The sequence below is a fragment of the Melozone crissalis genome, unplaced genomic scaffold (genome assembly GCF_028551555.1).
Source record: "Melozone crissalis strain CALT ecotype California unplaced genomic scaffold, PUWL_Pcris_2 ptg000029l_1, whole genome shotgun sequence".
In the NCBI taxonomy this organism is placed as follows: Eukaryota; Metazoa; Chordata; class Aves; order Passeriformes; family Passerellidae; genus Melozone; species Melozone crissalis.
In genome coordinates, this window is record NW_026535807.1 from 21,298,039 (window position 1) to 21,439,891 (window position 141,853).

The window sequence follows — 141,853 nt, forward strand, 5'->3', positions numbered from 1 at the left end:
CTGCTGCTGATAGCATCCATGTCGGGATGCCTTGTGATGCTGTGATCCTTATGACATCTTCCCCTTGTAGCTGTTCTTCATCTGAGCTTTCATCATCTTCACGAAATTCCGAAGTGGATGGATAATCCCTTTGTCGTGTTAACATTGTCTTCTTTGAAGTGCTTTTCTTTTTATATATTGTTGGAAAAAATTGCTGCATTGTTGAAGTCTCGCCACGAGATGGCGCTGTGGCTCCGCCGAACTGACCCGGCATGTCGTGCACTTCTGCCCTCCTGCCACTAGGTGGCGCTGTCACCGGCCTCCCTGGCTCGGATGACGGAGTGAGCTCGACTGCCCCATTTCCTCTTCCAGCTCGGCGTCTCCCGTGAAGGGAAGGGACTGGGACTCTGAGGGTTTCAACCAAAGGCACCGGGTCTGGAGAGGGTGTGGAGCCCCGGGACGTAGAATCCCTAACACGGCCCCTCCTCACCCGAGACGTCACAGGGGACCGGGCTCGGCTCCGCTCGCGCCCTACTTTCTGCGCATGCGTGCTCTCCGAGCCGCTCCTTGTGTCTCCCAAGCTGACGTCATCCTCTCCCCCCCGTTCCACCTCCGAGGTCCCCTCCCCTCGGTCTGTCCCTGAGTCTACCTCCTCCTCCTCTGACGCTGTGTTCACCCCTCCCCTCGGTACTCTGGCTCGCGCCGCAATCCGAGTCGACCTCCATACCGGGTCTGACGTCACAACCGCGCGCCTCCTGCGTCTCGCCACGGTGGCCCTCTGGGGCTGCACGTTTTCCCCCAGTCCGCCTTCCGCGTTCGCCGCCCCCGCGCTGGTATGTGAGTCCGCACCCCGGTTTTTACGAATTTCGCCCTCCGCGCGCATCTCCTCCTCTTCTCCCGCGCTGCCCGCGTTTGCCGCCGCCGCCATGTCGCCGCTTTGCCCGCCGCGAACAAGCGCCCCCCCCCGATCCCTTTTCTTCCTGCTCCCCCCCTTCCGCTCCTGACTCCTCTACACTCTCTGGAGTTTCAGGATGCTTTTGGGGTTTGTTGCGTTTTTCGACCGGGAGGTTTAATGTTATTTTCTGCTCTCTCTCCTCAAGAGCCCTTTCCCCCTGGCTTTTTAAAGCCAGAGCTAATTTTTTCCCGGAGCTTCGCTCCGCCCCCTCCGAAGAGAGTACCGCAGCTTTTCGCTGCTTTTCCAGTCTTTTAGACTGCACTGAGATACCTTGTAACATGATTCTTGCTGGTGAGAGTAGCTTTAACGCTGTCTCATCTTTTTTCGTTGCTAAGACATACAGGTGCCTATTAATTTCTTGCCAAAACCCCACTTCAAACAACAGGCATGTCTCTGCTAGTGGGTAGTTGAGTCTTGCCCATAAAAATAGCTGCTTTAATTCTTTCTTTGGAATCCCTTCTGTATATAATTCAGCCACACCTTGTAAGGTGGACAAGATTTCCCGTTGTTCCTGGGAGAGTGTGGCCCCCATGACCTTATTTTGGCCTTCTTACCGAATCTGTCGTCAGAGTGGTCTGAAAGCCCTCAGTCTCCGTCCAGCAGATCACGAGGGATGGATCCAGAGGCACCTTTCTGGTCCCAGTCCAGGCCGCTCTGCTACGAACTGTCTTTGGCAGAAGCTGAGAGATGGAATTCTCAGTGACTGCTGATTTTTGCAGCTTCTCCTGGCTGGTTTTTTTTTTCTTCTTTCTTTCTTCAGGCTTCTCTCCTCAGGAGTTGTCAGTGCTGTCCTCTTGGCTCTTCAGCTCTTCAGGGATGTTCCCCCCCGCCGAAAGGTTTGGTGGGAGGTAGCCCACGCAGCGGACGCCACTTGTCGGATTTTGGGCTGTTTAGATGGTCTGGAAAAGCCCGAAGATGGCCTTGGGCCGCCCGCGCTCCAAAGGACGAGAAGGGACTTCAGATTTTTTCTCGGTCTCGGTGTTTATTAAATGCTTATTTAAAAGATTTTCTCTTGGCCTGACAGAGTTCTGCTCAGCAGTCAGCCATGGGCACACACTGAGGGCCCCTGGGGCGGTCGTCTATCTTTATACTTGGAGTTACGTATACAATATTTATCATTTTTCTCCAATACCCTCTACCCTTATTAACCAGTGTTCCCCTAGTAAGGTCCAATCCCAGAGTGCCAACATCACCACAGAAGATGGAGGCCAAGAAGAAGAAGAAGAAGAAGGAGAAGGGCACGCCCCAATTCCTCCATCTTACTTCTCTAGACCCCCCTGTACAGAAATCTTAAACCCTGTATCTCACACTCCAATGAACTTGTCCCTTCACCATTCACCCCAGTGAAATCCTCCTATCCTCATACTGATGTCATCTCCCCTGTGGGATCAAAGTCCAGCCACCAGACATTTCTGGCAACATTCCAGGACTCCCGAGCCCCCCAGGGGTGGTCTTGGTCACTCTGCCCCTCAGCCCTGAGAGGCTGAGATCCCACACTGACGCTCCCCATGGATCCTGTAGAGGTTCAAAACAAGACAGGAATACATGGTCTAAATCCACTTTGATGAATCCTTAGGATTTTCTGCTTGCAGGACTGGCACTGCAGGACTGCCACTCTTTACTGTGTCTCTTGCCATGGCCTCTTTCCACAGTCATATCTTTCCCCCTTCATAGGTCCTGCCAAACACCTAAGGGAGAACTGGATCTTTAATTGCACATCTCCCTGCCCACGCCCAATGTCCCTGTCACAGCTGCTTTACCAGCTTGTTGCCGTGCAGATGCTGCCACCACCCAAACAAGGTCCTCTCCTGCTGAAGGCACTCGCCCTGCCCTCTGGCCCCTACTGAAGGTTCAGGGCTTGGTCCAGCTCTTCTCTTGCAGTAAACAGAAGGTGCCGTCACCCAGTGTCCGGGTGGTAGCACCAGCAAAGCCCACCCGGCAGCAGCATGTAGGAAAAAATTAGGGAGGCCAAAGCTCAGTTTGAACTTGAAATGGTGACTTCTGTAAAGGATAATAAAAAGTGTTAATGTTTTTATAAATATATCAATGGCAAAAGGAAGGGTAAGACCAATCTTTGTTCTTTAGTAGATGTGGGGGTGAACTTAGTAACTGCAGTTGAGGAGAAGGCAGAGGCCTTTGCCTCAGTCTTCAGTGGGAAGACAACTTGTCCTCTGGACAACTGTCCTCCTGGGTTGGTAGATGGTATCAGGGAGCAGAATGGGCCTCCTGTTATCCAAGAGGAGGTAGTCAAAGAACTGCTGAGCCACTTGGATGCTCATAAGCTATGGGGCCAGATGGGATCCACCCCAGGGTGATGAGGGAACTGGCAGATGAGCTTGCCAAGCTGCTCTCCATTATTTACCAGCAGCCCTGGCTCACTGGTGAGGTTCCAGATGACTGGAAGCTGGCCAATGTGACATCCATCCACAAAATAGGTGTGGAAGGAGGATCCTGGTAATTACAGACCAGTTAGCCTGACCTCAGTACCTGGTGAGGTGATGGAATAGTTTATACTGAGTGTCATCACAGAGAACTTAGAGGATGGCCAGGCTATCAGAGGCAGCCAACAGGGGCTTAGCAGGCATAGGTTGTGTCTGACCAACCTGATCTCCTTTTATGACCAGGTGACCCTCCTGGTGGGTGTAGGAAAGGCTGTGGATATGTCTATTTGGACTCCAGCAAGGCCTTTGGCACTGTGGAGTGTCCCACAGCACACTCCCGGAAAAGCTGCAGCCCACAGCTTGGACAGGAGAACTCTTTGCTGGTTTAGGAACTGGATGGCCCAAAGAGTGGTGGTGAACGGTGCTGCATCCAGCTGGCACCCGTCACCAGGGGTGTCCCTCAGGGCTCAGTGCTGGGGCCAGCTCTGTTCAATATTTTTTTTGACACCATGGATGAGCAGGTTGAGTCTTTCATTAGTAAATCTGCAGATGACACAGAGCTGCGAGCTCTGTCCATCTGTTGGAAGGTAGGAGGGCTCTGCAGGGAGACCTGGAATGGTTGGAGGGATGGGCAGAGTCCAATAGGATGAAGTTTTGTAAGTCCAAGTGCCCAGTCCTGCATTTTGGCCACAATAACCCCCTGCAGCGTTCTAGGCTGGGGACGGTGTGGCTGGACAGTCCTGTGAGAGTCTGTCCAAATTTTCCCTTGTCTGCCTCATGATCATCCTTGGGAGACCACTGAAGAGAAGACCCCCCCTGTCTAGCTGTCCAGGTTTAGAGCAAATTTGGGGAAGAAACCCCCAAAGGAGCTCTGGTGGGAAAAGCAGATCCAATCGGTCCCTCCCCCCAACTGGTCCGGGAGGGAAAAAATACCTCCTTGGAGAAAGGTGGAAAAAACCTGTTTATTAAACAATAAGACCAAAACAATATCAAAACAATGAGACCCCTTGCCACTCTAAAAGAGATGACAAACTGAGAAAACCCCGGGTTGAAGCTCAGCTCACTCAGTCTCTGGTCAGTCCCTCTGGTGCTGGAATTGTCGCAGGCCTGGCCTGGCCCGGTGGGCCACAGCTGCAGCTGCCGGTGCTCTCCTGGGTGTTCAGTCCAGAGCAGTTTCAAAAGGTCCAAAGAAAAAGGAAAAAAAAACAGTCCAGGGAACTTCTTTGCCTCAGCTAGCTAACACTAACTAAAAAGCAAAAGAAGAGCTCTCTGCCCCACTGTCTGTCCACAGACAACACAGTCAGGAGCAGGAATGTGGAGGAGGAGTGCAGTGTCTGAAAACAAACTGCGTGCTTCTTCTCTCCCCCCCCTTAACTCTCTGTAACACTCTTAAAGGTACAAAACTTATTATTATTCAACATAAACAGAATGAGACGACTGGGGATAAAAGCATCATATAGTCACCCCAGGACACTAGCATATCTGGCTCTGAAGGAGAAAAGTCACACGCCACAGGCTATAAGACCTGAAAGCTCAGTGTTAAGCTATTGTTTTCACAGGTGTGTTGGCTGTATGCTAAGAAGAGGGCACCATGCACCGTTTGCAACAATAGCAGCTCTGGAAGCTGTCCCACCTCTCGGCCTGGCTGGACTTCTCCTGAGTTTCAGGTGGTCTCCCACCGAAGACCCTCACCTGTTTTACAACCACCGTGACAGACAGACTGAGATGTAAGAAGCTTCTCCACCAAGGACTGAGACATGAAACTTCTAAAAGGCCCCTCTGCTCCTTCCAAGGACTGGTACTGAAGCCCCCAGCCTGGGGGAGGTGTGTGGGGGAGGCAAGCTGGCAGAAGTGAGAAGTTTGCCTGCAGATTGTGACCACTGGAGCAAGAAAACAATGGCTCTCCTTTACTGCTGAGAACATAGACTACCTGTTACATCTGTTCCCTATTGTATCTGTTTCCCCCCCCTCACAATTTTCAGTAATAAAAACCTCGCAGTTAGCTAGAGCCTTTGAGATCTTCCCAGCACAACAGGCTGGACTGGACCAAAGGACTTCATCTCTGCATTCGTAGCTATATCCCCTCTCCCTCTCTCTCTCTCTCTCTCTCTCTCTTTATCTTTTTTCTCTCCCTTAATCCCTCTATTGCATTTTTGCTGTGGTTATTTCAATAAAACTGCATTTGTTTTGATTATCACTGCAAACCCCCTTGTACCGTGTTGGTTTTTGCACTCTGAGATCATTCCTACGATCCATCAGGTCATCTGTCCACTAGGACGGACCCTGACAAGTGCCCAGGCAGAAAGGGACCTGGGAGTGCTGCTCGAATGTGAGCCAGCAGTGTGCCCTGCTGGCCAAGAAGGCCAAGGGCATCCTGGCCTGGGTCAGGAATAGTGTGGCCAGCAGGAGCAGGGAGGTCACTCTTCCCCTGTACTTGGCACTGGTGAGGCCTCACCTCGAGTGCTGTGTCCAGTTCTGGCCCCTCAGTTTGGGAAGGACATCAAGACGCTGAGCACATCCAGAGGAGGCAACGAGGCTGGAGAGGGGCTTGGAAAACAAACCCCGTGAGGAACGTCTGAGGGAGCTGGGGGTATTTAGCCTGGAGAAAAGAAGGCTCAGAGGTGAGCTTCTTCTACAACTCCCTGAAAGATGGAGCCCCCCAGGACCACCCCACCTATAGTCAGGTGGGGTTGGTCTCTTTCTCCAGGCAGCAACTGGCAGAATGAGAGGACACAGTCTAAAGCCATGCCAAGGGAAATACAGGTTTGTATTAGGAAAAAGTTTTTCACAGAAAGATTGATAAGGTTCTGGCATGGCCTGTCCAGGGAGATGGTAGAGTCACCATTCCTGGATGTGTTAAAAGAAGACTGGATGTGACACTGGGTGCAATGGTTTAGTTGAGGTGTTGGGACATGGGTTGGACTCAAAGATCTTCAAGGTCTATTCAAACTTGGTCATTCTGTGAATTCTGTGAATTCTGTCAATTTGGAGCATCCCAGGGACAGAGCTTGACCAGCAATGTCACCAGGCAAAACAAAGGCTTTGCCGAGCAATGGCCCTTTGATGAAGCAAAATATTTACATTCAGGGCAGGCCATTTGTAAAGATGGGGGCACACACTGGGGGTACAGCTGGGGCCAGAGGTCACAGCAGGCTCAGGGATCACAGCAGGCTGAGGTCACAGCAGGCTCAGGGGTCACAGCAGGCTGAGGTCACAGCAGGCTCTGAGGTCACAGATGTCCCAGACTTGGTGGTTGCACAGCAGCACAAGGAGCGAGCACTCAGTGCTTGAGCACAACTGTTGCGGCAGCAGCAGCGGCGGTGGCAGCAGTGGTGCTGACATTGGGACAGCGGTGTCAGGACAGCGGTGGCAGCAAGAGCTGCGGGACTGGCAGAGGGCAAGGCAGCATGGCCCTTGCTCTGCGCCTCTTCCTCCTGCTCCTCCTGGCCGTGGCCCTGCCTGCCAGGGCTGCCCAGGCTGCTCCGCTGCAAGCGCGGCGAGCAGGTGAGCCGGCAGCCTGGCTCCCCTTTCCCGGGACAGCGCTCCCTGCTCCCCGGGAAGCGCTGGGGATGGTTTTCCCCAGGCCTTTAGGGAGGGTTTCCTCTGGGAAAGGGAGAGAGCCCCCAGGGCCCTGGGCAGCCCCAGTTTCCTCTCCAGGGATGTGTCACAGGGCCTGCAAAGAGGGTGCAGAGGGACCAGGAGCCAGCCCAGAGCTCCCCAGGCCCCTGTGCAGCTTTGGCCTTGTCCATTCACGCCTGGCTCCCATAGCCTTACCCAACCCCCTTGCAGTGCCCAATTCCCAGAGGAGGAGGGGCATCCCAGCGCACATGGAAAGGGGTTGGGTCTTTGCTCCATTCTAGATTTGGATAACGACTTCAAAGATTTGGAAGGCCTGCAGAATGACACTTTGAATATCTTGGAGAATGCTGGAGGCAAGTTCTGAATTTCCATCTTTACTGGCAAAATAATCAGTATCAGTGTGGCAAGATCTCACCCATCTGCCATTTTCGTTAAGGTTAAGTTAGTGGTGAAGAATTCTGAAAACCTTGCCCTGCTCCTTTCTGGAGCACAGAGGGATCCCACAGGATCGCTGTCTGTTGGAGGAAGGAGCATTTAGCTGTCCATCCTCCTCAAATGTGCAATGCCAGTGTGTCCTTCCGTGTGCTCTGTGCAGCCACAGAGAAGAGCAGAGAGGGAAGGGATCAGGCCCAGGGCTGTGCCCCGGGGCTGAGCCTTGCCTGCAGCCTGAGGATCTCCTACAGTGCCACGGGTGCTGTTCTGTCCTGCCTTTCCTTGCAGCTGAACCTGTTGGTGAAGGTGATCTGGCTTCCCAACCCACGTCCAGGACTGAGCCTCTGGGAGATGGTGAGGGTTGGTCAAGGCCTTTCCCCTGGGAGAGCTGCCAGCTCAGAGCCCAAAGCTCGGCCAGGGGGGCATGGCTGCAGGTGCCAGGACAGAGCCATGCACGTGTGTGCCCTCACCTTGCGCGATCCCCTCACCGCTCCTGTGGCTCAGTGGTGCCCGTGCAGCTGAGCAGAGATGGCAGAAACTTCTGTGGCTGTTGAGTTTCAGGGGTGTCTGCAGAGAGCACTTCCCCAGCTTCCTTGCTTGTTACTGCACACAAGCCCAGCTCCCATCGGAGAGGTGAGTAATGTGTCCCTGCTGACCCCACAGGCTGAGTCCTGCTTTTGTTGCATCCAGTCATGGCAAATGGAACCATGTTGCTTTTAGGACCCCCAACGGGAAAGTACAAAGCGACAAGACACAAGAAACCCAATGAGCCATCTGAACACATGAGGCAAATGCTGAAGGAAATGCTTCAGGCAGAACAAGGTGAGTGCATTTCCCTCAGCCTTGTCCTGGGGCTCAGCAGCCGGGGGCTTTGGCTGCACATCTGGACACGCCGTGCCCAGCACAGCGGGAAGGGATCCATGGCAGCCTGGCTGCCCCGCTGCTGCTTCCACGCCCTGCAGGGCTGTTTGCCAGCCTGGCCTGGCTGCAGCTTCTCCCCAGCCTCTGCAGGAAGGCATTGGGCATCAGCTGACAGGCAGCCCAAAGTGCACCTCCAGGGCCATGTACACCCTGAGATCCCCTGCAATTTCTCTGTCTCTGGGCAGATCAGGTGTAGGGGTTGTTTGGAGGTGGGACCAGCCTTGGACAGTCCCGAAATCCAGGGTCTTTTCTGATCCTTATCCATGCCTTTCGCAAGCATTTCCTCCTGAACACCGTCCCCAATCCCAATGTCGTACAGCTGAATCTGATCCAGTAGTCTCTTTTCCTCCCTCCAGAAATGAAAGGAGAGCCTGTACAGAAGGAAACATTCCCCAGAGGAAGCAGGGGCTCATTGGCAGCCTCTGCTGCAGGAAGGGAGGCGATGCCAGGCACAGCCACAGGAGGTAATTGCTGTGCCTCTGGGCCTGAGCCCTGCTGAGGCTTGAGCTGCCCTCTCTGCTGCTTGGCACTGCGGGCACAGCCCAGACAAGACGGGCACAGCCCAGAGGAATTGTCCCAAGCTGCACGGGGTGCCCATGGTGGGGAAAGGGCAGAGGAGAAGAGCAAGGCTCCCCTGGGTCCTGACAGGGCCTGGGCCATGTGGCCGTGGGCTGGGGGATTTGTCCCAGGGGAAAGAGGGATGGTGAGAAAGAAGAAGGTAGAAAGGGAAGGGAGAGTGTGTAGGAGGGACAGAGGGATAGAAGAATAGTTGTGGCACTGCCTGCTGCATTTTCCCCCAGGGTTTTAGGGAACTCCCACACAGATTTACTGTGTGGGAGTGAGAGAACCTAATGCCCCCTTAGCTGCTCCAGCCACCTCTCCAAGAATGTTACTCATTGCCTGCAAAGAGGGTGCAGAGTGACCAGGAGCCAGCCCAGAGCTCCCCAGGCCCCTGTGCAGCTTTGGCCTTGTCCATTCACGTCTGCCTCCCACAGCCTTACCCGAGCCCCTTGCAGTGGCCGTTTCCCAGAAGCAGAAGGGGATCCCAGCACGCCCTGAAAAATGTTCTCATCTGTGCTCACTTCCAGATGAACTTGCTGGGAAGGCTTCTCCATTAACTTGGCTGCAGAAAGCTTTGAAGCCCTTGGAGCCTCCTCCAGGTGTGTTCTCACTGTGCCACCAAGGAGTAATCATTGACCAGCTGACAGGAGTTGTGACAGAAGCTTCTCCTGGGTCCTGGTTTGAAAAGACAGGTGTCTGCTAAAGAAAGATGGAGCCTCCTATGAAAGGGAATATGTAAACCCCCTCCAACCGAATTGTTACAATTTTTAAATTAAGGAGCTCTCAGGCAAAGATATGGCAGCAGGAGTCACAGTTCTTTGTTAGGGAAGATAACAACAACAACAATAATAACAGTAGTAATAATAGAAATAATAATAATAATAATAATAATAATAATAATAATAATGATAATTTAAAAAATGAACAATACAGTAATACAAAACACTGACAGAGACAGGATAGGAACTGACACTCTGTGGACCAGGGTGGTGGCAACTGTCCCATTAAATGGTGGTTGCAGCACTTATGCAGTGACAGGTGTGGTTCTGTTGGAGCAGTGATCCTGTAGAAGGGTGTTGTCCTCCTCTGAAGATCCAGTGGTGGTGTAGATGGGCCTGGTCTTCTTCTGGAAATCCAGTGGAGGAGAAAGCAGTTCCTCTGGGCATCCAGTGGAAAAGGCTGCCTGTAGTCTTTCAAATCTCACATTATATCCAGATAGGAACGCTTGGCTCTGCACTCTGGCGAGAGCTTCTCACAATGGGATGAGGTAATTTTATCAGCCATGCAGTAACTCTCAATGGCCCATTAACAGAAGGTATCAGCCATGCAGTGACTCTCAATGGCCCATTAACAGAAGGTATCTCCCCAGAGGGAGGATGGGTTGTGGGGGAGATAAAGAAAAATGCCCAATGAACAGAAGGTAACTGCTCTACAGATAGGAATAAAATACACACGCCCATTTCCAACCTAAGACATCTGGCTGTTCAGTTACAGGTGTGTCTGCAGGGAGGACTTTTCCTGCAACTTTGCTGATTCCTGCACACAAGCCCAGCTCCTATCGCAGGGGTGAGTCGTGTGTCCCTGCTGGCCCCACAGGCTGAGCCCTGCTTTTGTGGCATCCATTCATGGGAAATGGAACTACAATCTTTTAAGGTCCTCCCAGAGGGAAGAACAAACCTAGAGGTGAGAAGAGATCTTTTGAGTCAAACATCATGAAACAGATGGTGGAGGAACTGCACAAAGAGAATGGTGAGAGAATTTCCCTCAGCCTTGTCCTGGGGCTCAGCAGCCGTCGGCTTTGGCTGCACATCTGGACACGCCGTGCCCGGCACAGCGGGAAGGGATCCAAGGCAGCCTCGCTGCCCCGCTGCTGCTTCCACGCCCTGCAGGGCTGTTTGCCAGCCTGGCCTGGCTGCAGCTTCTCCCCAGCCTCTGCAGGAAGGCATTAGGCATCAGCTGACAGGGAGCCCAAACATCCACAGACCCTGAGATCTACCACAATATCCTGGTCTCCAGATTAGGAAACGGTGGTGGTTTGCAGCATGGAGTGATGTGACCCAGCCCCAATAACCTGGCCATTTTCCTGGTCATTAACATACATTGCCTCCTGTAGATGCCACCAACCAAATAGCAAACAGTTCCATCTGATGCAGCTGTCTCCCTTCCTTTTTCAAGAGAGGGACATAGAGGTTCTGTGGAAAGCAGCACTTCATGAAGGAAGCAGTCGCTCTGCGTTCCCAGCCCCTGGTGCAGGAAGGAAGGCAATGCCAGACACAGGCACAGGCACAGGAGGTAATTGCTGTGCCGGGCCCAGCCCTTGGTGGGGCTGTGTGGCAGCAGCTCTTCCCCCAGGGCCTGCCCTTGCACAGGCCCAGCAGCAGCCAAAGCTGGAGGCGCCTCTGGAGGCCTTGAGGCCTCTGGAGCTCGTTCACAGCCCCGGGGAAAGGGGACTCGTGCACCAACGTCCCTCCCGCTGCAGCTGCTCCGGAGCTGGCCCTGAGTGCCCAGAGGCCCAAGGCACAGGAGCAGCCCCGAGCAGGAGCCCTGCCGCCAGCCCAGGGCCAGAGCCAGCCTTGGCACACAAAGGAAACAGTTCTCATATTGGTTTGCTTCCAGACTGGGATACTGGGAAGGCTTCTCCATTAACCTGGAGATATGAAGTTGTGAAGGCTTCTCCACCAAGCTTGCGGTATGAAGTTGTGAAGCCTTCTGGGGGTTCTGCAGGTATGTTCTCACTGTGCCACCAAGGAGTAATCATTGACCAGCTGACAGGACCAGGTGACAGTAGCTTCTCCAGTGTCCTGGTTTGAAAAGACAGGGGTCTGGTAAGGAAGGAAGACTCTCCCTTGAAAGGGAATACGTGTAAACCCCCTCCAACCGAATTGGTATAATTTTTAAATTAAGGAGCTGTCAGGCAAAGATATGAGAGCAGGAATAACATTTCTTTAACAGGGAAGAAAATAATAATAGTAGTAATAACAATAACAATAACAACAATAATAATCATAATAAAAATTAAAATAATAATAATAATAATAATAATAATAATAATAATAATAATTTTAAAAATAAACAATGCAGTAATACAAAACACTGACAGAGACAGGATAGGAACTGACACCCTGTGGACCAGGGTGGTGGCAGCTGTCCCATTAAATGGTGGTTGCAGCACTTATGCAGTGACAGGTGTGGTTCTGTTGGAGCAGTGATCCTGTAGAAGGGTGTTGTCCTCCTCTGAAGATCCAATGGTGGTGTAGATGGGCCTGGTCTTCCTCTGGAAATCCAGTGGAGGAGAAAGCAGTTCCTCTGGGCATCCAGTGGAAAAGGTTGCCTGTAGTCTTTCAAATCTCACATTATATCCAGATAGGAATACTTGGCTCCGCCCTCTGGCCAGAGCTTCTCACAATGGGATGAGGTAATTTTATCAGCCATGCAGTAACTCTCAATGGCCCATTAACAGAAGGTATCAGCCATGCAGTGACTCTCAATGGCCCATTAACAGAAGGTATCTCCCCAGAGGGAGGATGGGTTGTGGGGGAGATAAAGAAAAATGCCCAATGAACAGAAGGTAACTGCTCTACAGATAGGAATAAAATACACACGCCCATTTCCAACCTAAGACATCTGGCTGTTCAGTTACAGGTGTGTCTGCAGAGGGAACTTTTGCTGCTCCTTTTCTGATTGCTGCACACAAGCCCAGATCCCATCACAGGGGTGAGTCGTGTGTCCCTGCTGACCCCACAGGCTGAGCCCTGCTTTTGTGGCATCCATTCATGGAAAATGGAACTACTATCTTTTAAGGTCCTCCCAGAGGGAAGAACAAACCTAGAGGTGAGAAGAGATCTTTTGAGTCAAACATCATGAAACAGATGGTGGAGGAACTGCACAAAGAGAATGGTGAGAGAATTTCCCTCAGCCTTGTCCTGGGGCTCAGCAGCCGTCGGCTTTGGCTGCACATCTGGACACGCCGTGCCCGGCACAGCAGGAAGGGATCCATGGCAGCCTGGCTGCCCCGCTGCTGCTTCCACGCCCTGCAGGGCTGTTTGCCAGCCTGGCCTGGCTGCAGCTTCTCCCCAGCCTCTGCAGGAAGGCATTGGGCATCAGCTGACAGGGAGCCCAAACATCCACAGACCCTGAGATCTACCACAATATCCTGGTCTCCAGATTAGGAAACGGTGGTGGTTTGCAGCAGGGAGTAATGTGACCCAGCCCCAGTAACCTGGCCATTTTCCTGGTCATTAACATATATTGTCTCCTGTAGATGCCACCAACCAAATAGCGAACAGTTCCATCTGATGCAGCTGTCTCCCTTTCTCAAGATATGAACATAGAGTTTCTCTGGAAGGCAGCATTTCCTGAAGGAAGCAGTCACTCTTCGTTGCCAGCCCCTGGTGCAGGAAGGAAGGCAATGCCAGACACAGGCACTGGCACAGGAGGTAATTGCTGTGCCGGGCTCAGCCCTTGGCAGGGCTGTGTGGCAGCAGCTCTTCCCCCAGGGCCTGCCCATGCACGGCCTCGCAGCAGCCAAAGCTGGAGGCGCCTCTGGAGGCCTTGAGGCCTCTGGAGCTCGTTCACAGCCCAGGGGAAAGGGGACTCGTGCACCAGCGTCCCTCCCGCTGCAGCTGCTCCGGAGCTGGCCCTGAGTGCCCAGAGGCCCAAGGCACAGGAGCAGCCCCGAGTGGGAGCCCTGGTGCGAGCCCAGGGCCAGAGCCAGCCTTGGCACACAAAGGAAACTGTTCTCATATTGGTTTGCTTCCAGACTGGGATACTTGGACGGCTTCCCCATTAACCTTGAGGTTTGAAATTGTGAAGCCCACTGAGAGTTCTGCATGTACGTTCTCACCGTCCCACCAAGGCGTAATCATTGACAAGCTGGCAAGAAGCAGGTGACAGAAGCTTCTGTGGCTGTTCAGTTACAGACGTGACTGCAGGGAAGACTTCTGCAGCTAGGCTGCATGCTGTGCACCATCCCGCCTCCCATTGCAGGGGTGAGTACTGTGTCCCTGCTGGCCCCATAGGCTAAGCCCTACTTTTGTGGCATCCATTCCAGGTAAATGAAACTACTTTCTCTTAACGTCTTCCAAAAGGAAAGAGTAAACACACGGCGGATAAAAAGTCCCAGAAGCCATATGAAGTTTTTTGGCAAATGCTGAAGGAAATGCTGCAGGCAGTACAAGGTGAGTGCATTTCCCTCAGCCTTGTCCTGGGGCTCAGCAGCCGGGGGCTTTGGCTGCACATCTGGACACGCCGTGCCCGGCACAGCAGGAAGGGATCCATGGCAGCCTCGCTGCCCCGCTGCTGCTTCCACGCCCTGCAGGGCTGTTTGCCAGCCTGGCCTGGCTGCAGCTTCTCCCCAGCCTCTGCAGGAAGGCATTGGGCATCAGCTGACAGGCAGCCCAAACTGCAGCACAGGCCATGCACACCCTGATATCCCCTGCAATTTCCCCCGTCTCTTAGTACAGAAGGAAGTACAGATGTTTTGAGAAGGGAGAGCTCTGGGCCAGTTTCAAGAGCCTGGGACGTTTCCTGATCCTTATCCATGCCTTGAGAAGCATTGCTTCTTAAAGTTGTAACCTCCCCAATGGGAAACAGCTGCATCTGATCCAGCCCTTCCTTTTTCTTTTTCCAGTCATGGAAGGGATGCTGAAAGGGTTCTTTCCTGGAGGAAGCAGGGGCTCATTGGCAGCCTCTGCTGCAGGAAGGGAGGCGATGCCAGGCACAGCCACAGGAGGTAATTGCTGTGCCTCTGGGCCTGAGCCCTGCTGAGGCTTGAGCTGCCCTCTCTGCTGCTTGGCACGGCGGGCACAGCCCGGACAAGACGGGCACAGCCCAGAGGAATTGTCCCCAGCAGGCTCAGGGCACTCGGGTACTGAGCTGTCCTGCTGGGCTCCCTCCGTGGGAGACACGTCCCCAAACCTGGGAGCGGCTGCACAGGGTGCCCATGGTGGGGAAAGGACAGAGGTGGAGAGCAAGGCTCCAGTGGGTCCTGACAGGGCCTGGCCACGTGCCCTTGAGAACTGGGCAGTGTCCCAGCAGAAGGAGGGCAGGAGGGACAGAGGGAGGCAAGGATAGCTGTGGCTTAGCCTGCTGCAGTTTTCCCAGGGCTTTACTGGGGATTTCCTCTGTGTTGGAGTAAGAGACTCAGCTAACTGTCGGCTGTTCCAATCTCCCCTCACGGGATGTTGCAAAGGGCCTGGAAAGATTGTGGAGAGTCACCAGGAGCTGGCCCAGAGCTCCTCAGGCCCCTGTGCAGTTCAGCCTTGTCCATTCACACCTGGCTCCCACGGCCTTACCCCACCCCCTGGCAGTGCCCAATTGCCAGAGGCAGAAGGAGATCCCAGGACAACATGAAAATGGTTCTAATCTGCTCTCCCTTCTAGACTGGGATCATGACTTCCATGATTTGGAAGACCAGCTTGAAAATGGATTGAAATTCCTGGGAGATGCTAGAGGCAAGTTCTCAGTGTGCCTGTCCTGAGAGAATAAGCAGTGTCCATGTGACGAGAGCTCACTGATCTGGGATTTCCCCTTAACATTGACCCGGATTGAAGGATTCTGAAAACCTTGCCCTGCTCCTTCTGGAGCCCTGAGTGATCCCACAGGATCGCTGTCAGTGGGAGGAAGGAGCATTTAGCTGTCCATCCTCCTCCCATGTGCAATGCCACTGTGTCCTTCCGTGTGCTCTGTGCAGCCACAGAGAAGAGCAGAGCGGGCAGGGATCAGGCCCAGGGCTGTGCCCCGGGGCTGAGCCTTGCCTGCAGCCTGAGGATCTCCTACAGTGCCACGGGTGCTGTTCTGTCCTGCCTTTCCTTGCAGCTGAACCTGTTGGTGAAGGTGATCTGGCTTCCCAACCCATGTCCAGGCCTGAGCCTCTGGGAGATGGTGAGGGTAGGTCAAGGCCTTTCACCTGCTGCCACTGCCAAGCCCGGGCTCTGCCTGGGGCTGGGTTTCGAGCTGCTGGCAGCTCCAGGGAGTCCTTTCTGCCCTGACTGCCCCACAGGGGGCTCCTTCCATCCCAGTGTGGAGCCACTGCAGGCACGAGGTCCCCCTGGCCCTGCTCCTGAGTGGAAGGCAGAGCTGAGGGAGTGCCTTGGAGGGCACCAATCACCCAGGTGCCCTCACTGCCACTCAGGCCTGAAGGAGAATCTTCAGCAGTGCCATTGGAGCTGTTCTGTCCTGCCTTTCTTTGCAGCTGAGCCTGCTGGTAAAGGTGATCTGGCTTCCCAACCCACATTCAGGATTGAGCCTCTGGGAGATGGTGAGGGTAGGTCAAGGCCTTTCCCCTGGGAGAGCTGCCAGCTCAGAGCCGAAAGCTCGGCCAGGGGGGCATGGCTGCAGGTGCCAGGACAGAGCCATGCACGTGTATGCCCTTGCCCTGCGCGATCCCCTCACTGCTCCTGTGGCTCAGTGGTGCCCATGCAGCTGAGCAGAGATGGCAGAAGCTTCTGTGGCTGTTGAGTTACAGGGGTGTCTGCAGAGAGGATATCCTCAGCACCAGGCTTGGATGTTTGGCACCAACCCACCTCCCATCGCTGGGGTGAGTAGTGTGTCCCTGCTGACCCCACAGGCTTAGCCCTGCTTTTGTGGCATGCATTCATGGGAAACGGAACTACTCTCTCTTAAGGTCGGCCAAAAGAAATGTCTCAAGATACTGGAGCCAAAAAGTCTCTTAACTCAAATGAATTCCTGAGACAAACAGAGAAGGAAGCACAGGCTGGACAAGGTGGGTGTATTTCCCTCAGCCTTGTCTTGGGGCTCAGCTGCTGGGGGCTTTGGCTGCACATCTGGACACGCCGTGCCCGGCACAGCGGGAAGGGATCCATGGCAGCCTCGCTGCCCCGCTGCTGCTTCCACGCCCTGCAGGGCTGTTTGCCAGCCTGGCCTGGCTGCAGCTTCTCCCCAGCCTCTGCAGGAAGGCATTTGGTATTAGCTGACAGGAAGCTCTAAGTGCACCATGGGCCTGAGATCCCCTGCAGCTTGCCAGTGTCTGAGCAGATCAGGAGGCACAGCTATTTGGAGGAGGGAGTGTGCATGCCCAGCCCCAACAGCATGGGCATTTTCCACTGACTTTTTCAAGGATTGCTTCCTGAAGATGCCACCTCCCCAATGGGGAATGTTGCCATCTGATCCAGTTGTTTCACTTTCTTTTTAAAGTGATGGACCAAAATTCTGTGCAGAAGGAGGCCCAACCCAGAGAAAGCAGTGAGTCAGTACTACGCCCTGCAGGAACAAATGTGATGCCAAGCACAGGTGAAAGCACAGAAGGTAATTACTGTGCCAGGCTCAGCCGGGCTCAGCCCTTGGTGGTGCTGTGTGGCAGCAGCTCTTCCCCCAGGGTCTGCCCTTGCACAGGCCCAGCAGCAGCCAAAGCTGGAGGCGCCTCTGGAGGCCTTGAGGCCTCTGGAGCTTTTTCACAGCCCCGGGGAAAGGGGACCCGTGCACCAATGTCCCTCCTGCTGCAGCTGCTCCGGAGCTGGCCCTGAGTGCCCAGAGGCCCAAGGCACAGGAGCAGCCCCGAGCGGGAGCCCTGGCACGAGCCCAGGGCCAGAGCCAGCCTTGGCTCCCGACTGGGCAGGGGCTGCACTGGGTCCTGACAGGGCCTGACTCTGTGCCCTGGGGCTGGGGGAGCTGTCACGGGGCAGGGAGGGCCAGGGCTGGCAGTGGCTGCTCGGGGATGGGTTTGGCCCGTGTCCCTCCAAGCAGCGACTGCCCAAGCAGCTGCGCTGCCCCCAGGCTCTCCTCCCGGCCTGCTGGGCTTTCTTGGGTGGCACAGCCTGTGCCAAGGGGCGGCAAGGTGCCTGCAGGCCCCAGCCCTGGGGGAAATGGAGAACGTCATGCCCGCATCCACCGTGCTGCCAGCTCAGCAGTGCAGCACAGCACGGGCTGATGCTCCCCATTGCTCCCACAGGTGCAGCTGGAACCACAGCACATGTTCCTGATTCCCTGAAGAGTATCAGAAAGGCTAGCTTGGAGGAAACAACCTACTGGATAGGGTTAATAGGAGCCCTGCTTTGTTTGGAGATTATTCTTATGTTGTGCTGCATTGGAATCTTCTATGCCTGGATGAGAAAATGGTGAGTGTTTTTTAGCATTTCCCCTCAAACAGCTTCTTTTGAAAGTCTACTGCAGACAGGAAACATTCCCAGTGAGGTTGGAGTGGAGTTTTGGGCGGTCCATGATTGTCCAAAGTACACTTCTGAGGGTTGTGCTGCTGCCCAGAGCTTTCATTGGCCTCCTCATTGCTGGGCCTTGTCCTGGGGGGCCCGCTGGGGCTGCAGCCAGTGCTGGCTCCCACTGAGGCTGCCTGGCCAAGAGCAGCCCCAGGGGCACAGGGCAGAGGCAAAGCCCAGTGGGGAGGAGAAAGAGCAGGGACGAGATTGCCCTTGAAAGGCAGAGGCGCTCTGGGGCCCGCTCCTGGCCAGGGAGCCTGCCCAGAGCCGTGCCCTGCTCGCCGGGGCCTTGAGGGGCAGCTGTGCAGCTGGGCCAAGCTGTGCCAGCAGCTGCAGCCGTGCTGGGGAGCCTTGCCAGCTCTGGGCCCGGCTGTGCAGGAGGCTCCCTGTGTGCCCCTGGCAGCTGGGGCCTCAGCCACATCATCTTTCCACAGTTCCACCTTTGCACAGGAGTTGAAAGGCGGCAAGTGCACTTCACACCCAAACATCTTGAGGAGCAACTCTAGTAGTAAGAAGGGTTTGGGCAGCCCTCTCCAGAGCTCTGAGAAGAGGACCCCGGAGCAGCGATTTATGTGGAAACCTCCTCCTCATCTATAGATCCCACTGCCACCTCCTCTCCCTATGTGTATCCCCGAGCTGCCTTTATCTCATTTTGATCTCCGTCTTTCCCATCCCAGTCCATTCATGATTTCTTCTATTGACCCCAGAAGCAGCCCAGCACCCTCCAGCCTCTCCTTAGACCAACATGTCCCTTCCTCTGCCCCCAAGCCCCCTGGCCCTGCCCTCTAAACTGAAGTTAACCCTGCTTTCTGCCAGGCTTGGTGATGGCCCTTTCTTTTGTTGCACTAAAGGGAAGGTGCCGTCACGCCAGTGTTTGGGTGGCAGCAGCAGCAAAGCCCAGCCGGCAGCAGCGCTGGCTGAGCTCCATGGCCAGGAGCAGGCGTGGATGCCCACGGTGTGGGCAGGCAGGAGCCACGCAGGGGCTGCTGTGACCAGCGGCGGGGTCCCGAGGGCTGGGGGAGCCCAGGCGGCAGGCAGCAGCATGGGGCTCCTGAGAAAAAGCAACCCCATTTTCTTAGTTTTTTCAGTTTTAGAAACTAGAAATTTGTAGAAATATTTCAAAATAGTTTTTCTGTAGAGAGACATCCCCAAATATTTCTTCCCAATTAATATAGTATTTAAAGATATTTCTAAGTAGTTTTAGAATCCTGAAAAAGTGACCCCATTTTGTCTTCACTTTTCATTTTTAGAAATATTTAGAAATTTTTTTTGTAGAGAGAAATCCCCAAATGTTTCTTCCTCATTACCAGAATACATTCATGTTTTTGAAAATAGTTATACATTCTGGAAAATTGTTTCCCCTTATACAATAAAAAGTAAAGTTGCATTTCAGTGATAATCTTTCTTTAATGAAGAAGTACGACCCCCTCAGCCAGCCAGCCTGCTGCATAGGCTCTTTTCCCGCAGGAGCTTTGTACCTAGTCACAACCAACATACGTAATACCTTTTCTCAGATTTTTCCTGGGATTTTTGACAAGCTCACATCTTAGTCTTCTCAGACAAACTTTGAGCACAGTGGGAATCTCTTCAAGTTACCATCTTTGTTTGCTTCTGAAGGAACTCCCTCAGTTCTAGAGCAGGGCCTTCTCTCAGCTTCCTGCTGCCCCCGGGCTCTCCTGCTGGCCTGCTGGGCTTTGTTGGGTGGCACAGCCTGTGCCAAGGGGTGGCAAGGTGCCTGCAGGCCCCAGCTCTGGGGGAAATGGAGAACGTCCTGCTCACATCCACCGTGCTGCCAGCTCAGCAGTGCAGCACAGCACGGGCTGACGCTCCCCATTGCTCCCACAGGTGCAGCCGGCCCCACCACACGGGTTCCTCATTCCCAGAAGGGAATTGGTTTCGGTCATGGAACACGCTGTTGTTAGATTTAATGGCAAGCCTGGCTTTTCTCTGGCATGCAGGTGATGGGGGAACCCCTGTAAGGCTGGCAGATGACCGGGGTCCGTCATGAGGAACACGTGCTGGAGAGGGGGTCTTGTTCATGTTGAGTTTTGCAGTAAGACATGCGAGGCTTTGGGTCCTTTGGAAGTGGTGCGTGTAGCTGGGGTTCCTCATGAGCTTCTATGGGGATTTGGGATCTTTTCTACGTTTTTCAAGTGACTGGAGACATCGGTAAGTCTGGCAGGGGCTTGACTTCCTCGTGATTACCGTGGCGGTTTAGTGCTTGCTGTCAAGGCCTGGAGAGGAGCTGAGTCCTTGCTAAGGTTGGCAGGAGGCTGGGTTCTTTGGTGTGGCACACAGGGCTGTCTTGGGGTCTCTGCATTGCCGTTCACGGATTCCTTGTGAGGCACACAGGGATTTTTACGGGTCCCTGCTGAGGGGTGCAGAGATCCCTCATGAGGCACAAAGGAGTAACGATGGTCTCTACTGAGGCTTGCAGGAGCCCCTCATGAGGTGTGCAGTGACGTTTTCCAGACTACTCAGCACAGCAAAGGCCACTCTCGGTCAATGCTGTGCAAAGTCAGCAGGAAGCTTCCTGCAAAGCCTCGGGCCCGGCCTGCAGGCCCGGCGGGCGGGCGGAGCCCATCCTTGGTGGCCGGGCAGGGCCTCTGGAGCCGCCGCGCCCCTGTCGGGCCAGCCCCAGCCCCGGCGGGGAAGGGCCGCGGCCCCGGGCTCTGCTGGGGCTGCCGGGCAGCACCGCAGGCAAACAAGAGCCTTGCTATGCCCTGGCCCCGTGCTGCATTTCAAGGCATTTACAGCCATGGCCATGCCCTGGGGAATAGGAGACTGCCTGGGGCTACATGGCAGAGGTAAAGCACAGTGGGGAGGAGAAAGAGCAGGGACGAGATTGCCCTTGAAAGGCAGAGGCGCTCTGGGGCCTGCTCCTGCCCAGGGAGCCTGCCCAGAGCCGTGCCCTGCTCGCCGGGGCCTTGAGGGACAGCTGTGCAGCTGGGCCAAGCTGTGCCAGCAGCTCCAGCCGTGCTGGGGAGCCTTGCCAGCTCTGGGCCCTGCTGTGCAGGAGGCTCCCTCTGTGCCGCAAGGGAAGGGGGGTCTCAGCCACCTCCTCTCTTCACAGGAGCGCCTCTGGAGATTCACAAGACCAGCCAAATAACTCAGCAAGGGAGAACTGGACCTGTTGTCTCTCATCTCTGTGCCACTGTCTGTTGTCCCTTCCACGGCTGCATTGCCATCTTATTGACTGAGACATGCTGTTGCCTCCACCACCCAGAACAGGAGCCTCTGTCCCCTAAAGTGCTGGCCCTGGTGTGCAGCCAGGCCAGGAGGTGCAGCCCTCTTGCCAAGGAAGGGCCTGAGTCCAGCAACATTTTTCTGCTTCAGCTCAGATGCCTGTGTGCTACCACCAGCAGGGGTGGAGCTGATTCTCTAGGCGCAGCCAGGGCTGGGTGGGCAGCAGCCAGACATGGGGCTTATGAGGCCAGCAGCAAGTTCATTTTATCTTCCGTTTTCATTTTGATACATTTAGATATGTTTTTCATTTGTAGCATTTAGAATAGAGACCCCAAATGTTTGTTCCCCTTTACTGCAATAGTTCGAGCCAGTGCCCATCATCCCTGCCACGACTGCGTTATCAGCTTCTTGCCGTGGACGTTCGGCCACCACCCAGAAATGGAGCCTCTGTCCCCTAAAGTCCTGGCCCTGGTGTCCGGCCAGTACCGAAGGTGGGTCCCTCCTGCCAGGGAAAGGCTTGAGAAACACCTCTGGGCTTCAGCTCTGGTCTCTGGGTGGTAGCACCAGCACTGGCTGATCTGAGTGTCTGGGCACAGCCAGAGCTGGGCAGGCAGCCGCTGGGCATGGGGCTCCTGAGGCACCATGTTTTGGCTTTGTTTTTCATTTTCAGAAATCAGAAATTTTTAGGAATATTTAGAATTTTTTTCTTTTTAGAAAGAGATTCCAACGAAATTCTCCTCTTTTTCCATAGACGTTTAGGATTATTCAGAGTAGTTGTGGAATTCAGGAAAACTTAGAACATTTTACACTTCTAGAATAAAAAACAGAATTGCATTTAATTGGTAATCTTTATTCTCAGAAGAACTAAGTCAACCCAAGACAACTAGTATACTGGAGAGGCTCTTTTCCCACTGCAAATTGGTACCTAGCCACAAAAACAAACGTAAAACCTTTTCCCTGATATTTCCCGGGATTTCTGACAAGCTCACCTCTCAGCCTTCACAGGCAAACTTTGAGCACAGCAGGAATCTCTTCAAGGCACCATCTTTGTTTGCTTCTTCAAGAACTGCCTCAGTTCTAGTGCAGAGGCTTCTCTCAGCTTTGTGCCGCCCCACTCCGCCCCAAGCCTGTCCTGAGCCCTCTCCTGCAGCTGCTGTGCTGCCATGGAGCTGCTGTCAAACACAGCAGCTCTGCCACACCCGCTCAGCAGGACTGGAGAAGCTTTCTGGCCTTGCTTACATTAGCCTGGTGGCTTCTCTAAACACGGCTTGAGCTTTTGAATGCTCGGTTTCACCTGGCACACAAACTGATGCTGCCTTTCTCTTGGAGGCTAAACTCCAATGGGCTTTCAAAGCTTTCTGGCCAGCATACAGCCTGGGAAACCACTTAATGCAGCCATTTCATCTTGAAAATGGCCCAGTCTGTGTGTATCAAAGAAGCTTGTTTAAATGCTGGAGTCCACCACAGCATCCTTCCAGGGCATATCTTTCTGCCCCGCACCTCTCCCTAGATGACTGCCAAACAGCACCTTTGACAGTTCTTTTCTCCAGAAGCTTAGTGGCGCCATTTTATTTGGGGGACAAAAAAAGGGAAATGTTCTATGTTATCATCATCATCATCCTCATCAAGACAATGAGCTGCAAATTGGAATGAGCTGATGAGCTGCAAATAAGTTAAATGACATCAACACCTCTTGCTGTGGACTTATTCCTCAGAGTGCAGCACTGGCTTTACTATCCCTTGAAACTGCAGGTGTGCCACAGTCCTTAAAATCAGGTGGATGCAGATGTGATTTGAAGTCAAGCATGGCTCTGAGAGAGCTTTAGGGATTAGGCCTGCACTGGCACTGTTATTTGTCTGGAGTACCCTGCCCCAAGCTATGTGAGAATGAAATTATTTCCGTTGCACATCCTGACCTGAACAACATCGTGGCCACAATAAATGCCTTAATTCTCTGACACCAAAATGTTGAAATAGGGCTTTTGTGTTCCCCACACTTTCAGTGACACCTGGACAGGCCGTGTCCACACAGTGGCAAGGGATCCATGGCAGCCGCACTGCCCCGCTGCTACTTTCCTAGAGGAAGGAATGGCACCCTGGCAGCTACTGCTGCAGGAAGGAAGGCAATGCCCTACACTGGCACAGGAATAGAAGGTAATTGCTGTGCCGGGCACAGCCCTCAGCGGGGCTGTGTGGCAGCAGCTCTTCCCCAGGGCCTGCCCTTGCACAGGCCCAGCAGCAGCCAAAGCTGGAGGCGCCTCTGGAGGCCTTGAGGCCTCTGGAGCTCATTCACAGCCCAAGGGAAAGGGGACTCGTGCACCAACGTCCCTCCTGCTGCAGCTGCTCCGGAGCTGGCCCTGAGTGCCCAGAGGCCCAAGGCACAGGAGCAGTCCCAAGTGGGAGCCCTGGTGCGAGCCCAGGGCCAGAGCCAGCCTTGGCTCCCGACTGGGCACAGGCTCCAGGGTGTTGTTGAGGGATGAATGTTCCCAGCGAGGTTGCAGAGGAGTTGTGGCCTGTTATCTTTGGCCAATTATCGCATAATAAAAAAAAAACCCAAACAATATTAAACAGTGAAATAAAAAAATATAAAATTGGATACAATATAATTTGAATAAAATAAGGTATAATTTGGTTCCAATAATAGCGCATGACCAAAAGATAACCGCAGGGTATGGAGGACAGGGTTCTGGAACCCTTGCCACATCACATACAAGTTTGCCAAGACAAAATCTCTCCTTATATGCCATGTGTCAATACCATCTCCTCCCATTTTCGGTTCATCATATCTCTATCTCCGCCTTCATTACCACCTTTACCACGCATGCGCTACCACTCGGTTTGGTGCTCGCACAAGTCTCTGGGGGTCGTTTTGGATAAAGACCTCTCCTCTTCCTCTTTGTCGTTTAATTCACTTTTGGGTCACACATGCATACCAAGCCAGTACAATGTAAGCCAACACTAACGTATCACTGCAACTACGTACCAAGGCAATAAATCCCTTATAATTAGCATCTTCTGGGACCCAACGGGGTTCTTGTTCATTTTTAGCAACTGTATCTTCAGCTTCTTTCCTGTGGTCCTTGAGAACATCTGCTGAGAAAAGGGGCGTGGAGCCCCTCCTCTCCCTCTCTTCTTTGGCATTACAAATTTTAACAATTTTATTATTCTCAAATATTAATTACTGTATCAATATTGATTACAGTTTCAATTTTTATCAGCACAAATCATACCTATTTATCACAGGCCTGTCCGTGATTGTCCAAAGAATTATGCTGAGGGTTCTGCTGCTGCCCAGAGCTTTCATTGGCCTCTTAATTGCTGGGCCTTGTCCTGGGGCACTCTCTGGGACTGCAGGCAGTGCTGGCTCCCACTGAGGCTGCCTGGCCAAGGGAAACCCCAGGGGCAGAGGGCAGAGGCAAAGCACGGTGGGGAGGAGAAAGAGCAGGGACGAGATTGCCCTTGAAAGGCAGAGGCGCTCTGGGGCCCGCTCCTGGCCAGGGAGCCTGCCCAGAGCCGTGCCCTGCTCGCCAGGGCCTTGAGGGACAGCTGTGCAGCTGGGCCAAGCTGTGCCAGCAGCTCCAGCCGTGCTGGGGAGCCTTGCCAGCTCTGGGCCCTGCTGTGCAGGAGGCTCCCTGTGTGCCACTGGCAGCTGGGGCCTCAGCCACCTCCTCTCTTCACAAGAGCGCCTCTGCAGCTTCACAAGACAGCCAAATAACTCAGCCTGGGGGAACTGGACCTGTCGTCTCTCATCTCTGTGCCAGTGTCCGTTGTCCCTTCCACGGCTGCATTACCATCCCATTGCCTGGGACAAGCTGTTGCCACCACCACACAGAACAGGAGCCTCTGCTCCCTAAAGTGCTGGCCCTGGTGTGCAGCCAGGCCAGGAGGTGCAGCCCTCCTGCCAGGGAAGGGCCTGAGTCTAGCAACACCTTTGGGCTTCAGCTCAGGTGTCTGGGTGGTACCACCTCTGTCAAAAATTGGTTAGATACTGTTGTAAAATACTTACTAATATACTGTAAACTGTTTGGTTATTATGTTGTAAAAGGGGTTAAAAGGGTAGTTATAAGAAATGCAGTACTCACTCTATTACGCCTAAGGAAAGCACACCCTTCCAAGCACAAATGAGCCAGCCTGGATGGAACTGTAATGGCCAATCAATGCCTTACCCTTTATATGCAGATGAAGCATCTCAATAGAAATCAATTGAAAGGAGCGGGGGGGGGGAAAAACTGTATAAAAGTGGGCATCCAAGTCAGTGAGACATTGCTGCTCCACCTGAAACAGCAGAAACATCCCTGCTGGAAAGGAAGAAGATCCAGCGCCGGCTCTGCAGCAACCTTGCTGGTCGGGGACGCGCCTGCTCTACCCCTGAACTCTCTATGCCTAAGGCCTTATATTAAAAACTGAAATCAATTGTTTAATTCCAGGAGTGTGTTCCTGGAACACACTTGGGGTCTTTGCCGGGATATGACCTCGCCCAACTGAGACTGGAGGACGGGACGGCCACCTGTCCCCCCCAGATCCACAGAGGGACCTTGCGTTGGTATGCAGGGAAAAGGCCTGAGGCACGTGAGGCACAGGAGCATCACCCATCTACGGGCAGGGGGAAGAGCCAGGGGGACAGCAGGGGCGAGTGTGTGCAGAGTGCTTGAGAGGGGGCAGGCAGCTCAGCACCTTGGGACCCAGAGTGGGTGAGGACCTCCTATTACCACAGTTCCGATTTTCTGCAAGGAGACGGGCTAGGAATGGAGGGAAGCGAAAGAGGGAAGAACGAGTGAGGCGCCCCTCCTGCCCATCCCTCCTTGTTCCTTAAGCCAGGTACCCGGGCAGGCCGGTTTAAAGCCTGGCAAGCCATTGTTTCTGGGCATGTAGGGAGCTGTGGTAAGAGAGAGTGAATCACACACGAATCAGCCTCACCAGGTGAACTGGTGAATGCATTAGCACCAGAGGCGACCAGATTCAGGGTCCTTCCAAAGGCCCAGTGGTACTGGAGCCTGGAGAGGCTGACCCCAAGGCAAGGGTGGGGGCTACAGTATCGTAGGACCTGTATAGTTCCGTGGCTGCAAGAGGTGGTCGTGTGGCCCATTCCCTTAAGGGTACGGGGGATGGGAAATCCAGCTTGAGCAAGGTGCGGAGGTCCAAACCCCTGACTCTGAGGCTATGTCTAGGGAAGAGGGACAGCTAAACCTCAGGGGAGGCAGAAGGGGTCAGGGTGGGGCTCTACACCAGTGATTCTCTGGCAACAGGGGTCCGCTTCGTGTAAGTCTAAGAGGTTTGCTAACGTTTCCTTTCCTCTGTCCATTAAAAGAAAATTTATGGGGGTGCTGAACCTAGGTCAGTGGGGAAACTTCGGCTGTCTGTACTCAAGGCTCTGAAGAGTTGAAAAAAAAGTACCTACATAGCCCGAGTGGGTGACCCACCAAGAGCCAAAAATTTGGCTAAGCACAAGCAGAGAAGTATGAATGAACAGGCCTGAGGGTGTGAATGAATGTGTGTGTGTGTGACAAAGAGTAAGTGCTCCTTAGATAAGAACGCCAGATAAGAGTGCCCAGGGGCACTAAAATCGATTGTTAAGGCTGAGGAGACCTACTGCATAAACAGAAAGAGATTAAAAGGAGCTAATCTAAATTCAGAGAAGGAGAACTTCTCTCTCTTAAGTTAAGAAAAGAGTAAGACTGAACTTCTTAAAAAGGGTCGATAACAGTAAGCAGTTTTATTTAGCGGCCTGAAAATTTAGAGTAACTGAAAGTCACCATGGCTCAGAGCCACAGAAGAAGAGGAGAGCAACCAAAGAAAAAGAATAAGAATATTCCTCCTGGTAGCCCCCTTGATGATATACTGGATGACTGGAATAAGTGTGAATAAATTAAAAAGTTAGATCAAGTGAGGATGATTTATTATTGTGTGGAATATTGGCCAAAAACGAAATTACAACAAAAATCTGTAAAGTGGCCCTGGTTTGGAAGTAGAGGTAAGTGGTTATGTAATTTATTACAGCAGCAAATGTGTAACCAAGAAAACCCGAATTCAGAAGGAGTATATTACTTGCTGGGTCAAATTCTTAGAAGGAGATTCTAAGGCATACAAAGTAAAAAAAGATAAAGAGCAGAAATCAGAAGAAAAGGATAAAGAAAATGAGGGAGTTATTCAAAGGAGGTGGGATCCCCTTGATTATGTAGCCCCACCAACTCTCCCTCCAAACTATCAAGCCACTCCTCCCCCCACTTAACACCCAGCCTCCTGCTTCTCAAAGTCAACCTTTACCCCCTGCAATGATCTCCACCTCTCCTCTATCTCCTCAGGGAATCTCCATGTCATTTTTACCCACTCCAACAACCCCACTGCCCCATATATATCCACCCCTTGATGCTTTTCCCTTGCTGCCCCCTACACCCACTAACCTGCAGCATGCTCAGCCTGTAAGTCACAATATAGGACCTTTCCCTGAGAAAAACCTCTGGATATATCCTCCAATCTAACAAATGAGCCTTCCCCAAATGATAACAAACAATTAGTGAGCCAATCAAATGACTCTTTAGATACTGGCCCTTAGTGTAATACCAGATTAAAAAGTGGTATAAGGGCAGAGGTAAATCCAAAGAGGCTGTTTCCCCTGAGGGAAGTTCCATTAGAAGGGGGGTAGGAGGAATAGGCTTTGTAAATGCACCTCTGACAGCTTCTGAAGTAAGAACATTTCAAAAGGATCTGGGCAGCCTGGTAGAAGATCCAGTTGGGACAGCACAGCAAATAGATCGGTTCCTGGGTCCCAATATATATACCTGGGGGGAGCTGCATTCTATTATGAACACCCTCTTCTCCCCAGAGGAGATACGCCTCATAAGGTCACAGCAGGGATAATGATCTGGGAGAAGGAAAATCGTATGGGACCCCCGGGTGAACAAAACTCCCTGTAGAGGACACAAATTGGAATCCCAACCAGGAAGAGGGCCGTAGAAACATGCACCAGGACCCTAATTATAAGAGACATAAAAGAATCTGTACCCAAAAGCAGCAATACCAAGTTGGCATTTGATGGGAGTCAGGAAAAGGATGAGTCCCCAGGGGCATGGCTAAATTGCTTAAAATGAAATTTTCACTTACATTCCAACATTGATCCTGATGGACCAGAGGGCCAAGTAATATTAAAAGCACAGTTTGTTACAAAAGCTTGGCCTGACATTAGACAGAAATTAGAAAAATTCCAAGACTGGTAAGAAAGGGGAATTCATGATCTGGGAAGCTCTGAAAATTTATTTAAGGAGAGATAGGAGAACAACAGGAGAAAAGCAAAAATTATGGTGGCAGTAGCAAGAGAAAGCATAGGAGTGGGAAGAGGGGAGCCAAAAGGGGGAGCAGAAAATAAAGGGAAGCTGACTAACTGGAAAAAAACACCATTAGATGATATGTATTGCTATTACTGTGGCAAAAAAGGGAACATTAAGCGGTCCTGTAAAAAATTACAAATAGATGAAGCAATTGAGAAAGAACAGGACACCCTAGAGAAGATTCTGAGAGGAGATGATGATTAGGGGTGTCAGGGGCTCTACGCTCTGGGTGATGAGATCGCACACCAGATAGAGCCCCTGGTAAACTTAGAAATTGGCCCCAGAGTGAAGAATATGAGTTTTTAGTGGACATAGGTGCTGATCGACCCTGTGTGATGAAGCTCCCCAGAGGGGCTCAGCTAACCAAAAGGATCTGCCAAGTGCAGGGAGCAAAAGGGGAACCACTTGGAGCCCAGGTTATAGAGAGCAGAATTAAAGGCAGTTCAAAGGAATGCAGAGCTGATTTCCTTTACATCCAAAAACTAGATTGTAACTTATTGGAGTGGGACCTGCAAGTAAAGATGGGAATTGGAGTAGTGCCAAAGGAGGGGAGGATGGTACCCCAAATAATGGTATTAACTGAACAGGATATGGGAGAACTTAACCCAACAGTCTGGACGGAAGCAGGAGGGCAAGGGTTGTTAAATATCCCACCAATTGAGATAGAAATGTAGTCAGGAATTCCCCCTGTTTGGATAAAACAATATCTCATCTCTCCTGAAGGCCAGAGAGGACTAACACCTGTGATGCAGGGACTCGTGGAAGAAGGCATACTAGAACCAGGCCTGTCACCACATAATGCACCAATCCTAATGTCAAGAAGGCTGATGGAACCTATCGATTGGTGGAGGATTTGAGGGAAATAAACAAATGAACTATTTCCAGATATCTGATAGTATGAAACACATATACTCTTCTCAGTCAAATTCCACAAGAACGTGCATGGTTCTCAGTAATAGATTTGAGGCCTTCTGGACCTGTCTGTTAGAGGTGGGGAGCAGGAATTGGTTTGCCTTCAAATGGGAAGAGCCAGACTGCAAACGTAAACAAGAACTTAGGTGGACCTGTCTCCCGCAGGGATTCACAGAGTCCCCTAACCTATTTGGACGAGCCTTAGAGGATCTTATAAAATCCTTTGTAGCTGGGGAAGAAATACAAATTCTACAATATGTGGATGACGTCCTAATATCAGGCAAAGATCAAGAACAACTCCAACAGGCCAGCATAAGTTTACTAAATTTTCTGGGAGAAAAAGGATTACAAGTATCAAAGAAAAAACTCCAATTTGTACAAGAAGAGGTAAAGTACCTGGAGCATCTAATTGGAAAAGGGTACAAAAAGCTCAGTCCTGAAAGAGTTGTGAGGATCCTGTCAATTCCACTACCCAAGACTGAAAGAGATGTAAGAAAGCTATTAGGTCTAATGAGTTATTGTAAATTATGGACTGATCAGTATACTCAAAACTGTAACATTTTAATTAATTAGTATTAAGAAATAATTAATTATTGTATATTAATATTAATGCATCAATGCAATATTTAATTTATATTTTTATTAATATTATTGTATTGAAACTATATATCATATAATTATTATATAATTATTATTAATTTTGAAAAATTAATAAACACAGAACCTGTAGGCTGGACTCTGGGGGATACCAAACGATTCCAAGACTTAAAGGCTCGATTGATGAAAGCCTCAGTTTTGAGTCTGCCTACTTTAAGAAAACCATTTATCTGTTTGTTAATGTTAATGCAAGGATAGCATATGGAGTAATAACCCAAGACTAGGGGGATGCAGGAAGCCGGTGGCTTAGCTGTCAAAATTATTGGATCCGGTTGCAAGAAGGTGGCCAGCCTATATTCAAGCTGTGGCAGCCACAGCTACCTTATTAAAAGACACTCAAAAACTTAAAATCAGTGGGAGGATTTGAGTACACACACCCCACAACCTGAGGACAACATTAAGCCAAAAAGCTCCTGAGTGGCAAACAGACAGCCGAATCCTGAGGCATGAAACAACTCTGATAAATATCTTGATTCGAGAGATTCTCACCTCAAATTTTTAAATCCTGCTTAATTCTTAACCAGGGAATCAATGGGAAATTGAGAGCAAAATTGCATAGAGCAAATTGAGATACAAACAAAAGTAAGAGGTAAGAGGTAAGGGGAGGTCTTCCTCCTAGAGGAAGACCCCTTACCATATGGAAGGGTCCTGTATATAGATGGATCCTCTTGAATTGTAATGGGGAAAAGGGCATCAGGATATGCCATTATTGAAGCAGGGGAAATCAAAGAAAAAGGGAAGTTACCCTTGAATTGGTCTGTACAAAGTTGCAAGGTATGTGCCCGAAAGAGAGATTTAGATTTATTAGTAGAAGATATTGGGGCAATCTACACGGATTCTCGATATGCCTTTGGGATAGCTCATACTTGTGGAAAAATCTGCCAAGAAAGGGAATACCTTAACTCAAAGGGAAAAATCTGGCACATGAAAGTCTGATCAGGAAAGTACTCAAATCCCTCAGAGGACCAAAAGAAACTGACATAGTCCATATTAAAGGCCACCAAAAAGGGGATTCCCCTGAAATCTAAGGAAACAAATTAGCAGACCTGGCGGCCAAAGAAGCAGCCTTAGAAATGGGGAACCCAGTCATAGTCCTAATGGTAAAAGAAGACCAGGGAAAAATAAGGGAAGAGGGGGTACCAATTTTCAAGACAAGGAGCTAAAAGAAATAGAGGAAATGGGAGGGGTAAAAACAGAGGATGGAAAGTGGTTGACCCCAGATGGATGACAAATATTCCACCAAATAATAACCAGCAAAGTGGTGGAAGAGATACATCAATTAACTCACTAAGGAACACAAGGAATATGTGATTATTTCCTGAAATATTACATAGGGATGAGAATATATGAAATAGCCAGATCCATCACAGGAGAATCTCTAACCTGCCAAAAAGTCAACAAAAAGGCAATGCAAAAAACCACTCTGGGACGGAGGCAGTTAGCCATAAGACCTTTCTGGAGCATTCAGATTGATTTTACTGAATTAACTCCAGCCCAAGGGTATAAACACCTATTGGTCATAGTTGACCACCTAACCCACTGGGTTGAAACGCTCCCCATGAGAAGGGAGACAGCCCAACCTGTGACAAAAGTTCTCTTGGAAGAAATTATTCTGAGATATGGATATTGATTCAGACTGTGGCCCCCACTTTACATCCAGTATTCTGCAACAAGTCATAAGGGCCCTGGGAATAACGTGGGACTTGCACACCCCTTGGCACCCTCAGAGTTCTGGGAGGGTCGAGAGGGTGAATCAAACATTAAAGAATATCTTAACAAAATTGGTCTTAGAAACCAAATGGAATTGGGTCAAAAGGGCTATATTACCAATAAGAACAAGACCCAGAACAGATCTAGGGGTCTCTCCTTATGAAATGTTGTTTGGGCTGCCTTTCTTGCTAACCCCATACAGTACTGGGGAACATCTAGAGAGGGGGACAGCAATGCAAAAATATATAGAAACAGTAACAACAACAACCCAAAAAGGGCTACCTTCCCCAAACTTCTGAACTGTAAAATACATGCTATTAACCCGGGAGACTGGGAATTGATTAAATCATGGAAAAGGCCTCCACTAACTGCTCACTTTGAAGGCCCCTTCCAGGTGCTGCTTACAACAAACCAACACTGCAGTAAGAACAAAGGAGTGGGGCTGGACTCGTGCAAGTCGAGTGAAGGGTCCAGTACCATCCCCAGCTGAGGCAAGCAAATGGACTATAGCCAGCAGAGACCATAAAGACTTTAAACTGGTCCTGAGGGAAACACCAAAAGAAACACAACCCCAAACACAACTCCCCATGGGAAACATCTATGTTGTTATCTGTATATCCATAAGTCTATTAATATTTGTTATGGGTATAGTATAAGTTCAAGTTTTGTTCAGCTAAGAATTGACAATCAAAATAACATCTCAGCTTCCAGTACTGTTCCATAGAGCACTCTCCTTGCAACCCTAATTGGGACCAAATTGAGCGAAGCGAGTCGGTACGATAAGGGTCATGGCAGAATGTCACCAGAAGAAGGGAAAACCAGAAGGGGGAGGCAAGACTGGATGGGGAACTCCCTCCGGGAAATCCTCTCTCAGCACTGAGAAAACCCCTGTGGGTCAAGAGGTGAAGAGGCCAGCCCATACCAGACTCCCATTTGTAGCAATGCTACTACTCGTCCACTTCAGAGGAAGTGGAGGAAACACTTGTGAGAAGTGTTACTATCCATTGTATAATGGAGAAACAGTAAGCGTATTAATCAGAGTACACACAAACATGAATCCCAAGTGTATCCATCACTCCCAGTTAACAACCTGTAAAGAAGATAATAAAATATATTGGCTGGCTAAAATTACTGCAAACCCAAGCCAGAGGATGTCAGGAGAATGCCCTGTGAAAGAAAGATGGGTATGTTTTGAACAAGAAAGTGAAACCAACCTAGAGGACACATTCAAAGAGAAAGAAGTGAAACTGAAAACACAAAGGGATAGAGAGGGACGAATACACAGAAAGAATCTTTTTATCGATACGGTGGAAAAGATTACGAAATAACTTAATTTGACTGATTGTTGGGTGTGCAGGGGGCACACTTAAGGGAAATTTGGCCATGGGACAGTATCAGGTTAGATTGCCTAGACATTTTTAACTGGATTACATCAAGAAAAAGCATGGTAGTACCCAAAAGTAGGGAAGGGGAGTGGAAGCTTAAATCATCAATAATAGGGGAAGAGTGTTTATCAAGAAAAGGGAAAATGTATACTATAGAAGTAGGAGAAAAGCCATGTAGAAAATATCTAGCAGCAAATGACACACATACCAGGTGGATCCCAGAAACCCCCCATTCATATTGGTCAATAGAAAAAACTGAAAGTAGATGTGTATACAGTGAAAAAGAAAAAAATGTTTCAATGCTTAGGAGATTATATTAATCCATTCTGGGCAATAGAAACCCTATCCAAATATTGGAAACATATAACAAGTTGAGATTCTAATTTCTGGGAGGCACCTAAAAATTTATTTTGGAACTGTGGTACCCATGGCATATGTGAAGATTCCGGGAGGATGGACTGGGAGTTGCACAATGGAGCAATGAAACCATCCTTTTTCTTACTGCCTAAGGATGTGAAATCAAATTGGGAGTTCCAGTATATGATGATCTGGCCAGAAAGAAAAAGAATTTAATTGTCAGAACCCAAAATTGCAACAATGAAATTTGGACCCCACAAAAGATTATCGGTACTTATGGGCCAGCTACCTGGGCCCAAGATGGATCCTGGGGGTACAGAAGCCCTGTATATATGCTCAATCAAATCATCTGTTTACAAGCAGTACTTTCAAGTCAATGTCAAATCAAACAACTCTGACCATTGATCTCTTAAACCAGCAGCAAAAACAAACACGATCAGTAATTTGCCAGATCCAATTGGCAGTGGACTACCTTCTCGCAGAGGAAAAAGGGATCTGTGGGAAATTTAATACTGCAGAATGCTGCCTAGAGATCGATGACTACAGTCATGTAATTAAAAACATTACTCAAAATATTAGAAAACTAACCTATGTTGGAGCACAAAAATGGACTCCGTTGTTTGGGGGCTCTGACTGGTGGGAGAACTTGTTCACCTGGTAAATGGTAGAAGAAATTGGTCTTCTTTGTGATGTGTGCACTAGCAAGTGTAATATTTCTACAGTGTGCAATTCCATGTCTAGTTGGGATAGTAACCAGCCTTGTCCAAAGCAGGATCATGCTGCAAGGTAACGTAGAAGGGGAAAATGGCAAAAAAGGAATGTTAATAAAAGAACAGAGGAATCAGAATGCCAGAGATATTCTTAAACAGTATGAGAAACTGAGAAATGTAGAAGTTGAATTTTAAAAGGTTGATGCAGGCTGAAAGCCTGATCAAATAGAGGGGGAAATGGTCAAAAATAGGTTAGAAATGGTTGTAAAGTAGTTGATAACTGTTAAGCATGTACTATTAAAAGCTTTGGTTATTATATCGCAAAAGAGTTTAAAAGGGTAGTTATGAGAAATCCGGTATTCAACATAAGCATTTCACGTAAGTAAAGTGAACCCCCACCCCAAGCACAACTGAGCCAGCCTAGACAGAACCATAAGGGACAATCAAGCACCTTAACCTTCACACAAATGAAGGATCCCAAACACAAATCAATCCAAAGGAATAAAATGGAGCATAAAAAGCGGGGATCTGAGTCAGTGAAACTCTGCCACTCGACCTGGAACAGCGGGAACATCTCTGCTCAAGAAAGGAAGAAAATCCAGAGCCACCTCTGCAGCATCCTCACTCCTTGGGAACCCTCCTGCTCCACAACAGGGCCCTCTAAGCTTTGGGCCTTATAATAAAAACTGAAATCACTTTTGTTACAGGATTTTGTTCCCATTTATAAAACTGAACAGCAATGTCAGCAGGCGAAAAAAAAAGGTTCTGCTGAACAATGGCCCTATGATGAAGCAAAATATTTACAATCAGGGCAGCCTATTTCTATAGATGGGGGCATGCTCTGGAGTACAGCTGAGGCCATGAGGTCACAGCAGGCTCAAGGGTCACAGCAGGCTGAGGTCACAGCAGGCTCAGGGGTCACAGCAGGCTGAGGTCACAGCAGGCTCAGGGGTCACAGCAGGCCATGAGGTCACAGCCGGCTCAGGGGTCACAGCAGGCTGAGGTCACAGCAGGCTCTGAGGTCACAGATGTCCCAGACCCGGTGGTTGCACAGCAGCACAAGGAGCGAGCAGTCAGTGCTTGAGCACAACTGTTGCGGCAGCAGCAGCGGCGGTGGCAGCAGTGGTGCTGACATTGGGACAGCGGTGTCAGGACAGCGGTGGCAGCAAGAGCTGCGGGACTGGCAGAGGGCAAGGCAGCATGGCCCTTGCTCTGCGCCTCTTCCTCCTGCTCCTCCTGGCCGTGGCCCTGCCTGCCAGGGCTGCCCAGGCTGCTCCGCTGCAAGCGCGGCGAGCAGGTGAGCCGGCAGCCTGGCTCCCCTTTCCCGGGACAGCGCTCCCTGCTCCCCGGGAAGCGCTGGGGAAGGTTTTCCCCAGGCCTTTAGGGAGGGTTTCCTCTGGGAAAGGGAGAGAGCCCCCAGGGCCCTGGGCAGCCCCTGATGCCTCTGTAGGGATCTTACACAGAATAAGGAAAGAGGGAGGAAAGTGACCAGGAGCCACCCCAGAGCTTCCCAGGCTGCAGGACATTCACATCTGGCTTCCATGGTCTTACCTGACCCACAAGTATTAGCCAGTTCCCTGAGGGAGAAGGAGATCCCAGCACACCATGGAAATGGTTCTGATCTCTGCTTCCCTCTAGATCTGGATCGTGACATCAGTTATTTGCAAGTTCTGGTGAATGACACTTTAAAGAACTTGGATAATACTGGAGGCAAGTTCCCAGTTTCCCTTTCTATTGGGAGAATAATCTCTGTCCATGTGGCAAGAGCTCACTCATCTGCCATTTTCGATCAGTCAGCGGTGAAGAATTCTGAAAACATTGCCCTATTCCCTTCTGGAGCCCTGAGTGATCCCACAGGATCGCTGTCAGTGGGAGGAAGGAGCATTTACCTGTCCCTCCTCCTCCCATTTGTTATGTCAGTGTGTCCTTCTGTGTGCTCTGTGCAGCCACAGAGAAGAGCAGAGAGGGAAGGGGCCGGGCCCAGGGCTGTGCCCCCAGCGCTGAGCCTTGCCTGCAGCCTGAGGATCTCCTACAGTGCCACGGGAGCTGTTCTGTCCTGCCTTTCTTTGCAGCTGAACCTGTTGGTGAAGATGAAATGGCTTCCCAAACCACGTCCAGGACTGAGCCTCAGGGAGATGGTGAGGGTAGGTCAAGGCCTTTCCCCTGGGAGAGCTGCCAGCTCAGAGCCCAAAGCTCGGCCAGGGGGGCATCGCTGCAGGTGCCAGGACAGAGCCATGCACGTGTGTGCCCTCGCCCTGCACAATCCCCTCACCGCTCCTGCGGCTCAGTGGTGCCCGTGCAGCTGAGCAGAGATGGCAGAAACTTCTGTGGCTGTTGAGTTTCAGGGGTGTCTGCAGGGAGGACTTCTCCAGCTTCCTTGCTTGTTACTGCACACAAACCCAGCTCCCATTGCAGGGGTGAGTAATGTGTCCCTGGTGACCCCACAGGCTGAGTCCTGCTTTTGTGGCACCCACTCATGGGAAATTGAAACATTTCTCTTAAGGTCCCCTGAGAATGAGCAACAAACCTAGAGGAGACAGTAAGTCATTGGAGGCATCCAAACAGAGGGACAAGATGCTGAGTGATCTGGAGAGACGCCGCGGTGGGTGCATTTCCCTCAGCCTTGTCCTGGGGCTCAGCAGCCGGGGGCTTTGGCTGCACATCTGGACACGCCGTGCACGGCACAGCGGGAAGGGATCCATGGCAGCCTCGCTGCCCCGCTGCTGCTTCCACGCCCTGCAGGGCTGTTTGCCAGCCTGGCCTGGCTGCAGCTTCTCCCCAGCCTCTGCAGGAAGGCATTGGGCATCAGCTGACAGGCAGCCCAAACTGCACCAAGAGCATGAGATCCCCTTTGATTTTCCATTTCCAGTCTGATAAGTAAGCGTGGATGTTTGGATGAAAGTGGGCCTTGGCCTCTCCAGACATTTTATATCATTTCCTGATACTTAACCATATCTTTCACAAGTACTGGCTGCTGAACAAGCCACCTTCCCAGTGGGGAACAGGCCCACCTGATCAGGGGTGCCTCTTTCTTTCTCCAGAAGCAGATGGAGAGGCTGTGCAGAAGGCGGCATTTCCCGGAAGAAGCAGTGCCTCATTGGCAGCCTCTGCTGCAGGAAGGGAGGCGATGCCAGGCACAGCCACAGGAGGTAATTGCTGTGCCTCTGGGCCTGAGCCCTGCTGAGGCTGGAGCTGCCCTCTCTGCTGCTTGGCACTGCGGGCACAGCCCAGACAAGACGGGCACAGCCCAGAGGAATTGTCCCGAGCAGGCTCAGGGCACTCGGGTACTGAGCTGTCCTGCTGGGCTCCCTCTGTGGGAGACACGTCCCCAAACCTGGGAGCGGCTGCACGGGGTGCCCATGGTGGGGAAAGGGCAGAAGGGGAGAGCAAGGCTCCAGTGGGTCCTGACAGGGCCTGGCCACGTGCCCGTGGGCTTTGGGAGCTGTTCCATGGGCAGGTGGGCAAGCAGGAGGGAGGGATGGAGGTTGAGAGCGACAGCTGTGGCACTGCAGATTTCCCCAAGCATTTAGTGAGGGTTTCCCTTGTGGGAGTGCGAGAGCCCCAGGGCCCTGGGCTGCTCCAGCTGCCCCTCCAGGCATCTTGCACAGGACCTGCAAAGAGGGTGGAGAGTGACCAGGAGCCACAGGCTCCCGCAGCCTTACCCACCCCCTTGCAGTGCTCAATTCCCCAAGGCAGAAGGGGATCCCAGCACACCGTGGAAATGGTTTTGTAGGATCTGTGCTCCCTTCTCGACTGGCACATGACTTGGATTATTTGGAAATGCTGGTGAATGTTACTTTGAAGACCTTGCCAGATCTTGAAGGCAAGTTCTCAATTTACCTTTCCTGACGGAATAATCTGTGTCAGTGTGGCAAGATCTCACTTGTGCCATTTCCCTTAAATTTCACTGAAGGTTGATCAGTTCTGAAAACCTTGCCCTGCTCCCTTCTGGAGCCCTGAGTGATCCCACAGGATCACTGTCAGTGCGAGGAAGGAGCATTTATCTGTCCATCTGCCTTCCATGTGCAATGCCAATATGTCCTTCCGTGTGCTCTGTGCAGCCACAGAGGAGAGCAGAGAGGGAAGGGGCTGGATCCCGGGCTGTGCCCTGGGGCTGAGCCTTTCTCAGCTCCTTTGCTGGCCCCTGGGAGCCTGAGCTGCTCCTGCTGCCACTGCCAAGCCCTGGCCCTGCCTGGGGCTGGGTTTGGAGCTGCTGGCTGCTCCAGGGAGTCCTTTCTGCCCTGACTGCCCTGCATGGGGCTCCTTCCATTCCAGCGTGGGGCCACTGCAGGCACGAGGTCCCCCTGGCCCTGCTCCTGAGTGGAAGGCAGAGCTGAGGGAGTGCCTTGCAGGGCACCAATCACCCAGGTGCCCTCACTGCCACTTGGGACTGAAGGAGAATCCTCAGCAGTTCCACGGGAGCTGTTCAGTCTCCCTTTCTTTGCAGCTGAGCCTGTTGGTGAAGGTGATCTGGCTTCCCAACCCACGTTCAGGATTGAGCCTCTGGGAGATGGTGAGGGTAGGTCAAGGCCTTTCCCCTGGGAGAGCTGCCAGCTCAGAGCCCAAAGCTCGGCCAGGGGGGCATCGCTGCAGGTGCCAGGACAGAGCCATGCACGTGTGTGCCCTCGCCCTGCGCGATCCCCTCACCGCTCCTGCAGCTCAGTGGTGCCCGTGCAGCTGAGCAGAGATGGCAGAAGCTTCTGTGGCTGTTGAGTTACAGGAGTGTCTGCAGGGAGGACTTTCCCAGGCCCTTTGGTGGATTTTGCACGCAAGCCCAGCTTCCATCGCAGGGGTGAGTAGTGTATCCCTGCTGGCCCCACAGACTGAGCCCTGCTTTTGTGGCATCCATTCCTGGGAAATGGAACCGTGTTGCTCTAAGGTCCTCCAAGGGGAAAGAACAAAGCTACAGGACAGAAGAAACCCCATGAGCCATCCGAGCACATGGGGCAAATGCTGAAGGAAATGCTTCAGGCAGGACAAGGTGGGTGCATTTCCCTCAGCCTTGTCCTGGGACTCAGCAGCCAGGGGCTTTGGCTGCACATCTGGACACGCCGTGCCCGGCACAGCGGGAAGGGATCCATGGCAGCCTCGCTACCCCACTGCTGCTTCCACGCCCTGCAGGGCTGTTTGCCAGCCTGGCCTGGCTGCAGCTTCTCCCCAGCCTCTGCAGGAAGGCATTGGGCATCAGCTGACAGGCAGCCCAAACTGCAGCAAGGGCCTGACATGCTCTGCAATTTCCTGGTCTCAAGGAGGATCAGGAGGGGTGGTGGTTTTGACAAGAGAGAACCCTGTCACAACCCCAATAGCCCGGGCCGTATCCTGATCCTTATCCATGTCTTGGACAAGTATTGCCTCCTGGAGAGGCCACAACCTGGATGTGCAATGATTCCATCTGATCCAGCTCTGCCTCTTTCTTTCTCAAGAGATGGACAGAGAGGCTCTGTGGAAGGCTGCATTTCCTGAAGGAAGGGAGGCAATCGCAGGCATGGGCTCAGCCACAGGAGGTAAATGCTGTGCTGGGCTCAACCCTCAGTGAGGCTGTGTGCCAGAAGCTCTTCCCACAGGGCCTGAGCTTTCTGAGAGGTTCTGACTTTTCCTTGATCTGTCTGAGCTGCCCGAGCAGAGAGAGGCAAGAAGGGATAGTTGTGGCCCTGCCTGCTGCAGATTACCCCAGGGATTTAGGGAGGGTTTCCTCTGTGGGAGCAGGAGAATAACCAGGGGCCCTGGGCGGGTCAAGCCACCTCTCCAGTGATGTGTCACAGGGCCTGCAAAGAGGGTGGAGGGTGACGAGGAGCCAGGCCAGAGCTCCCCAGGCCCCTGTGCAGTTTGGTCTTGTCCATTTACATTTGGCCTCACGGCTTTACCCGAGACCCTTGCAGAGCCCATTTCCCTAAGGCAGAGAGAGACCCCAGCAGGCCATGGAAATGGTTCTGATCTCTGCTTTCTACTAGACTGGGAACTTGACATGGTTAATCTGGGAGCCCTGGCACATGACAGTTTGAAGACCTTGGGAAATGCTGGAGGCAAGTTCTCAATGTACCTTTCCTAACTACATTACCAGAGACCAGGTGGCAAGAGCTCACAGATGTGCCCTTTCACTTCAGACCATCTCAAGGTTGATGGATTCAGGAAAATTTGCCGTGCTCCTTTCTGGAGCCCTGAGTGATCCCACGGGATCGCTCTCAGTGGGAGGAAGGAACATTTAGCTGTCCATCCTCCTCCCATGTGCAATGCCACTGTGTCCTTCCATGTGCTCTGTGCAGAAACTGAGATAAGCAGAGAGGGAAGGGGCCGGGCCCAGGGCTGTGCCCCGGGGCTGAGCCTTGCCTGTAGCCTGACGATTTCCTGCAGTGCCACAGGAGCTGTTCTGTCCTGCCTTTCTTTGCAGCTGAACCTGTTGGTGAAGGTGGTCTGGCTTCCCAACCCACGTTCAGGATTGAGCCTCTGGGAGATGGTGAGGGTTGGTCAAGGCCTTTCCCCTGGGAGAGCTGCCAGCACAGAGGCCAAAGCTCGGCCAGGGGGGCATCGCTGCAGGTGCCAGGACAGAGCCATGCCCATGTGTGTGCCCTCACCCTGCGCGATCCCCTCACTGCTCCTTCTGCTCAGGCCTGGCAGCTATTTGGAGGTGGGAGGGCCCTGGCCCAGCCCCAAAATCCCAGATATTTTCCTGATCCTTATCCTTTACTTTGAAAAGAATTGCCACCTGAAGATGCCACCTCCATGAATAGTGGATGGTTCCATCTCATCCGGCTGTGCCTCTTCCTTCCTCAAGTGATGGACCAAATGTCTTTGCTGCACGAGGCCCAACCCGGAGGAAGCAGAGACCCATTGCCAGTTCCTGCTGCAGCAAAGGAGGAGATGCCAGACACCGGCACAGGCACAGAAGGTAATTGCTCTGCCAGGCTAAACCATTGGCAGGGCTGTGTGGCAGCAGCTCCTCACTCAGGGCATGCTCTTGCTGGGCCAAGCAGCAGCCAAAGCTGGAGGCGCCTCTGGAGGCCTTGAGGCCTCTGGAGCTCGTTCACAGCCCCGGGGAAAGGGGACTCGTGCACCAGCGTCCCTCCCGCTGCAGCTGCTCCGGAGCTGGCCCTGAGTGCCCAGAGGCCCAAGGCACAGGAGCAGCCCCGAGCGGGAGCCCTGCCACGAGCCCAGGGCCAGAGCCAGCCTTGGCTCCCGACTGGGCAGGGGCTGCACTGGGTCCTGACAGGGCCTGACTCTGTGCCCTGGGGCTGGGGGAGCTGTCACGGGGCAGGGAGGGCCAGGGCTGGCAGTGGCTGCTCAGGGATGGGTTTGGCCCGTGTCCCTCCAAGCAGCCACTGCCCAAGCAGCTGTGCTGCCCCCGGGCTCTCCTCCCGGCCTGCTGGGCTTTGTTGGGTGGCACAGCCTGTGCCAAGGGGCGGCAAGGTGCCTGCAGGCCCCAGCTCTGGGGGAAACGGAGAACGTCCTGCCCGCATCCACCGTGCTGCCAGCTCAGCAGTGCAGCACAGCACGGGCTGACGTTAAACATTGCTCCCACAGGTGCAGCTGGAACCACAGCACAAGTTCCAGATTCTCAGAAGGGCGCTGGATGGGGTGTCTGTAAGGGAACAAGCTCCTGGCTAGGGTTAATGGCAGGCCTGCTTTCTTTGGAGCTTATCATCATCTTATGCTGTGTTGGAGTCTGGTGTTACTGGAAGAAAAAACAGTGAGTGTTTTCATCATTTTTTCCCTTAAAGGGCTTCTTTTGAAAGCCTAATGTAGACAGGAAACCTTCCTGGAGAGGTTGCAGTGGAGTTGTGGCCCGTCTATAATAGTGCAAATAGGTCTGCTGAGGGTTCTGATGCTACCCAGAGCTTTTGTTGGCCTCCTCATTGCTGGGCCTTGTCCTGGGGGGCCCGCTGGGGCTGCAGCCTGTGCTGGCTCCCACTGAGGCTGCCTGGCCAAGGGAAATCCCAGGGGCACAGGGCAGAGGCAAAGCCCGGTGGGGAGGAGAAAGAGCAGGGACGAGATTGCCCTTGAAAGGCAGAGGCGCTCTGGGGACCGCTCCTGGCCAGGGAGCCTGCCCAGAGCCGTGCCCTGCTCGCCGGGGCCTTGAGGGGCAGCTGTGCAGCTGGGCCAAGCTGTGCCAGCAGCTCCAGCCGTGCTGGGGAGCCTTGCCAGCTCTGGGCCCTGCTGTGCAGGAGGCTCCCTGTGTGCCCCTGGCAGCTGGGGCCTCAGCCACCTCCTCTCTTCACAGTTCCACCTCTGCAGCTTCACAAGACCGGCCAAGTAACTCAGGCATGGGGAACTGGACCTGTCATCAGCCATGCCCAAGCCATTGCTACACATGTCGGCCACCACTGTATTATGAGCTTCTTGCTGTGGACGTTTGGCCATCACCCGGTTCAGGAGCCTCTGTCCCCTAAAGTCCTGGCCCTGGCGTCCGGCCAGGACCAAAGATGGGCCCCTCCTGCCAGGGAAACGCTTGAGCAACACCTCTAGGCTTCAGCTCTGGTCTCTGGGTGGTAGCACCAGCACTGGCTGATCTGAGTGTCTGGCCACAGCCAGAGCTGGGCAGGCAGCCGCTGGGCATGGGGCTCCTGAGGCACCACGTTTTGGATTTGTTTTTCATTTTCAGAAATCGGAAATTTTTAGGAATATTTACATTTATATTTCTTTTTAGAAAGATATCCCAACAAAATTCGCCCATTTTTCCATAGACGTTTAGCAATTTTCAAAGTAGCTGCAGAATTTAAGGAAAACATAGAACATTTTACACTTCTAGAATAAAAAACAGAATTGCATTTAATTGGTAATCTTTATTCTCAGAAGAACTAAGTCAACCCAAGACAACTAGTATACTGGAGAGGCTCTTTTCCCACTGCAAATTGGTACCTAGCCACAAAAACAAACGTAAAACCTTTTCCCTGATATTTCCCGGGATTTCTGACAAGCTCACCTCTCAGCCTTCACAGGCAAACTTTGAGCACAGCAGGAATCTCTTCAAGGCACCATCTTTGTTTGCTTCTTCAAGAACTGCCTCAGTTCTAGTGCAGAGGCTTCTCTCAGCTTTGTGCCGCCCCACTCCGCCCCAAGCCTGTCCTGAGCCCTCTCCTGCAGCTGCTGTGCTGCCATGGAGCTGCTGTCAAACACAGCAGCTCTGCCACACCCGCTCAGCAGGACTGGAGAAGCTTTCTGGCCTTGCTTACATTAGCCTGGTCGCTTCTCTAAACACGGCTTGAGCTTTTGAATGCGTGGTTTCACCTGGCACACAAACTGATGCTGCCTTTCTCTTGAAGGCTAAACTCCAATGGGCTTTCAAAGCTTTCTGGCCAGCATACAGCCTGGGAAACCACTTAATGCAGCCATTTCATCTTGAAAATGGCCCAGTCTGTGTATCAAAGAAGCTTGTTTAAATGCTGGAGTCCACCACAGCATCCTTCCAGGGCATATCTTTCTGGCCCGCACCTCTCCCTAGATGACTGCCAAACAGCACCTTTGACAGCTCTTTTCTCCAGAAGCTTAGTGGCGCCATTTTATTTGGTGGATTAAAAAAAGAGAAATGTTCTATTATATTATCATCATCATCCTCATCAAGACAATGAGCTGCAAATTAATTAAATGACATCAACACCTCTTGCTGTGGACTTATTCCTCAGAGTGCAGCACTGGCTTTACTATCCCTTGAAACTGCAGGTGTGCCACAGTCCTTAAAATCAGGTGGATGCAGATGTGATTTGAAGTCAAGCATGGCTCTGAGAGAGCTTTGGGGATTGGGCCTACACTGGCACTGTTATGTGTCTGGAGTACCCTGCCCCAAGCTATGTGAGAATGAAATTATTTCTGTTGCATATCCTGGCGAGGAAAAAAACATCATGGCCACAATAAATGCCTTAATTCTCTGACACCAAAATGTTTACATAGGGCTTTTGTTTTCCCCACACTTTCAGTGACACCTGGAATGGCCGTGCCCACACAGTGGCAAGGGATCCATGGCAGCCTCACTGCCCGGCTGCTGCTTTCGTAGAGGAAGGAATGGCGCCCTGGCAGCTACTGCTGCAGGAGGGAAGGCAATGCCATACACTGACACAGGCACAGGAGGGAATTGCTGTGCCGGGCACAGCCCTCGGCGGGGCTGTGTGGCAGCAGCTCTTCCCCAGGACCTGACCTTGCACAAGCCCAGCAGCAGCCAAAGGTGGAGGCACCTCTGGAGGCTTGGAGGCCTCTGGAGCTCATTCATGGACCCGGGGAAAGGGGACTCGTGCACCAACGTCCCTCCTGCTGCAGCTGCTCCAGAGCTGGCCCTGAGTGCCCAGAGGCCCAAGGCACAGGAGCAGCCCCGAGCGGGAGCCCTGGCGCGAGCCCAGGGCCAGAGCCAGCCTTGGCTCCCGACTGGGCACAGGCTCCAGGGTGTTGTTGAGGGATGAATGTTCCCAGCGAGGTTGCAGAGGAGTTGTGGCCTGTCCGTGATTGTCCAAAGAACTCTGCTGAGGGTTCTGCTGCTGCCCAGAGCTTTCATTGGCCTCTCAATTGCCCGGGCCTTGTCCTGGCCAGGGAGCCTGCCCAGAACCGTGCCCTGCTCGCCGGGGCCTTGAGGGGCAGCTGTGCAGCTGGGCCAAGCTGTGCCAGCAGCTCCAGTTGTGCTGGGGAGCCTTGCCAGCTCTGGGCCCTTCTGTGCAGGAGGCTCCCTGTGTGCCCCTGGCAGCTGGGGCCTCAGCCACATCATCTTTCCACAGTTCCACCTCTGGATAGGAGTTGAAAGACGGCAACTGCACTTCCCACCCAAACATCTTGAGCAGCTCCTCCAGTAGTGAGAAGGGCCTGGGCAGCCCTCTCCAGAGCTCTGAGAAGAGGACCCCGGAGCAGCGATTTATGAGGAAACAACCTCTTCATCTGTAGATCCCACTGCCACCACCTCTCCCCATGCATATCCCCGAGTTGCCTTTATCTCTTTCTATATCTTCCTGTTTCCTGTCCCAGACTATTCCCAAGTTCTTCTATAGACCCCAGGAGTAGCCCAGCACCCTCCAGCCCCTCTTGAGACCAACATGTCCATTCCTCTGGCCCCGAGCCCCCTGGCCCTGCCCTCTAAACAACACTGAAGTTAACCCTGCTCTCTGCCAGGCTTGGTGATGGCCCTTTCTTTTGTTGCACTAAAGGGAAGGTGCCGTCACGCCAGTGTTTGGGTGGCAGCAGCAGCAAAGCCCAGCCGGCAGCAGCGCTGGCTGAGCTCCATGGCCAGGAGCAGGCGTGGATGCCCACGGTGTGGGCAGGCAGGAGCCAGGCAGGGGCTGCTGTGACCAGCGGCGAGGTCCCGAGGGCTGGGGGAGCCTAGGGGGCAGGCAGCAGCATGGGAATCCTGAGAAAAAGCAACCACATTTTGTCTTAGTTTTTCAATTTTATAAATTAGAAATTTGTAGAAGTGTTTCAAAATATTTTTGCTGTAGAGAGAAATCCCCAAATATTTCTTCCCAATTACAATAGTAGTTCAAGATTTTTCTAAGTAGTTTTAGAATACAGAAACATGACCTTATTTTGTCTTAGTTTGTCATTTTTAGAAATATTTAGAAATATTTTTTGTAGAGAGAAAACCCCAAATGTTTCTTCCCCATTACCAGAATACATTTATATTTGTGAAAAGAGTTATACGTTCTGGAAAATTGTTTACCCTATACAATAAAAAAGAAAATTTAATTTCAGTGGTAATCTTTATTCCAGGAAGAAGTAAAACTCCTCAGCCCGCCAGCCTGCTGCAGAGGCTCTTTTCCTGCAGAACCTTTGTACCTAGTCACAACCAACATACATAAAACCTTTTCCCAGATTTTTCCTGGGATTTTTGACAAGCTCACGTCTTAATCTTCTCAGATAAACTTTGAGCACACTTGGAATTTCTACAAGTTACCATCTTTGTTTGCTTCTGGTGGAACTCCCTCAGTTCTAGAGCAGGGCGTTCTCTCAGCTTCCTGCTGCCCCCGGGCTCTCCTCCCGGCCTGCTGGGCTTTCTTGGGTGGCACAGCCTGTGCCAAGGGGCGGCAAGGTGCCTGCAGGCCCCCGCTCTGGGGGAAACGGAGAACGTCCTGCCCGCATCCACCGTGCTGCCAGCTCAGCAGTGCAGCACAGCACGGGCTGACGCTCCCCATTGCTCCCACAGGTGCAGCCGGCCCCACCACACACGTTCCCCATTTCCCGAAGGGAATTGGTGTCGGTCAGGGAACACGCTGCTGGTTAGGGTTAATGTCAAGCCTGGCTTTTCTCTGGCATGCAGGTGATGTGGGAACCTCTGAAAGGCTGGCAGATGACCGGGGTCCGTCATGAGGCGCACGAGTGGGAAGGGGGTCTTGTGCGTGTTGGGTTTTGCAGTAAGATATGCAGGGCTTTGGGTCCTTTGGAAGTGGTGCGTGTGGCTGGGGTTCCTCATGAGCTTCTATGGGGATTTGGGATCTTTTCTTTCGTGTACAGGGGACTGGAGACATCTGTAAGGCTGGCAGGGGCTTGACTTCCTCGTGATGACCGTGGGGGTTTAGTGCTTGCCATCAAGGCCTGGAGAGGCGCTGAGTCCTTGCTAAGGTGGGCAGTAGAGTGGGTTCTTTTGTGATGCACACAAGGTCCCCTTGGGGTGTGTGCATTGATGTGAACAGATTCCTTGTGAGGCAAAAAGGGATATTTTTGGGTCCCTGCTGAGGGGTGCAGAGATCCCTCATGAGGCACAAAGGAGTATTGATCGCTACTGAGGCTTGCAGGAGTCCCTCATGAGGTGTGCAGTGGTGTTTTTCAGTCTTGTCAGTGCAGCAAATGCCACTCTCGGACGACGCTGTGCAAAGTCAGCAGGAAGCTTTCTGCAAAGCCTCGGGCCCAGCCTGCGGGCCCGGCGGGCGGGCGGAGCCCATCCTTGGAGGCCGTGCGGGGCCTCTGGAGCCGCTGCAGCCCTGTCGGGCCAGCCCCAGCCCCGGCGGGGAAGGGCCGTGGCCCCGGGCTCCGCTGGGGCTGCCGGGCAGCACCGCAGGCAAAACAAGAGCCTTGCTATGCCCTGGACTTGTGCTGCAGCCCAAGGCATTTACAGCCATGGCCGTGGCCTTGGGCACAGGAGGCACCCGGGGCTACTGGGCAGAGGACAAGAACAGTGGGGAGGAGAAAGAGCAGGGACGAGATTGCCCTTGAAAGGCAGAGGCGCTCTGGGGCCCGCTCCTGGCCAGGGAGCCTGCCCAGAGCCGTGCCCTGCTCGCCGGGGCCTTGAGGGGCAGCTGTGCAGCTGGGCCAAGCTGTGCCAGCAGCTCCAGCTGTGCTGGGGAACCTTGCCAGCTCTGGGCCCTGCTGTGCAGGAGGCTCCCTGTGTGCCCCTGGCAGCTGGGGCCTCATCCACTTCCTCTTTTCACAGAAGCACCTCTGCAGATTCAGAAGACCAGCCAAATAACTCAGCGAGGGGGAATTGGACCTGTCATCTCCCAAGTCTGTGCCAGTGTCTGTTGTCCCTTTTACAGCTGCATTACCATCTTATATGCTGGGACATGCTGTTGTCACCACCACCTAGAACAGGACCCTCTGTCGCCAAAGGTGGTTGCCCTGGTGTACTGCTAGGCCAGGAGGTGAAGCCCTTCTGCCAGGGAAGGGCCTGAGTCCACCAACGTCTTTGGGCTTCAGTTCAGGTGTCTGTGTGCTACCACCAGTGCTGGCGGAGCTGCGTGTCTGGGCAAAGCCAGGGCTGGGCAGGCAGACGCCAGACGTGGGGCTCCTGAGAAAAAGAGACCCCATTTTGTATGCATTTTACATTTTTACAGGGCAGACATTGTTCAAAACATTCACAAACAATTTTTGTAGAAAAAAATCCCCATATATTTCTTCCCTTTTCCCAAAGGAGTTCAGGATTTTTCAAAGTAGTTGTAGAATTCCAAAAAATGTGGAATGCTCTTACACTTGCAGAATAAAAAATAAAACTGCATTTACTTGGTAATCTTTACTCTAAGAAGAACTAAGTCATCACAAGGCACCCAGCACACTGGAGAGGCTCTTTGCCCACTGGACATTTTTACTTAGTGACAATAAACCAACTTAAAACCTTTTCCCAGGTATTTTCTGGGATTTTTGAGAGGCTCACCTCTCAGTCTTCAGAGGCAAACTTTGAGGACAGGGTGAATATCCTCCTGTGCAGCGGGTTCTCTGTGTGCCAGCTGCAACTGGGACCTCAGCAACCTCCTGTCTCAACAGGCGTCTGTCTGCAGCTTCACAGGAGCGGCCAAACGCCTCAGTCTGGGACACCTGTACCAGACATTCCCCATTGCCATGCCCATGCCCGATGCCCCTGTCACAGTTGCTTTCCCAACTTGTTGCTGTGCAGATGCTGCCAGCACCCAAACAAGGTCCTCTCCCCCTGAAGGCACTGGCCCTGATCTCTGGCCCCTAATGAAGGTGGGCAGAGCTTGGCCCAGCATTTCTGTTGCAATAAAGAGATGGAGCTGCCACCCCAATGTCCGGGTGGCAGCAGCAGCATGTCCACCTGGCAGTCACACTGGCTCAGCTCCGTGCCCAGGAGCAGCCGTGGATGCCCACGGTGTGGGCAGGCAGGAGCCAGGCAGGGGCTGCTGTGACCAGCGGCGGGGTCCCCAGGGCTGGGGGAGCCCATGCTGAGCGTCCCTGGGCTGAGGGCACATTTCCTTCCCTGGCATCATCTGGGACTGGGCCTCCTCCAGTGGCATGCCCAGGAAAAGAGGGAAGCCGTCAGGATCATCTCCAGGGACACAGTCTAACCCACAATTTCAGCAGGTGACAAATCATGTTTTGCTGAGGAGTGGACCTGTGATACAGGAAAGCAATCAAGGCAGTCCATTTCTTCAGATGGGGGCAAACTCTGGGGGTACAGCTGGGGCCATGAGGTCACAGCCGGCTCAGGGGTCACAGCAGGCTGAGGTCACAGCAGGCTCTGAGGTCACAGATGTCCCAGACCCGGTGGTTGCACAGCAGCACAAGCAGCGAGCAGTCAGTGCTTGAGCACAACTGTTGCGGCAGCAGCAGCGGCGGTGGCAGCAGTGGTGCTGACATTGGGACAGCAGTGTCAGGACAGCGGTGGCAGCAAGAGCTGCGGGACTGGCAGAGGGCAAGGCAGCATGGCCCTTGCTCTGCGCCTCTTCCTCCTGCTCCTCCTGGCCGTGGCCCTGCCTGCCAGGGCTGCCCAGGCTGCTCCGCTGCAAGCGCGGCGAGCAGGTGAGCCGGCAGCCTGGCTCCCCTTTCCTGGGACAGCGCTCCCTGCTCCCCGGGAAGCGCGGGGGATGGTTTTCCCCAGGCCTTTAGGGAGGGTTTCCTCTGGGAAAGGGAGAGAGCCCCCATGGACCCTGGGCAGTGCAGGTTTCCTCTCCAGGGATGTGTCACAGGGCCTGCAAAGAGGGTGCAGAGTGACCAGGAGCCAGGCCAGAGCTCCCCAGGCCCCTGTGCAGTTTGGCCTTGTCCATTCACACCTGGCTCTAAAACCCTTACCTGAACCCCTTGCAGTACCCAATTCCCAAAGGCAGAAGGAGATCCCAGCACATCACAGAAATGGTTCTGATCTCTGCTTACCTCCAGATTGGGATCGCAACTTGCATATTCTAGATGCCGTGTTGGATGAGAGCTTGAAAATGTTGGAGGATGCTAGAGGTAAGTTCTCCGTGTGCCTTTCCTAAGAAAATAATCCTATGTATCTATGTGGCAAGAGCTCACTCATGAGCCAATTCCCTTAACATAATCTCAGGAAAGAAGAAATATGGAATTCTCTACCTGCTCCTTCTGGAGTGCTGAGTGGTCCCACAAGATCACTGTTATTGGGAGGAAGGAGCATTTAGCTGTCCATCCTCCTCCCATGTGTGATGCCACTGTGTCCTTCCGTGTGCTCTGTGCAGCCACAGAGAAGAGCAGAGAGGGAAGGGCCTGGGCCCAGGGCTGTGCCCCGGGGCTGAGCCTTGCCTGCAGCTTGAGGATCTCCTACAGTGCCACGGGAGCTGTTCTGTCCTGCCTTTCTTTGCAGCTGAACCGGTTGCTGAAGGTGATCTGGCTTCGCAACCCACGTCCAGGACTGAGCCTCTGGGAGATGGTGAGGGTAGGTCAAGGCCTTTCCCCTGGGAGAGCTGGCAGCACAGAGCCCAAAGCTCGGCCAGGGGGGCATCGCTGCAGGTGCCAGGACAGAGGCATGCCCATGCATGTGTGTGCCATCACCCTGTGCGATCCCCTCACCGCTCCTGCGGCTCAGTGGTGCCCGTGCAGCTGAGAAGAGATGGCAGAAACATCTGTGTCTGATGTGTTACAGGGGTGTCTCCAGGCAGGACTTCTCCTGTCCCTGTGCCGATTCTGACACAGCAGCCTGACTCCCATCACAGGGGTGAGTAGTGTGTCCCTGGTGACCCCACAGACTGAGCCCTGCTTTTATGGCATCCATTCATGGGAAATTGAAGTGTTTTGCTGAAAGGTTCTCTGACAGGTAAGAACAAAGCTATAGGACACAAAAATCCCCATGAGCCATCCAAGCACATGGGGCAAATGCTGAAGGAAATGAAGCAGGCAGGACAAGGTGGGTGCATTTCCCTCAGCCTTGTCCTGGGGCTCAGCAGCCGGGGGCTTTGGCTGCACATCTGGACACGCCGTGCCCGGCACAGCGGGAAGGGATCCATGGCAGCCTCGCTGCCCCGCTGCTGCTTCCACGCCCTGTAGGAGTGTTTGCCAGCCTGGCCTGGCTGCAGCTTCTCCCCAGCCTCTGCAGGATTTAATGTGGCATCACCTGAATGGCAGCCCAAACTGCACCATGGGCATGAGATGCCCTGCAATTTCCCATCTCCACGCAAATCAGAAGGGGCAGGTGGTTGGAGAACAGAGGTCCCTGCATTACCCAAAAAGTTGATAAGGATTTCCTGATTCTTAACCATGTCTGTGAGAAGCATTGTCTCCTGAAAATGCCATGTTTCCAATGGGGAACAGCCCAGTCTGATCCAGCTCTCTCTTTTCTTTTCTCCAGCAGCAGATGGAGAGGCTGTGTTGAAGGAAGCATTTCCTGGAGGAAGTGGTGGCTCATTGGCAGCCTCTGCTGCAGGAAGGGAGGCGATGCCAGGCACAGCCACAGGAGGTAATTGCTGTGCCTCTGGGCCTGAGCCCTGCTGAGGCTTGAGCTGCCCTTTCTGCTGCTTGGCACTGCGGGCACAGCCCAGACAAGACGGGCACAGCCCAGAGGAATTGTCCCCCGCAGGCTCAGGGCACTCGGGTTCTGAGCTGTCCTGCTGGGCTCCCTCCGTGGGAGACACGTCCCCAAACCTGGGAGCGGCTGCACGGGGTGCCCATGGTGGGGAAAGGGCAGAGGTGGAGAGCAAGGCTCCAGTGGCTCCTGACAGGGCTTGGCCATTTGTCATAAGGTTGGGCAAGGTGTCCCAGCAGAAAGATGGAGAGGAGGGGGGCAGGAGGGAAGGTGGTAAGAATGGTTCTGGCACTACATGCTGCACTTTTCCCCAAGGCTTGAGGGAAGTTTCCCGCTGTGGCAGGGAGAGAGTCCCAGGGCGTCTCCAGCTGCCCCTCCAGAAATGTTACACAGGGCCTGCAAGGATTGTGGAGCATGACCAGGAGCCAGCCCAGAGCCTGCCAGGCCCCTTTGCAGCTTTGGCCTCGTCCATTGACATCCAGCTTCCACAGGCTTACCCAAACCCCTTGCAGTACCCAGGTTCCAAAGCCAAAAGGAGATCCCAGCATCTCACAGAAACAGTTCTGTTTTCTGTTCCCTTCAAATCTTGCATTGTGACATGGATTCCCTGCTTATCTTTCTGGATGACAGTTTGAAGACCTTGGCACATGCTGGAGCCAAGTTCTCAAAGTCCCTTTTCAATTAGAGGATAATCAGTGTCAGTGAGGCAAAACCTAATGCATGTCCCACTTTCATTAATAGTAGAAAGGTTGTTGAATTCTAGAAGCCTGGCCCTGCTCCCTTCTGGAGCCCTGAGCGATTCCACAGGATTGCTGTAAGTGAGAGGAAGGAGCATTTATCTGTCCATCCTCCTCCCATGTGCAATGCCAGTGTGTCCTTCCGTGTGCTCTGTGCAGCCACAGAGGAGAGCAGAGAGGGAAGGGGCTGGGCCCAGGGCTGTGCCCTGGGGCTGAGCCTTTCTCAGCTCCTTTGCCGGCCCCAGGGAGCCTGAGCTGCTCCAGCTGCCACTGCCAAGCCCTGGCCCTGCCTGGGGCTGGGTTTAGAGCAGCTGGCAGCTCCAGAGAGTCCTTTCTGCCCTGACTGCCCCACAGGGGGCTCCTTCCATCCCAGTGTGGGGCCACTGCAGGCACGAGGTCCCCCTGGCCCTGTTCCGGAGTGGAAGGCAGAGCTGAGGGTGTGCCTTGGAGGGCACCAATCACCCAGGTGCCCTCACTGCCACTCGGGCCTGAAGGAGAATCTTCAGCAGCGCCATTGGAGCTGTTCTGTCCTGCCTTTCTTTGCAGCTGAGTCTGTTGGTGAAGGTGATCTGGCTTCCCAACCCACGTTCAGGATTGAGCCTCTGGGAGATGGTGAAGGTAGGTCAGGGCCTTTCCCCTGGGAGAGCTGCCAGCTCAGAGCCCAGAGCTCAGCCAGGGGGGCATCGCTGCAGGTGCCAGGACAGAGCCATGCACGTGTGTGCCCTCGCCCTGCGCGATCCCCTCTCCGCTCCTGCGGCTCAGTGGTGCCCGTGCAGCTGAGCAAAGATGGCAGAAGCTTCTGTGGCTGTTGAGTTACAGGGGTGTCTGCAGGGAGGACTTTCCCAGGCCCTTTGGTGGATTTTGCACACAAGCCCAGCTTCCATCGCAGGGGTGAGTAGTGTGTCCCTACTGACCCCACAGGCTGAGCCCTGCTTTTGTGGCATCCATTCATGGGAAATGGAACCGTGTTGCTCTAAGGTCCTCCAAGGGGAAAGAACAAAGCTACAGAACAGAAGAAACCCCATGAGCCATCTGAGCACATGAGGCAAATGCTGATGGACATGCAGCAGGCAGGACAAGGTGAGTGCATTCCCTCAGCCTTGTCCTGGGACTCAGCAGCCAGGGGCTTTGGCTGCACATCTGGACACGCCGTGCCCAGCACAGCCGGAAGGGATCCATGGGAGCCTCGCTGCCCCGCTGCTGCTTCCATGCCCTGCAGGGCTGTTTGCCAGACTGGCCTGGCTGCAGCTTCTCCCCAGCCTCTGCAGGAAGGCATTGGGCATCAGCTGACAGGCAGCCCAAACTGCAGCAAGGGCATGAGATTCCCTGCAATTTCCTGGTCTCGAGGAGGATCAGGAGTGGTGGTGGTTTTGACAAGAGAGAACCCTGTCACAACCCCAATAGCCCGGGCCGTATCCTGATCCTTATCCATGTCTTGGACAAGTATTGCCTCCTGGAGAGGCCACAACCTGGATGTGCAATGATTCCATCTGATCCAGCTCTGCCTCTTTCTTTCTCAAGAGATGGACAGAGAGGCTCTGTGGAAGGCTGCATTTCCTGAAGGAAGGGAGGCAATCGCAGGCATGGGCTCAGCCACAGGAGGTAAATGCTGTGCTGGGCTCAACCCTCAGTGAGGCTGTGTGCCAGAAGCTCTTCCCTTTGTGAGAGGTTCTGACTTTTCCTTGATCTGTCTGAGCTGCCCCAGCAGAGAGAGGCAAGAAGGGATAGTTGTGGCCCTGCCTGCTGCAGATTACCCCAGGGATTTAGGGAGGGTTTCCTCTGTGGGAGAAGGAAAATAACCAGGGGCCCCGGACAGGTCTAGCCACCTCCCCAGGGATGTGTCACAGGGCCTGCAAAGAGGGTGGAGGGTGACGAGGAGCCAGGCCAGAGCTCCCCAGGCCCCTGTGCAGTTTGGTCTTGTCCATTTACATTTGGCCTCACGGCTTTACCCGAGACCCTTGCAGAGCCCATTTCCCTAAGGCAGAGAGAGACCCCAGCAGGCCATGGAAATGGTTCTGATCTCTGCTTTCCTCTAGACTGGGACCTTGACATGGTTTATCTGGGAGCCCTGGCACATGACAGTTTGAAGACTTTGGGAAATGCTGGAGGCAAGTTCTCAATGTACCTTTCCTGACAACATTTGCAGAGACCAGGTGGCAAGAGCTCACAGATGTGCCCTTTCCTTCAGGCCATCTCAATGTTGATGCATTCAGGAAAATTTGCCGTGCTCCTTTCTGGAGCCCTGAGTGATCCCACAGGATCGCTGTCAGTGGGAGGAAGGAGCATTTAGCTGTCCATCCTTCTTCCGTGTGCAATGCCACTGTGTCCTTCTGTGTGCTCTGTGCAGCCACAGAGAAGAGCAGAGAGGGAAGGGGCCGGGCCCAGGGCTGTGCCCCGGGGCTGAGCCTTGCCAGAGGCTGAGGATCTCCTACAGTGCCATGGGAGCTGTTCTGTCCTGCCTTTCTTTGCAGCTGAACCTGTTGGTGAAGGTGGTCTGGCTTCCCAACCCAACTCCACAACTGAGCCTCTGGGAGATGGTGAGGGTGGGTCAAGGCCTTTTCCCTGGGAGAGCTGCCAGCTCAGAGCCCAAAGCTCGGCCAGGGGGGCATCGCTGCAGGTGCCAGGACAGAGGCATGCCCATGTGTGCCCTCGCCCTGCGTGATCCCCTCACACCTTCTGCTCGGGCCTGGCACCTATTTGGAGGTGGGAGGGCCCTGGCCCACCCCCAAAATCCCAGATGTTTTCCTGATCCTTATCCATAATTTTGAAAAGCATTGCCACCTGAATATGCCGCCTCCATGAATAGTGGATAATTCCATCTGATCCGGCTGTGCCTCTTCCTTCCTCAAGTGTTCGACATACAGTCTGTGCAGCAGGAGGCCCATCATGGAGGAAGCAGAGACCCATTACCAGACCCTACCTCAGGAAAGGAGGAGATGCCAAACACGGGCACAGGTACAGAAGGTAATTGCTGTGCAAGGCTCAGCCCTTGGCAGGGCTGTGTGGCAGCAGCTCTTCCCGAGGGCCTGCCCTTGCATGGCCTGGCAGCAGCCAAAGCTGGAGGCGCCTCTGGAGCTCGTTCACAGCCCCGGGGAAAGGGGACTCGTGCACCAGCGTCCCTCCCGCTGCAGCTGCTCCGGAGCTGGCCCTGAGTGCCCAGAGGCCCAAGGCACAGGAGCAGCCCCGAGCGGGAGCCCTGGCACGAGCCCAGGGCCAGAGCCAGCCTTGGCTCCCGACTGGGCAGGGGCTGCACTGGGTCCTGACAGGGCCTGACTCTGTGCCCTGGGGCTGGGGGAGATGTCACGGGGCAGGGAGGGCCAGGGCTGGCAGTGGCTGCTCGGGGATGGGTTTGGCCCGTGTCCATCAGAGCAGCGACTGCCCAAGCAGCTGCGCTGCCCCCGGGCTCTCCTCCCAGCCTGCTGGGCTTTGTTGGGTGGCACAGCCTGTGCCAAGGGGCGGTAAGGTGCCTGCAGGCCCCAGCTCTGGGGGAAACTGAGAACGTCCTGCCCGCATCCACCATGCTGCCAGCTCAGCAGTGCAGCATAGCACGGGCTGACGTTAAACATTGCTCCCACAGGTGCAGCTGGAACCACAGCACATCTTCCTGATTCCCAGAAAGGTGCTGGTAGCGGTGTCTGTAAGGGAACAAGCTCCTGGCTAGGGTTAATGGCAGGCCTGCTTTCTTTGGAGCTTATCATCATCTTATGTTGTGTTGGAGTCTGGTGTTACTGGAAGAGAAAACAGTGAGTGCTTTTATCATTTTTCCCTTAAAGGGCTTCTTTTGAAAGCGTAATGTAGACAGGAAACTTTCCTGGAGTGGAGTTGTGGCCTTTCCATGATTGTCCAAAGAACTCTGCTGAGGGTTCTGCTGCTGCCCAGAGCTTTCATTGGCCTCCTCATTGCTGGGCCTTGTCCTGGGGGGCCCGCTGGGGCTGCAGCCAGTGCTGGCTCCCACTGAGGCTGCCTGGCCAAGGGAAACCCCAGGGGCACAGGGCAGAGGCAAAGCCCGGTGGGGAGGAGAAAGAGCAGGGACGAGATTGCCCTTGAAAGGCAGAGGCGCTCTGGGGCCCGCTCCTGGCCAGGGAGCCTGCCCAGAGCCGTGCCCTGCTCGCCGGGGCCTTGAGGGACAGCTGTGCAGCTGGGCCAAGCTGTGCCAGCAGCTCCAGCCGTGCTGGGGAGCCTTGCCAGCTCTGGGCCCTGCTGTGCAGGAGGCTCCCTGTGTGCCACTGGCACCTGGGGCCTCAGCCACCTCCTCTCTTCACAGGAGCGCCTCTGCAGCTGCACAAGACTGGCCAAATAACTCAGGCAGGGGGAACTGGACCTGTCGTCAGCTATCCCCAAGCCTTTGCTACACGTGTCTGCCACCACTGCATTATGACCCTATTGCTGTGGATGCTCAGCCACCACCCAGTGCAGGAGGCTCTGTCCCCTTAATTGCTTGCCCTGGTGTCCAGCCCGGACCAGAGGTGGGCCCCTCCTGCCAGGGAAAGGCTTGAGCAACACCTCTAGGCTTCAGCTCTGGTCTCTGGGTGGTAGCACCAGCACTGGCTGATCTGAGTGTCTGGGCATAGCCAGAGCTGGGCAGGAAGTAGCCAGGCATGGGGCTCCTGAGGCACCACCTTTTGGATTTGTTTTTCATTTTCAGAATTTAGACATTTTTTACAATATTGACAATTTTTTTTGTTTTTATTGTTTTTTTAGAAAGATATCCCCAAAATTTTCTTCCCTTTTTCCATAGACATTTAGGACTTTTCAAAGTAGTTGTAGAATTCAGGAAAACTTAGAACATTTTACACTTCTAGAATAAAAAACAGAATTGCATTTAATTGGTAATCTTTATTCTCAGAAGAACTAAGTCAACCCAAGACAACTAGTATACTGGAGAGGCTCTTTTCCCACTGCAAATTGGTACCTAGCCACAAAAACAAACGTAAAACCTTTTCCCTGATATTTCCCGGGATTTCTGACAAGCTCACCTCTCAGCCTTCACAGGCAAACTTTGAGCACAGCAGGAATCTCTTCAAGGCACCATCTTTGTTTGCTTCTTCAAGAACTGCCTCAGTTCTAGTGCAGAGGCTTCTCTCAGCTTTGTGCCGCCCCGCTCCGCCCCAAGCCTGTCCTGAGCCCTCTCCTGCAGCTGCTGTGCTGCCATGGAGCTGCTGTCAAACACAGCAGCTCTGCCACACCCGCTCAGCAGGACTGGAGAAGCTTTCTGGCCTTGCTTACATTAGCCTGGTCGCTTCTCTAAACACAGCTTGAGCTTTTGAATGCTTGGTTTTTCCCTGGCACACAAACTGATGCTGCCTTTCTCATGGAGTCTAAACTCCCATGGGCTTCAAAAGCTTTCTGGCCAGCATAAGGCCTGGGAAGCCACTTAATGCAGCCATTTCATCTTGAAAATGGCCCAGTCTTTGTGTATCAAAGAAGCTTGTTTAAATGCCGGAGCCCACCAGAGCATCCTTCCAGGGCATATCTTTCTGGCCCGCACCTCTCCCTAGATGACTGCCAAACAGCACCTTTGACAGCTCTTTTCTCCAGAAGCTTAGTGGCGCCATTTTATTTTGTGGAGAACATAGGGAAGTGTTCTATGATATCATCATCATCCTCATCAAGACAATGAGCTGCAAATTAGTTAAATGACATCAACAACTCTTACTGTGGACTTAAGTCTCAGAGTGCAGCATTGGCTTTACTATGCCTTGAAACTGCAGATGTGCAACAGTCCTTAAAATCAGGTTGATGCAGACATAATTTGGAGTCAAGCACAGCAGAAATCAAAAATAGGTGCGTGGGTAATTTTCTGTGGTATGCAAATACAGATGGTGCTGCAGCATTATTTGAGACTCAGGGCAGGAGAGTTTCCCACGGCCCCTTCACGGCATCCTTCTCTCAGAGAGCAGCCCCAGCTCAGTGCTGCTGTTCCAGAAACACAAATACAGGGAATGCGGCCTGGCATGAAAGGGGAAACAAATGTCAGCTCCTCAGTGCTCCATCCCTCTGCCTTTACATCCTTACATATTACTTTTTATTTAAAACCCTCAAAGTTTACTTTTTTTTTTTACACTTGGATGTAAAAGAAGAAAACTCAGTGTGATCCCTGGGGTGGGGGGAGGAAAAGCAATGGTGTTGTCCCTACAACGAACAAACAAGATGCTTCTGCTGATGATTGTGGAATGTGAGTGGCTGGGACATTCAGATTTCCTCCCAGAGTTTCATGTTCCTCATTCAGACAGAGTCACACTATTTCTTCAATAAAAAGCAAACCCTGGCTCTCTGATAAAAACCTCCTTTCAGTTGTGGCCGAGGTAAATGCAGGCATGGAACAGAAAATAGTGTTGGAGTTCAACTCAGCTGTATGGCCAAATCACCTGAAAGCAAAGCTCTCACAGTTACTGCACTTGGAAATGTCTCTGTTAACTTAGAAATGAATAATAAAAATCGTCTCCTTTCCTTAAAGGACATTTATATTGTTGTGTATTAAGGAGCAGATGTCAAAAAGATTTCAAAGACTTGGTAAAAAAAAATCTTAGGGAAACTGCACTGCTCTCCCTGACTACCAGAGCTGCTCCAGCTCCCCCTAGTAAACATGTGTTGTCACTTTGTTTTAATTTGGGAGCACAGGCCCTGGGAGCTCCGGCATGTCCTGAGCAGGGAATCTCTTCCCAGCAGCAGGGAATTTCCTGGAGTGCAACTGGCAGCAAAGGGCCAGCTCTTTTGAGGGGGAATGGCCGGCCAGATGTGAAGGGAAACTCATCCCAAGGAATAAAGCATGAGGCACAGCCAAGGACATGGGGCAGCGCCATCATGTGTGGGCTCTGGGCAGCCCCAGCTCTGCTCGTCCTCATCCTGCAGGGACACGAGCCAGGAGAATCCTGCAGAGAGCCAAGAGTGGGATCCTCAGCAGATGTGGCACGGCAGCCTTGCTTGGGCTTCAAGGAATGTCCAGTTTACACTGCTGAGCAGCCAGCTCATTTCTTAAAGTGTTTAAACCACAGCAATGAGTTCAAGGTTCATGTGCAATTTTATTAGGGCAAAGACTTGCAGCCAACTGTTTACCTGGTGTCTGGCCTAAGTGCTGTGATAAATAGGTATGATTTGTGATGATAAAAAATTGAAACAGTAATCAATATTGATGCAGTAATTAATATTTGAGAATAATAAAACAGTTAATTGTTAAAAGTTGTAATGCCAAAGAAGAGAGGAAAAGGAGGGGCTCCACCCACCCCCCCCTTCTCAGCAGATGTTTTCAAGGACCACAGGAAAGAAGCTGGAGATACAGTTGCTAAAAATGACCAAGAACCTGGTTGGGTTTAAGAAAATGCTAATTATAAGGGACTTATTGCTTTGACATGTAGATGCAGTGATACGTTAGTCTTGGCTTACATTGTACTGGCTTGGTGCGCATGTGTAACCCAAAGGTGAATTAAAGGACAACGAAGAAGACTACAGGGCCTTCATCAGTGACACCCCCAAACACTTGTGCGACCTCCAAACCGAGTGGTGGCGCATGTGTGATAAAGGGAGTAATGAGGGCGGAGACAGAAAAGTGACGAACCGAAAATGGGAGGAGATGGTATTGACACATGGCATATAAGGGGTGACTTTTACTTGGCAAGTTTGTACGTGAAGTGGCAAGGGTCATTGAACCCTGCACTCCGTACCCCGCGGTTGTTTTTGCTTATGCGCTTATATTTGAACCAAATTATCCCTTGTTTATATATTTTCTAAACTATTTAATAAAATTGTTACTACTTTTATTATTGTTTGGCCTTTTTATGATGGGATAAGTGGGCAAACATAACAGTGCTGATAAAGACTTGGCTGAAGTTTATATAATCTACCATTAATAAATGCAATTTACTACAGTCTCAGGCAAAGACATGACCACTGCTGGTTCCATTAATGGTGCATTCAGCACAGGCCAGGAATTTGGTCTGAACAGAGACAAGACTTAATTCATTTCTTGTCCCTAAGTGCCTGGGATTTAGGTCAGGCCCAAGGCAAAAGATGGTGTCAATCTAAAGGCTCCATGTCAGAACTGTCAGGCTTTGCTAATATGAGCTCAGTTACTTTAATACAACCCAATAGTACACTTTATAATCCCAGCACCACGTCTAAAGCAAACTCTGGCTGCACTAACCACGCTCCAGCCCAGTGACAAGCCCTGAACATGACAAGATGTATGGCTGAGCTTCACTCTGCCCACCAGGAGTAGCTCTGAGGTGCAGCAGGACAGAGCCCAGAGCTCATAAACACCTTCTCAGGACTGGAGTCATCAAGATCAGACACACACAAAAACTCTCACACCAGGCAGTCCAGGAGCCTGTCTGCTCCCCCCTTTCCAAAGCCCAGCTCAGGGCCAGCCCCAGCCCCAGATGGGGGAGGTCTGTGGTGAGTACCCTGCTGCAAACTCTGCTAGGACAAACATCTGCCAGCTACAAAAAAGAAACCTACAGGAATAAATTTGGTTTCAATTGATGTCTGATCACAACAGAATTAATAAGGAAACCAGTTTATTTGGCAAATTCTGGCATATTTAAAACCAGCATAATATAAAGGTGAGGCCCCTGCACAGGTTGCCCAGAGCAGCTGTGGCTGCCCCTGGATCCCTGACAGTGCCCAAGGCCAGGCTGGATAGGGCTTGGAGCAGCCTGGGACAGTGGAAGGTGGAAGGGATGGGACTGGATGGGCTTTAAGGTCCCTTCCAAACCCAAACCATTCTGAGATTCTGTTAATCTATAATGCATTGCCTATAATAGATTTAAAATTTACATTTACAATTAAGGCAATGTGCACAAACCTGATCCTTATGGAAGCTCTGCATAATAAAAAAAACTCTATATTTAAAGGTACATACACTTTATAGATCCAGTTCCTCTGAAAAATTCCATAGCCCTATCTGAAAGCCAAGGGACATTTCTTTTCAAGATCTGCGATGAATGAGATCCAGACCTGGGACTGTTTCATAAAGCATCATCCATGCCAAAATCCTCATCCAAATAAAAATTCCAAGAACACTTATGAGGATTCCAAGTATTAAATACCTAGTTCTGCTTCATTTAAAGCAAAAGACAAATTTATAAATGCATGGATAAAGCACTTAAAAAGTATATGTCAAAAGATATTAAAAGGCAGACACCTAAAATAATTTTTAAAATATGACTCAATTAGTGATTTTTGGTTTATCTTTTCAGCATCCAAACAATGCCACTGTGATTTATTGCTAAAGGATCCCAATGCATTTACTCATCTTAACCTGGAATTTAATCATTAGAGTTTAAACTCTCTGGAACCTGACCTCCCCTGGCCCAGCTCCAGCTGTTCCCTGGGTGCTGTCCCTGTCCCAGGGAGCAGAGGTTGGAGCTGCCCCTCGGGAGGGGCTGCAGCCTCTGGAGCTGTGACCTCAATCTTCCCTTCTCCGGCTGAGCAAACCAAGTGCCCTCAGCTGTTCCTTGTGTGCCTTCCCATCCAGACCCTCCACCAGCTGCCGCTCAGCTCTGAATTTTGCAGGGTCTCCCAGGGGTGCTCTGCTGCCCTTGAGGCGCTGAGCAAGGAGCTCAGGTGCTCACTGTTACCTGGGGCAGGGCAGCACAGCTGCCTTTGGGCACCAATTCAGCTCAAAGCAGAACCTGAGCATATGGCAGCACTGTCACAGTGACAGGGCAAAATACAAATATCCATCTTATCCAAGATGCGGTTAAGGCAACCCCCATCATTTGCATTTGACACTTGCAGTGATTCATTGCCCCAGCTACAACGAGGCACTGTCCTGCAGTGGTTACAGCTCTGGCATGGAGTGAGCAGCTCCCCAGGCACCTCCTGCACAGCCCTGGGCCGCTCAGGGCAGGTGTGCTCCAGGAAGCCACCCAGGTGCTCAACATGCACTAAAATAAGCCAAATATTTTCAGAAATTTGGGTCCCAGTCAGCACATTCTGATGTCCCACTTGCAAGGTTAGAACCTTTTCTTTCTTTAAGAAGCCATGAGGACACAGAGACACCTCCCAGTGTCAACCCAGTGCTGCTGTGGGAACAGGCATGGACAAGTCCTCACCACATGGAGAAGCTGCTGGGAGGCCCAGAATATGGAATATTCTAACTCTGCCCCCCAGGATTCTCTTCAAATAAAAGAACATCAAGCCACTCACTGTGAAGACTGCTGGAATCAGCCCAAATTGAACACATCTAGAGTAAGTGGGGTCTAGGGGATCCAGCACATCATAAACTTTGCCCTCGGCTTCTTTGACAGGGGTTGAGGGGGATTTTGTTTCCCTAATCATCACAAATACTGAGTACACTGGTACTCCATGGAACATTAGTGCCCTTTTTTACTATAAAACTACCGTATTATCAATGTCTTTGGGTAGGTAAACAAAGGAAGAGCTTTTTGGTTTCATATGCAAATCACACTGTTCTTTCAGCTGAAAATGAGCATTAAACAATTTATTGGACTATCTCTGAACAACTTAATCAAAAGTGCCAAAGCCAAGAAAGGTCTGGGTGAGACTTCAGCCCTGCTGTCAGCCAGTTTCAGACCAGAGCACAGGGGCCTGCAGGTCTTACCATGGGTAACATGAACATTTCTGTATTTTCCCCAGGAAACTGACAGTCCATAAGACCAGCTGGACACAATTCTCCCAAAGGTTTGCTGTACTGAACTGAGACATGATTGAGTCCCAGTCAGCATAGTCACCACAACATGACCAGCTCAGGGATTTTTGGGATCTCCTGTCCTGTCCACAATGTTGTGATTTATGCCAAGTACACTTCTGAAAGTACAGCTCATTTCTGCTTCAGCCCAGATTTAAGTGACTGGATCCTGGACATACTATCTCAGGTTAAGTTGATTTAAAATACTGTAATTAATAGAATTAGACTAAATAAATATTCAGTGTCACTAAATTAATCTCACCCAAAGCATGTAACACACAGTAAAACAGAAGCATCTAACACAAATGCTGTCTCAAATCAGAAGGGATGGAAATTGTTTTAATCAGACCTCTATAGCTAGAGACTGTCATCCAGTACATATAACAAAAACTCTCAGCTCATTGCAAAATTGGTGGCTTTCCAAGCAATAAGGATTGTGATACATGGAGACATGTTACTAGGAAACTTGATTAAATGCTAGGGTTGAGAGAAAATGTTTTGACCTAGTGGGAGTCCTGGAATTTCTCAGAGCATTGTCTATTTGGAGCTGCATTTCAGCCAAAAGCAGCAGGCCAGCCTTCAACGTTAAATGGTTCTCCAGAGCACTTACAGCCTCTACAGTGGAGACAGAAAACCTAATCACATTTTAATTGAGCCACATCAGACTTCCAAATTCAACATGCATTCAAGAGACATTTACTCCAATTACAGCATAAACCCACTAGGCCCTTCTGCATAAGCAAGGAACTCAGCAAGGACAGACTGGAGGGCTTAAATGTGACCACGCACACAATGTCAGCACTTCATCTGACAGCATTCCCATGGAGAGGCTCGGGGCACTGCATTTCCCACTCCGAGGTTTGCAACCCCACCAAAGCAGCTGGAATTCCCATCAGCTGCTTGTAAACACTGGTCATCTTTCCCACTGCCATGTTTTTTCACTCTTCCCTGCAGGGAGAGCCTGATGATGGTGAGATTGCCACAGGACCAGAGAGGAGATTTCCTGGAAACAAGCCTGGCCACACAATCATGTTTCATAATGAAATGGACCAAGAAAGGGCTCATGGAAGGATTTACACAGTAGCTTACCACTTGTTAAACTAAGCACTTGTGGCTTGTTCATTGCAGAGCACTTAATCTGTTGTAAATGCAATACAATTTTAAACAACTTCATTTTAATACCACATCTCTTACAACATTACTGTACCTGTTCAATAAACCTGCACTCTGTTATGAGGTGGTGCTGATCCAGGACTGCACATTCCTAACAGGATCATCCTTAGAAACTTCTGCCTGCTCCTGTCATAGCCCACAGAAGGACATTTCTGACTCTCAGCACACAGATCACCCCACAGAGCTGAGGAATAAGGAGCACTTTGGTGGGAGCAGGTTTTAAGTGGATCACTGGGAATTGAACATCTGCTTCAACGTGATATAACTGACTCTCCCTAATTCAAAATCAAACCGGACAAACCAGGAGGAAACCTGTCTGAAGCCAGTCCTGCTGACTCCTGGCAGGCAGCAGGCCTCTTCCCTGTGGGCCAACACTGTTTGCAGTGTTGCAGATGGTGATACTGAGCAGAGCCACTGACTGCTCCACAAGCTCCAACTGTGAGCAGCTCACTGGCCACAAATTCCCTTTGCATCCCCTTCACACTTTTAACACCCCAAGCAGCACCCAAAGATCTTTCTTGCCTCAGGCTTAAGAGATAGAAAGGCAACAGTGATAATTATTGCTTTAGCTGTATTTATTCCAAGCCTGATTGCACCCAGGGATGATTCTGCACTATTCTCCTTGTCCTGTCAAAGGCTCTTCCCAGATATTTCCATTTTTAGTGCAACACAAGACAGCTCCAGATGCATTTCATGGTAATAGAAGAACCAAAATGGCCTTTTCCTGCCACGTTTCTGTGTGATGTGAGGTTGGAAAGATGTATTTATTACATGCTGAACCTCATGCTCTTCAAGGCTGGACAGGGCTTGGAGCACCATGGGACAATGGAAGGTGTCCCTACCCATGGCACTGAGCTTTGAGGTCCTTCCAACCCAAACCCTTCTAGGATTCTGCATTTCCAAACAGTGTCAAACAGCTCAAAAGCAGAAACACTGATAATACTGCCCCTCACTTCTCTGTTGAAGGAAAAGGTGTGGATTTGTCCAAGACTGAGTCATGCTTACAACTGGTCGGACAGTGCAGCGACCACAAACCCAATTCAGAGACTGATAATTTTTTTATGAATTTCCCAAACACTTCTATCTCTTATTCCAGGCCTGTTTCAAAAAGCTTTTCTGAAGAGGAAAAGTGCAATCCTCCTCTTAGTGACTAATGGAACCATGTCCTGTAGGTAGCAGGGGGCTTTAAGACACCTAACTTTGCCCTCAGCTTTTTTGACAGGAGTTGAGAGGGAATTTGTTTCCCTGATCAGCATGTTATGAACAAAAAATTTTGCCAATTTTTTCTGTGAGAAAAAGGTCACCACTGTTGCTGCTGGGCTGCTGCTTGTGTTATGGTAATTACAGGTCGTTGTTGTTAATAGTTCTTTTTGTATCAGTAAAAGCTCTGGCTGGGGTGAGTCAATGGCCCTTCTCTGAGACAGTGAAGGGCGGGGTACCTCCCGAACAGTAAGGAGAAAAGACTTTGGAGGGGAGGGATATGCAAAATACTCCAAGGACCAGCATGCTGTGTGGAACCCCTGCTCCCAACGTACTGAGAAAACACCAAAAACAACGAGCCACCTAAGAGTTGAAAGATTGGAGTGATGTCTGGACGAGAGGAGCGGAGTGCTGGGCCTGCAGAGATGCTGAACACCTTTGGAGTTCCTCTCACCCTGAGCAAGGAGTCGTCCCCGGCGCCCAGGGCCGGCTAAGACAGCCAGCAAAAGTAACATCGGAAGGGATCATGAGGCCCTAAAGGCTCCCACGAGGACCTGGTCCCCAGCTCTGCCCCTAGTGGACAAAGCTGCGCATATCCTCCTCATCTGAGGTTCCCTGGGAGAGACGACGGGAAGATGTAGACCCACTGAGCTGCCCAATCCTGGGCTGATCACTTACAATAATGGCATTAAAAAAGAGAAGAAGTCTCCTTGCCCTGTTTATTTCAGCTGGGGCGCTTGTCCAGAATAGCCACGCCGAGAGAAGACTCAGGACTGGCCATCTTGGACCTCCAGGACAGCTGGCTACCAGCAGCAGAGAGATTGGCTCAAGACCAGCGATGCAGAGGAGCACCAGAGCACCGGACTGGTGAGAAATTCGGTGGCAGGAGTGAGAGACGTGTGCATGTGTGTGTGAGTGAGATGAGGGCCGGCAGCCGGACCTTTGAAGTGAGAGGGACCCCTCAGTACTGCGTTTCCGTGCAACAAGAGAAAGGGCCATCACCTAGCCTGGCAGAGAGCAGGGTTAGCTTCAGTGTTGTTTAGAGGGCAGGACCAGGGGGCTCAGGGGTAGAGGAAGGGACATGTTGGTCTCAGGAGGGCCTGGAGGGTGCTGGGCTGCTCCTGGGGTCTATAGAAGAAGTCGAGACAGGACAGAGGAGGATCAGTAAGAGATGAATGTAGCTTGGGGATACACATGGGGAGAGGAGGTGGCAGTGGGATCTACAGCAAAATAAGAAGTTTCCTTGTAGATGACTGTTCTGGAGCCTTCTTCTCAGAACTCTTGAGAGGACTGGCCAGGCCCTTCTTACAGATGGAGGAGCTGCTGCAGCTTTTTGGGTGGGACGTGTACCCCCGTCTTGCAACCCTTGTCCAGAGGTGGAACTGTGGAGAGAGGAGGTGGCTGAGGCCCCAGCTGCCAGTGGCACACAGGGAGCCTCCTGCACAGCAGGGCCCAGAGCTGGCAAGGCTCCCCAACACGGCTGCAGCTGCTGGCACAGCTTGGCCCAGCTGCACAGCTGCCCCTCAAGGCCCCGGCGAGCAGGGCACGGCTCTGGGCAGGCTCCCTGGCCAGGAGCGGGCCCCAGAGCGCCTCTCCCTTTCAAGGGCAATCTCGTCCCTGCTCTTTCTCCTCCCCACCGGGCTTTGCCTCTGCCCCGTGCCCCTGGGGTTTCCCTTGGCCAGGCAGCCTCAGTGGGAGCCAGCACTGGCTGCAGCCCCAGCTGGCCCCGCAGGAGAAGGCCCAGCAATGAGGAGGCCAATGAAAGCTCTGGGCAGCAACAGAACCCTCAGCAGAGTTCTTTGGACAATCATGGACTGGCCACACCTACAACGCAGCCTCTCTGGGAACATTCATCCCTCAAGAACACCCTGCAGCCCCTCCCCAGTCGGGAGCCAAGGCTGGCTCTGGCCCTGGGCTCGCACCAGGGCTCCCGCTCGGGGCTGCTCCTGTGCCTTGGGCCTCTGGGCACTCAGGGCCAGCTCCGGAGCAGCTGCAGCAGGAGGGACGTTGGTGCACAAGTCCCCTTTTCCTGGGGCCATGAATGAGCTCCAGAGGCCTCGAGGCCTCCAGAGGCGCCTCCAGCTTTGGCTGCTACTAGGCCTGTGCAAGGTCAGGTCCTGGGGAAGAGCTGCTGCCACACAGCCTTGCCAAGGGCTGAGCCTGGCACAGCAATTACCTTCTCTGCCTGTGTCAGTGTATGGCATTGCTTTCCTTCCTGCAGCAGTAGCTGCCAGGGTGCCATTCCTTCCCCTAGGAAAGCAGCAGCGGGGCAGTGAGGCTGCCATGGATCCCTTGCCACTGTGTGGGCACAGCCATTCCAGGTGTCACTGAAAGTGTGGGGAAAACAAAAGCCCTATGTAAACATTTTGGTGTCAGAGAATCAAGGCATTTATTGTGGCCACAATGTTGTTCTGGCCAGGATGTGCAACAGAAATAATTTCATTCTCACATAGCTTGGTGCAGGGTACTCCAGACACATAACAGTGCCAGTGTAGGCCCAATCCCCAAAGCTCTCTCAGAGCCATGCTTGACTTCAAATCACATCTGCATCCACCTGATTTTAAGGACTGTAGCACACCTGCAATTTCAAGGGATAGCAAAGCCACTGCTGTGCTCTGAGGAATAAGTCCACAGCGAGAGGTGTTGATGTCATTTAATTAATTTGCAGCTCATTGTCTTGATGAAGAGGGTGATGATGATATCATAGAACATTTCCCTTTTTTTGTCCCCCAAATAAAATGGCGCCACTAAGCTTCTGGAGAAAAGAACTGTCAAAGGTGCTGTTTGGCAGTCATCTAGGGAGATGTGCGGGGCAGAAAGATATGCCCTGGAAGGATGGTCTGGTGGACTCCAGCATTTAAACAAGCTTCTTTGATACACAGACTGGGCCATTTTCAAGATGAAATGGCTGCATTAAGTGGTTTCCCAGGCCGTATGCTGGCCAGAAAGCTTTGAAAGCCCATTGGAGTTTAGACTCCATGAGAAAGGCAGCATCAGTTTGTGTGCCAGGTGAAACCAAGCATTCAAAAGCTCAAGCCGTGTTTAGAGAAGCGCCCAGGCTAATGTAAGCAAGGCCAGAAAGTTTCTCCAGTCCTGCTGAGCGGGTGTGGCAGAGCTGCTGTGTTTTACAGCAGCTCCATGGCAGCACAGCAGCTGCAGGAGAGGGCTCAGGACAGGCTTGGGGCAGAGTGGGGCGGCACAAAGCTGAGAGAAGCCTCTGCAATAGAACTGAGGCAGTTCTTGAAGAAGCAAACTGTCCTGGTGTGATGTTATGATGCTTGTATTCCCATTCATCTGTTCTGTGCCTTTAAGACTGGCTCTGAAGAGTGGAAGTTTTGTTTGGGTTTCTCTTATCAGGGACACAGAGACGGGCAGTACTTAGGGCCGTTTTGGCTTCTTGCTTTCAGCTTGTTGCTCTGCTTGCTCTCTCTTCTGCTCTTGCTTCTGCTCTCGCTTTTGCTTCTGCCTATTAGCTAGTTTAGCTAAACAGTCCAAATTCCTTCCTGGACTGTTTCTCCTCTCCTGTTTCTGTGACCATCTCGAACCTGCTCCGGACTGGGACCCGGGAACACCGAGGATTTGCACCGTTTGGCTGCAGCAGCTGCCCCAGCACCGGAGGGACTGAGAACCGAGCAACCACCCCCAAAAGAGACTTTCTGATTTTGTCATCTTTCTCACAGCGGTGTCATCTGGTATTGTTCATTTTGTGTGCTGGGGGGTGCTGTGTCTGGTAAATAAACAGGTTCTTTCCACTTCTCTCCGAGGAATTCTTCCCAAACCAATTGGGGGGAGGGGCCGTGTGCATTTGTTTTCTGGAGGGGCCCTCCTTTGCAGATTCTTTAACCAAATATTAGCGCCCAATGTGGGGCTCGAGAGAGTGGAAAAACCCTCTTTTGACTGCATTTTGGTTGCTATTACTTTGTGTTCATTTAAATCAGCTAATAGCCATGTTTTTTGAATTCATAATATCTATTGGGATGAAGGTTTGCATGCATTTCTGGTCCCTAGGGTTTTTTGAGATTTTAATACCTCTCTGGTCCCTAGGTTTACTTTCTTACCCAGAAATAGCTTTAGCATTGTCCCTAATACGTAGTTTCTACGTCAGAGGAGCAGTGACCAGAGTAGCTATCCTGCTGGGCTTGGTGGCAATGATGTGCAATAAGTTTATAAACATGCTAGGGTCTGCTCCAGGTATGAATGGTTCATGGCTATGGTTATGCATCCAGTTTGTTGCAGGAGGAGCAGGAGGGAATGAGGTTTTTCAGCCTCTGCTTTCCTTCTTCTCTTATGAATCTGTTGCATCACTACTGAAGGATGTTCAGTTTCCCCTCAATATTAAAGAAGCCATCTTTCTGGTATTCAATCTGGTAACCTTCCTTTATACAGCCTGGTGCTTCTCTAGAATGAGGGCTGAGATTTCTAGACGGGCTGATGAGACCGCTGACTCAGGAGTAGACCTTGGTGTGGAAAATCCCAAAGTGGTGTTGAAAATGGGAGGATATGGGCCAAATCCTGAGGGAATTCTCTCACCCTATAGTCTGGGATTTTCCCCATGAACAAATTCAGAACCCAGCTGAGGTGGGCAAATATCTGAAAGAGAAGTACCAGGATGAGCCTAAGGAGAGGAAGGTCATTGCAGTGAGCTGGGCCCTGGCATATGCTTATCGCACACTGCTAGATACTGTCGGGCAGCAGACAGAGGCAGGGGGGCAGGGAGATAAATCAGCAACTGTCCCGGTGACTCAGGCTGCAGCTAACACTCCAGGCTCGAAGCCAGCATCTAAACCCATGGCTGTTGCTACCAGCACTAGAAGTGGGAAATGCACGGACAAGACCAATCGACCAGTGGACGATGATGATGGTGATACAGGAGAAGGAACCTCAATGCCTCCTGACATAAAATCAGGAGTCAAAGCAGAAGGTGCAAGATCAGATACAAATACTGAGTCTTATTCCCTGAAGGACCTTCGTGGCCTAAAGAAGGATTACACACGATGACCCGATGAATCCATAATTAGTTGGCTGGTCCGTCTCTGGGATGCTGCAGGTGAGGCTACAGTTCTGGGCACTGGCACTGAAGCAAGGCATTTGGGATCCCTGTCACAGGATCCTCTCATCAGCCAAGAAATGATGAGGGGGGCTAATCCACACAGCCTCTGGGCACGGGTCTTGGACAGTGTTGCACGAAGATAAGTGTGTGCAGATGATCTCCATATGCAACAAACTCAGTGGAAGACAATAGAGCAAGGGATCCAACGCCTGAGAGAAATGGCAGTGGCAGAGATTATCTTCTCAGATGATGTAACAACTAGGAACCCAGACTTAGTACCATGCACGTCTGTGATGTGGCGAAAACTCGGACGACTTGGGCCACATGAATATGCTTCTGCCTTAGCCATCATGAAGAGGGATGAGAGGGATGAGACTGTGCTTGACATGGCAAGGAAGCTCCGAGCATATGCAGATGCTGTACATGGCCCGACACATGCCAGAATTGCAGCAGTAGAAACACGTCTGCAGAATTTAGAGGATAAGGTAGAGGAGAATCATAAGAAGCTTAGAGAGGAGATTAAAGAAGACCTTCTCCAAATTTCAGCAGTACAGATCCGAGGTTCTGGTCTCCAAGGCAGACGTTTCCCAGATGGTGAGAGAAGGTACACCGCACGAGCTGAGCTGTGGTTTTACCTGTGTGATTGTGGGGAAAACATGAGAAGGTGGGATAGGAAACCTACTGCTGTTCTGGCACAATGGGTGCATGAACTGAAGGAAGCCACCAGAAGGAAAGCAGCTCCAGTTGCCCGTAGCCGAACGGCCAGGTATGATGATGATGACATGTCTGATCCCCTCGAAGGAACATCCAATACATACGCCCAGGGAAAGAAGGATAACCAGGCTTAGAGGGGCCCTGCCTCTAGCCAGGTAGAGGCCAGGGAAAATCGTGTTTTCTGGTCTGTGTGGATTCGTTGGCCTGGCACATCGGAACCACAGGAGTACAAAGCTTTGGTTGATACTGGTGCGCAATGCACATTAATCCCATCGAGACATGTGGGGACAGAGTCTGTTTCTATTGGTGGTGTGACAGGGGGATCCCAGGATTTCACTTTGGTGGAGGCTGATGTGAGCCTAACGGGAAATGAGTGGAAGAAGCATCCTATTGTGACTGGCCCAGAGGCCCCATGTATTTTGGCCATAGACTGCCTTCAAAGTGGGTACTTCAAAGACCCAAAAGGACTCAGATGGGCATTTGGAATAGCTGCTGTAGAGACAGAGGGCATCCAGCAATTGAACACCTTGCCTGGGTTGTCTGAGAATCCATCTGCAGTAGGATGCCTGACGGGAGAAGAGCAACGAGTGCCAATTGCCACTTCCATAGTGCATTGACGACAGTATAGGACCACTCGAGATGCTGTGATCCCCATCCATAAGATGATCCGAGAACTGGAGACCCAAGGGGTGGTCAGCAAGACCCACTCACCCTTCAACAGCCCCATTTGGCCTGTGCGAAAATCTGAAGGAGAATGGAGATTGACAGTGGACCACCGTGCATTGAATGAAGTGACTCCACCACTGAGTGCTGCCGTGCCAGACATGTTAGAGCTCCAGTATGAGCTTGAGTCCAAGGCAGCAAAGTGGTACGCCACTATAGACATTGCCAATGCATTTTTCTCCATTCCTCTGGCAGCAGAACGCAGGCCTCAGTTTGCTTTCACATGGAGGGGAGTGCAGTACACCTGGAACCGACTGCCCCAGGGGTGGAAGCACAGCCCCACCATCTGCCATGGACTGATTCAGACTGCACTAGAAAGGGGAGAGGCTCCAGAACATCTGCAGTATATTGATGACATCATTGTGGGGGAATACACCTGCAGAAGTGTTTGAGAAAGGGAAGGAAATCATCCAGATCCTCCTGGGAGCTGGTTTCGCCATTAAAAGAGCAAAGTAAAGTGACCGGCTCGTGAGATTCAATTCCTGGGAGTGAAGTGGCAAGATGGACGGCGTCAGATTCCTACAGATGTCATCAACAAGATCACAGCAATGTCTCCACCCACCAATAAGAAGGAGACACAAACTTTCCTGGGTGCAATAGCTTTTTGGAGGATGCATATTCCTGAGTACAGTCAGATTGTGAGCCCTCTCTACCTGGTCACCCGCAAGAAGAACAATTTCCAGTGGGGCCCTGAGCAGCAACAAGCCTTTGTCCAGATCAAACAGGAGATTGCTCATGCAGTGGCCCTTGGCCCGGTCAGGACAGGACCAGAGGTAAAGAACATGCTCTACTCTGCAGCCGGGAACCATGGCTTGTCCTGGAGCCTTTGGCAGAAGGTGCCTGAGGAGACTCAGGGTCGACCACTGGCATTTTGGAGTCAAAGTTACAGAGGGTCTGAAGCCAACTACGCTCCCACAGAGAAAGAAATCTTGGCTGCCTATGAAGGAGTTCAGGCTGCTTCGGAGGTAATGGGCACTGAAGCACAACTCCTCCTGGCACCCCGACTACCGGTGTTGGGGTGGATGTTCAAAGGCAAGGTTCCTTCCACTCATCATGCCATCAGTGCTACATGGAGCAAGTGGATTGCTCTTATCACTCAGCGCGCCCGTATAGGTAAACTGAATCGCCCTGGGATTTTGGAGGTAATTATAAATTGGCCCGAAGGTGAGAATTTTGGTGTCACAGATGAAGAGGAACAAGAACCAGTGACATGTGCTGAAGAGGCTCCTCCCTATAACCAACTGCCCCCAGAGGAAACATGCTACACTCTTTTCACTGACGGCTTCTGTCGCATCCTTGGGATGAACCGGAAGTGGAAAGCAGCCGTATGGAGCCCCACACGACAGGTTGCACAAGCTACTGAAGGAGAAGGTGGATCGAGCCAACTTGCTGAACTCAAAGCTGTTCAACTGGCCCTAGACATTGCTCCGTGGGGATGGTTGGAGAGGTGGAAAAATGCTAACTGGCAACATAGAGGGAAACCAATTTGGGCTGCTGATGAGTGGAAAGACATTGCTACCAGGGTAGGGAGGCTACCTGTGAAAGTCCGCCATGTAGATGCCCATGTATCCAAGAGTAGGGCCAATGAGGAGCACCAAAACAATGAGCAGGTAGACCAAGCTGCAAAGATAGGGGTGTCCAAAATAGACCTAGATTGGGAACATAAGGGAGAGTTATTCCTAGCTAGATGGGCCCATGATGCCTCAGGCCATCAGGGCAGGGATGCCACCTATAAATGGGCACGAGACCGAGGGGTGGATCTAACCATGGACAGTATTTCTCAGGGTATCCATGACTGTGAGACGTGCGCTGCCATCAAGCAGGGCAGGCGAGGGAAGCCCCTCTGGTATGGTGGGCGGTGGTCCAAGTACAAGTATGGGGAGGCCTGGCAGATTGACTCCATCACACTGCCCCAGACACACCAGGGCAAGCGCTACGTGCTGACCATGGTGGAGGCCACCACTGGATGGTTGGAAACCTACCCTGTGTCTCATGCTACAGCCCGGAACACCATCCTGGGCCTGGAAAAGCAAGTTCTGTGGAGACATGGCACCCCTGAGAGGATCGAGTCCAACAACGGCACTCATTTCAAGAACAGTCTTATCAACACCTGGGCTAGGGAACATGGCATTGAGTGGGTGTACCATATCCCCTACCATGCACCAGCTGCAGGAAAAGTGGAGAGGTGCAATGGACTACTAAAAACCCAGTTGAAGGCTTTGGGTGGGGGATCTTTCAAAAATTGGGAGCAGCATTTAGCAAAGGCCACCTGGTTAGTTAACACCCGAGGTTCCACCAACCGAGCAGGTCCTGCCCAGTCTGAGTCCCTGAATGTAATAGAAGGAGACAAAGTCCCAGTGATTCATATCAGAGGTTTGTTAGGGAAGACTGTGTGGATCAATTCTGCCTCGAGTACAGACAAACCCATTCATGGAGTTGTCTTTGCTCAGGGACCAGGTTGCACGTGGTAGATAATGCAAAGAGATGGAACAACACGATGTGTACCTCAGGGAGATCTGATTTTGGGGTAAGAATGATGTGCAATATCACTGTTCATTGGATGTTACTGCCATTGTCTGTACATTAAACCATACAGACATGAGATAGGAGGAAATGTGTAAGTGTTGAAGGTCTGGGTAGGTGGAAGAGGGAGAAGGAAATGTGTGTCAAAGGTCTGAGCAAGTGATGGATGGAGCTTTAAGTGACAAAAGTGAAAAGGGGGAATCCTGCAGCTCTGTAATATAGGGCCTGGATTCAGTGGTCCAGTGTGGGGATGTGATGAAGGCATGATGGGTATTGCTTGTAATTTTGGGGGAACAGATGGAAATTTTGTATGAATAATGCAAGATGTGTGGTAGTATGTTGATGATATGGGGATAAGGGGTGGAATGTCCTGGAGTGACGTTATGATGCTTGTATCCCCATTCATCTGTTCTGTGCCTTTAAGACTGGCTCAGAAGAGTGGAAGTTTAGTTTGGGTTTCTCTTATCAGGGACACAGAGATGGGCAGTACTTAGGGCTGTTTTGGCTTCTTGCTTTCAGCTTGTTGCTTTGCTTGCTCTCTCTTCTGCTCTTGCTTCTACTCTCGCTTTTGCTTCTGCTTATTAGCTACTTTAGCTAAACAGTCCAAATTCCTTCCTGGACTGTTTCTCCTCTCCTGTTTCTGTGACCATCTCGAACCTGCTCCGGACTGGGACCCGGGAACACCGAGGATTTGCACCGTTTGGCTGCAGCAGCTGCCCCAGCACCGGAGGGACTGAGAACCGAGCAACCACCCCCAAAAGAGACTTTCTGATTTTGTCATCTTTCTCACAGCGGTGTCATCTGGTATTGTTCATTTTGTGTGCTGGGGGGTGCTGTGTCTGGTAAATAAACAGGTTCTTTCCACTTCTCTCCGAGGAATTCTTCCCAAACCAATTGGGGGGAGGGGCCGTGTGCGTTTGTTTTCTGGAGGGGCCCTCCTTTGCAGATTCTTTAACAAATTTGCCCTAAACCAGGACACAAAGAAAGATGGTGCCTTGAAGAGATTCCCACTGTGATCAAAGTCTGCCTCTGAAGGCTGAGAGGTGAGCTTGTCAGAAATCCCGGGAAATATCAGGGAAAAGGTTTTACGTTCATTTTTGTGGCTAGGTACAAACCTGCAGTGGGAAAAGAGCCTCTCCAGTATACTAGTTGTCTTGGGTTGACTTAGTTCTTCCGAGAATAAAGATTACCAAATAAATGCAATTCTGGTTTTTATTCTAGAAGTGTAAAATGTTCTAAGTTTTCATAAATTCTACAACTGCTGTGAAAAATCCTAAACGCCTATGGAAAAACGGGAGAATTTTGGTGGGATTTCTTTAAAAAAAAAAAAATATAAATATTCCTAAAAATTTCTGACTTCTGAAAATAAAAAACAAACCCAAAAGGTGGTGCCTCAGGAGCCCCATGCCTGGCTGCTTCCTGCCCAGCTCTGGCTGTGCCCAGACACTCAGATCAGCCAGTGCTGGTGCTACCACCCAGAGACCAGAGCTGAAGCCCAGAGGTGTTGCTCAAGCCCTTCCCTGGCAGGAGGGGCCCATCTTCGGTCCTGGCCGCACACCAGGGCCAGGACTTTAGGGGACAGAGTCTCCTGTTCTGGGTGGTGGCCGAACGTCCACAGCAATAAGCTCATAATGCAGTTGTGGCAGACACGTGTAGCAATGGCTTGGGCATGGCTGACGACAGGTCCAATTCCCCCTCGCTGAGTTATTTGGCCAGTCTTGTGAAGCTGCAGAGGCGCTCCTGTGAAGAGAGGAGGTGGCTGAGGCCCCAGCTGCCAGTGGCACACAGGGAGGCTCCTGCACAGCAGGGCCCAGAGCTGGCAAGGCTCCCCAGCACGGCTGGAGCTGCTGGCACAGCTTGGCCCAGCTGCACAGCTGCCCCTCAAGGCCCCGGCGAGCAGGGCACGGCTCTGGGCAGGCTCCCTGGCCAGGAGCGGCCCCCAGAGCGCCTCTGCCTTTCAAGGGCAATCTAGTCCCTGCTCTTTCTCCTCCTCACCGTGCTTTGTCTCTGCCCTGTGCCTCTGGGGTTTCCCTTGGCCAGGCAGCCTCAGTGGGAGCCAGCACTGGCTGCAGCCCCAGCAGGCCCCAAAGGACAAGGCCCAGCAATTAGGAGGCCAACAAAAGCTCTGGGCAGCAACAGAACCATCAGCAGTTCTTTGGACAATTATGGAAAGGCCACAACTTCACTGCAACCGCTCCAGGAAGGTTTCCTGTCTACATTAGGCTTTCAAAAGAAGTTCTTTAAGGGAAAAATGATGAAAACACTCACTGTTTTCTCTTCCAGTAACACCAGACTCCAACACAGCATAAGATGATGATAAGCACAAAACAAAGCAGGCCTGCCAGTAACCCTAGCCAGGAGCTTGTTCCCTTACAGACACCCCATCCAGCGCCGTTCAGGGAATCAGGAAGATGTGCTGTGGTTCCAGCTGCACCTGTGGGAGCAATGGGGAGCGTCAGCCCGTGCTGTGCTGCACTGCTGAGCTGTGGATGCGGGCAGCACGGTGGATGCGGGCAGGACGTTCTCCGTTTCCCCCAGAGCTGGGGCCTGCGGGCACCTTGCCGCCCCTTGGCAAAGGCTGTGCCACCCAACAAAGCCCAGCAGGCTGGGAGGAGAGCCCGGGGGCAGCGCAGCTGCTTGGGCAGTGGCTGCTTGGAGGAACACGGGCCAAAGCCATCCCTGAGCAGCCACTGCCAGCCCTGGCCCTCCCTGCCCTGTGACAGCTCCCCCAGCCCCAGGGCACAGAGTCAGGCCCTGTCAGGACCCAGTGCAGCCCCTGCCCAGTCGGGAGCCAAGGCTGGCTCTGGCCCTGGGCTGGCGGCAGGGCTCCCGCTCGGGGCTGCTCCTGTGCCTTGGGCCTCTGGGCACTCAGGGCCAGCTCCGGAGCAGCTGCAGCGGGAGGGACGCTGGTGCACGAGTCCCCTTTCCCTGGGGCTGTGAACGAGCTTCAAAGGCCTCCAAGCCTCCAGAGGCGCCTCCAGTTTTGGCTGCTGCTGGGCCCAGCAAGGGCAAGCCCTGGGGGAAGAGCTGCTTCCACACAGCCCTGCCAAGGGCTGAGCCTGGCACAGCAATTACCTTCTGTAAGGGTGCCCGTGTCTGGCATCTCCTCCATTGCTGCAGCAGGGGCTGGCAATCGGTCTCTGCTTCCGCTGGGGTGGGCTTCCTGCTGCAAAGACGTTTGGTCCAGCACTTGAGGAAGGAGGAGGCACAGCTGGATGAGATGGAACCATCCACTATTCATAGAAATAGCATCTTCAGATGGCAATGCTTTTCAAAGTAATGGATAAGGATCAGGAAAACATCTGGGATTTTGGGGCTGGGCTGGGCCCTCCCACCTCCAAACAGCTGCCAGTGCTGACCAGAAGTTGTGAGTGGATCATGAAGGGCGAGGGCACACACGTGCATGGCTCTGTCCTGGCACCTGCAGCCATGCCCCCCTGGCCGAGCTTTGGGCTCTGAGCTGGCAGCTCTCCCAGGGGAAAGGCCTTGACCTACCCTCACCATCTCCCAGAGGCTCAGTTGTGGAGTTGGGTTGGGAAGCCAGATCACCTTCAGCAACAGGTTCAGCTGCAAAGAAAGGCAGAACAGAACAGCTCCCGTGGCACTGTAGGAGATCCTCAGGCTGCAGGCAAGCCTCAGCCCCACGGAACAGCCCTGGGCCTGGCCCCTTCCCTCTCTGCTCTTCTCTGTGGCTGCACAGAGCACATGGAAGGACACACTGGCACTGCACATGGGAGGAGGAGGACAGCTAAATGCTCCTTCCTCCCACTGAGAGCGATCCCGTGGGATCACTCAGGGCTCCAGAAAGGAGCAGGGCAAATTCTCCTGAATCCATCAACCTTGAGATGGTCTAAAGGGAAAAGGCACATCTGTGAGCTCTTGCCAGCCCCAGCCCCGGCGGGGAAGGGCCGCAGCCCCGGGCTCCCACTGAGGCTGCCGGGCAGCGCCAGGCACAACAAGAGCCTTGCTACGCCCTGATCCTGAGCTGCATTTGAAAGCATTTACAGCCATGGTCGTGCCCTGGGGCACAGGAGGCACCCGGGGCTACAGGGCAGAGGCAAAGCACGGTGGGGAGGAGAAAGAGCAGGGACGAGATTGCCCTTGAAAGGCAGAGGCGCTCTGGGGCCCACTCCTGGCCAGGGAGCCTGCCCAGAGCCGTGCCCTGCTCGCCGGGGCCTTGAGGGGCAGCTGTGCAGCTGGGCCAAGCTGTGCCAGCAGCTCCAGCCGTGCTGGGGAGCCTTGCCAGCTCTGGGCCCTGCTGTGCAGGAGGCTCCCTGTGTGCCCCTGGCAGCTGGGGCCTCAGCCACCTCCTCTCTCCACAGGAGCGCCTCTGCAGATTCACAATACTGGCCAAAATCTTTGGTTGGAGAGACCTGTACCTGTCATCAGCCATCCCCAAGGCAGTGCCCATCATCCCTGCCACGGCTGCGTTATCAGCTTGTTGCCGTGGACCTTCGGACACCACCCAGGACAGGAGCCTCTGTCCCTAAACGTGCTGGCCCTGGTGTGCGGCCAGGACCAAAGATGGGCCCCTCCTGCCAGGGAAGGGCTTGAGCAACACCTCTGGGCTTCAGCTCTGGTCTCTGGGTGGTAGCACCCGCACTGGCTGATCTGAGTGTCTGGGCATAGCCAGAGCTGGGCAGGCAGCAGCTGGGCATGTGTCTCCCAAAGCACCACATTTTGGATTTTTTTTTCATTTTCAGAACTCTAGAAATTTTTTGAAATATTCAAAATTTGTTTTGTTTTTATTGTTTTTTTAGAAAGAAATCCCCAAAATTTTCTTCCCTCTTTCCATAGTAGTTTAGGATTTTTCAAAGGAAATTTAGAATTCAGGAAAACTTGGAACATTTTTACACTTCTAGAATCACATACAAAATTGTATTTAATTAGCAATCTACACTCTGGGAAGAACTTAGACAAGCCAAGACACCCAGCATACTGGAGAGGCTCTTTTCCCACTGCAGATTAGTACATAGCCACAAAAACTAACATAAAACCTTTGCCCTGATATTTTCTGGGATTTCTGACAAGCTCACCTCTCAGCCTTCAGAGGCAAACTTTGAGCACAATGGTAATCTCCTGCTGTGCAGGAGGGTCTGTGTTTTTATCTTGGTTTAGGGCAAATTTGGGAGATAACCTCCAAATGGTTTCTGTAGAAAACACATTCAGGCTGCCCCTCCCCCAGCTAGTATGGGAAGATGATTTTTTTGGAGGAAAGTGGAAAAGGAATTCTTTATTTAACAGGCAAAGCATCTACCAGCAGAATAAAAAAGGAACAATATTGAACAATACCACCTCTTGCCGCTTAGAAGAGGTGACACACTCAGAAAGTGGGCTGTAGCTCTGCTAACTCATTCTGTTTTCAGTCCCTCCCGCATTGGAAATGCTGCAACCCTGGCCCAGTCCAGTGGGCCACAGGTGTGAGCTGCTGGTGCTCTTCTGGGTTTTCAGTCCAGAGCAGGTTCAAACAGTTCCACAAAAAATGAAAAAACACAGTCCAGAGAAATTCTCGGCCTCAGCTAGCTAAAAACTAATTGAAAATCAAAGGAGAGCTGTGTCCGTCTGTCTGTCCTTGCCGCAGACTGCATAGTGCAGGAGAAGGATGCAGGGGAGCAAGTGGAGTTCCTGATAACAAACTCCTTGCTTCTTCTCACCTCCCCCGCCATTCCCCCTTCACTCTTGGAACAGGACCTAAAGGTGCAGGACTCATTTCTAGGCTAAACTGATACATGGGGATACAAACATCATCAAGTCACCCCAGGACAGTGTCCCAGCGGAACCTAGGGCCTCGGCTACCTCTTCTTTCAACAGCTGGCCCTCTGCAGAAAAAACACCCAAACACCTCAGTCTGCGACAAACCTGCCAGACATTTCCCACCTCCATGCCCATGCCTGATGTCCCTGTAGCAGCTGCATTACCATCTTGTTGCTGTGCAGATGCTGCCATCAAACCAAACAAGACCCTGTGTTCCTGAAGGCTTTGCTGAGCAATGGCTCTTTGAAGAACTGAAAGAATTACCATAAGGGCAGTCAATTTCTACAGATGGGGGCACACCCTGGGGGTACAGCTGAGGCTATGAGGTCACAGCAGGCTCAGGGGTCACAGCAGGCTGAGGTCACAGCAGGCTCAGGGGTCACAGCAGGCTGAGGTCACAGCAGGCTCTGAGGTCACAGATGTCCCAGACCCGGTGGTTGCACAGCAGCACAAGGAGCGAGCAGTCAGTGCTTGAGCACAACTGTTGCGGCAGCAGCAGCGGCAGTGGCAGCAGTGGTGCTGACATTGGGACAGCGGTGTCAGGACAGCGGTGGCAGCAAGAGCTGCGGGACTGGCAGAGGGCAAGGCAGCATGGCCCTTGCTCTGCGCCTCTTCCTCCTGCTCCTCCTGGCCGTGGCCCTGCCTGCCAGGGCTGCCCAGGCTGCTCCGCTGCAAGCGCGGCGAGCAGGTGAGCCGGCAGCCTGGCTCCCCTTTCCCGGGACAGCGCTCCCTGCTCCCCGGGAAGCGCTGGGGATGGTTTTCCGCAGGCCTTTAAGGAGGGTTTCCTCTGGGAAAGGGAGAGAGCCCCCAGGGCCCTGGGCAGCCCCTTATGCCTCTGCAGGGATCTTACACAGAATAAGGAAAGAGGGAGGAAAGTGACCAGGAGCCAGCCCAGAGCTTCCCAGGCTGCAGGACATTCACATCTGGCTTCCATGGTCTTCCCTGACCCACAAGTAGTGGCCAGTTCCCTGAGGGAGAAGGAGATCCCAGCACACCATGGAAATGGTTCTGATCTCTGCTTCCCTCTAGATCTGGATCGTGACATCAGTTATTTGCAACTTCTGGTGAATGACACTTTAAAGAACTTGGATAATACTGGAGGCAAGTTCTCAATTTCCCTTTCTATTGGGAGAATAACCCTATGTGTCCATGTGGCAAGAACTCACTCATCTGCCATTTTCGATCAGTCAGCGGTGAAGAATTCTGAAAACATTGCCCTATTCCCTTCTGGAGCCCTGAGCGATCCCACAGGATCGCTGTTAGTCGAAGGAAGGAACATTTAGCTGTCCCTCCTCCTCCCATGTGCAATGCCAGTGTGTCCTTCCGTGTGCTCTGTGCAGTCACAGAGAAGAGCAGAGAGGGAAGGGGCCGGGCCCAGGGCTGTGCCCCCGGGGCTGAGCCTTGCCTGCAGCCTGAGGATCTCCTACAGTGCCACGGGAGCTGTTCTGTCCTGCCTTTCTTTGCAGCTGAACCTGTTCCCGAAGGTGATCTGGCTTCCCAACTCACATCCAGGACTGAGCCTCAGGGAGATGGTGAGGGTAGGTCAAGGCCTTTCCCCTGGGAGAGCTGCCAGCTCAGAGCCCAAAGCTCGGCCAGGGGGGCATGGCTGCAGGTGCCAGGACAGAGCCATGCACGTGTGTGCCCTCGCCCTGCATGATCCACTCACTGCTCCTGCGGCTCAGTGGTGCCCGTGCAGCTGAGCAGAGATGGCAGAAGCTTCTGTGGCTGTTGAGTTTCAGGGGTGTCTGCAGGGAGGACTTCTCCAGCTTCCTTGCTTGTTACTGCACACAAGCCCAGCTCCCATCGCAGGGGTGAGTAATGTGTCCCTGCTGACCCCAAGGGCTGAGCCCTGCTTTTGTGGCACCCACTCATGGGAAATTGGAAACATTTCTCTTAAGGTCCCCTGAGAATGAACAACAAACTTAGAGGAGACCGTAAGTCATTGGAGGCATCCAAACAGACGGACAAGATGCCGAGTGATCTGGAGAGACGCCGTGGTGGGTGCATTTCCCTCAGCCTTGTCCTGGGGCTCAGCAGCCGGGGGCTTTGGCTGCACATCTGGACACGCCGTGCCCGGCACAGCGGGAAGGGATCCATGGCAGCCTCGCTGCCCCGCTGCTGCTTCCACGCCCTGCAGGGCTGTTTGCCAGCCTGGCCTGGCTGCAGCTTCTCCCCAGCCTCTGCAGGCAGGCATTGGGCATCAGCTGACAGGGAGCCCGAACAGCACCACGGGCCATGCACACCCTGAGATCCCCTGAAATCTCCCAGTGTCTATCTAGGCTGATCGGTATGGGTGGCTGTTTTGATGCAAGTAGGCCCTGACCTACCCAGCAAGTTTGTGTTTTTGTCAAGCATTACCTCCTGAGGATTCCACCTTTCCAGTAGGGAACAACCCTACCTGATCCACCTGTCCCTTTTCCTTTCTGCAGAAATGGATGGAGAAGCTTCTGAGAAGGAAGCATTTCCCAATGGTAGCAGGGGCTCATTGGCAGCCTCTGCTGCAGGAAGGGAGGCGTTGCCAGGCACAGCCACAGGAGGTAATTGCTGTGCCTCTGGGCCTGAGCCCTGCTGAGGCTGGAGCTGCCCTCTCTGCTGCTTGGCACTGCGGGCACAGCCCGGACAAGACGGGCACAGCCCAGAGGAATTGTCCCGAGCAGGCTCAGGGCACTCGGGTACTGAGCTGTCCTGCTGGGCTCCCTCCGTGGGAGACACGTCCCCAAACCTGGGAGCGGCTGCACGGGGTGCCCATGGTGGGGAAAGGGCAGAGGGGGAGAGCAAGGCTCCAGTGGGTCCTGACAGGGCTTGGCTATGTCCGCTTCTGTTGGGGGAGCAATTTCGAAGGAAAGAGGAATAAAGAGAGAGAGGGAGTCAGGAAGGGAGTAAGGGAGGGCAGGACGGAGGGAGGGATGATTGTGGCACTGTCTGCTGCATTTTTGCACCAGGGCTTTAGAAGGAGTTTCAGCTTTGGCTGTGAGAGAGCCCCAATGCAACCTGCGCTGCTCCAGGCACCTCTCCAGGGATGTTGCACAGGGCCTGCAAAGAGAATGGGGATGGACCAGGAGCCAGCCCAGAGCTCCCCAGACCCCTGTGCAGCTATGGCCATGTCCATGCACACCTGGCTCCCCCGGCCCTAACCAACTCCCTTGCAGTGCCCATTTCCAAGAGGCAAAGGGGGACTCCAGCAGGCCATGGAAATGGGTCTGATCTGTGCTTGCTTCTAGATTGGGATCGCAAATTGCATTTTCTGGATGCCCTGCTGGATGATGGCTTGAAACTCTTGGAGAATGCTAGAGGCAAGTTCTCCTTGTGCCTTTCCTAACAGTGCCAATATCCTGGCATCGCTGCCGGTGCCAGGACAGAGCCATGCACGTGTGTGCCCTCGCCCTGCACGATCCCCTCACCGCTCCTGCGGCTCAGTGGTGCCCGTGCAGCTGAGCAGAGATGACAGAAGCTTCTGTGGCTGTTGAGTTACAGGTGTGTCTCCAGAGAGGAGTTCTGCAGCTGCTTTGGTGGTTCCTGCACACAAGCCCAGCTCCCGTCGCAGGGGTGAGTAGTGTGTCCCTGCTGACCACACAGGCTGAGCCTTGCTCTTGTGGCATCCATTCCCGGGAAATGGAATCGTGTTGCTTCTAGGTCCTCCAAGGGGAAAGAACAAAGCTACTGGAGACAAGAAAGCCCATGAGCCACTCAAAGTCATGCAGCAAATGCTGAAGGAAATGCTTCAGGCAGGACAAGGTGGGTGCATTCCCTCAGCCTTGTCCTGGGGCTCAGCAGCCGGGGGCTTTGGCTGCACATCTGGACACGCCGTGCCCAGCACAGCAGGAAGGGATCCAAGGCAGCCTCGCTGCCCCGCTGCTGCTTCCACGCCCTGCAGGGCTGTTTGCCAGCCTGGCCTGGCTGCAGCTCCTCCCCAGCCTCTGCAGGGAGGCAATGGGCATCAGCTGACAGGCAGCCCAAAACTCACCAAGAGCATAAGATCCCCTGTGATTTTCCATTTCTAGGCTGATCACTAAGGGCGAGGGTTTTGATGAAAGTGGGCTCTGGCCTCTCCAGTCATTTTGTATCATTTCCTGATACTTAACCATATGTTTCACAAGTACTGGCTGCTGAAGATGCCACCTTCCCAGTGAGGAACAGGCCCACCTTATCAGGGGCGCCTCTTTCTTTCTCCAGAAGTGGGTGCAGAGGCTGTGCTGAAGGCGGCATTTCCCGGAGGAAGCAGTGGCTCATTGGCAGCCTCTGCTGCAGGAAGGGAGGCGATGCCAGGCACAGCCACAGGAGGTAATTGCTGTGCCTTCTGGGCCTGAGCCCTGCTGAGGCTGGAGCTGCCCTCTCTGCTGCTTGGCACTGCGGGCACAGCCCGGACAAGACGGGCACAGCCCAGAGGAATTGTCCCGAGCAGGCTCAGGGCACTCGGGTACTGAGCTGTCCTGCTGGGCTCCCTCTGTGGGAGACACATCCCCAAACCTGGGAGCGGCTGCTCCAGTGGGTCCTGACTGGGCGTGGCTGTGTGCCCTTGGTATGGGGGAGGTGTCCCAGCAGAAGGAGGGGTGGTAGGGAGGAGAGGAGGGAGGGAGTTTGCAACACAGCCTGCTGCAGTTTTCCCCAGGGATTAAAGGAGGGTTTCCTTTGTGCAGCTGAGAGAACCAAAAGAGGCCTTGGCTGGTCCAGCTACCATACCAGGGATGTTACACAGGGTCTGCAGAGAGGGTGGAGAGTGGCCGGGAGTCACCCCAGAGCTCCCAAGGCCCCTGTGCAGCTTTGGCCTTGTCCATTCACATCTGGATCCTAGGGACTTACCTGACCCCCATGCTGTGCCCAGTTCCCTGAGGCAGACAGGGATTCCAACACACAATGGAAATGAATCTTATTTCTGCTAACCTCTAGATTGGGATCAGGACATGGATTATCTGCAAGCCCTGCTGGAGTACGGCTTGAATCTCTTAGGAAACGCTGGAGGCAAGTTCTCAATGTACCTTTCCTGACAACATTTGCAGAGACCAGGTGGCAAGAGCTCATAGACGTGCCCTTTCCCTTTAGACCATCTCAAGCTTGATGGATTCAGGGAAACCTTGCCCTGCTCCCTTCTGGAGCCCTGAGCGATCCCACAGGATCACTGTCAGTGGGAGGAAGGAGCATTTAGCTGTCCATCCTCCTCCCATGTGCAATGCCACTGTGTCCTTCTGTGTGCTCTGTGCAGCAACTGAGATAAGCAGAGAGGGAAGGGGCCGGGCCCAGGGCTGTGCCCCGGGGCTGAGCCTTGCCTGCAGCCTGAGGATCTCCTACAGTGCCACGGGAGCTGTTCTGTTCTGCCTTTCCTTGCAGCTGAACCTGTTGGTGAAGGTGATCTGGCTTCCCAACCCAACTCCACAACTGAGCCTCTGGGAGATGGTGAGGGTAGGTCAAGGCCTTTCCCCTGGGAGAGCTGCCAGCTCAGGGCCCAAAGCTCGGCCAGGGGGGCATGGCTGCAGGTGCCAGGACAGAGCCATGCACGTGTGTGCCCTCGCCCTGCGCGATCCCGTCACCGCTCCTGCAGCTCAGGCCTGGTGGCTGTTTGGAACAGGGAGAGCCATGGCCCTGCCCCAAAAGCCCACACATTTTCTCAATCTTTTCCCCATATTGGGCAAGCATGACATCCTGAAGATGCTAGCACCCAAATCAGGAACACTTCCATCTGATTCAGCTTTCCATTTATCAAGGGATGGACCAAATATCTGTACAGAAGGAGGCATATCCTGAAGGAAGCAGGGGCCAATTGGCAGCCCCTGCCGCAGGAAAGGAGGAGATGCCAGATATGGGCACAGACACAGAAGCTAATTGCTTTGGCAGGCTGAGCCCTAGACAGGGTTGTGTGGCAGCAGCTCTTCCCCAGGGCCTGCCCTTGCATGGCCTGGCAGCAGCCAAAGCTGGAGGTGCCTCTGGAGCTCGTTCACAGCCCCAGGGAAAGGGGACTCGTGCACCAACGTCCCTCCCGCTGCAGCTGCTCCGGAGCTGGCCCTGAGTGCCCAGAGGCCCCAGGCACAGGAGCAGCCCCGAGCAGGAGCCCTGCCGCCAGCCTCGGGCCAGAGCCAGCCTTGGCTCCCGACTGGGCAGGGGCTGCACTGGGTCCTGACAGGGCCTGACTCTGTGCCCTGGGGCTGGGGGAGCTGTCACGGGGCAGGGAGGGCCAGGGCTGGCAGTGGCTGCTCAGGGATGGCTTTGGCCCGTGTCCCTCCAAGCAGCCACTGCCCAAGCAGCTGCGCTGCCCCCGGGCTCTCCTCCCGGCCTGCTGGGCTTTGTTGGGTGGCACAGCCTGTGCCAAGGGGCGGCAAGGTGCCCGCAGGCCCCAGCTCTGGGGGAAACGGAGAACGTCCTGCCCACATCCACCGTGCTGCCAGCTCAGCAGTGCAGCACAGCACGGGCTGACACTCCCCATTGCTCCCACAGGTGCAGCTGGAACCACAGCACATCTTCCTGATTCCCAGGAGGGCCCTGGAGGGGTTGTCTGTAAGGGAAGAGGCTGCTGGCTGGGATTAATGGCTGGCCTACTTTTTGTGGAGCTTATCTTTATTTTATGCTGTTTCCAAATTTGGAATTACTGGAAGAGAAAAGGGTGAGTGTTTTGTTCATCTTTCCCTCAAACAACTTCTTTTGAAAGTCTACTGCAGACAGGAAACATTCCCAGTGAGGCTGCAGGGGAGGTGTGGCCAGTCCATGATTGTCCAAAGAACTCTGCTGAGGGTTCTGCTGCTGCCCAGAGCTTTCATTGGCCTCCTCATTGCCAGACCTTGTCCTGGCGGGCCTGCTGGTGCCACAGGCCGTGCTGGCTCCCACTGAGGCTGCCTGGCCAAGGGAAACCCCAGGGGCACAGGGCAGAGGCAAAGCCCGGTGGGGAGGAGAAAGAGCAGGGACGAGATTGCCCTTGAAAGGCAGAGGCGCTCTGGGGGCCGCTCCTGGCCAGGGAGCCTGCCCAGAGCCGTGCCCTGCTCGCCGGGGCCTTGAGGGGCAGCTGTGCAGCTGGGCCAAGCTGTGCCAGCAGCTCCAGCCGTGCTGGGGAGCCTTGCCAGCTCTGGGCCCTGCTGTGCAGGAGGCTCCCTGTGTGCCCCTGGCAGCTGGGGCCTCAGCCACCTCCTCTCTTCACAGGAGCGCCTCTGCAGATTCACAAGACCGGCCGAGGACTTCAGTGTGGGAGAACTGGTCCTGCCATCTTGCATCTCCGTGCCAGTGTCCATTGTCCCTTCCTCAGGTGCATTACCAGCTTATTGTTGGAAACATCCTGCAACCACTACGCAGAACAGCAACTTCTGTCCCCAAAGGGACTGGCCGGGATCTCCTGTCAGGGCAAGAGGTGCAGCCCTGCAAGCCAGGGAGTGGCTTTTGAGGAAAATGATACTTTCTTCTAAAAATTCAAGAGGTTTATTAAAAATTTATTTCAAATATCACAGAGGACTGAATAGGAAATTATTACAGCACCAGGACTAGAGGATTTTCCCACCATATGCTCATCTACAGAAGGGAGGTTTCACTTTTTAACTCTTTTGCCCTTCCTAAAGTTCTGTCCATTGACCTATTCTTTGCTGTCCAGTGGTGCACTTTGATTCCTTACATCTCGACTGGAGGTCAGGTGCTGCTGTCATAACAAGGTGACCATCCTGATGGCCGGAGCTCAGGTCACCCCATGATAACAATGCAAGGAGGGTAAAACATAATAATAAGTCTATAAAACTTCTCTTAACATATATACATTATATTTGTCTTTTAATTGTGAGACTCAAATGGCACATTACTCATCTATCACAGGCTTGAGTCCAGCTCCAGCTCAGGTGTCTCTGTGCTACCACCAGCACTAGCAGAGCTGTTTGTCTGGGCACAGCCAGGGCTGGGCAGGCAGCAGCCGGGCATGGGGCTCGTGAGACCAACAGCACCCTCATGTTATCTTTGTTTTTCATTTGAAACATTTTGATATGTTTTTCATTTGCTGCATTTAGAAAAGTTTTTCATAGAATACAGACCCCAGATATTTGTTCCCCTTCACTCCAACAGTTCTCTATTTGTCAAAGTAGTTTTACAGTTACCTAGTTTTACAGAAACCTAGAATCTTCTGACACTTTGACAATAAAAAATAAAATTGCTTTTAATTCTTAATGTTTACATTTTCAAAACCCGGACAAGACGGGCACAGCCCAGAGGAATTGTCCCGAGCAGGCTCAGGGCACTCGGGTACTGAGCTGTCCTGCTGGGCTCCCTCCGTGGGAGACACGTCCCCAAACCTGGGAGCGGCTGCACGGGGTGCCCATGGTGGGGAAAGGGCAGAGGGGGAGACCAAGGCTCCAGTGGCTCCTGACAGGGCCTGACCATGTGCCCTGGGGCTGGGGGAGCTGTCACGGGGCAGGGAGGGCCAGGGCTGGCAGTGGCTGCTCAGGGATGGCTTTGGCCCGTGTCCCTCCAAGCAGCCACTGCCCAAGCAGCTGCGCTGCCCCCGGGCTCTCCTCCCGGCCTGCTGGGCTTTGTTGGGTGTCACAGCCTGTGCCAAGGGGCGGCAAGGTGCCTGCAGGCCCCAGCTCTGGGGGAAACGGAGAACGTCCTGCCCGTATCCACCGTGCTGCCAGCTCAGCAGTGCAGCACAGCACGGGCTGACGCTCCCCATGGATTCTGTAGAGGTTCAAAACAAGACAGGAATACATGGTCTAAATCCACTTGATGAATTCTTAGGATTTTCTGCTTGCAGGACTGCCACTCTTTACTGTGTCTCTTGCCATGGCCTCTTTCCACAGTCATATCTTTCTCCCTTCATAGGTCCTGCCAAACACCTCAGGGAGAACTGGATCTTTAATTTCACATCTCCCTGCCCACACCCGATGTCCCTGTCACAGCTGCTTTACCAGCTTGTTGCTGTGCAGATGCTGCCCCAACCCAAACAAGGTCCTCTCCCGCTGAAGGCACTGGCCCTGCCCTCTGGCCCCTACTGAAGGTTCAGGGCTTGGCCCAGCTCTTCTCTTGCAGTAAACAGAAGGTGCCGTCACCCCAGTGTCCGGGTGGTAGCACCAGCAAAGCCCACCCGGCGGCAGCATGTAGGAAAAAATTAGGGAGGCCAAAGCTCAGTTTGAACTTGAAATGGCGACTTCTGTAAAGGATAATAAAAAGTATTAATGTTTTTACAAATATATCAATGGCAAAAGGAAGGGTAAGACCAATCTTTGTTCTTTAGTAGATGTGGGTGGGAGGGAACTTAGTAACTGCAGTTGAGGAGAAGGCAGAGGCCTTCTTTGCCTCAGTCTTCAGTGGGAAGACAACTTGTCTTCTGGACAACTGTCCTTCTGGGTTGGTAGATGGTATCAGGGAGCAGAATGGGCCTCCTGTTATCCAAGAGGAGGTAGTCAAAGAACTGCTGAGCCACTTGGATGCTCATAAGCTATGGGGCCAGATGGGATCCACCCCAGGGTGATGAGGGAACTGGCAGATGAGCTTGCCAAGCTGCTCTCCATTATTTACCAGCAGCCCTGGCTCACTGGTGAGGCTCCAGATGACTGGAAGCTGGCCAATGTGACATCCATCCACAAAATAGGTGTGGAAGGAGGATCCTGGTAATTACAGACCAGTTAGCCTGACCTCAGTACCTGGTGAGGTGATGGAATAGTTTATACTGAGTGTCATCACAGAGAACTTAGAGGATGGCCAGGCTATCAGAGGCAGCCAACAGGGGCTTAGCAGGCATAGGTTGTGTCTGACCAACCTGATCTCCTTTTATGACCAGGTGACCCTCCTGGTGGGTACAGGAAAGGCTGTGGATGTGTCTATTTGGACTCCAGCAAGGCCTTTGGCACTGTGGAGTGTCCCACAGCACACTCCCGGAAAAGCTGCAGCCCACAGCTTGGACAGGAGAACTCTTTGCTGGTTTAGGACCTGGATGGCCCAGAGAGTGGTGGTGAACGGTGCTGCATCCAGCTGGCACCCGTCACCAGGGGTGTCCCTCAGGGCTCAGGGCTGGGGCCAGCTCTGTTCAATATTTTTATTGACACCATGGATGAGCGGGTTGAGTCTTTCATTAGTAAATCTGCAGATGACACGGAGCTGCGAGCTCTGTCCATCTGTTGGAAGGTAGGAGGGTTCTGCAGGGAGACCTGGAATGGTTGGAGGGATGGGCAGAGTCCAATAGGATGAAGTTTTGTAAGTCCAAGTGCCCAGTCCTGCATTTTGGCCACAATAACCCCCTGCAGCGTTCTAGGCTGGGGACGGTGTGGCTGGACAGTGCCCAGGCAGAAAGGGACCTGGGAGTGCTGCTCGAATGTGAGCCAGCAGTGTGCCCTGCTGACCAAGAAGGCCAAGGGCATCCTGGCCTGGGTCAGGAATAGTGTGGCCAGCAGGAGCAGGGAGGTCACTCTTCCCCTGTACTTGGCACTGGTGAGGCCTCACCTCGAGTGCTGTGTCCAGTTCTGGCCCCTCAGTTTGGGAAGGACATCAAGACGCTGAGCACATCCAGAGGAGGCAACGAGGCTGGAGAGGGGCTTGGAAAACAAACCCCGTGAGGAACGTCTGAGGGAGCTGGGGGTATTTAGCCTGGAGAAAAGGAGGCTCAGAGGTGAGCTTCTTCTACAACTCCCTGAAAGATGGAGCCCCCCAGGACCACCCCACCTATAGTCAGGTGGGGTTGGTCTCTTTCTCCAGGCAGCAACTGGCAGAATGAGAGGACACAGCCTCAAGCCATGCCAAGGGAAATACAGGTTGGTATTAAGAAAAAGTTTTTCACAGAAAGAGTGATAAGGTTCTGGCATGGCCTGTCCAGGGAGATGGTGGAGTCACCATTCCTAAACGTGTTAAAAGAAGACTGGATGTGACACTGGGTGCAATGGTTTAGTTGAGGTGTTGGGACATGGGTTGGACTCAATGACCTTCACGGTCTATTCAAACTTGGTCATCCTGTGAATTTTGTGAATTCTGTAAATTTGGAGCATCCCAGGGACAGAGCTTGAGCAGCAATGTCATCAGGCAAAACAAAGGCTTTGCCGAGCAATGGCCCTTTGATGAAGCAAAATATTTACATTCAGGGCAGACCATTTGAAAAGATGGGGGCACACTCTGGGGGTACAGCTGAGGCCATGAGGTCACAGCAGGCTCAGGGGTCACAGCAGGCTGAGGTCACAGCAGGCTCAGGGGTCACAGCAGGCTGAGGTCACAGCAGGCTCTGATGTCACAGATGTCCCAGACCCGGTGGTTGCACAGCAGCACAAGGAGCGAGCAGTCAGTGCTTGAGCACAACTGTTGCGGCAGCAGCAGCGGCGGTGGCAGCAGTGGTGCTGACATTGGGACAGCGGTGTCAGGACAGCGGTGGCAGCAAGAGCTGCGGGACTGGCAGAGGGCAAGGCAGCATGGCCCTTGCTCTGCGCCTCTTCCTCCTGCTCCTCCTGGCCGTGGCCCTGCCTGCCAGGGCTGCCCAGGCTGCTCCGCTGCAAGCGCGGCGAGCAGGTGAGCCGGCAGCCTGGCTCCCCTTTCCCGGGACAGCGCTCCCTGCTCCCCGGGAAGCGCTGGGGATGGTTTTCCCCAGGCCTTTAGGGAGGGTTTCCTCTGGGAAAGGGAGAGAGCCCCCAGGGCCCTGGGCAGCCCCTTATGCCTCTGCAGGGATCTTACACAGAATAAGGAAAGAGGGAGGAAAGTGACCAGGAGCCAGCCCAGAGCTTCCCAGGCTGCAGGACATTCACATCTGGCTTCCATGGTCTTCCCTGACCCACAAGTAGTAGCCAGTACCCCAAGGTAGAAGGAGATCCCAGCACACCATGGAAATGGTTCTGATCTCTGCTTCCCTCTAGATCTGGATCGTGACATCAGTTATTTGCAACTTCTGGTGAATGACACTTTAAAGAACTTGGATAATACTGGAGGCAAGTTCTCAATTTCCCTTTCTATTGGGAGAATAACCCTATGTGTCCATGTGGCAAGAACTCACTCATCTGCCATTTTCGATCAGTCAGCGGTGAAGAATTCTGAAAACATTGCCCTATTCCCTTCTGGAGCCCTGAGCGATCCCACAGGATCGCTGTTAGTCGAAGGAAGGAGCATTTAGCTGTCCCTCCTCCTCCCATGTGCAATGCCAGTGTGTCCTTCCGTGTGCTCTGTGCAGTCACAGAGAAGAGCAGAGAGGGAAGGGGCCGGGCCCAGGGCTGTGCCCCGGGGCTGAGCCTTGCCTGCAGCCTGAGGATCTCCTACAGTGCCACAGGAGCTGTTCTGTCCTGCCTTTCTTTGCAGCTGAACCTGTTCCCGAAGGTGATCTGGCTTCCCAACCCACATCCAGGACTGAGCCTCTGGGAGATGGTGAGGGTAGGTCAAGGCCTTTCCCCTGGGAGAGCTGCCAGCTCAGAGCCCAAAGCTCGGCCAGGGGGGCATCACTGCAGGTGCCAGGACAGAGCCATGCACGTGTGTGCCCTCGCCCTGCATGATCCACTCACTGCTCCTGCGGCTCAGTGGTGCCTGTGCAGCTGAGCAGAGATGGCAGAAGCTTCTGTGGCTGTTGAGTTTCAGGGGTGTCTGCAGGGAGGACTTCTCCAGCTTCCTTGCTTGTTACTGCACACAAGCCCAGCTCCCATCGCAGGGGTGAGTAATGTGTCCCTGCTGACCCCAGAGGCTGAGCCCTGCTTTTGTGGCACCCACTCATGGGAAATTGGAAACATTTCTCTTAAGGTCCCCTGAGAATGAACAACAAACTTAGAGGAGACCGTAAGTCATTGGAGGCATCCAAACAGACGGACAAGATGCCGAGTGATCTGGAGAGACGCCGTGGTGGGTGCATTTCCCTCAGCCTTGTCCTGGGGCTCAGCAGCCGGGGGCTTTGGCTGCACATCTGGACACGCCGTGCCCGGCACAGCGGGAAGGGATCCATGGCAGCCTCGCTGCCCCGCTGCTGCTTCCACGCCCTGCAGGGCTGTTTCCCAGCCTGGCCTGGCTGCAGCTTCTCCCCAGCCTCTGCAGGCAGGCATTGGGCATCAGCTGACAGGGAGCCCGAACAGCACCACGGGCCATGCACACCCTGAGATCCCCTGAAATCTCCCAGTGTCTATCTAGGCTGATCGGTATGGGTGGCTGTTTTGATGCAAGTAGGCCCTGACCTACCCAGCAAGTTTGTGTTTTTGTCAAGCATTACCTCCTGAGGATTCCACCTTTCCAGTAGGGAACAACCCTACCTGATCCACCTGTCCCTTTTCCTTTCTGCAGAAATGGATGGAGAAGCTTCTGAGAAGGAAGCATTTCCCAATGGTAGCAGGGGCTCATTGGCAGCCTCTGCTGCAGGAAGGGAGGCGATGCCAGGCACAGCCACAGGAGGTAATTGCTGTGCCTCTGGGCCTGAGCCCTGCTGAGGCTGGAGCTGCCCTCTCTGCTGCTTGGCACTGCGGGCACAGCCCGGACAAGACGGGCACAGCCCAGAGGAATTGTCCCGAGCAGGCTCAGGGCACTCGGGTACTGAGCTGTCCTGCTGGGCTCCCTCCGTGGGAGACACGTCCCCAAACCTGGGAGCGGCTGCACGGGGTGCCCATGGTGGGGAAAGGGCAGAGGGGGAGAGCAAGGCTCCAGTGGGTCCTGACAGGGCTTGGCTATGTCCGCTTCTGTTGGGGGAGCAATTTCGAAGGAAAGAGGAATAAAGAGAGAGAGGGAGTCAGGAAGGGAGTAAGGGAGGGCAGGACGGAGGGAGGGATGATTGTGGCACTGTCTGCTGCATTTTTGCACCAGGGCTTTAGAAGGAGTTTCAGCTTTGGCTGTGAGAGAGCCCCAATGCAACCTGCGCTGCTCCAGGCACCTCTCCAGGGATGTTGCACAGGGCCTGCAAAGAGAATGGGGATGGACCAGGAGCCAGCCCAGAGCTCCCCAGACCCCTGTGCAGCTATGGCCATGTCCATGCACACCTGGCTCCCCCGGCCCTAACCAACTCCCTTGCAGTGCCCATTTCCAAGAGGCAAAGGGGGACTCCAGCAGGCCATGGAAATGGGTCTGATCTGTGCTTGCTTCTAGATTGGGATCGCAAATTGCATTTTCTGGATGCCCTGCTGGATGATGGCTTGAAACTCTTGGAGAATGCTAGAGGCAAGTTCTCCTTGTGCCTTTCCTAACAGTGCCAATATCCTGGCATCGCTGCCGGTGCCAGGACAGAGCCATGCACGTGTGTGCCCTCGCCCTGCACGATCCCCTCACCGCTCCTGCGGCTCAGTGGTGCCCGTGCAGCTGAGCAGAGATGACAGAAGCTTCTGTGGCTGTTGAGTTACAGGTGTGTCTCCAGAGAGGAGTTCTGCAGCTGCTTTGGTGGTTCCTGCACACAAGCCCAGCTCCCGTCGCAGGGGTGAGTAGTGTGTCCCTGCTGACCACACAGGCTGAGCCTTGCTCTTGTGGCATCCATTCCCGGGAAATGGAATCGTGTTGCTTCTAGGTCCTCCAAGGGGAAAGAACAAAGCTACTGGAGACAAGAAAGCCCATGAGCCACTCAAAGTCATGCAGCAAATGCTGAAGGAAATGCTTCAGGCAGGACAAGGTAGGTGCATTCCCTCAGCCTTGTCCTGGGGCTCAGCAGCCGGGGGCTTTGGCTGCACATCTGGACACGCCGTGCCCAGCACAGCAGGAAGGGATCCAAGGCAGCCTCGCTGCCCCGCTGCTGCTTCCACGCCCTGCAGGGCTGTTTGCCAGCCTGGCCTGGCTGCAGCTCCTCCCCAGCCTCTGCAGGGAGGCAATGGGCATCAGCTGACAGGCAGCCCAAAACTCACCAAGAGCATAAGATCCCCTGTGATTTTCCATTTCTAGGCTGATCACTAAGGGCGAGGGTTTTGATGAAAGTGGGCTCTGGCCTCTCCAGTCATTTTGTATCATTTCCTGATACTTAACCATATGTTTCACAAGTACTGGCTGCTGAAGATGCCACCTTCCCAGTGAGGAACAGGCCCACCTTATCAGGGGCGCCTCTTTCTTTCTCCAGAAGTGGGTGCAGAGGCTGTGCTGAAGGCGGCATTTCCCGGAGGAAGCAGTGGCTCATTGGCAGCCTCTGCTGCAGGAAGGGAGGCGATGCCAGGCACAGCCACAGGAGGTAATTGCTGTGCCTCTGGGCCTGAGCCCTGCTGAGGCTGGAGCTGCCCTCTCTGCTGCTTGGCACTGCGGGCACAGCCCGGACAAGACGGGCACAGCCCAGAGGAATTGTCCCGAGCAGGCTCAGGGCACTCGGGTACTGAGCTGTCCTGCTGGGCTCCCTCTGTGGGAGACACATCCCCAAACCTGGGAGCGGCTGCTCCAGTGGGTCCTGACTGGGCGTGGCTGTGTGCCCTTGGTATGGGGGAGGTGTCCCAGCAGAAGGAGGGGTGGTAGGGAGGAGAGGAGGGAGGGAGTTTGCAACACAGCCTGCTGCAGTTTTCCCCAGGGATTAAAGGAGGGTTTCCTTTGTGCAGCTGAGAGAACCAAAAGAGGCCTTGGCTGGTCCAGCTACCATACCAGGGATGTTACACAGGGTCTGCAGAGAGGGTGGAGAGTGGCCGGGAGTCACCCCAGAGCTCCCAAGGCCCCTGTGCAGCTTTGGCCTTGTCCATTCACATCTGGATCCTAGGGACTTACCTGACCCCCATGCTGTGCCCAGTTCCCTGAGGCAGACAGGGATTCCAACACACAATGGAAATGAATCTTATTTCTGCTAACCTCTAGATTGGGATCAGGACATGGATTATCTGCAAGCCCTGCTGGAGTACGGCTTGAATCTCTTAGGAAACGCTGGAGGCAAGTTCTCAATGTACCTTTCCTGACAACATTTGCAGAGACCAGGTGGCAAGAGCTCATAGACGTGCCCTTTCCCTTTAGACCATCTCAAGCTTGATGGATTCAGGGAAACCTTGCCCTGCTCCCTTCTGGAGCCCTGAGCGATCCCACAGGATCACTGTCAGTGGGAGGAAGGAGCATTTAGCTGTCCATCCTCCTCCCATGTGCAATGCCACTGTGTCCTTCTGTGTGCTCTGTGCAGCAACTGAGATAAGCAGAGAGGGAAGGGGCCGGGCCCAGGGCTGTGCCCCGGGGCTGAGCCTTGCCTGCAGCCTGAGGATCTCCTACAGTGCCACGGGAGCTGTTCTGTTCTGCCTTTCCTTGCAGCTGAACCTGTTGGTGAAGGTGATCTGGCTTCCCAACCCAACTCCACAACTGAGCCTCTGGGAGATGGTGAGGGTAGGTCAAGGCCTTTCCCCTGGGAGAGCTGCCAGCTCAGGGCCCAAAGCTCGGCCAGGGGGGCATGGCTGCAGGTGCCAGGACAGAGCCATGCACGTGTGTGCCCTCGCCCTGCGCGATCCCGTCACCGCTCCTGCAGCTCAGGCCTGGTGGCTGTTTGGAACAGGGAGAGCCATGGCCCTGCCCCAAAAGCCCACACATTTTCTCAATCCTTTCCCCATATTGGGCAAGCATGACATCCTGAAGATGCTAGCACCCAAATCAGGAACACTTCCATCTGATTCAGCTTTCCATTTATCAAGGGATGGACCAAATATCTGTACAGAAGGAGGCATATCCTGAAGGAAGCAGGGGCCAATTGGCAGCCCCTGCCGCAGGAAAGGAGGAGATGCCAGATATGGGCACAGACACAGAAGCTAATTGCTTTGGCAGGCTGAGCCCTAGACAGGGTTGTGTGGCAGCAGCTCTTCCCCAGGGCCTGCCCTTGCATGGCCTGGCAGCAGCCAAAGCTGGAGGTGCCTCTGGAGCTCGTTCACAGCCCCAGGGAAAGGGGACTCGTGCACCAACGTCCCTCCCGCTGCAGCTGCTCCGGAGCTGGCCCTGAGTGCCCAGAGGCCCCAGGCACAGGAGCAGCCCCGAGCGGGAGCCCTGCCGCCAGCCCAGGGCCAGAGCCAGCCTTGGCTCCCGACTGGGCAGGGGCTGCACTGGGTCCTGACAGGGCCTGACTCTGTGCCCTGGGGCTGGGGGAGCTGTCACGGGGCAGGGAGGGCCAGGGCTGGCAGTGGCTGGTCAGGGATGGCTTTGGCCCGTGTCCCTCCAAGCAGCCACTGCCCAAGCAGCTGCGCTGCCCCCGGGCTCTCCTCCCGGCCTGCTGGGCTTTGTTGGGTGGCACAGCCTGTGCCAAGGGGCGGCAAGGTGCCCGCAGGCCCCAGCTCTGGGGGAAACGGAGAACGTCCTGCCCGCATCCACCGTGCTGCCAGCTCAGCAGTGCAGCACAGCACGGGCTGACACTCCCCATTGCTCCCACAGGTGCAGCTGGAACCACAGCACATCTTCCTGATTCCCAGGAGGGCCCTGGAGGGGTTGTCTGTAAGGGAAGAGGCTGCTGGCTGGGATTAATGGCTGGCCTACTTTTTGTGGAGCTTATCTTTATTTTATGCTGTTTCCAAATTTGGAATTACTGGAAGAGAAAAGGGTGAGTGTTTTGTTCATCTTTCCCTCAAACAACTTCTTTTGAAAGTCTACTGCAGACAGGAAACATTCCCAGTGAGGCTGCGTTGTAGGTGTGGCCAGTCCATGATTGTCCAAAGAACTCTGCTGAGAGTTCTCCTGCTGCCCAGAGCTTTCATTGGCCTCCTCATTGCTGGACCTTCTCCTGGCGGGCCTGCTGGTGCCACAGGCCGTGCTGGCTCCCACTGAGGCTGCCTGGCCAAGGGAAACCCCAGGGGCACAGGGCAGAGGCAAAGCCCGGTGGGGAGGAGAAAGAGCAGGGACGAGATTGCCCTTGAAAGGCAGAGGCGCTCTGGGGGCCGCTCCTGGCCAGGGAGCCTGCCCAGAGCCGTGCCCTGCTCGCCGGGGCCTTGAGGGGCAGCTGTGCAGCTGGGCCAAGCTGTGCCAGCAGCTCCAGCCGTGCTGGGGAGCCTTGCCAGCTCTGGGCCCTGCTGTGCAGGAGGCTCCCTGTGTGCCCCTGGCAGCTGGGGCCTCAGCCACCTCCTCTCTTCACAGGAGCGCCTCTGCAGATTCACAAGACCGGCCGAGGACTTCAGTGTGGGAGAACTGGTCCTGCCATCTTGCATCTCCGTGCCAGTGTCCATTGTCCCTTCCTCAGGTGCATTACCAGCTTATTGTTGGAAACATCCTGCAACCACTACGCAGAACAGCAACTTCTGTCCCCAAAGGGACTGGCCGGGATCTCCTGTCAGGGCAAGAGGTGCAGCCCTGCAAGCCAGGGAGTGGCTTTTGAGGAAAATGATACTTTCTTCTAAAAATTCAAGAGGTTTATTAAAAATTTATTTCAAATATCACAGAGGACTGAATAGGAAATTATTACAGCACCAGGACTAGAGGATTTTCCCACCATATGCTCATCTACAGAAGGGAGGTTTCACTTTTTAACTCTTTTGCCCTTCCTAAAGTTCTGTCCATTGACCTATTCTTTGCTGTCCAGTGGTGCACTTTGATTCCTTACATCTCGACTGGAGGTCAGGTGCTGCTGTCATAACAAGGTGACCATCCTGATGGCCGGAGCTCAGGTCACCCCATGATAACAATGCAAGGAGGGTAAAACATAATAATAAGTCTATAAAACTTCTCTTAACATATATACATTATATTTGTCTTTTAATTGTGAGACTCAAATGGCACATTACTCATCTATCACAAGCTTGAGTCCAGCTCCAGCTCAGGTGTCTCTGTGCTACCACCAGCACTAGCAGAGCTGTTTGTCTGGGCACAGCCAGGGCTGGGCAGGCAGCAGCCAGGCATGGGGCTCGTGAGACCAACAGCACCCTCATGTTATCTTTGTTTTTCATTTGAAACATTTTGATATGTTTTTCATTTGCTGCATTTAGAAAAGTTTTTCATAGAATACAGACCCCAGATATTTGTTCCCCTTCACTCCAACAGTTCTCTATTTGTCAAAGTAGTTTTACAGTTACCTAGTTTTACAGAAACCTAGAATCTTCTGACACTTTGACAATAAAAAATAAAATTGCTTTTAATTCTTAATGTTTACATTTTCAAAACCCGGACAAGACGGGCACAGCCCAGAGGAATTGTCCCGAGCAGGCTCAGGGCACTCGGGTACTGAGCTGTCCTGCTGGGCTCCCTCCGTGGGAGACACGTCCCCAAACCTGGGAGCGGCTGCACGGGGTGCCCATGGTGGGGAAAGGGCAGAGGGGGAGACCAAGGCTCCAGTGGCTCCTGACAGGGCCTGACCATGTGCCCTGGGGCTGGGGGAGCTGTCACGGGGCAGGGAGGGCCAGGGCTGGCAGTGGCTGCTCAGGGATGGCTTTGGCCCGTGTCCCTCCAAGCAGCCACTGCCCAAGCAGCTGCGCTGCCCCCGGGCTCTCCTCCCGGCCTGCTGGGCTCTCTTGGGTGGCACAGCCTGTGCCAAGGGGCGGCAAGGTGCCTGCAGGCCCCAGCTCTGGGGGAAACGGAGAACGTCCTGCCCGTATCCACCGTGCTGCCAGCTCAGCAGTGCAGCACAGCACGGGCTGACGCTCCCCATGGATTCTGTAGAGGTTCAAAACAAGACAGGAATACATGGTCTAAATCCACTTGATGAATTCTTAGGATTTTCTGCTTGCAGGACTGCCACTCTTTACTGTGTCTCTTGCCATGGCCTCTTTCCACAGTCATATCTTTCTCCCTTCATAGGTCCTGCCAAACACCTCAGGGAGAACTGGATCTTTAATTTCACATCTCCCTGCCCACACCCGATGTCCCTGTCACAGCTGCTTTACCAGCTTGTTGCTGTGCAGATGCTGCCCCAACCCAAACAAGGTCCTCTCCCGCTGAAGGCACTGGCCCTGCCCTCTGGCCCCTACTGAAGGTTCAGGGCTTGGCCCAGCTCTTCTCTTGCAGTAAACAGAAGGTGCCGTCACCCCAGTGTCCGGGTGGTAGCACCAGCAAAGCCCACCTGGCGGCAGCATGTAGGAAAAAATTAGGGAGGCCAAAGCTCAGTTTGAACTTGAAATGGCGACTTCTGTAAAGGATAATAAAAAGTATTAATGTTTTTACAAATATATCAATGGCAAAAGGAAGGGTAAGACCAATCTTTGTTCTTTAGTAGATGTGGGTGGGAGGGAACTTAGTAACTGCAGTTGAGGAGAAGGCAGAGGCCTTCTTTGCCTCAGTCTTCAGTGGGAAGACAACTTGTCTTCTGGACAACTGTCCTCCTGGGTTGGTAGATGGTATCAGGGAGCAGAATGGGCCTCCTGTTATCCAAGAGGAGGTAGTCAAAGAACTGCTGAGCCACTTGGATGCTCATAAGCTATGGGGCCAGATGGGATCCACCCCAGGGTGATGAGGGAACTGGCAGATGAGCTTGCCAAGCTGCTCTCCATTATTTACCAGCAGCCCTGGCTCACTGGTGAGGCTCCAGATGACTGGAAGCTGGCCAATGTGACATCCATCCACAAAATAGGTGTGGAAGGAGGATCCTGGTAATTACAGACCAGTTAGCCTGACCTCAGTACCTGGTGAGGTGATGGAATAGTTTATACTGAGTGTCATCACAGAGAACTTAGAGGATGGCCAGGCTATCAGAGGCAGCCAACAGGGGCTTAGCAGGCATAGGTTGTGTCTGACCAACCTGATCTCCTTTTATGACCAGGTGACCCTCCTGGTGGGTACAGGAAAGGCTGTGGATGTGTCTATTTGGACTCCAGCAAGGCCTTTGGCACTGTGGAGTGTCCCACAGCACACTCCCGGAAAAGCTGCAGCCCACAGCTTGGACAGGAGAACTCTTTGCTGGTTTAGGACCTGGATGGCCCAGAGAGTGGTGGTGAACGGTGCTGCATCCAGCTGGCACCCGTCACCAGGGGTGTCCCTCAGGGCTCAGGGCTGGGGCCAGCTCTGTTCAATATTTTTATTGACACCATGGATGAGCGGGTTGAGTCTTTCATTAGTAAATCTGCAGATGACACGGAGCTGCGAGCTCTGTCCATCTGTTGGAAGGTAGGAGGGTTCTGCAGGGAGACCTGGAATGGTTGGAGGGATGGGCAGAGTCCAATAGGATGAAGTTTTGTAAGTCCAAGTGCCCAGTCCTGCATTTTGGCCACAATAACCCCCTGCAGCGTTCTAGGCTGGGGACGGTGTGGCTGGACAGTGCCCAGGCAGAAAGGGACCTGGGAGTGCTGCTCGAATGTGAGCCAGCAGTGTGCCCTGCTGACCAAGAAGGCCAAGGGCATCCTGGCCTGGGTCAGGAATAGTGTGGCCAGCAGGAGCAGGGAGGTCACTCTTCCCCTGTACTTGGCACTGGTGAGGCCTCACCTCGAGTGCTGTGTCCAGTTCTGGCCCCTCAGTTTGGGAAGGACATCAAGACGCTGAGCACATCCAGAGGAGGCAACGAGGCTGGAGAGGGGCTTGGAAAACAAACCCCGTGAGGAACGTCTGAGGGAGCTGGGGGTATTTAGCCTGGAGAAAAGGAGGCTCAGAGGTGAGCTTCTTCTACAACTCCCTGAAAGATGGAGCCCCCCAGGACCACCCCACCTATAGTCAGGTGGGGTTGGTCTCTTTCTCCAGGCAGCAACTGGCAGAATGAGAGGACACAGCCTCAAGCCATGCCAAGGGAAATACAGGTTGGTATTAAGAAAAAGTTTTTCACAGAAAGAGTGATAAGGTTCTGGCATGGCCTGTCCAGGGAGATGGTGGAGTCACCATTCCTAAACGTGTTAAAAGAAGACTGGATGTGACACTGGGTGCAATGGTTTAGTTGAGGTGTTGGGACATGGGTTGGACTCAATGACCTTCACGGTCTATTCAAACTTGGTCATCCTGTGAATTTTGTGAATTCTGTAAATTTGGAGCATCCCAGGGACAGAGCTTGAGCAGCAATGTCATCAGGCAAAACAAAGGCTTTGCCGAGCAATGGCCCTTTGATGAAGCAAAATATTTACATTCAGGGCAGACCATTTGAAAAGATGGGGGCACACTCTGGGGGTACAGCTGAGGCCATGAGGTCACAGCAGGCTCAGGGGTCACAGCAGGCTGAGGTCACAGCAGGCTCTGATGTCACAGATGTCCCAGACCCGGTGGTTGCACAGCAGCACAAGGAGCGAGCAGTCAGTGCTTGAGCACAACTGTTGCGGCAGCAGCAGCGGCGGTGGCAGCAGTGGTGCTGACATTGGGACAGCGGTGTCAGGACAGCGGTGGCAGCAAGAGCTGCGGGACTGGCAGAGGGCAAGGCAGCATGGCCCTTGCTCTGCGCCTCTTCCTCCTGCTCCTCCTGGCCGTGGCCCTGCCTGCCAGGGCTGCCCAGGCTGCTCCGCTGCAAGCGCGGCGAGCAGGTGAGCCGGCAGCCTGGCTCCCCTTTCCCGGGACAGCGCTCCCTCCTCCCCGGGAAGCGCTGGGGAAGGTTTTCCCCAGGCATTTAGGGAAGGTTTCCTCTGGGGGAGGGAGAGAGCCCCCAGGGCCCTGGGCAGCCCCTGATGCCTCTGCAGGGATCTTACACAGAATAAGGAAAGAGGGAGGAAAGTGACCAGGAGCCAGCCCAGAGCTTCCCAGGCTGCAGGACATTCACATCTGGCTTCCATGGTCTTCCCTGACCCACAAGTAGTAGCCAGTACCCCAAGGTAGAAGGAGATCCCAGCACACCATGGAAATGGTTCTGATCTCTGCTTCCCTCTAGATCTGGATCGTGACATCAGTTATTTGCAACTTCTGGTGAATGACACTTTAAAGAACTTGGATAATACTGGAGGCAAGTTCTCAATTTCCCTTTCTATTGGGAGAATAACCCTATGTGTCCATGTGGCAAGAACTCACTCATCTGCCATTTTCGATCAGTCAGCGGTGAAGAATTCTGAAAACATTGCCCTATTCCCTTCTGGAGCCCTGAGCGATCCCACAGGATCGCTGTTAGTCGAAGGAAGGAGCATTTAGCTGTCCCTCCTCCTCCCATGTGCAATGCCAGTGTGTCCTTCCGTGTGCTCTGTGCAGTCACAGAGAAGAGCAGGGAGGGAAGGGGCCGGGCCCAGGGCTGTGCCCCGGGGCTGAGCCTTGCCTGCAGCCTGAGGATCTCCTACAGTGCCACGGGTGCTGTTCTGTCCTGCCTTTCTTTGCAGCTGAACCTGTTGCTGAAGGTGATCTGGCTTCCCAACCCACATCCAGGACTGAGCCTCTGGGAGATGGTGAGGGTAGGTCAAGGCCTTTCCCCTGGGAGAGCTGCCAGCTCAGAGCCCAAAGCTCGGCCAGGGGGGCATGGCTGCAGGTGCCAGGACAGAGCCATGCACGTGTGTGCCCTCGCCCTGCATGATCCACTCACTGCTCCTGCGGCTCAGTGGTGCCTGTGCAGCTGAGCAGAGATGGCAGAAGCTTCTGTGGCTGTTGAGTTTCAGGGGTGTCTGCAGGGAGGACTTCTCCAGCTTCCTTGCTTGTTACTGCACACAAACCCAGCTCCCATCGCAGGGGTGAGTAATGTGTCCCTGCTGACCCCAGAGGCTGAGCCCTGCTTTTGTGGCACCCACTCATGGGAAATTGGAAACATTTCTCTTAAGGTCCCCTGAGAATGAACAACAAACCTAGAGGAGACCGTAAGTCATTGGAGGCATCCAAACAGACGGACAAGATGCCGAGTGATCTGGAGAGACGCCGTGGTGGGTGCATTTCCCTCAGCCTTGTCCTGGGGCTCAGCAGCCGGGGGCTTTGGCTGCACATCTGGACACGCCGTGCCTGGCACAGCGGGAAGGGATCCATGGCAGCCTCGCTGCCCCGCTGCTGCTTCCACGCCCTGTAGGGCTGTTTCCCAGCCTGGCCTGGCTGCAGCTTCTCCCCAGCCTCTGCAGGCAGGCATTGGGCATCAGCTGACAGGAAGCCCGAACAGCACCACGGGCCATGCACACCCTGAGATCCCCTGAAATCTCCCAGTGTCTATCTAGGCTGATCGGTATGGGCGGCTGTTTTGATGCAAGTAGGCCCTGACCTACCCAGCAAGTTTGTGTTTTTTTCAAGCATTACCTCCTGAGGATTCCACCTTTCCAGTAGGGAACAACCCTACCTGATCCACCTGTCCCTTTTCCTTTCTGCAGAAATGGATGGAGAAGCTTCCGAGAAGGAAGCATTTCCCAATGGTAGCAGTGGTTCATTGGCAGCCTCTGCTGCAGGAAGGGAGGCGATGCCAGGCACAGCCACAGGAGGTAATTGCTGTGCCTCTGGGCCTGAGCCCTGCTGAGGCTGGAGCTGCCCTCTCTGCTGCTTGGCACTGCGGGCACAGCCCGGACAAGACGGGCACAGCCCAGAGGAATTGTCCCGAGCAGGCTCAGGGCACTCGGGTACTGAGCTGTCCTGCTGGGCTCCCTCCGTGGGAGACACGTCCCCAAACCTGGGAGCGGCTGCACGGGGTGCCCATGGTGGGGAAAGGGCAGAGGGGGAGAGCAAGGCTCCAGTGGGTCCTGACAGGGCTTGGCTATGTCCGCTTCTGTTGGGGGAGCAATTTCGAAGGAAAGAGGAATAAAGAGAGAGAGGGAGTCAGGAAGGGAGTAAGGGAGGGCAGGACGGAGGGAGGGATGATTGTGGCACTGCCTGCTGCATTTTTGCACCAGTGCTTTAGAAGGAGTTTCAGCTTTGGCTGTGAGACAGCCCCAATGCAACCTGCACTGCTCCAGGCACCTCTCCAGGGATGTTGCACAGGGCCTGCAAAGAGAATGGGGATGGACCAGGAGCCAGCCCAGAGCTCCCCAGACCCCTGTGCAGCTATGGCCATGTCCATGCACACCTGGCTCCCCCGGCCCTAACCAACTCCCTTGCAGTGCCCATTTCCAAGAGGCAAAGGGGGACTCCAGCAGGCCATGGAAATGGGTCTGATCTGTGCTCGCTTCTAGATTGGGATCGCAAATTGCATTTTCTGGATGCCCTGCTGGATGATGGCTTGAAACTCTTGGAGAATGCTAGAGGCAAGTTCTCCTTGTGCCTTTCCTAACAGTGCCAATATCCTGGCATCGCTGCCGGTGCCAGGACAGAGCCATGCACGTGTGTGCCCTCGCCCTGCACGATCCCCTCACCGCTCCTGCGGCTCAGTGGTGCCCGTGCAGCTGAGCAGAGATGACAGAGGCTTCTGTGGCTGTTGAGTTACAGGTGTGTCTCCAGAGAGGACTTCTGCAGCTCCTTTGGTGGTTTCTGCACACAAGCCCAGCTCCCGTCGCAGGGGTGAGTAGTGTGTCCCTGCTGACCACACAGGCTGAGCCTTGCTCTTGTGGCATCCATTCCCGGGAAATGGAATCGTGTTGCTCCTAGGTCCTCCAAGGGGAAAGAACAAAGCTACAGGAGACAAGAAAGCCCATGAGCCACTCAAAGTCATGCAGCAAATGCTGAAGGAAATGCTTCAGGCAGGACAAGGTAGGTGCATTCCCTCAGCCTTGTCCTGGGGCTCAGCAGCCGGGGGCTTTGGCTGCACATCTGGACACGCCATGCCCAGCACAGCAGGAAGGGATCCATGGCAGCCTCGCTGCCCCGCTGCTGCTTCCACGCCCTGCAGGGCTGTTTGCCAGCCTGGCCTGGCTGCAGCTCCTCCCCAGCCTCTGCAGGGAGGCAATGGGCATCAGCTGACAGGCAGCCCAAAACTCACCAAGAGCATAAGATCCCCTGTGATTTTCCATTTCTAGGCTGATCACTAAGGGCGAGGGTTTTGATGAAAGTGGGCTCTGGCCTCTCCAGTCATTTTGTATCATTTCCTGATACTTAACCATATGTTTCACAAGTACTGGCTGCTGAAGATGCCACCTTCCCAGTGAGGAACAGGCCCACCTTATCAGGGGCGCCTCTTTCTCCAGAAGTGGGTGCAGAGGCTGTGCAGAAGGCGGCATTTCCCGGAGGAAGCAGTGGCTCATTGGCAGCCTCTGCTGCAGGAAGGGAGGCGATGCCAGGCACAGCCACAGGAGGTAATTGCTGTGCCTCTGGGCCTGAGCCCTGCTGAGGCTGGAGCTGCCCTCTCTGCTGCTTGGCACTGCGGGCACAGCCCGGACAAGACGGGCACAGCCCAGAGGAATTGTCCCGAGCAGGCTCAGGGCACTCGGGTACTGAGCTGTCCTGCTGGGCTCCCTCTGTGGGAGACACATCCCCAAACCTGGGAGCGGCTGCTCCAGTGGGTCCTGACTGGGCGTGGCTGTGTGCCCTTGGTATGGGGGAGGTGTCCCAGCAGAAGGAGGGGTGGTAGGGAGGAGAGGAGGGAGGGAGTTTGCAACACAGCCTGCTGCAGTTTTCCCCAGGGATTAAAGGAGAGTTTCCTTTGTGCAGCTGAGAGAACCAAAAGAGGCCTTGGCTGGTCCAGCTACCATACCAGGGATGTTACACAGGGTCTGCAGAGAGGGTGGAGAGTGGCCGGGAGTCACCCCAGAGCTCCCAAAGCCCCTGTGCAGCTTTGGCCTTGTCCATTCACATCTGGATCCTAGGGACTTACCTGACCCCCATGCTGTGCCCAGTTCCCTGAGGCAGACAGGGATTCCAACACACAATGGAAATGAATCTTATTTCTGCTAACCTCTAGATTGGGATCAGGACATGGATTATCTGCAAGCCCTGCTGGAGTACGGCTTGAATCTCTTAGGAAACGCTGGAGGCAAGTTCTCAATGTACCTTTCCTGACAACATTTGCAGAGACCAGGTGGCAAGAGCTCATAGATGTGCCCTTTCCCTTTAGACCATCTCAAGCTTGATGGATTCAGGGAAACCTTGCCCTGCTCCCTTCTGGAGCCCTGAGCGATCCCACAGGATCACTGTCAGTGGGAGGAAGGAGCATTTAGCTGTCCATCCTCCTCCCATGTGCAATGCCACTGTGTCCTTCTGTGTGCTCTGTGCAGCAACTGAGATAAGCAGAGAGGGAAGGGGCCGGGCCCAGGGCTGTGCCCCGGGGCTGAGCCTTGCCTGCAGCCTGAGGATCTCCTACAGTGCCACAGGAGCTGTTCTGTCCTGCCTTTCTTTGCAGCTGAACCTGTTGGTGAAGGTGATCTGGCTTCCCAACCCAACTCCACAACTGAGCCTCTGGGAGATGGTGAGGGTAGGTCAAGGCCTTTCCCCTGGGAGAGCTGCCAGCTCAGGGCCCAAAGCTCGGCCAGGGGGGCATGGCTGCAGGTGCCAGGACAGAGCCATGCACGTGTGTGCCCTCGCCCTGCGCGATCCCGTCACCGCTCCTGCAGCTCAGGCCTGGTGGCTGTTTGGAACAGGGAGAGCCATGGCCCTGCCCTAAAAGCCCACACATTTTCTCAATCCTTTCCCCATATTGGGCAAGCATGACATCCTGAAGATGCCAGCACCCAAATCAGGAACACTTCCATCTGATTCAGCTTTCCATTTATCAAGGGATGGACCAAATATCTGTACAGAAGGAGGCATATCCTGAAGGAAGCAGGGGCCAATTGGCAGCCCCTGCCGCAGGAAAGGAGGAGATGCCAGATACGGGCACAGACACAGAAGGTAATTGCTTTGCCAGGCTGAACCCTAGACAGGGTTGTGTGGCAGCAGCTCTTCCCCAGGGCCTGCCCTTCCATGGCCTGGCAGCAGCCAAAGCTGGAGGCGCCTCTGGAGGCCTTGAGGCCTCTGGAGCTCGTTCAAAGCCCCGGGGAAAGGGGACTCGTGCACCAACGTCCCTCCTGCTGCAGCTGCTCCGGAGCTGGCCCTGAGTGCCCAGAGGCCCAAGGCACAGGAGCAGCCCCGAGCGGGAGCCCTGCCGCCAGCCCAGGGCCAGAGCCAGCCTTGGCTCCCGACTGGGCAGGGGCTGCACTGGGTCCTGACAGGGCCTGACTCTGTGCCCTGGGGCTGGGGGAGCTGTCACGGGGCAGGGAGGGCCAGGGCTGGCAGTGGCTGCTCAGGGATGGCTTTGGCCCGTGTCCCTCCAAGCAGCCACTGCCCAAGCAGCTGTGCTGCCCCCGGGCTCTCCTCCCGGCCTGCTGGGCTCTCTTGGGTGGCACAGCCTGTGCCAAGGGGCAGCAAGGTGCCCGCAGGCCCCAGCTCTGGTGGAAACGGAGAACGTCCTGCCCGCATCCACCGTGCTGCCAGCTCAGCAGTGCAGCACAGCACGGGCTGACACTCCCCATTGCTCCCACAGGTGCAGCTGGAACCACAGCACATCTTCCTGATTCCCAGGAGGGCCCTGGAGGGGTTGTCTGTAAGGGAAGAGGCTGCTGGCTGGGATTAATGGCTGGCCTACTTTTTGTGGAGCTTATCTTTATTTTATGCTGTTTCCAAATTTGGAATTACTGGAAGAGAAAAGGGTGAGTGTTTTGTTCATCTTTCCCTCAAACAACTTCTTTTGAAAGTCTACTGCAGACAGGAAACATTCCCAGTGAGGCTGCGTTGTAGGTGTGGCCAGTCCATGATTGTCCAAAGAACTCTGCTGAGGGTTCTGCTGCTGCCCAGAGCTTTCATTGGCCTCCTCATTGCCGGACCTTGTCCTGGCGGGCCTGCTGGTGCCACAGGCCGTGCTGGCTCCCACTGAGGCTGCCTGGCCAAGGGAAACCCCAGGGGCACAGGGCAGAGGCAAAGCCCGGTGGGGAGGAGAAAGAGCAGGGACGAGATTGCCCTTGAAAGGCAGAGGCGCTCTGGGGCCCGCTCCTGGCCAGGGAGCCTGCCCAGAGCCGTGCCCTGCTCGCCGGGGCCTTGAGGGACAGCTGTGCAGCTGGGCCAAGCTGTGCCAGCAGCTCCAGCCGTGCTGGGGAGCCTTGCCAGCTCTGGGCCCTGCTGTGCAGGAGGCTCCCTGTGTGCCCCTGGCAGCTGGGGCCTCAGCCACCTCCTCTCTTCACAGGAGCGCCTCTGCAGATTCACAAGACCGGCCGAGGACTTCAGTGTGGGAGAACTGGTCCTGCCATCTTGCATCTCCGTGCCAGTGTCCATTGTCCCTTCCTCAGGTGCATTACCAGCTTATTGTTGGAAACATCCTGCAACCACTACGCAGAACAGCACCTTCTGTCCCCAAAGGGACTGGCCGGGATCTCCTGTCAGGGCAAGAGGTGCAGCCCTGCAAGCCAGGGAGTGGCTTTTGAGGAAAATGATACTTTCTTCTAAAAATTCAAGAGGTTTATTAAAAATTTATTTCAAATATCACAGAGGACTGAATAGGAAATTATTACAGCACCAGGACTAGAGGATTTTCCCACCATATGCTCATCTACAGAAGGGAGGTTTCACTTTTTAACTCTTTTGCCCTTCCTAAAGTTCTGTCCATTGACCTATTCTTTGCTGTCCAGTGGTGCACTTTGATTCCTTACATCTCGACTGGAGGTCAGGTGCTGCTGTCATAACAAGGTGACCATCCTGATGGCCGGAGCTCAGGTCACCCCATGATAACAATGCAAGGAGGGTAAAACATAATAATAAGTCTATAAAACTTCTCTTAACATATATACATTATATTTGTCTTTTAATTGTGAGACTCAAATGGCACATTACTCATCTATCACAAGCTTGAGTCCAGCTCCAGCTCAGGTGTCTCTATGCTACCACCAGCACTAGCAGAGCTGTTTGTCTGGGCACAGCCAGGGCTGGGCAGGCAGCAGCCGGGCATGGGGCTCGTGAGACCAACAGCACCCTCATGTTATCTTTGTTTTTCATTTGAAACATTTTGATATGTTTTTCATTTGCTGCATTTAGAAAAGTTTTTCATAGAATACAGACCCCAGATATTTGTTCCCCTTCACTCCAACAGTTCTCTATTTGTCAAAGTAGTTTTACAGTTACCTAGTTTTACAGAAACCTAGAATCTTCTGACACTTTGACAATAAAAAATAAAATTGCTTTTAATTCTTAATGTTTACATTTGCAAAACCCGGACAAGACGGGCACAGCCCAGAGGAATTGTCCCGAGCAGGCTCAGGGCACTCGGGTACTGAGCTGTCCTGCTGGGCTCCCTCCGTGGGAGACACGTCCCCAAACCTGGGAGCGGCTGCACGGGGTGCCCATGGTGGGGAAAGGGCAGAGGGGGAGACCAAGGCTCCAGTGGCTCCTGACAGGGCCTGACTCTGTGCCCTGGGGCTGGGGGAGCTGTCACGGGGCAGGGAGGGCCAGGGCTGGCAGTGGCTGCTCAGGGATGGTTTTGGCCCGTGTCCCTCCAAGCAGCCACTGCCCAAGCAGCTGCGCTGCCCCCGGGCTCTCCTCCCGGCCTGCTGGGCTCTCTTGGGTGGCACAGCCTGTGCCAAGGGGCGGCAAGGTGCCTGCAGGCCCCAGCTCTGGGGGAAACGGAGAACGTCCTGCCCACATCCACCGTGCTGCCAGCTCAGCAGTGCAGCACAGCATGGGCTGACGCTCCCCATGGATTCTGTAGAGGTTCAAAACAAGACAGGAATACATGGTCTAAATCCACTTGATGAATCCTTAGGATTTTCTGCTTGCAGGACTGCCACTCTTTACTGTGTCTCTTGCCATGGCCTCTTTCCACAGTCATATCTTTCTCCCTTCATAGGTCCTGCCAAACACCTCAGGGAGAACTGGATCTTTAATTGCACATCTCCCTGCCCACACCCGATGTCCCTGTCACAGCTGCTTTACCAGCTTGTTGCTGTGCAGATGCTGCCCCAACCCAAACAAGGTCCTCTCCCGCTGAAGGCACTGGCCCTGCCCTCTGGCCCCTACTGAAGGTTCAGGGCTTGGCCCAGCTCTTCTCTTGCAGTAAACAGAAGGTGCCGTCACCCCAGTGTCCGGGTGGTAGCACCAGCAAAGCCCACCTGGCGGCAGCATGTAGGAAAAAATTAGGGAGGCCAAAGCTCAGTTTGAACTTGAAATGGCGACTTCTGCAAAGGATAATAAAAAGTATTAATGTTTTTACAAATATACCAATGGCAAAAGGAAGGGTAAGACCAATCTTTGTTCTTTAGTAGATGTGGGAGGGAACTTAGTAACTGCAGTTGAGGAGAAGGCAGAGGCCTTCTTTGCCTCAGTCTTCAGTGGGAAGACAACTTGTCTTCTGGACAACTGTCCTCCTGGGTTGGTAGATGGTATCAGGGAGCAGAATGGGCCTCCTGTTATCCAAGAGGAGGTAGTCAAAGAACTGCTGAGCCACTTGGATGCTCATAAGCTATGGGGCCAGATGGGATCCACCCCAGGGTGATGAGGGAACTGGCAGATGAGCTTGCCAAGCTGCTCTCCATTATTTACCAGCAGCCCTGGCTCACTGGTGAGGCTCCAGATGACTGGAAGCTGGCCAATGTGACATCCATCCACAAAATAGGTGTGGAAGGAGGATCCTGGTAATTACAGACCAGTTAGCCTGACCTCAGTACCTGGTGAGGTGATGGAATAGTTTATACTGAGTGTCATCACAGAGAACTTAGAGGATGGCCAGGCTATCAGAGGCAGCCAACAGGGGCTTAGCAGGCATAGGTTGTGTCTGACCAACCTGATCTCCTTTTATGACCAGGTGACCCTCCTGGTGGGTACAGGAAAGGCTGTGGATGTGTCTATTTGGACTCCAGCAAGGCCTTTGGCACTGTGGAGTGTCCCACAGCACACTCCCGGAAAAGCTGCAGCCCACAGCTTGGACAGGAGAACTCTTTGCTGGTTTAGGACCTGGATGGCCCAGAGAGTGGTGGTGAACGGTGCTGCATCCAGCTGGCACCCGTCACCAGGGGTGTCCCTCAGGGCTCAGGGCTGGGGCCAGCTCTGTTCAATATTTTTATTGACACCATGGATGAGCGGGTTGAGTCTTTCATTAGTAAATCTGCAGATGACACGGAGCTGCGAGCTCTGTCCATCTGTTGGAAGGTAGGAGGGTTCTGCAGGGAGACCTGGAATGGTTGGAGGGATGGGCAGAGTCCAATAGGATGAAGTTTTGTCCAAGTGCCCAGTCCTGCATTTTGGCCACAATAACCCCCTGCAGCGTTCTAGGCTGGGGACGGTGTGGCTGGACAGTGCCCAGGCAGAAAGGGACCTGGGAGTGCTGCTCGAATGTGAGCCAGCAGTGTGCCCTGCTGACCAAGAAGGCCAAGGGCATCCTGGCCTGGGTCAGGAATAGTGTGGCCAGCAGGAGCAGGGAGGTCACTCTTCCCCTGTACTTGGCACTGGTGAGGCCTCACCTCGAGTGCTGTGTCCAGTTCTGGCCCCTCAGTTTGGGAAGGACATCAAGACGCTGAGCACATCCAGAGGAGGCAACGAGGCTGGAGAGGGGCTTGGAAAACAAACCCCATGAGGAACGTCTGAGGGAGCTGGGGGTATTTAGCCTGGAGAAAAGAAGGCTCAGAGGTGAGCTTCTTCTACAACTCCCTGAAAGATGGAGCCCCCCAGGACCACCCCACCTATAGTCAGGTGGGGTTGGTCTCTTTCTCCAGGCAGCAACTGGCAGAATGAGAGGACACAGCCTCAAGCCATGCCAAGGGAAATACAGGTTGGTATTAAGAAAAAGTTTTTCACAGAAAGAGTGATAAGGTTCTGGCATGGCCTGTCCAGGGAGATGGTGGAGTCACCATTCCTAAACGTGTTAAAAGAAGACTGGATGTGACACTGGGTGCAATGGTTTAGTTGAGGTGTTGGGACATGGGTTGGATTCAATGACCTTCAAGGTCTATTCAAACTTGGTCATCCTGTGAATTTTGTGAATTCTGTAAATTTGGAGCATCCCAGGGACAGAACTTGAGCAGCAATGTCATCAGGCAAAACAAAGGCTTTGCTGAGCAATGGCCCTTTGATGAAGCAAAATATTTACATTCAGGGCAGACCATTTGAAAAGATGGGGGCACACTCTGGGGGTACAGCTGAGGCCATGAGGTCACAGCAGGCTCAGGGGTCACAGCAGGCTGAGGTCACAGCAGGCTCAGGGGTCACAGCAGGCTGAGGTCACAGCAGGCTCTGATGTCACAGATGTCCCAGACCCGGTGGTTGCACAGCAGCACAAGCAGCGAGCAGTCAGTGCTTGAGCACAACTGTTGCGGCAGCAGCAGCGGCGGTGGCAGCAGTGGTGCTGACATTGGGACAGCGGTGTCAGGACAGCGGTGGCAGCAAGAGCTGCGGGACTGGCAGAGGGCAAGGCAGCATGGCCCTTGCTCTGCGCCTCTTCCTCCTGCTCCTCCTGGCCGTGGCCCTGCCTGCCAGGGCTGCCCAGGCTGCTCCGCTGCAAGCGCGGCGAGCAGGTGAGCCGGCAGCCTGGCTCCCCTTTCCCGGGACAGCGCTCCCTCCTCCCCGGGAAGCGCTGGGGAAGGTTTTCCCCAGGCATTTAGGGAAGGTTTCCTCTGGGGGAGGGAGAGAGCCCCCAGGGCCCTGGGCAGCCCCTGATGCCTCTGCAGGGATCTTACACAGAATAAGGAAAGAGGGAGGAAAGTGACCAGGAGCCAGCCCAGAGCTTCCCAGGCTGCAGGACATTCACATCTGGCTTCCATGGTCTTCCCTGACCCACAAGTAGTAGCCAGTACCCCAAGGTAGAAGGAGATCCCAGCACACCATGGAAATGGTTCTGATCTCTGCTTCCCTCTAGATCTGGATCGTGACATCAGTTATTTGCAACTTCTGGTGAATGACACTTTAAAGAACTTGGATAATACTGGAGGCAAGTTCTCAATTTCCCTTTCTATTGGGAGAATAACCCTATGTGTCCATGTGGCAAGAACTCACTCATCTGCCATTTTCGATCAGTCAGCGGTGAAGAATTCTGAAAACATTGCCCTATTCCCTTCTGGAGCCCTGAGCGATCCCACAGGATCGCTGTTAGTCGAAGGAAGGAGCATTTAGCTGTCCCTCCTCCTCCCATGTCCAATGCCAGTGTGTCCTTCCGTGTGCTCTGTGCAGTCACAGAGAAGAGCAGGGAGGGAAGGGGCCGGGCCCAGGGCTGTGCCCCGGGGCTGAGCCTTGCCTGCAGCCTGAGGATCTCCTACAGTGCCACGGGTGCTGTTCTGTCCTGCCTTTCTTTGCAGCTGAACCTGTTGCTGAAGGTGATCTGGCTTCCCAACCCACATCCAGGACTGAGCCTCTGGGAGATGGTGAGGGTAGGTCAAGGCCTTTCCCCTGGGAGAGCTGCCAGCTCAGAGCCCAAAGCTCGGCCAGGGGGGCATGGCTGCAGGTGCCAGGACAGAGCCATGCACGTGTGTGCCCTCGCCCTGCATGATCCACTCACCGCTCCTGCGGCTCAGTGGTGCCCGTGCAGCTGAGCAGAGATGGCAGAAGCTTCTGTGGCTGTTGAGTTTCCGGGGTGTCTGCAGGGAGGACTTCTCCAGCTTCCTTGCTTGTACTGCACAGAAACCCAGCTCCCATCGCAGGGGTGAGTAGTGTGTCCCTGCTGACCCCAGAGGCTGAGCCCTGCTTTTGTGGCACCCACTCATGGGAAATTGGAAACATTTCTCTTAAGGTCCCCTGAGAATGAACAACAAACCTAGAGGAGACCGTAAGTCATTGGAGGCATCCAAACAGACGGACAAGATGCCGAGTGATCTGGAGAGACGCCGTGGTGGGTGCATTTCCCTCAGCCTTGTCCTGGGGCTCAGCAGCCGGGGGCTTTGGCTGCACATCTGGACACGCCGTGCCCGGCACAGCCGGAAGGGATCCATGGCAGCCTGGCTGCCCCGCTGCTGCTTCCACGCCCTGCAGGGCTGTTTGCCAGCCTGGCCTGGCTGCAGCTTTTCCCCAGCCTCTGCAGGCAGGCATTGGGCATCAGCTGATAGGGAGCCCGAACAGCACCATGGGCCATGCACACCCTGAGATCCCCTGCAATTTCCCAGTGTCTATCAAGGCAGATCGGTATGGGTGGCTGTTTTGATGAAATTAGGCCCTGGCCTACCCAGGAAGTTTGTGTTTTTGTCAAGCTTTACCTCCTGAGGATTCCACCTTTCCAGTAGGGAACAACCCTACCTGATCCACCTGTCCCTTTTCCTTTCTGCAGAAATGGATGGAGAAGCTTCTGAGAAGGAAGCATTTCCCAATGGTAGCAGGGGCTCATTGGCAGCCTCTTCTGCAGGAAGGGAGGCGATGCCAGGCACAGCCACAGGAGGTAATTGCTGTGCCTCTGGGCCTGAGCCCTGCTGAGGCTGGAGCTGCCCTCTCTGCTGCTTGGCACTGCGGGCACAGCCCGGACAAGACGGGCACAGCCCAGAGGAATTGTCCCGAGCAGGCTCAGGGCACTCGGGTACTGAGCTGTCCTGCTGGGCTCCCTCCGTGGGAGACACGTCCCCAAACCTGGGAGCGGCTGCACGGGGTGCCCATGGTGGGGAAAGGGCAGAGGGGGAGAGCAAGGCTCCAGTGGGTCCTGACAGGGCTTGGCTATGTCTGCTTCTGTTGCGGTAGCAATTTCGAAGGAAAGAGGTATAAAGAGAGAGAGGGAGTCAGGAAGGGAGTAAGGGAGGGCAGGACGGAGGGAGGGATGATTGTGGCACTGTCTGCTGCATTTTTGCACCAGGGCTTTAGAAGGAGTTTCAGCTTTGGCTGTGAGACAGCCCCAATGCAACCTGCGCTGCTCCAGGCACCTCTCCAGGGATGTTGCACAGGGCCTGCAAAGAGAATGGGGATGGACCAGGAGCCAGCCCAGAGCTCCCCAGACCCCTGTGCAGCTATGGCCATGTCCATGCACATCTGGCTCCCCCGGCCATAACCAACTCCCTTACAGTGCCCATTTCCAAGAGGCAAAGGGGGACTCCAGCAGGCCATGGAAATGGGTCTGATCTGTGCTTGCTTCTAGATTGGGATCGCAAATTGCATTTTCTGGATGCCCTGCTGGATGATGGCTTGAAACTCTTGGAGAATGCTAGAGGCAAGTTCTCCTTGTGCCTTTCCTAACAGTGCCAATATCCTGGCATCGCTGCAGGTGCCAGGACAGAGCCATGCACGTGTGTGCCCTCGCCCTGCACGATCCCCTCGCCGCTCCTGCGGCTCAGTGGTGCCCGTGCAGCTGAGCAGAGATGACAGAGGCTTCTGTGGCTGTTGAGTTACAGGTGTGTCTCCAGAGAGGAGTTCTGCAGCTCCTTTGGTGGTTCCTGCACACAAGCCCAGCTCCCGTCGCAGGGGTGAGTAGTGTGTCCCTGCTGACCACACAGGCTGAGCCTTGCTCTTGTGGCATCCATTCCCGGGAAATGGAATCGTGTTGCTCCTAGGTCCTCCAAGGGGAAAAAACAAAGCTACAGGAGACAAGAAAGCCCATGAGCCACTCAAAGTCATGCAGCAAATGCTGAAGGAAATGCTTCAGGCAGGACAAGGTCGGTGCATTCCCTCAGCCTTGTCCTGGGGCTCAGCAGCCGGGGGCTTTGGCTGCACATCTGGACACGCCGTGCCCAGCACAGCAGGAAGGGATCCATGGCAGCCTGGCTGCCCCGCTGCTGCTTCCACGCCCTGTAGGGCTGTTTGCCAGCCTGGCCTGGCTGCAGCTTTTCCCCAGCCTCTGCAGGCAGGCATTGGGCATCAGCTGACAGGCAGTCCGAACAGCACTACGGGCCATGCACACCCTGAGATGCCCTGCAATTTCCCAGTGTCTATCTAGGCTGATCGGTATGGGTGGCTGTTTTGATGCAAGTAGGCCCTGGCCTACCCAGCAAGTTTGCGTTTTTGTCAAGCATTACCTCCTGATGATTCCACCTTTCCAGTAGGGAACAACCCTACCTGATCCACCTGTCCCTTTTCCTTTCTGCAGAAATGGATGGAGAAGCTTCAGAGAAGGAAGAATTTCCCAATGGTAGCAGGGGCTCACTGGCAGCCTCTGCTGCAGGAAGGGAGGCGATGCCAGGCACAGCCACAGGAGGTAATGGCTGTGCCTCTGGGCCTGAGCCCTGCTGAGGCTTGAGCTGCCCTCTCTGCTGCTTGGCACTGCGGGCACAGCCCGGACAAGACGGGCACAGCCCAGAGGAATTGTCCCCAGCAGGCTCAGGGCACTCGGGTACTGAGCTGTCCTGCTGGGCTCCCTCCGTGGGAGACACGTCCCCAAACCTGGGAGCGGCTGCACGGGGTGCCCATGGTGGGGAAAGGGCAGAGGGCCAGCGAGGCTGCCATGGATCCTTTCCCACTGTGCCGGGCACAGCGTCTCCAGATGTGCAGCCAAATCCCCCGGCTGCTCAGCCCCAGGACAAGGCTAAGGGAATGCACCCACCATTTCCTTTGAGCAGTTCTCTCACCATGTGCTTCAGGATGTATTTTGGCTCATGGTTGGGAAACGGTAGAGAAGGAGCGAGGCTGCCATGGATCCCTTCCCACTGTTCCGGGCCCTGCTCTGATATGGGTAACCCTGGCTCACCCTAGGATCACTCCCAGGTCTCCTCCCAGAGCTTCATCCCACAGCTCAGCCCCAAGGGCCAGACAGGTATTAGGAATTTCACAGCCTACCATTGCTGACTCCTAGTCAGAATGCACAGGAAAACTCTAGCTGTGTTTCAAAATACCAGACGCTGTGTTGTTTCCTTCCCACTGCAGATTTTCCATTGCCCCAGCCTCAGCGCAGCCTGCCTGGATGTTCTCCCCGCGCCGCTTCTGCAATCCCACTCGTCCAGGTCCTCCTGGTTCTCTGGGCAGCTCTTTGGGCCACTGAGGCCCTGTTCCTCCTTTGTTTGTCAGCATGTCCGAGTGAGAGATGACTCAGGGGCTCAGCACCCAGACCTCCAGCAGCAGTGGTCAGTTCCTGAGCGCGCTCGGGGGCCTCAGGCAGCTGCCCATGGCTCTGGCAGGGATGTGAAGGGGAGGCCATGCAGGGGAGCAGCCCCCACGCCCCAGCCCTGCCCATGGGGGCCTGCAGCCCGTGGGGATGGAGCAGCAGTTTCTGCTGGGACAGAGCCAGCAGCTGGGCAGTGCAGCACACACTGCACGCATCTACTGCAGCGATATCTTAGCAATATTGTCTATACATACATTCCAAATTGAAAAAGTTCAGGCTAAGTCTAGCTTAGTTTCAGAGCCATTAGGGTAGAATTATTACCGCTGCTTTCCTGGCTGAGTTTTGGAACATTATACTTTTTTTTTAATACTTTTTAAAAACAATCTCTGAGTCTGGAAAGGGAGTTTTTCAATCACAAGGGCGCTTGCTTCACTCCAGGAAAAGTGTAATTCAGTGTACCAGCGAGATTTTCTCTTAACATATTGCTGAGTTCTCATGCTGCCACTCATTTGTAGAGATGAAATAATTTCTCACTGTTCATGTTTGATTTTTGTTTGGAAACACCAGGGAACAAAAGTACCCACTGTGAAGGTTTGGTTCATGTGCATCAGTTATTATTTCAGCTGCATAAGTTGAGAGAGAAATTCACAGAGGTTATCCCAGGCAGAATCTGGTGCTGATGCTTGTGCCATTGGAGTCTGGAGTGGGCTCTTTCCTAGCACAACTCACCACACTGAGCTGCTGGGCATATCTCGTTTGTTTTCTGGTTTTTACTACTAAGAGCAGCCAGCATCATTTAACAGAACCTAAAACAGATTTGTTGGTTCCTCTGAATCAACTCCAACTGTGGGTTGGAGTTTCTCCAGGTTTCAGCCCGGAGAAAAGGAGGCTCAGGGGGAGCCTCGTGGCTCTCCACAAGTCCCTGACAGGAGGGTGGAGCCAGGTGGGGCTCTGCTCCCATGGGAACAGGGACAGGACAAGAGGAAAAGGTCTCAACTTGCACCAGGAGAGGTTTAGATCGGAAATCAGGGAACATTTCTTCTTGGAAAAGGTTGTAAAGCATTGGAACACGTTGCCCAGGGCACTGGTAGAATCACCATCCTTGGAAGAGCTCAGAAGACATGTTGATGCGGGACTTGGGATGTGGTTTAGTGGTGAACACAGTGATGGTGGTGCTTGATGGTTGGAATTGATTATTGTGAAGGTCTTTCCCAACTTTCAGGATGCTCTGATTCCATGATTCTAAACAACCCAGGGATAACATAATCCAATCTGTCTTGGTGTAAATGACTTGGTTCACTCTCTGATGTTTTCTCCACACCCATCTGCCAATGCATCTTCCAGCACATGGAAGGAACAAACCAGGTGTGAAGACTGGAGAAGGAAAATGAGCCCACATCACTTCCTTGGGAAGAGAAGAGAAGATCTGGCAACTTCCAGAGGGAAGGAGAAACAGAAAAAAAGGTTTGAGAAGCTGAAGTAGTGGCAGAGGTACAGGGAGAAGAAATAGGAGGTGAGAGAAATGGTGGCTATGAATTGCAGGGCAGGCAGAGGACACCAGTGACCCCAACAGTTTGGCACCTCCTGGCCATTAGGCAGCTGACCCCAAAAGTTCATCTCTGCTCAAAGGGCATGCGCAGCCTCGCCCACCCAGTACAGGTGCAGGAGCCGCATGAGGAAATGGGAGGTGAATGTCATAAACAACCTAAATACTGTCGTGCATTTCCAGCAGGTTTTGCAGCCTGTACTGAGCATCTCAGTCCTGGCTGCACTGTTCCCAGACACCAACACCATTAGATCAGAGGGAGCTGATTTAATCCCCTATTAAAATAATCAACTCATTTCAATTTGAAGTCAAGTCATTTGAATGATAAGGACCATTTAAATCTTGCTGCTCAGAAGGCAGAAGATTGGGCTGAAGCCAGAGCTTTGAGGAGCAGCCAGATAGGGACAGGTAGAGCCAGGGAATGATAACATGGCACCCACCTCAGTTTGGGAACAATCAGTTGCCCAGCAGGTGCCCAGCTCCACAGCAACATCCCTGGAAACTCTGCATCATAAATACCGGGGAGTTCATTCATACAGCAAAAGATTTCCTGGCCTTATTTACCCTTCCACATTTGCTGCAGCTCTTCATTTCAAAAGCCATGTCAGTACTCTGGGCTGGAAGGCTTGTCCTTCCCCTGCTCCTGGCTCTGCACCAAGATGGTCCCTGTTCAGCTGCTGACCAATGCATCTCCTGGCTCCCTACCACTGAAGGAAAAGAAATCTATTTACAAGACACAAACAGCTTTGTGTAAATCACAGCCATGGGCTGCCAATTGTGTGCTCTCCCAGCCCAGAAGTGCCTCCTTCCCCCAGCACAGAGTGCTGCACTAGCGCAGCTCCAGGGACGTCTTGCTATTAGGTCATGTCACCAGGGACTGGAAAGCACCAGACTATGCTCTGTGTCTTAAAAATCCAGATGTGTGATGATTATCTCATTATAGCCATCATACGTCCTGTGGTAATGCCTATTTCTAATAATTTAGCCTTCAGGAGTTGTTAGGCTGGGATGAGCCCATGCTCCGAGCTGGAGCAAACTGTGTGCTCGGGTCTACTGTGTGAAACAATCACTGGGGTCCTAGTGCTGCCTCCTCCCTGAAAAGATGGAGCTGTTACATTCTTCTGAGTCCACATGGTGGAACCAGGTAATTTCTAGTTGGGAGGATGTACAGCAATGCTCAAACCACTAATATCACTAAATGCAGTTGCATGAAATTAAATAAGAATACCCTTACTTTCAATCACACTCCCCTTTTTTACCACCTGGTTACACTATAAGAGGTTGTTATCATTCTTTCCCTAGATTTTTGCTTTCTATATGTTGACCGTCTCAGGGCTGCAGCAGGAGTGGAAGCACCCGGGCAAATGACTCATCTCCCTCAGGCCAGACGTGGGTTTTGACCCAGCAAACCAGAGCAACACTGACACGAAGGTGGAGTTTTGTGTTATTCAGGGAACAAAACATCGCAGCAAATGACTGCCTGGAGTTTGGTGTGTTTCCTAGAAGACTTGCAAACTAAGCATGAAGGAAATGTCCTTACTCTTTATCACAAAAGGTCAAGTGTACAAACACCGGCAGCTGCAGACATCACAAGGATGCCGTGTTTACAGCAGGCACTGCCCCGTTCTGCTTCTGGCAGTCTCTAGCCCCAAAGAGAGATTGTTCAGCCTGGGGGAGATTTCAAGAGACAGCAGGAGGCTCCCTTTCCCTCTATGCTCCCCTTTTCTTTATGCTTCTTAAAAATACCTCCTCTCTTCCCACTAACTCTGCAAGCACTGTTGGATGCAGCTTCCAGCGGCACATTTCTTCTTCCTGTGATAGTGCCAAGCTCGCAGGGCCCCGCACGAGGGACCTCTGTGAGCAGCGCGATTTACACTCTTTAACAGCAGCCATGTCCCTGTGAAGCGGTCAAGCTGGGCAAGGACTGTCCTTCTCGCACAGCCCCGCCAGCCATCCAGCACCGCTAGCAGCAGGGCAGCGCTATCCCGCTCTCCGTGGCTCGGGACAGCGCCTGAGGCAAACGCCCTGTGCTGTGACAGCAGCCCCACCTTGCGCTAGGACGTGGCACGGCTCATGGCTGCAGCCAGCACAAAGAAGAGAGCGCTCTCCAGCTGCGGGGAACCGACAGCCGGGCGGGGAACGAGGGAGACACTTGCAACAGCTTCCAAGCGGGGAGGGAGACAGGGGAGGAGTCGACCCTCTGGCGAATAGAGTTTCAGAGGGGAGCGGGATACAAAAGATTCACTTAGGGACAACCCCAATGGGGATAACTTGAGGGTGCGGCCCTGCTCCCTGAACCAATCACTCAACGCTCTGGCTGGAAGTTTCTAGAGAGAAGGGTGTGAGCGCCGAGGGACGGACAGGGCACCGGGGCGGGATTTGAGAAAGGATACATTAGTCTCCAAGGCAACTGGGAAGGAGCTGGGATAACTGGCAGCACACGGGAAGGAGAAGATAACCAGGGCAGAGCCATTACATGATGGGGGGAACAGAAAAGTCCAGCTTCTACAGAAGCAACACAACATCCCAGGACAGCCCTGGCACTGCAAACATGTTTTCCCTCTGCAGTTTGCAGGAACAGTCAAGGAGCATCCAAACTCTTGCAAAGCAAAGCTTGTTTAAAGGATGGGTTTAGTGCCGGTGAGCTTGCAAGGACTCCTCCTTTGAAGCAGCCTATGCAGGGGGCTCTGAAGTGTCCCTGTAGCCTCCGAGTTTCAGACAGAGCTGGGAAAACATGTAACCCTCGGCTAACCGTCCCCAAGAGCAGACAAGATGCCGTCCCCTTTCCCGGAGCTGGCCGATGGAAAGGCGGCTGGAATGGCAGTGATGGGTGGGTTTGTGGCCGTCCCATTTCCAGCAGTCTCTGCCTTGCCCCACTGGCCTCGCGGGTGCTCTGCAGCTTCTCCCCGTGAGAATACCCTCTGCCCCTGTGCAGAATTCAGGAGTAATGCACAGTCTCTCCCCTTCCCAGAAATCAGGCTGTGTGAGTGTGTTTGCATATGTGGACATGCCAAGTTTTAGCCCAAAGAGAGTTTTATACCTGACTTACAACCCACTGAAATAATTTTATTATGGAAGCAGTGACATAACTTGATAGTAATGCACACGCAGCACTCCAGTGCCGGGGGTTTATAGGGCGTTTACGAGGTGTGTGTGCAGGAGGTGACATCCCCAGCACATGCAGAGCTGGCAGTACCTGGCTGGAACCCTTCCAGCCAGGGGCTGGTGGCCCCAGGGTGTCTGGCAGCACTGTGGAGGTGGCTCCTCACACAGCAGACCTGGGAAAGGGACAAGGACATGAGTTCAAATAGCTGACGGCAATGGTTGGCAGGAGCTCCTGAGAAATTCTTCTCCTTAGTTCTGATGGGCAGCAACAAAACAAATTTGGTGGGTGCAGCTATTGATCATCTTCAGGTGAGCTCAAAGCAGAACTCTTCCTCCAACCCCTGCTGGAGATTATCTGCTCTGTAGTGCGGCCCACTGGCCTCAGAGCCTTGTAGCAGTGCGTTTCTGCTGCCACGGGCCATGAAATGAGATGTCCTGGCTGGTGCAGTTGTGTTTGAGGGAGCTGGGACACCTCTGAACAGCCAGGACACTCAGGAGCATCACTGGGGACCAAGTATTAATTAGAATGTAAAATTTCATCTGCAGTCATCTTGCATTACTGCTGTTAAGAGGACAAATCTTCCATTGCCCTGTGATTTCTGAGTGTGCAGAGTCATGGCTAAGCTGGGCTGGAGACAAGAAAGAGAAGTTTTGGCCAATTGGCCACTAATTCATGTGTGAGTGGTATTCAGCACCCAATTTGCTTTGCAGAACCAGTAAAGGTGAGAGGCTATTGTAATCCTGAAAAAACATGTTTGTGCTAAAGCACTTGATTCAAAAATTGTCCTAGAAAAGAACAAATACAGCTTTGTAAAAAAAATTGTGTGGTTTCTATTGCCCATCCCTCTACTGTGTGAGAAGCTGCCTGGAGAGCAGTACTTGTTCAGCGGATGTTCTGAAGGGATTGATTCAGAAGCTATGACAAAAATGCAGTGTGAGCAAAATGCCAGCTTCAGTTTATAGAGTCAGGCATCACAAAAGCTGGAAAGTGTGGGATCTCAGTCTCTCAGAACTGGGGTGCAGGGTGAACAAGACTGCCCCTGGGGGGCTCGGGAGTCCTGGAATGTTGCCAGAAATGTCTGGTGGCTGGACTTTGATCCCACATGGGAGATGACATCAGTATGAGGACGGGAGGATTTCACTGGGGTGAATGGTGAAGGGACAAGTTAATTGGAGTGTGAGATACAGGGTTTAAGATCCCTGTACAGGGGGGTCTAGAGAGGTAAGATGGAGGAATTGGGGCGTGCCCTTCTCCTTCTTCTTCTTCCTCTAAGCCTCCATTTTCTGTGGTGGAGTTGGCACTCCGGGATTGGACCTTACTAGGGGAACACTGGTTAATAAGGGTAGAGGGTATTGGAGAAAAATGATAAATATTGTATACGTAACTCCGGGTATAAAGATAGACGACCGCCCCAGGGGCTCTCAGTGTGTGCCCATGGCTGACTGCTGAGCAGAACTCTGTCAGGCCAAGAGAAAATCTTTTAGATAAGCAATTAATAAACACCGAGACCGAGAACAAATCTGAAGCTTCCTCTCGTCCTTTCGAACCCCGGGGGCCCAAGGCCATCTTTGGGCTTTTCCCAGACCATCTAGACAGCACCAAAATCCGACAACTGGCGTCCGCTGTGCGGGCTATCTCCCACCAAACCTTTCGGGGGGGGGAAAGCCCTGAAGAGCTGAAGAGCCAAGAGAACAGCACTGATAACTCCAGAGGAGAGAAGCCTGAAGAAAGAAAGAAGAAAAAGAAAAAACCGGCCGGGAGAAGCTGCAAAAATCAGCAGTCACTGAGAAATCCCATCTCTCAGCTTCTGCTGAAGACAGCTCGTAGCAGAGCGGCCTGGACTGGGACCAGAAAGGCGCCTCTGGATCCATCTTTTGTAATCTGCTGGACGGAGAACAAGGGCCTCCAGACCACTCTGACGACAGATTCGGTAAGAAGGCCAAAATAAAATCATGGGGGCCTCACTCTCCCAGGAACAACGGGAAATCTTATCCACCTTACAAAGTGTAGCAGAATTATATACAGAAGGGATCCCAAAGAAAGAATTAAAACAGCTGTTATTATGGGCAAGGCTTAATTATCCACTTGCGGAGACATGTTTGCTGTTCGAAGTGGGGTTTTGGCAAGAAATTAATAGGCATTTATATATTTTAGCAACAAAAAAAGATGAGACAGCGTTAAAGCTACTCTCGCCGGTAAGAATCATGTTACAAGGTATTTCAGTGCAGTCTAAAAGACTGGAAAAGCAGCGAAAAGCTGCGGTACCCTCAGAGAAGGGGGCGGAGCGGCAAAGCTCCGGGAAAAAAATTGCTCTGGCTTTAAAAAGCCAGGGGGAAAGGGCTCTCGAAAAAAGAGAGCAGGAAAAAATATTAAAACCCCCGATCAAAAAATGCAACAAACCCCAAGGGTGTCCTGAAACTCCAGAGAGTGTGGAGGAGTCAGGAGCAGAAGGGGGGGAGCAGGAAGATAAGGGATCGGGGGGGGGCCTGTTCGCGGTGAAAGCGGCGACGCGGCGGCGGCGGCAAGCGCGGGTGAAGATGAGGAGACGCGCGCGGAGGGCGAAATTCGCAAAAACCGGGGTATAGACTCACACGCGGGCGCGGGGGCGGCGAGCGCGGAAGGCGGGCTGAGGGAAAATGTGCAGGCTCAAAGGGCCACCGCGGTGAGACGCAGGAGGCGCGCGGTTGTGACGTCAAACCCGGTGCGACGGTCAGCTCGAATCACGGGGAGAGCCGGAGTACCGGCGGGAGAGGCGAACACAACTTCAGAGGAGGAGGGGTCGGACTCTGGGACAGACCGAGGGGCGGGGACCTCGGAGGTGAAACAGGGGGGAGACGATGACGTCAGCTTGGGGGACACAGGAAGCAGCTCGGAGAGTACGCATGCGCAGAAAGTAAGACGCGGGCGGACCCGAGCCCGGTCCCCTGTGACGTCGCGGGTGAGGAGGGGCCGTGTTAGGGATTCTACGTCCCGGGGCTCCACACTGTCTCCAGATCTGGTGCCTTTGGTTCAGAGCCTCGGAGTCCCAGTCCCTTCCCCTCACGGGGGACGCCGAGCAGGAAGAGGAAGTGGGGCAGTCGAGATTGCTCCGTCATCCGAGCCAGGGAGGCCGGTGACAGCGCCACCTAGTGGCAGGAGGGCAGAAGTGCACGACATGCCGGGTCGGCTCGGCGGAGCCACAGCGCCATCTCGTGGCGAGACTGCAACAATGCAGCAATTTTTTCCAACAATATATAAAAAGAAAAGCACCTCGAAGAAGACAATGTTAACACAACAAAGGGATTATCCATCCTCGGAACCTGATCCACCGATCGTGAGACATTTTCTAAACAACACACAGGCAAAGCTAAGGGAGATCCTTTGGTTTTGGTCAGAAACCCAGAAACAGGTCAAATAGAGGGTCCTTTCAAACTAATCACTTGGGGAAAGGGTTTCGCTTGTATCTCCACAGATCGAGGTCTGAAGTGGGTGTCGGCACGGCACGTGAAGCCATTCCGGACGCGAGAGCACGAAAACGCTGATCCAAGAAACAAAGAGACGAGTACTCAGACAGAAGTCGAGACTCGGGCTGCGAAAAACGACCCAGAAGAGAAATAAAAAAGAAACTAAGGACCTTGGGGGGTTTTTCACACAAAAGCGAAGTAATGGGTTTCATGACGCTTATGTGCATCGTTCTTTCATTCATTGCAGTAAGCAGTGGGGGAGATTTACTTGTTAGTCAACCAAGGCAAAATGTATGGGAGGCTTTAGCTCGGGCAGCGAATTTAGATAGTATCTGCCTGACACATTCAAGACCAGGTAAACCGTTTTCAGCATGCATGATTGGATTGCCAGTGGACCAATGGCCAGTTCCAGGGCACTCTGCAATTAACATTTCGCAGGTCATTAAAAATCCTATAAAAGAGTGGTGTGCTTGGACACACCTGCTTCCTGTGGCTTCTACAGAACCTCAGGAATTGGAGATTTTTGGGTCCATGACAATGAGACTCTGCATGCAGTTTGAAGCTCCGAAAGTCACAAAGGCGAAAACTATTGATTTAACTCCCACTCATGAATTTTATAAGAATGCCTCAGCTTGGTGTACATATACAAAGAGAACTACCAAAGGATCGATCCAAGTTCCGGTGCAATTGCCGCGGGGTCTGTTCTTAATTTGCGGGGACAGAATTTGGCACGGCATTCCTGCTAATGCCACGGGAGGTCCATGCAGCATTGGGGAAATTTCAATGCTATCGCCTGATTTGAACATGTTAAGAGAGGAAAGGCACAGAGAAAAAAGATCAATACAGCAATATGCGGCAGATTGCAATGATGAAATGTTTTCTTGGGACAAGAAAACGAGTATTGCTACAGCAATCTTCTCACCTCAGACAGCATCGGGGGTGGCCTTGACTCAGATCGACCGCATGGGTTGTTGGTTGAGCAAACATGTGCGGTCTGTGTCTGTCACATTGGATGACATGTTAAAAGACGTCAGTAGTGTGAGACAGGCGACTCTTCAAAATAGAGCAGCAATCGATTATCTATTGCTCGCTCATGGACATGGGTGTGAAGAGTTCGAGGGGATGTGCTGCATGAATCTCTCAGATCATTCAAAGTCAATTCATGAAAATATCAAAAATATAAAGGACAGCATAAATAAGCTTGGCGAGATCACAGGATCACGGATCGATCAACTGGCAGAATTCTTTGACATCTCTCCCATTTGGAGAGGAATCTTAAAAATAGGGTTTTATGTTTTAATAGTTCTCCTAGTCCTCATACTTGTTGTCCCATGCATATTTGCATGTTTAAAACATGCAATGAATCGGATGGCGAAAAAGATCTTTTTGGTGCAAACAGAAGGGGGAAATGTGGGATCTCAGTCTCTCAGAACTGGGGTGCAGGGTGAACAAGACTGCCCCTGGGGGGCTCGGGAGTCCTGGAATGTTGCCAGAAATGTCTGGTGGCTGGACTTTGATCCCACATAGGAGATGACATCAGTATGAGGACGGGAGGATTTCACTGGGGTGAATGGTGAAGGGACAAGTTAATTGGAGTGTGAGATACAGGGTTTAAGATTCCTGTACAGGGGGGTCTAGAGAAGTAAGATGGAGGAATTGGGGCGTGCCCTTCTCCTTCTTCTTCTTCCTCTAGGCCTCCATTTTCTGTGGTGGAGTTGGCACTCCAGGATTGGACCTTACTAGGGGAACACTGGTTAATAAGGGTAGAGGGTATTGGAGAAAAATGATAAATATTGTATACGTAACTCCGGGTATAAAGATAGACGACCGCCCCAGGGGCTCTCAGTGTGTGCCCATGGCTGACTGCTGAGCAGAACTCTGTCAGGCCAAGAGAAAATCTTTTAGATAAGCAATTAATAAACACCGAGACCGAGAACAAATCTGAAGCTTCCTCTCGTCCTTTCGAACCCCGGGGGCCCAAGGCCATCTTTGGGCTTTTCCCAGACCATCTAGACAGCACCAAAATCCGACAGGAAAGGATCTCCAAGGTAAGTGAGTCCAGTCTTTGACCTGATATATATCTGCACTTAGCTGATCTGCAGGGATCTCTGTGATGCCATTTTTGGTCAGTTCACCTATGGAGTTTATGGGGTGAGCACAGGAAACAGAGCCCAGATTTGACGCATGAACAAAATATGTGGGATTTCAAACTCCCCACAGCCCTCGGGTCAGCTGTGCAGCTGCTCACCTCTTGCCTGGCACCAGCTGCTGTGAGCACCACAGAGACACAGGATTTTAGCCTCCAAAGGCCTCTGTGGTTTGACTCCCTCATCTGTGTGTCACAGGGCCCAGAAGATCAGCTCTCTGCTGCAGGGAGCTGGCAATTCATCTATTTAGCACTTTCCTGGCAGTGCAAGAGGTAAGAATGGGAGAGGTGGACAGCAAAGTCCAGCTTTTCATCATTTCTGGTAAGATCAGATGAAAATACTGAGGAGTTATTTTAACGTGAGAATAGGGAATAGTTTTAATATTCAATATGATTAATTTACAACAAATTCTAAGTAGATTAATTATACATATGCCATGTTTCTTTCCCCAGATGATCATTTATCCACATAATGTTGCAAACCAACAGTTAGAGCAGCATTCCCTGTGCTCTGATAATACTCTCTGGTGTTCCCAGGCTCAGGCTGCTCAAGTGAACGATGCATGGGCTGTGCAGCAGCTGAGCAGGGCTGTAACAGCATCGTGGAGTCACGAAGCATCATGCAGGAAAGCCTGGGGCTCCTGGGCCAATGGAGTTTCAGGGCAAAACTTGTAGTAAGCTGGTGTTTTCTTGCTTCCAGTCTTTTCCTCCTGGCTCTTAAATAGTGGCTAGAGGCTGAGGTTGGTTGTGGCCTGGTTTATCTGCAGTTCCAAAGCAATGCATCACTCTGCAGTCCTGTGAGGGAAGCCTTTGGTATCTTTCCAGTCTTTAGTTTTTCTCAATTATTCGTCTGAGGGTTGCTTAATTGCTAAGTCTCCTACTTTTAGATAATATGGGGAGGTGTGAAGGAATGCTGTTCAGACACAAACTGGTCCCTTCTCAGCTTCAAAGGGCAAATAGAAATTCTCTCCCTGTCCTGTCTCTTGGGCTGCGGTGACACCGATGGCTCTTGCTGAGCTCTTGCCAAGGCTGTAGCCAGGGCACAGCCCTTTCCCATCTCCTCCTGGGCAGCAGGAGCACTCTGGGACTGGTTCTGAGAGCTGTGTCCTGAGAGGAGTGCAGGCAATGCGTGCAGGAGGAACCTGTGGTGGATTCTGTGCGTCATATTTCAGCAGACATTGACTGCAGCCTGCTGCAGAGTGAGACAGTTCCTGGTGTCTGTGTAACCAGGTACTTGGTCAGATGTTAAGGAGAAATTCCTCCCTGTGAGGGTGGGCAGGCCCTGGCACAGGGTGCCCAGAGCAGCTGTGGCTGCCCCTGGATCCCTGGCGGTGCCCAAGGCCAGGCTGGACACTGGGGCTGGGAGCAGCCTGGGACAGTGGGAGGTGTCCCTGCCATGGCAGGAGTGGAACTGGAGGGGCTTTGAGGTCCCTTCCCACCCAAACCAGTCTGGGATTCTGTGATTATTCTGTCTTTATTTTCACTTGTGAATTGATTCCAAGTCTGCAGTGGTTTCAATGCCTGAAACCCCTCACTGGGGCTGCTCCATCCCTGTGTGCACCTGGAGGAGGAGATGGTGAGCACGCAGCTTACAGTCCTGCTGCCCTTTCTCCCAAAACTATACACACCAGGCTTTTCTCAAGTCTTCTCTTTTCATTCCACTCTCACCCCTCAAAATCTTGCCTATTTGTCAGTCCTTGAATAAGCCCCATTTCTCTCTGGCATGGTGGGAATGTGCAGGATTTCTTCTGGGTGCCTTGATGCCTATAGGTTTTGGGGTCAAGGAGCTTATGCAGAGCTGTGCTCATGCTGGAAGTTAAACCTTGTCTTTAAAGAGTCTGGAAGAGCAGTAAGAAGGATTTTAAGTTCCTCACAGCAGAAGCTGTGTCCACTTGGCACCTACAGCCATTCCAAGGCAGACTGTGAAGTCTCCAGAACAGTTTGATGATGCAGTGTTAAAACAACTTTCTGCCAGTGCTGGTAAACTGCCATGGCTTGGCTGAACTACCTATAGCTAAAGAACCACATATGAATTTGCATTTTCAGAGGGAATTTCCCGAGAAGTTTGAATGCGCTTTTTTAGTGACAGCAGCCTATTCAACACTGCCTTGGCTCACCTGAAGCACTCTTGGCTTTCACGGAGTGTCCATGTTCACATTGCGGCTGTTGAATTACCAGAGAAGCTGTTCCTTGCTTTCCAAGAAACTGTTCTGAATTCTCCACTAAATGCTAAGCAGAGCTCTGTTGTGCTGCCATTTTTGGTGAGGTTTCAAATGGTTTATTTTTGTGCTATGATGAATTTTAATAATTGCTATAAGTATGCTATTAGTCAAAATGAGGGACAAAGAAACTCAATTATTAAACTAGACTGCTGGGACTGGAATCTACAGCTGATATATTAAAGCCCAACTGTCATGCTTAATAATTAACTCAACCCGCTGACAATAGTGGAAGAGAAAATGAACATTATTAATGAGATAACTGATCATTATTTCTTTTCCCTCCTACCATTAGAACAATATGTTGCAGTATATCAATTAAACAATAATTTTACATCATATACACTGCGTGCTTTCAGCAGTGCTTTGCAATCTCCTGCTTTCCCAACACCACTTTTATGGAATTAGGTCTTTTTTCCAAGTCTTCCTTTGCTGCCTTGGGCTGTGTAAGGCCTGAGGGAGCCAGTACAGGCTGCAAATGTTACTCAAAATGCCCAGTTTGCACCAGAACCCAAGAGGAATGATCCACATCCCCACTGACAGGTACCTATTTGTGAGGACTTTCTGAGCACACTGAAGCTTCTGATTCAGCTTCTCACTCAGCACAGCTTCTCCTCCTGCTGCAGCCGAAATCTTGGCATTGTTGTGGAGTGAATGCCCCTCAGGCCCAGTGGGTTGGGAGACAGTTCTCTGCACACAAAAGGCATCTGCCCACCCTGAAAGGTGTGCTGATATCACCTGGAAAGCCCAACTTTAGGTGGAGACGCTTCATGACCAAGATTTATCCCAAATTATTTAAGAAACTTAGTGCCTTTCAGTGATGAATGTTTTTGCAGAGAGGATGGATAGCTTCTGCTTAAGCAGTGCTCTCAGTCACATGTGGGAGCAACCTCACAGGCTGTGCCACCCAACAAAGCCCAGCAGGCCGGGAGGAGAGCCCGGGGGCAGCAGGAAGCTGAGAGAAGGCCCTGCTCTAGAACTGAGGGAGATCCACCAGAAGCAAACAAAGATGGTAACTTGAAGATATTCCCACTGTGCTCAAAGTTTGTCTGAGAAGACTAAGACGTGTGCTTGTCAAAAATCCCAGGAAATATCTGGGAAAAGGTTTTATGTATGTTGGTTGCGACTAGGTACAAAGCTCCTGTGGGTAAAGAGCCTCTGCAGCAGGCTGGCTGGCTGAGGGGGTCTTACTTCTTCCTGGAATAAAGATTACCACTGAAATGCAATTTTATTTTTTATTGTATAAGGGGAAAATATATTTTCCAGAACCCTGAAACTAGTTTCAAAAATACAGATGTGTTGTGGAAACAGGAACGAAACATTTGGGGATTTCTCTCTACAAAAGGTATTTTTAAATAATTCTAAAAATGAAAAGTGAAGAGAAATAGAGGTGACTTTTTCTGGATTCTAAAACTACTTAGAAAAATCTTTAACTATGAGAAAAACTGGGAAGAAATATTTGGGGATGTCTCTCTACAGAAAAAAATATTTCTACATCTTTCCAGAAATTTCTTATTTCTAAAACTGAAAAACTAAGAAAATGGGGTTGCTTTATCTCAGGAGCCCCATGCTGCTTCCTGCCCCCTAGGCTCCCCCAGCCCTCGGGACCTCGCCACTGGTCACAGCAGCCCCTGCCTGGCTCCTGCCTGCCCACACCGTGGGCATCCACGCCTGCTCCTGGCCATGGAGCTCAGCCAGCGCTGCTGCCGGCTGGGCTTTGCTTCTGCTGCCACCCAAACACTGGCGTGACAGCACCTTCCCTTTAGTGCAACAAGAGATAGGGCCATCACGTAGCCTGGCAGAGAGCAGGGTTAGCTTCAGTGTTGTTCAGAGGGTAACCAGGGGGCTCAGGGGCAGAGGAAGGGACATGTTGGTCTCAGGAGGGGCTGGAGGGTGCTGGGCTGCTCCTGGGGTCTATAGAAGAAGTCGGGACGGGACAGAGGAGGATCAATAAGAGATGAAAGTAGCTTGGGGATACACATGGGGAGAGGAGGTGGCAGTGGGATCTACAGGAGAATAGGAGATTTCCTTGTAGATGACTGTTCTGGAGCCTTCTTAGAACTCTTCAGAGGGTTGCCCAGGCCCTTCTTAGTGTTGGAGGAGTTGCTGCAGTGGTTTGGGTGGGACGTGTAGCCACTGTCTTACAACTCTTGTGCAGAGGTGGAACTGTGGAGAGAGGAGGTGGCTGAGGCCCCAGCTGCCAGTGGCACACAGGGAGCCTCTTGCACAGCAGGGCCCAGAGCTGGCAAGGCTCCCCAGCACGGCTGGAGCTGCTGGCACAGCTTGGCCCAGCTGCACAGCTGCCCCTCAAGGCCCCGGCGAGCAGGGCACGGCTCTGGGCAGGCTCCCTGGCCAGGAGCGGGCCCCAGAGCGCCTCTGCCTTTCAAGGGCAATCTCGTCCCTGCTCTTTCTCCTCCCCACCGGGCTTTGTCTCTGCCCTGTGCCCCTGGGGTTTCTCTTGGCCAGGCAGCCTCAGTGGGAGCCAGCACTGGCTGCAGCCCCAGCGGGCCCCTGACGAGAAGGCCCAGCAATGAGGAGGCCAATGAAAGCTCTGGGCAGCAGCAGATCCCTCAGCAGAGTTCTATGGACAATCATGGACTGGCCACACCTACACTGCAGCCTCACTGGGAATGTTTCCTCTCTGCAGTAGACTTTCAAAAGAAGCTGTTTGAGGGAAAGGTGAACTAAACACTCACTGTTTTCTCTTCCAGCAAGTCCAAATTCGGACGCAGCATAAGATGAAGATCAGCTCCAAGACAAGCAGGCCTGCTAGTAACCCTAGCCAGGAGCCTGTTCCCTGACAGAAACCCCTTCCCAGGCCCTTCTGGGAATCAGGAACATGTGCTGTGGTTCCAGCTGCACCTGTGGGAGCAATGGGGAGCATCAGCCCGTGCTGTGCTGCACTGCTGAGCTGGCAGCACGGTGGATACGGGCAGGACGTTCTCCATTTCCCCCAGAGCATGGGCCTGCAGGCACCTTGCCTCCCCTTGGCACAGGCTGTGCCACCCAAGAGAGCCCAGCAGGCCGGCAGGAGAGCCCGGGGGCAGCACAGCTGCTTGGACAGTGGCTGCTTGGAGGGACACGGGCCAAAGCCATCCCTGAGCAGCCACTGCCAGCCCTGGCCCTCCCTGCCCCGTGACAGCTCCCCCAGCCCCAGGGCACAGAGTCAGGCCCTGTCAGGACCCCGTGCAGCCCCTGCCCAGTCGGGAGCCAAAGCTGGCTCTGGCCCTGGGCTGGCGGCAGGGCTCCCACTCGGGGCTGCTCCTGTGCCTTGGGCCTCTGGGCACTCAGGGCCAGCTCCGGAGCAGCTGCAGCGGGAGGGACGTTGGTGCACGAGTCCCCTTTTCCCCCGGGGCTGTGAACGAGCTCCAGAGGCCTCAAGGCCTCCGGAGGTGCCTCCACCTTTGGCTGCTGCTGGGCCTGTGCAAGGGCAGGCCCTGGGGGAAGAGCTGCTGCCACACAGCCCTGCCAAGGGCTGAGCCTGGCACAGCAATTACCTCCTGCGTCTCTGCCTGTGTCTGGCTTGGCCTTTCTTCCTGCATCAAGGGCAGCCAATCGGCCTCTGCTTCCTTGGGGAACCACCTCCTTCTGTGCTGCCATTTGGCCCATCACTTGAGAAACAAAAAAGTACACCTTAGCAGATGGAACAATTCTCCATTACTTTGGTGGCATGTTCAGGACGTCATGCTTATGCAAAATCGGGTGTAATCAACAAATCATCTGGTCTTTTTCAGCTGGGCCAGGGCCCACCATCCTCCAAACAGCTGCCAGTGCTGAGCACAAGTTGTGAGTGGATTGTGCAGGGCGAGGGCACACACGTGCATGGCTCTGTCCTGGCACCTGCAGCCATGCCCCCCTGGCCGAGCTTTGGGCTCTGAGCTGGCAGCTCTCCCAGGGGAAAGGCCTTGACCTACCCTCACCATCTCCCAGAGGCTCAATCCTGAATGTGGGTTGGGAAGCCAGATCACCTTTACCAGCAGGTTCAGCTGCAAAGAAAGGCAGGACAGAACAGCTCCAATGGCACTGCTGAAGATTCTCCTTCAGGCCCGAGTGGCAATGAGGGCACCTGGGTGATTGGTGCCCTGCAAGGCACTCCCTCAGCTCTGCCTTCCACTCAGGAGCAGGGCCAGGGGGACCTCGTGCCTGCAGTGGCCCCACACTGGGATGGAAGGAGCCCCGTGCAGGGCAGTCGGGGGCAGAATGGACTCCCTGGAGCTGCCAGCAGCTCCAAACCCAGCCCCAGGCAGGGCCAGGGCTTGGCAGTGGCAGCAGGAGCAGCTCAGGCTCCCAGGGGCCGGCAAAGGAGCTGAGAAAGGCTCCGCCCCGGGGCACAGCCCGGGATCCAGCCCCTTCCCTCTCTGCTCTTCTCTGTGGCTGCACAGAGCACACGGAAGGACACAGTGGCATTGCACATGGGAGGCAGATGGACCGATAAATGCTCCTTCCTCGCACTGACAGTGATCCTGTGGGATCACTCAGGGCTCCAGAAGGGAGCAGGGCAAGATTTTCAGAACTGATCAACCTTCAGTGAAATTTAAGGGAAATGGCACAAGTGAGATCTTGCCACACTGACACAGATTATTCTGTCAGGAAAGGTACATTGAGAACTTGCCTTCAAGATCTGGCAAGGTCTTCAAAGTACCATTCACCAACATTTCCAAATAATCCAAGTCACATGCCAGTCGAGAAGGGAGCTCAGATCCTACAGAACTATTTCCATGGTGTGCTGGGATCCCCTTCTGCCTTGGGGAATTGAGCACTGCAAGGGGGTGGGTAAGGCTGCGGGAGCCTGTGGCTCCTGGTCACTCTCCACCCTCTTTGCAGGTCCTGTGCAAGATGCCTGGAGGGGCAGCTGGAGCAGCCCAGGGCCCTGGGGCTCTCGCACTCCCACACAGGAAACCCTCACTAAATGCTTGGGGAAATCTGCAGTGCCAAAGCTGTCGCTCTCAACCTCCATCCCTCCCTCCTGCTTGCCCACCTGCCCATGGAACAGCTCCCAAAGCCCACGGGCACGTGGCCAGGCCCTGTCAGGACCCACTGCAGCCTTGATCTCCCCTCTGCCCTTTCCCCACCATGGGCACCCCGTGCAGCCGCTCCCAGGTTTGGGGACGTGTCTCCCACAGAGGGAGCCCAGCAGGACAGCTCAGTACCCGAGTGCCCTGAGCCTGCTGGGGACAATTCCTCTGGGCTGTGCCCGTCTTGTCCGGGCTGTGCCCGCAGTGCCAAGCAGCAGAGAGGGCAGCTCAAGCCTCAGCAGGGCTCAGGCCCAGAGGCACAGCAATTACCTCCTGTGGCTGTGCCTGGCATCGCCTCCCTTCCTGCAGGAAATGCCACCTTCCACAGAGCCCCTCTGTCCATTCCTTTGAGAAAAGGAAGAGGCACAGCTGGATCAGATGGAATCATTGCACATCTAGGTGGTGGCCTCTTCAGGAGGCAATAGTTCTCCAAGACATGGATAAGGATCAGGAAAATCCTGATCCCCACAGGCATTTGGGGCTGGCTATGGCCCTCCCTCCTCCAAGCAGCCACACCTGAGGATGTGCCTGGGGACCACCAAAATGCAGGGGATCATTGGTGAGTTTGGGCTGCCTGTCAGCTGATGCCCAATGCCTTCCTGCAGAGGCTGGGGAGAAGCTGCAGCCAGGCCAGGCTGGCAAACAGCCCTGCAGGGTGTGGAAGCAGCAGCGGGGCAGCGAGGCTGCCATGGATCCCTTCCCGCTGTTCCGGGCACGGCGTGTCCCGATGTGCAGCCAAAGCCCCTGGCTGCTGTGCCCCAGGACAAGGCTGAGGGAAATGCTCTCACCATTTCCTTTGAGCAGTTCGGTCACCATTCGTTTCAGGATGTTGTTTGGCTCATAAGGTTTCTTCTGTCCTGGGGCTTTGTTCTTCCCTCTCAGAGGACCTTAACAGAAAGTAGTTCCATTTCCTAGGAATGGATGCCACAGAAGCAGGGCACAGCCTGTGGCGTCAGCAGGGACAACACTACTCACCCCTGCGATTGGAGCCAGGCTTCTGTGTAGGTATCAGCAGAGGGGCAGGAAAAGTCCTCCCTGCAGACACATCTGTAACACAACAGCCACAGTTGCTTGTCTTACCTGGCTGCTGCAAAGTTGTCAACAATTATTACTGTGTAGGACAGTGAGAACATACCTGAAGGAGGCTCCAAAGGCTTCAAAACTGTATTGAACCAATCTAACGGAGAAACCTTTGCAGGAACGTCATCTAGAATAAAAACAAAGATGAAAACATTTTTCAGGGTGTGTTGGGAGCCCCGTCTGCCCCATGGAAATGAGCACTACAGGGGGGTAGCGTAAGGCTATAGGAACCAGACGTGAATGGACATGGCCAAAGCTGCACAGGGGCCTGGGGAGCTCTGGGCAGGCTCCTGGTCACTCTGCACCCTCTTTCCATGCCCTGTGCAACATCCCTGGTGGGGTGGCTGAAGACACCCAGGGCCCTGGGTGCTCTCACTTCCACAGCTGAAACTCTTGCTAAATCCCTGGGGAAAACTGCAGCAGGCAGTGCCACAGCCTATCCACCTGTCCCCCTCCATCCCTGCTGCTCTTTCTCCCTCGCTTTCTACCTACTTCTATCTCTGCGTCCCTCTGTCCCCTGGGACAAATCCCCCAGCACAGGGGCACATGTCCAAGCCCTGTCAGGACCCACTGCAGCCTTGATCTCCCCTCTGCCCTTTCCCCACCATGGGCACCCCGTGCAGCCGCTCCCAGGTTTGGGGACGTGTCTCCCACGGAGGGAGCCCGGCAGGACAGCTCAGTACCCGAGTGCCCTGAGCCTGCTGGGGACAATTCCTCTGGGCTGTGCCCGTCTTGTCCGGGCTGTGCCCGCAGTGCCAAGCAGCAGAGAGGGCAGCTCCAGCCTCAGCAGGGCTCAGGCCCAGAGGCACAGCAATTACCTCCTGTGGCTGTGCCTGGCATCGCCTCCCTTCCTGCAGAAGAGGCTGCCAATGAGCCACTGCTTCCTCCAGGAAATGCTTCCTTCTGCACAGCCTCTCCATCTGCTTCTGGAGAAAAGAAAAGAGAGAGCTGGATCAGACTGGGCTGTTCCCCATTGGAGAGGTGGCATCTTCAGGCGGCAATGCCTTTCAAAGATATGGTTAAGATTCAGCAAATCCCTTTCAGCATTTTGGGTAGGGCAGGGCTCTCCCTTCTTCATATAGGTGCCCGTTCTGATTTGCCTGGAGATGGGAAATTGCAGGGCATCTCATGCCTGTGGTGCAGTTTGGTCTGCCTGTCAGCTGATGCCCAATGCCTTCCTGCAGAGGCTGGGGAGAAGCTGCAGCCAGGCCAGGCGGGAAACAGCCCTGCAGGGCGTGGAAGCAGCAGTGGGGCAGCGAGGCTGCCATGGATCCCTTCCTGCTGTGCCGGGCTCGGCGTGTCCAGATGTGCAGCCAAAGCCCTCGGCTTCAGAGCCGCAGGTGAAGGCTCGGGGAATGCACCCACCTTGTCCTGCCTGCTGCATTTCCTTCAGCATTTCCCTCATGTGTTCAGTGGGCTCGTTGGCTTTCTTCTGTTCTGTAGCTTTGTTCTTTCCCCTTGGAGGACCTTAGAGCAACATGGTTCCCTTTCCCATGAATGGATGCCACAAAAACAGGGCTCAGCCTGTGGGGTCAGCAGGGACACACTACTCACCCCTGCGACGGGAGCCTGGCTTCTGTGTAGGAATCAATACAGGGACAGGAAAAGCCCTCCCTGCAGACACATCTGTAACACATCAGCCACAGAAATTTCTGCCATCTCTGCTCAGCTGCACGGGCACCACTGAGCCGCAGGAGCGGTGAGGGGATTGCGAAGGGCGAGGGCACACACGTGCATGGCTCTGTCCTGGCACCTGCAGCCATGCCCCCCTGGCCGAGCTTTGGGCTCTGAGCTGGCAGCTCTCCCAGGGGAAAGGCCTTGACCTACCCTCACCATCTCCCAGAGGCTCAGTTGTGGAGTTGGGTTGGGAAGCCAGATCACCTTCACCAACAGGTTCAGCTGCAAAGAAAGGAAGGACAGAACAGCACCCTTGGCACTGTAGGAGATCCTCCGCCTGTGGCAAGCCTCAGCCCCAGGGCACAGCCCTGGGCCTGGCCCCTGCCTGTTCTACTCTTCTCAGTTGCTGCACAGAGCACACAGAAGGACACAGTGGCATTGCACATGGAAGCAGGATGGACAGCTAAATGCTCCTTCCTCGCACTGACAGCGATCCTGTGGGATCCTTCAGTGCTCTAGAAAGGAGCGGGGAAGGGTTTACAGAATTCTTCAGCCCTGAGTTAACGTTAACAAAAATGGCCAATGGGTGAGCTCTTGCCACATGGACACTGATTATTTTGCCAGTAAAAAGGGAAATTCAGAACTTGCCTTTGGCATTCTGCAAGACATTCAAAATGTCATTCACCCGGACTTCCAAATCCTCCAAGTTGTGATCCAAATCTAGAATGGAGCAAAGACATGTACCATTTCCTTTGTGTGCTGGGATCCACTTCTGCATTTGGGAACAGGGCACTGCAAAGGGGTTGGTTAAGGCTATGGGAGCTAGATGTGAATGGACAAGGCCAAACTGCACAGGGGCCTGGGGAGCTCTGGGCTGGCTCCTGGTCACTCTGCACCCTCTTTGCAGGCCCTGTGACACATCCCTGGAGAGGAATCAGGGGCTGCCCAGGGCCTTGGGGGCTCTCTCCCTTTTCCAGAGGAAACCCTCCCTAAAGACCTGGGGAAAACCTTCCCCAGCGCTTCCCGGGGAGCAGGGAGCGCTGTCCCGGGAAAGGGGAGCCAGGCTGCCGGCTCACCTGCTCGCCGCGCTTGCAGCGGAGCAGCCTGGGCAGCCCTGGCAGGCAGGGCCACGGCCAGGAGGAGCAGGAGGAAGAGGCGCAGAGCAAGGGCCATGCTGCCTTGCCCTCTGCCAGTCCCGCAGCTCTTGCTGCCACCGCTGTCCTGACACCGCTGTCCCAATGTCAGCACCACTGCTGCCACCGCCGCTGCTGCTGCCGCAACAGTTGTGCTCAAGCACTGACTGCTCGCTCCTTGTGCTGCTGTGCAACCACCGGGTCTGGGACATCTGTGACCTCAGAGCCTGCTGTGACCTCAGCCTGCTATGACCCCTCAGCCTGCTGTGACCTCAGCCTGCTGTGATCCCTGAGCCTGCTGTGACCTCATGGCCTCAGCTGTACCCTCAGGGTGTGCTCCCGTCTGTAGAAATGAACTGCCTTGATTGTTTTCCTGTATCCCAGGTCCACTCCTCAGCAAAACCTTATTTGTCACCTGCTGACATTGTGGGTTAGACTGTGTCCATGGAGATGCTCTTGATGGCTTCCCTCTTTTCCTGGGCTTGCCACTGGTGGAAGTCTAAGCCCAGATGATGCTGGGGAAGGCAATGTGCCCTCAGCCCAGGGACACTCAGCATGGGCTCCCCCAGCCCTGGGGACCCCGCCGCTGGTCACAGCAGCCCCTGCCTGGCTCCTGCCTGCCCACACCGTGGGCATCCACAGCTGCTCCTGCGCACAGAGCTGAGCCAGTGCGGCTGCCAGGTGGGCTTTGCTGCTGCTGCCACCCATACATTGGGGTGGCAGCTCCATCTCTTTATTGCAACAGAAATGCTGGGCCAAGCTCTGCCCACCTTCAGTAGGAAGCAGAGATCACGGCCAGTGCATTCAGGGGGAGAGGACCTTGTTTGGGTGCTGGCAGCATCTGCACAGCAACAAGTTAGGAAAGCAACTGTGACAGGGGCATCGGGCGTGGGCATGACAATGGGGAATGTCTGGTACAGGTGTCCCAGACTGAGGCGTTGGGCCGCTCCTGTGAAGCTGCAGACGGACGCCTGTTGAGACAGGAGGTTGCTGAGGTCCCAGTTGCAGCTGGCACACAGAGACCCTCCTGCACAGCAGGAGATTCCCAGTGTGATCAAAGTTTGCCTCTGAAGACAGAGAGGTGAGCTTCTCAGAAATCCCAGAAAATATCAGGGAAAAGGATTTAAGGTTGGTTGTTGTCGCTCGGTAAGAATGTCCAGTGGGAAAAGAGGCTCTCCAGTATGCTGGGAGCCTCGTGATGACTTAGTTCTTCTTAGAGTAAAGATTACCAATTAAATGCAGTTTTATTTTTTATTCTGCAAGTATTAAAGTGTTCTACATTTTTCAGAATTCTACAACTACTTTGAAAACTCCTGAACTCCAGTGGGAAAAGGGGAGAAATATATGGGGATTTTTGCCTACAAAAACTGTTTCTGAATATTTTGAACAATTTCTGCTATGTAAAAATGTAAAATGAAGACAAAATGGGGTCGCTTTTTCGCAGGAACCCTGTGCCCAGCTGCTGTCTGCCCAGCCCTGGCTGTGCCCAGAAAAGCAGCTCCACCAGCGCTGGTGGTAGCACACAGACACCTGAGCTGAAGCACAAAGATGCTGCTGGACTCAGGCCCTTCCCTGGCAGGAGGGCTGCACCTCCTGGCCGGGCTGGACACCAGGGCCAGCACCTTTGGGGACAGAGGGTCCTGTTCTGGGTGGTGGAGGCAACAGCATGTCCGCAGCAATAAGCTGGTAATGCAGCTGTGGGGAAGGGACAATGGACAATGGCACAGAGATGCAAGATGACAATTCCAGTTGATTCTAGAAGTGTAAAAATGTTCAAAGCTATTTTGAATTCTAAAACTACTTTGAAAAATCCTGAACTACTATGGAAAAAGGGGAAAAATTTTTGGCAATTTCTTTATTAGGAAAAAAAAAAAAAACCCTGTTTCTAAAAGTTTCTAAATAATAAAATGAAGAAATAAGCCAAAATATGGTGTCTCAGGAGTCCCATGCTCGGCCACTGCATGCCCACCCATGGCTGTGCTTAGACAAGCAGCACAGCCTGTGCTGGTGGTAGCTCACAGACACATGAGCAGAAGCCCAAAGACGTTGCTGTACTCAGGCCCTTCCCTGTCTGGAGAGTTGCACACCCTGGCCTGGCTGTAGAGCACAGCCAGTCCCACTGGGGACAGAGGGTCCTGTTCTGGGTGGTGGTGGCAACAGCATGACCCCAGCAACAAAGTGGTATTGCAGCCATGGCAGGGACAAGGGACACGGGCATGGAAATGAGAGATGACAGGTCCAGTTCCCCCTGCCTGAGTTACTTGGCCAGTCTTGTGAAGCTGCAGAGGCGCTCCTGTGAAGAGAGGAGGTGGCTGAGGCCCCAGCTGCCAGTGGCACACAGGGAGCCTCCTGCACAGCAGGCCCAGAGCTGGCAAGGCTCCCCAGCACGGCTGGAGCTGCTGGCACAGCTTGGCCCAGCTGCACAGCTGCCCCTCAAGGCCCCGGCGAGCAGGGCACGGCTCTGGGCAGGCTCCCTGGCCAGGAGCGGGCCCCAGAGCGCCTCTGCCTTTCAAGGGCAATCTCGTCCCTGCTCTTTCTCCTCCCCACCGGGCTTTGCCTCTGCCCTGTGCCCCTGGGGTTTCTCTTGGCCAGGCAGCCTCAGTGGGAGCCAGCACTGGCTGCAGCCCCAGCGGGCCCCCCAGGACAAGGCCCAGCAATGAGGAGGCCAACAAAAGCTCTGGGCAGCAGCAGAACCCTCAGCAGAGTTCTATGGACAATCATGGACTGGCCACACCTACACCGCAGCCTCACTGAGCATGTTTGATATGTACTGTAGACTTTCAAAAGAAGCTGTTTGAGGGAAAGGTGAACTAAACACTCACTTCTCTTCAGTTAAGTCCAAATTCGGACAGAGCATAAGGTGAAGATAAGCTCCAAAACAAGCAGGCCTGCCAGAAACCCCAGCCAGCAGCCTGTTCCCTGACAGAAAGGCCTTCCAAGGCCCTTCTGGGAATCAGGAACATGTGCTGTGGTTCCAGCTGCACCTGTGGGAGCAATGGGGAGCGTCAGCCCGTGCTGTGCTGCACTGCTAAACTGGCAGCACGGTGGATGCGGGCAGGACGTTCTCCATTTCCCCCAGAGCTTGGGCCTGCAGGCTCCTTGCTGCCCCTTGGCACAGGCTGTGCCACCCAACAAAGCCCAGCAGGCCGGGAGGAGAGCCCGGGGGCAGCAGGAAGCTGAGAGAACGCCCTGCTCTAGAACTGAGTGGGGTGCCACCAGAAGCAAACAAAGATGGTAACTTGAAGATATTCCCACTGTGCTCAAAGTTTGTCTGAGAAGAGTAAGACGTGAGCTTGTCAAAAATCCCAGGAAATATCTGGGAAAAGGTTTTACGTATGTTGATTGTGACTAGGTAGA